Source organism: Ranitomeya imitator, chromosome 4, assembly GCF_032444005.1.
Source record: "Ranitomeya imitator isolate aRanImi1 chromosome 4, aRanImi1.pri, whole genome shotgun sequence".
NCBI classification, from domain to species: Eukaryota; Metazoa; Chordata; class Amphibia; order Anura; family Dendrobatidae; genus Ranitomeya; species Ranitomeya imitator.
This window is the reverse complement of record NC_091285.1, coordinates 10521673-10645016: the sequence shown is the minus strand read 5'-3', so window position 1 is coordinate 10645016 and position 123344 is coordinate 10521673. Positions and strand designations below refer to the sequence as shown.

General features: G+C 47.4%; 6 protein-coding genes and 1 long non-coding RNA gene across 12 annotated transcripts; 3 read left to right on the top strand and 4 right to left on the bottom strand.

Annotated features, from left to right (window-relative positions):
• Window positions 1-27003: 27003 nt before the first annotated feature.
• Window positions 27004-32904, bottom strand: LOC138675054 (cyclin-dependent kinase inhibitor 1B-like). The gene is made up of 3 exons (XM_069763014.1): window positions 32510-32904; window positions 31463-31587; window positions 27004-27968 (listed from the first exon to the last, which is right to left on the bottom strand). The coding sequence occupies exons 1-2, from the start codon at window positions 32832-32834 to the stop codon at window positions 31505-31507; spliced, it is 408 nt and encodes a 135-aa protein (XP_069619115.1). The 5' UTR covers window positions 32835-32904; the 3' UTR covers window positions 27004-27968; window positions 31463-31504.
• Window positions 32905-44730: 11826 nt separating this feature from the next.
• On the bottom strand, window positions 44731-55472 carry TULP3 (TUB like protein 3). The gene is made up of 11 exons (XM_069763002.1): window positions 55352-55472; window positions 52946-52997; window positions 50736-50904; window positions 50115-50492; window positions 49939-50033; window positions 49664-49861; window positions 49455-49567; window positions 49260-49374; window positions 49088-49186; window positions 48759-48930; window positions 44731-46697 (listed from the first exon to the last, which is right to left on the bottom strand). The coding sequence occupies exons 1-11, from the start codon at window positions 55384-55386 to the stop codon at window positions 46564-46566; spliced, it is 1560 nt and encodes a 519-aa protein (XP_069619103.1). The 5' UTR covers window positions 55387-55472; the 3' UTR covers window positions 44731-46563.
• LOC138673782 (octapeptide-repeat protein T2-like) lies at window positions 51092-52102 on the top strand (the record flags this gene model as incomplete). Its single annotated transcript, XM_069761826.1, has 2 exons — window positions 51092-51648; window positions 51718-52102. Coding segments are annotated over 2 exons (942 nt in total), but the record flags the coding sequence as incomplete, so codon positions are not given.
• A 7315-nt stretch (window positions 55473-62787) lies between the features above and the next one.
• On the bottom strand, window positions 62788-64356 carry RHNO1 (RAD9-HUS1-RAD1 interacting nuclear orphan 1). 3 transcript variants are annotated; one of them, XM_069763010.1, is made up of 3 exons: window positions 64301-64356; window positions 63539-63772; window positions 62788-63405 (listed from the first exon to the last, which is right to left on the bottom strand). In XM_069763010.1, the coding sequence occupies exons 2-3, from the start codon at window positions 63704-63706 to the stop codon at window positions 62842-62844; spliced, it is 732 nt and encodes a 243-aa protein (XP_069619111.1). In that variant the 5' UTR covers window positions 63707-63772; window positions 64301-64356; the 3' UTR covers window positions 62788-62841. The 3 variants fall into 3 exon arrangements, with proteins under 3 accessions (XP_069619111.1, XP_069619109.1, XP_069619110.1); XM_069763008.1 differs by having other exon boundaries at window positions 64200-64320; XM_069763009.1 differs by lacking the exon at window positions 64301-64356 and adding an exon at window positions 64170-64294.
• Window positions 64357-64479: 123 nt separating this feature from the next.
• FOXM1 (forkhead box M1) lies at window positions 64480-73596 on the top strand. 4 transcript variants are annotated; one of them, XM_069762997.1, is made up of 9 exons: window positions 64480-64570; window positions 68168-68747; window positions 68863-69011; window positions 69081-69281; window positions 69367-69498; window positions 70634-70669; window positions 70830-70887; window positions 70967-71136; window positions 71290-73596. In XM_069762997.1, exons 2-9 carry the CDS (start codon window positions 68204-68206, stop codon window positions 72409-72411), a joined length of 2412 nt encoding a protein of 803 aa, XP_069619098.1. In that variant the 5' UTR covers window positions 64480-64570; window positions 68168-68203; the 3' UTR covers window positions 72412-73596. The 4 variants fall into 4 exon arrangements, with proteins under 4 accessions (XP_069619098.1, XP_069619097.1, XP_069619095.1 ...); XM_069762996.1 differs by having other exon boundaries at window positions 69072-69281; XM_069762994.1 differs by having other exon boundaries at window positions 68836-69011; window positions 69072-69281.
• A 6227-nt stretch (window positions 73597-79823) lies between these two features.
• TEX52 (testis expressed 52) lies at window positions 79824-86205 on the top strand. Its single transcript, XM_069763011.1, is given in 3 exon segments — window positions 79824-79916; window positions 81525-82021; window positions 85618-86205. Coding segments are annotated over 2 exon segments (726 nt in total). The 5' UTR covers window positions 79824-79916; window positions 81525-81542; the 3' UTR covers window positions 85865-86205.
• Window positions 86206-92528: 6323 nt separating this feature from the next.
• LOC138675055 (uncharacterized) lies at window positions 92529-94390 on the bottom strand. Its single transcript, XR_011320638.1, has 3 exons — window positions 94185-94390; window positions 92994-93053; window positions 92529-92881 (listed from the first exon to the last, which is right to left on the bottom strand). It is a non-coding gene; the product is annotated as an uncharacterized lncRNA (long non-coding RNA).
• Window positions 94391-123344: the final 28954 nt, after the last annotated feature.

Genomic DNA, 123344 nt, shown 5'->3' with positions numbered 1-123344 from the left:
AGATGTTCAGCCCAGTGGTCCCCAGAGTCTTCATTGTTCCAAGCCCTCCACCCAAGGTTTCCACTGTTCCGAATCCTCCACCCAAGGTTTCCACTGTTCCAAGCCCTCCACCCAAGTTTTCCACTGTTCCAAGCCCTCCACCCAAGGTTTTCACTGTCCCAAGCCGTCCACCCAAGGTTTCCACTGTTCCAAGCCCTCCACCAAGGTTTCCACTGTTCCAAGCCCTTCACCCAAGGTTTCCACTGTTCCAAGCCCTCCACCCATGGTTTCCACTGTTCCAAGCCCTTCACCCAAGATTTCCACTGTTCCAAGTCCTCCACCCAAAGTTTCCACTGTTCCAAGCCCTTCACCCAAGGTTTTCACTGTCCCAAGCCCTTCACCCAAGGTTTTCACTGTCCCAAGCCCTCCACCCAAGGTTTTCACTGTTCCAAGCCCTCCACCCAAGGTTTCCACTGTTCCAAGCCCTCCACCCAAGGTTTGCATTGTTCCAAGCCCTTCACCCAAGGTTTCCACTGTTCCAAGCCCTCCACCCATGGTTTCCACTGTTCCAAGCCCTTCACCCAAGATTTCCACTGTTCCAAGCCCTTCACCCAAGGTTTCCACTGTTCCAAGCCCTCCACCCAAGGTTTCCACTGTTCCCAGGACTTCTTCCATGTAACTTCGTGCCTTGGATCCGTTGGCTGGTAAACTACAACTCCCATCATTTTACTGAAAGCAGGACCAGCCCCCAACCTCTGAGACCCCCTCTGGTCCTGATAATGAAGTAAATGGGGTCAACGGCAACGGTACAGAGGGGATGGGGGGCTGAATCCCAGATGTGGTCCCCTCATTTTTGGACTGAGCTCATTAAGTGGGGGCAAAAAAAGCAATACCCCCCTTTATAGAATATTCCCAGCAGGCATGTGTGTGAGGGTGACCACAACAGCCTCAAAAAGTAAGTTTGTTACAATGTATCAGTGCAGGTTGTATCCGCCTGGAATCCTGACGGTGTAGAATTGTCTAAACTGGATACATTGTAACAAACCCCCAGCAGTGAAAAGTATTGAGCTTGGGCAAGTTTTAAAGGATGTTTTCAGCCTCAGAAACCCCTCCGCTCGGTGCCTGTTGACAGCGCTGCAGCCAATTGACTAGATCAGTGGATGTTTCCATTCACTGGAAGCAAGCAGACATTTTATAAGTATCTTAGAACCTTTCGATCTGCGCCATGGACCTCGTACATTTCTCAGCGACTTTTTTCTAAAATCTCGTCCCTTTCTTACACGGGCTCTTGGCTCCATGACTGTTCCTCCGTTGGCTCGTCGCACGCGTCTTGGCTCCATTTTCTGAGCCTTCGCTGTCACATTGTAACGCAAAAATACCAAACAAGTCAGCGGAAAGTAAAAGAAGATTGTGCCACAAAAGCGAAGAACATTCTGTATCAGGACATAAAGGAGATTTAGGAGTGAGGGATAAAGGGGACGGTTCTTGGCACCGCGGCGCGGGGGCGGCAGAGCGGCACAATATATTGTATCGTCTGTCTGTTACACTAAAGTGGTCTTGTGTCTAATGGGGGGGAGGAAATCCAAGAAAACAGCTGAGGGGGGGCAAGATGGAAATAGGTGGTCTGACCCTCAGGAACACAGCGGCCTTGTTATATGGCAGGTGAAGAGAGAGGAGGCAATGTGCAGTGTGTATATATATATATATATACAGGAGGAGTGGTGCTGTGCAGTGTATATATACAGGAGGAGTGGTGCTGTGCAGTGTATATATACAGGAGGAGTGGTACTGTGCAGTGTATATATACAGGAGGAGTGGTGCTGTGCAGTGTATATATACAGGAGGAGGGGTACTGTGCAGTATATATATACAGGAGGAGCGGTACTGTGCAGTGTGTATATACAGGAGGAGCGGTGCTGTGCAGTGTATATATACAGGAGGAGTGGTGCTGTGCAGTGTATATATACAGGAGGAGTGGTGCTGTGCAGTGTATATATACAGGAGGAGTGGTGCTGTGCAGTGTATATATACAGGAGGAGTGGTGCTGTGCAGTGTATATATACAGGAGGAGTGGTGCTGTGCAGTGTATATATACAGGAGGAGTGGTACTGTGCAATGTATATATACAGGAGGAGTGGTACTGTGCAGTGTATATATACAGGAGGAGTGGTACTGTGCAGTGTATATATACAGGAGGAGTGGTACTGTGCAGTGTATATATACAGGAGGAGTGGTACTGTGCAGTGTATATATACAGGAGGAGCGGTACTGTGCAGGGTATATATACAGGAGGAGAGGTGCTGTGCAGTGTATATATACAGGAGGAGCGGTACTGTGCAGGGTATATATACAGGAGGAGAGGTGCTGTGCAGTGTATATATACAGGAGGAGTGGTACTGTGCAGTGTATATATACAGGAGGAGAGGTGCTGTGCAGTGTATATATACAGGAGGAGCGATACTGTGCAGGGTATATATACAGGAGGAGAGGTGCTGTGCAGTGTATATATACAGGAGGAGTGGTACTGTGCAGTGTATATATACAGGAGGAGTGGTACTGTGCAGTGTATATATACAGGAGGAGAGGTGCTGTGCAGTGTATATATACAGGAGGAGCGGTACTGTGCAGGGTATATATACAGGAGGAGCGGTACTGTGCAGTGTATATATACAGGAGGAGCGGTACTGTGCAGTGTATATATACAGGAGGAGCGGTACTGTGCAGTGTATATATACAGGAGGAGCGGTACTGTGCAGTGTATATATACAGGAGGAGCGGTACTGTGCAGTGTATATATACAGGAGGAGCGGTACTGTGCAGTGTATATATACAGGAGGAGCGGTACTGTGCAGTGTATATATACAGGAGGAGTGGTACTGTGCAGTGTATATATACAGGAGGAGTGGTACTGTGCAGTGTGTATATACAGGAGGAGTGGTACTGTGCAGTGTGTATATACAGGAGGAGTGGTACTGTGCAGTGTATATATACAGGAGGAGTGGTACTGTGCAGTGTATATATACAGGAGGAGTGGTACTGTGCAGTGTATATATACAGGAGGAGCGGTACTGTGCAGTGTATATATACAGGAGGAGCGGTACTGTGCAGTGTATATATACAGGAGGAGCGGTACTGTGCAGTGTATATATACAGGAGGAGTGGTACTGTGCAGTGTATATATACAGGAGGAGTGGTACTGTGCAGTGTGTATATACAGGAGGAGTGGTACTGTGCAGTGTGTATATACAGGAGGAGTGGTACTGTGCAGTGTATATATACAGGAGGAGTGGTACTGTGCAGTGTATATATACAGGAGGAGTGGTACTGTGCAGTGTATATACAGGAGGAGAGGTGCTGGGAAGTGTATATATACAGGAGGAGTGGTACTGTGCAGTGTATATATACAGGAGGAGTGGTACTGTGCAGTGTATATATACAGGAGGAGTGGTACTGTGCAGTGTATATACAGGAGGAGAGGTGCTGGGAAGTGTATATATACAGGAGGAGTGGTACTGTGCAGTGTATATATACAGGAGGAGTGGTACTGTGCAGTGTATATATACAGGAGGAGTGGTGCTGTGCAGTGTATATATACAGGAGGAGTGGTACTGTGCAGTGTATATATACAGGAGGAGTGGTACTGTGCAGTGTATATATACAGGAGGAGTGGTACTGTGCAGTGTATATATACAGGAGGAATGGTACTGTGCAGTGTATATATACAGGAGGAGTGGTACTGTGCAGTGTATATATACAGGAGGAGTGGTACTGTGCAGTGTATATATACAGGAGGAGTGGTACTGTGCAGTGTATATATACAGGAGGAATGGTACTGTGCAGTGTATATATACAGGAGGAATGGTACTGTGCAGTGTATATATACAGGAGGAATGGTACTGTGCAGTGTATATATACAGGAGGAGTGGTACTGTGCAGTGTATATACAGGAGGAGTGGTACTGTGCAGTGTATATACAGGAGGAGTGGTACTGTGCAGTGTATATATACAGGAGGAGTGGTACTGTGCAGTGTATATATACAGGAGGAGCGGTACTGTGCAGTGTATATACAGGAGGAGAGGTGCTGGGAAGTGTATATATACAGGAGGAGTGGTACTGTGCAGTGTATATATACAGGAGGAGTGGTACTGTGCAGTGTATATATACAGGAGGAGTGGTGCTGTGCAGTGTATATATACAGGAGGAGAGGTGCTGGGAAGTGTATATATACAGGAGGAGTGGTACTGTGCAGTGTATATGTACAGGAGGAGTGGTGCTGTGCAGTGTATATATACAGGAGGAGTGGTACTGTGCAGTGTATATATACAGGAGGAGTGGTGCCGTGCAGTGTATATATACAGGAGGAGTGGTGCCGTGCAGTGTATATATACAGGAGGAGTGGTGCTGTGCAGTGTATATATACAGGAGGAGCGGTACTGTGCAGTGTATATATACAGGAGGAGTGGTACTGTGCAGTGTATATATACAGGAGGAGTGGTACTGTGCAGGGTATATATACAGGAGGAGCGGTACTGTGCAGGGTATATATACAGGAGGAGTGGTACTGTGCAGTGTATATATACAGGAGGAGTGGTACTGTGCAGTGTATATATACAGGAGGAGTGGTACTGTGCAGTGTATATATACAGGAGGAGTGGTACTGTGCAGTGTATTTATACAGGAGGAGCGGTACTGTGCAGTGTATATATACAGGAAGAGCAGTACTGTGCAGGGTATATATACAGGAGGAGTGGTACTGTGCAGAGTATATATACAGGAGGAGTGGTACTGTGCAGGGTATATATACAGGACAGGAGTAGTGGTATTGTGCAGTGTATATATACAGGAGGAGTGGTACTGTGCAGTATATATACAGGAGGAGCGGTACTGTGCAGTGTATATATACAGGAGGAGTGGTACTGTGCAGTGTATATATACAGGAGGAGTGGTACTGTGCAGTGTATATATACAGGAGGAGTGGTACTGTGCAGGGTATATATACAGGAGGAGCGGTACTGTGCAGGGTATATATACAGGAGGAGTGGTACTGTGCAGTGTATATATACAGGAGGAGTGGTACTGTGCAGGGTATATATACAGGAGGAGTGGTACTGTGCAGGGTATATATACAGGAGGAGTGGTACTGTGCAGGGTATATATACAGGAGGAGTGGTACTGTGCAGGGTATATATACAGGAGGAGTGGTACTGTGCAGGGTATATATACAGGAGGAGTGGTACTGTGCAGTGTATATATACAGGAGGAGTGGTACTGTGCAGGGTATATATACAGGAGGAGTGGTACTGTGCAGGGTATATATACAGGAGGAGTGGTGCCGTGCAGTGTATATATACAGGAGGAGTGGTGCCGTGCAGTGTATATATACAGGAGGAGTGGTGCCGTGCAGTGTATATATACAGGAGGAGTGGTGCCGTGCAGTGTATATATACAGGAGGAGTGGTGCTGTGCAGTGTATATATACAGGAGGAGTGGTACTGTGCAGTGTATATATACAGGAGGAGCAGTACTGTGCAGTGTATATATACAGGAGGAGTGGTACTGTGCAGTGTATATATACAGGAGGAGTGGTACTGTGCAGGGTATATATACAGGAGGAGCGGTACTGTGCAGGGTATATATACAGGAGGAGTGGTACTGTGCAGTGTATATATACAGGAGGAGTGGTACTGTGCAGTGTATATATACAGGAGGAGTGGTACTGTGCAGTGTATATATACAGGAGGAGTGGTACTGTGCAGTGTATTTATACAGGAGGAGCGGTACTGTGCAGTGTATATATACAGGAAGAGCAGTACTGTGCAGGGTATATATACAGGAGGAGTGGTACTGTGCAGAGTATATATACAGGAGGAGTGGTACTGTGCAGGGTATATATACAGGACAGGAGTAGTGGTATTGTGCAGTGTATATATACAGGAGGAGTGGTACTGTGCAGTATATATACAGGAGGAGCGGTACTGTGCAGTGTATATATACAGGAGGAGTGGTACTGTGCAGTGTATATATACAGGAGGAGTGGTACTGTGCAGTGTATATATACAGGAGGAGTGGTACTGTGCAGGGTATATATACAGGAGGAGCGGTACTGTGCAGGGTATATATACAGGAGGAGTGGTACTGTGCAGTGTATATATACAGGAGGAGTGGTACTGTGCAGGGTATATATACAGGAGGAGTGGTACTGTGCAGGGTATATATACAGGAGGAGTGGTACTGTGCAGGGTATATATACAGGAGGAGTGGTACTGTGCAGGGTATATATACAGGAGGAGTGGTACTGTGCAGGGTATATATACAGGAGGAGTGGTACTGTGCAGTGTATATATACAGGAGGAGTGGTACTGTGCAGGGTATATATACAGGAGGAGTGGTACTGTGCAGGGTATATATACAGGAGGAGTGGTACTGTGCAGAGTATATATACAGGAGCGGTACTGTGCAGTGTATATATACAGGAGGAGTGGTACTGTGCAGTGTATATATACAGGAGGAGTGGTACTGTGCAGAGTATATATACAGGAGCGGTACTGTGCAGTGTATATATACAGGAGGAGTGGTACTGTGCAGAGTATATATACAGGAGCGGTACTGTGCAGTGTATATATACAGGAGGAGTGGTACTGTGCAGTGTATATATACAGGAGGAGTGGTACTGTGCAGTGTATATATACAGGAGGAGCGGTACTGTGCAGTGTATATATACAGGAGGAGTGGTACTGTGCAGTGTATATATACAGGAGGAGTGGTACTGTGCAGAGTATATATACAGGAGCGGTACTGTGCAGTGTATATATACAGGAGGAGTGGTACTGTGCAGTGTATATATACAGGAGGAGCGGTACTGTCCAGTGTATATATACAGGAGGAGTGGTACTGTGCAGTGTATATATACAGAGGAGCGGTACTGTGCAGTGTATATATACAGGAGGAGTGGTACTGTGCAGAGTATATATACAGGAGGAGCGGTACTGTGCAGTGTATATATACAGGAGGAGCAGTACTGTGCAGTGTATATATACAGAGGAGCGGTACTGTGCAGTGTATATATACAGGAGGAGCAGTACTGTGCAGTGTATATATACAGGAGGAGTGGTACTGTGCAGTGTATATATACAGGAGGAGCGGTACTGTGCAGTGTATATATACAGAGGAGCGGTACTGTGCAGTGTATATATACAGGAGGAGCGGTACTGTGCAGTGTATATATACAGGAGGAGTGGTACTGTGCAGTGTATATATACAGGAGGAGCGGTACTGTGCAGTGTATATATACAGGAGGAGTGGTACTGTGCAGGGTATATATACAGGGGAGCGGTACTGTGTAGTGTATATATACAGAGGAGCGGTACTGTGCAGTGTATATATACAGGAGGAGCGGTACTGTGCAGTGTATATATACAGGAGGAGTGGTACTGTGCAGTGTATATATACAGGAGGAGCGGTACTGTGCAGTGTATATATACAGGAGGAGTGGTACTGTGCAGGGTATATATACAGGGGAGCGGTACTGTGTAGTGTATATATACAGAGGAGCGGTACTGTGCAGTGTATATATACAGGAGGAGCGGTACTGTGCAGTGTATATATACAGGAGGAGCGGTACTGTGCAGTGTATATATACAGGAGGAGTGGTACTGTGCAGTGTATATATACAGGGGAGCGGTACTGTGTAGTGTATATATACAGAGGAGCGGTACTGTGCAGTGTATATATACAGGAGGAGCGGTACTGTGCAGTGTATATATACAGGAGGAGTGGTACTGTGCAGTGTATATATACAGGAGGAGTGGTACTGTGCAGGGTATATATACAGGGGAGCGGTACTGTGTAGTGTATATATACAGGAGGAGTGGTACTGTGCAGGGTATATATACAGGAGGAGCGGTACTGTGCAGTGTATATATACAGGAGGAGTGGTACTGTGCAGTGTATATATACAGAGGAGCGGTACTGTGCAGTGTATATATACAAGAGGAGCGGTACTGTGCAGTGTATATATACAGGAGGAGCAGTACTGTGCAGTGTATATATACAGGAGGAGCGGTACTGTGCAGTGTATATATACAGAGGAGCGGTACTGTGCAGTGTATATATACAAGAGGAGTGGTACTGTGAAGTGTATATATACAGGAGGAGTGGTACTGTGCAGTGTATATATACAGGAGGAGTGGTACTGTGCAGGGTATATATACAGGGGAGCGGTACTGTGCAGTGTATATATACAGAGGAGCGGTACTGTGCAGTGTATATATACAGGAGGAGCGGTACTGTGCAGTGTATATATACAGGAGGAGTGGTACTGTGCAGTGTATATATACAGGAGGAGTGGTACTGTGCAGGGTATATATACAGGGGAGCGGTACTGTGTAGTGTATATATACAGGAGGAGTGGTACTGTGCAGGGTATATATACAGGAGGAGCGGTACTGTGCAGTGTATATATACAGGAGGAGTGGTACTGTGCAGTGTATATATACAGAGGAGCGGTACTGTGCAGTGTATATATACAAGAGGAGCGGTACTGTGCAGTGTATATATACAGGAGGAGCAGTACTGTGCAGTGTATATATACAGGAGGAGCGGTACTGTGCAGTGTATATATACAGGAGGAGCAGTACTGTGCAGTGTATATATACAGGAGGAGTGGTACTGTGCAGTGTATATATACAGGAGGAGCGGTACTGTGCAGTGTATATATACAGAGGAGCGGTACTGTGCAGTGTATATATACAAGAGGAGTGGTACTGTGAAGTGTATATATACAGGAGGAGTACTGTGCAGTGTATATATACAGGAGGAGCGGTACTGTGCAGAGTATATATACAGGAGGAGTGGTACTGTGCAGTGTATATATACAGGAGGAGTGATACTGTGCAGTGTATATATACAGGAGGAGTGGTACTGTGCAGTGTATATATACAGAAGAAGTGATACTGTGCAGTATATATATATATATATACAGGAGGAGTGGTACTGTGCAGTGTATATATACAGGAGGAGTGGTACTGTGCAGTGTATATATACAGGGGAGCGGTACTGTGCAGTGTATATATACAGGAGTGGTACTGTGCAGTGTATATATATATATATACAGGAGGAGTGGTACTGTGCAGTGTATATATACAGGAGGAGTGGTACTGTGCAGTGTATATATACAGGAGGAGCGGTACTGTGCAGTGTATATATACAGGAGGAGCGGTACTGTGCAGGGTATATATACAGGAGGAGCGGTACTGTGCAGTGTATATATACAGGAGGAGCGGTACTGTGCAGGGTATATATACAGGAGGAGTGGTACTGTGCAGGGTATATATACAGGAGGAGTGGTACTGTGCAGTGTATATATACAGGAGGAGTGGTACTGTGCAGTGTATATATACAGGAGGAGTGGTGCTGTGCAGTGTATATATACAGGAGGAGCAGTACTGTGCAGTGTATATATACAGAGGAGCGGTACTGTGCAGTGTATATATACAGGAGGAGCGGTACTGTGCAGTGTATATATACAGGAGGAGCAGTACTGTGCAGTGTATATATACAGGAGGAGTGGTACTGTGCAGGGTATATATACAGGGGAGCGGTACTGTGTAGTGTATATATACAGAGGAGCGGTACTGTGCAGTGTATATATACAGGAGGAGCGGTACTGTGCAGTGTATATATACAGGAGGAGTGGTACTGTGCAGTGTATATATACAGGAGGAGCGGTACTGTGCAGTGTATATATACAGGAGGAGCGGTACTGTGCAGTGTATATATACAGGAGGAGCGGTACTGTGCAGGGTATATATACAGGAGGAGCGGTACTGTGCAGTGTATATATACAGGAGGAGCGGTACTGTGCAGGGTATATATACAGGAGGAGTGGTACTGTGCAGGGTATATATACAGGAGGAGTGGTACTGTGCAGTGTATATATACAGGAGGAGTGGTACTGTGCAGTGTATATATACAGGAGGAGTGGTGCTGTGCAGTGTATATATACAGGAGGAGCAGTACTGTGCAGTGTATATATACAGAGGAGCGGTACTGTGCAGTGTATATATACAGGAGGAGCGGTACTGTGCAGTGTATATATACAGGAGGAGCGGTACTGTGCAGTGTATATATACAGGAGGAGCGGTACTGTGCAGGGTATATATACAGGAGGAGCGGTACTGTGCAGTGTATATATACAGGAGGAGCGGTACTGTGCAGGGTATATATACAGGAGGAGTGGTACTGTGCAGGGTATATATACAGGAGGAGTGGTACTGTGCAGTGTATATATACAGGAGGAGTGGTACTGTGCAGTGTATATATACAGGAGGAGTGGTGCTGTGCAGTGTATATATACAGGAGGAGCAGTACTGTGCAGTGTATATATACAGAGGAGCGGTACTGTGCAGTGTATATATACAGGAGGAGCAGTACTGTGCAGTGTATATATACAGAGGAGCGGTACTGTGCAGGGTATATATACAGGGGAGCGGTACTGTGTAGTGTATATATACAGAGGAGCGGTACTGTGCAGTGTATATATACAGGAGGAGCGGTACTGTGCAGTGTATATATACAGGAGGAGTGGTACTGTGCAGTGTATATATACAGGAGGAGCGGTACTGTGCAGTGTATATATACAGGAGGAGTGGTACTGTGCAGTGTATATATACAGGAGGAGTGGTACTGTGCAGTGTATACAGGAGGAGTGGTACTGTGCAGGGTATATATACAGGGGAGCGGTACTGTGTAGTGTATATATACAGAGGAGCGGTACTGTGCAGTGTATATATACAGGAGGAGCGGTACTGTGCAGTGTATATATACAGGAGGAGTGGTACTGTGCAGTGTATATATACAGGAGGAGTGGTACTGTGCAGGGTATATATACAGGGGAGCGGTACTGTGTAGTGTATATATACAGGAGGAGTGGTACTGTGCAGGGTATATATACAGGAGGAGCGGTACTGTGCAGTGTATATATACAGGAGGAGTGGTACTGTGCAGTGTATATATACAGAGGAGCGGTACTGTGCAGTGTATATATACAAGAGGAGCGGTACTGTGCAGTGTATATATACAGGAGGAGCAGTACTGTGCAGTGTATATATACAGGAGGAGTGGTACTGTGCAGTGTATATATACAGGAGGAGCGGTACTGTGCAGTGTATATATACAGAGGAGCGGTACTGTGCAGTGTATATATACAAGAGGAGTGGTACTGTGAAGTGTATATATACAGGAGGAGTGGTACTGTGCAGTGTATATATACAGGAGGAGCGGTACTGTGCAGAGTATATATACAGGAGGAGTGGTACTGTGCAGTGTATATATACAGGAGGAGTGATACTGTGCAGTGTATATATACAGGAGGAGTGGTACTGTGCAGTGTATATATACAGAAGAAGTGATACTGTGCAGTATATATATATATATATACAGGAGGAGTGGTACTGTGCAGTGTATATATACAGGAGGAGTGGTACTGTGCAGTGTATATATACAGGGGAGCGGTACTGTGCAGTGTATATATACAGGAGTGGTACTGTGCAGTGTATATATATATATATACAGGAGGAGTGGTACTGTGCAGTGTATATATACAGGAGGAGTGGTACTGTGCAGTGTATATATACAGGAGGAGCGGTACTGTGCAGTGTATATATACAGGAGGAGCGGTACTGTGCAGGGTATATATACAGGAGGAGTGGTACTGTGCAGGGTATATATACAGGAGGAGTGGTACTGTGCAGTGTATATATACAGGAGGAGTGGTACTGTGCAGTGTATATATACAGGAGGAGTGGTGCTGTGCAGTGTATATATACAGGAGGAGGGGTACTGTGCAGTGTATATATACAGGAGGAGCGGTACTGTGCAGTGTATATATACAGGAGGAGCGGTACTGTGCAGTGTATATATACAGGAGGAGCGGTACTGTGCAGGGTATATATACAGGAGGAGTGGTACTGTGCAGTGTATATATACAGGAGGAGCGGTACTGTGCAGTGTATATATACAGGAGGAGCGGTACTGTGCAGGGTATATATACAGGAGGAGTGGTACTGTGCAGTGTATATACACAGGAGGAGTGGTGCTGTGCAGTGTATATATACAGGAGGAGTGGTACTGTGCAGTGTATATATACAGGAGGAGCGGTACTGTGCAGTGTATATATACAGGAGGAGCGGTACTGTGCAGTGTATATATACAGGAGGAGCGGTACTGTGCAGTGTATATATACAGGAGGAGCGGTACTGTGCAGGGTATATATACAGGAGGAGTGGTACTGTGCAGTGTATACAGGAGGAGAGGTACTGTGCAGTGTATATATACAGGAGGAGTGGTACTGTGCAGTGTATATATACAGGAGGAGCGGTACTGTGCAGTGTATATATACAGGAGGAGCGGTACTGTGCAGTGTATATATACAGGAGGAGCGGTACTGTGCAGTGTATACAGGAGGAGCGGTACTGTGCAGTGTATATATACAGGAGGAGCGGTACTGTGCAGTGTATATATACAGGAGGAGTGGTACTGTGCAGGGTATATATACAGGGGAGCGGTACTGTGCAGTGTATATATACAGAGGAGCGGTACTGTGCAGTGTATATATACAGGAGGAGCGGTACTGTGCAGTGTATATATACAGGAGGAGTGGTACTGTGCAGTGTATATATACAGGAGGAGTGGTACTGTGCAGTGTATATATACAGAGGAGCGGTACTGTGCAGTGTATATATACAAGAGGAGTGGTACTGTGCAGTGTATATATACAGGAGGAGTGGTACTGTGCAGTGTATATATACAGGAGGAGTGGTACTGTGCAGTGTATATATACAGGAGGAGCGGTACTGTGCAGTGTATATATACAGGAGGAGCGGTACTGTGCAGTGTATATATACAGGAGGAGCGGTACTGTGCAGTGTATATATACAGGAGGAGTGGTACTGTGCAGTGTATATATACAGAGGAGCGGTACTGTGCAGTGTATATATACAGGAGGAGTGGTACTGTGCAGTGTATATATACAGGAGGAGCGGTACTGTGCAGTGTATATATACAGGAGGAGTGGTACTGTGCAGTGTATATATACAGGAGGAGTGGTGCTGTGCAGTGTATATATACAGGAGGAGTGGTACTGTGCAGTGTATATACAGGAGGAGGGTACTGTGCAGTGTATATATACAGGAGGAGTGGTACTGTGCAGTCTATATATACAGGAGGAGTGGTACTGTGCAGTGTATAGATACAGGACAGGAGGAGTGGTGCTGTGCAGTGTATATATACAGGAGGAGTGGTACTGTGCAGTGTATATATACAGGAGGAGTGGTACTGTGCAGTGTATATATACAGGACAGGAGGAGTGGTACTGTGCAGTGTATATATACAGGAGGAGGGTACTGTGCAGTGTATATATACAGGAGGAGTGGTACTGTGCAGTGTATATATACAGGAGGAGTGGTACTGTGCAGTGTATATACACAGGAGGAGTGGTGCTGTGCAGTGTATATATACAGGAGGAGTGGTACTGTGCAGTGTATATATACAGGAGGAGCGGTACTGTGCAGTGTATATATACAGGAGGAGCGGTACTGTGCAGTGTATATATACAGGAGGAGTGGTACTGTGCAGTGTATATATACAGGGGAGCGGTACTGTGCAGTGTATATATACAGAGGAGCGGTACTGTGTAGTGTATATATACAGGAGGAGCGGTACTGTGCAGTGTATACAGGAGGAGCGGTACTGTGCAGTGTATATATACAGGAGGAGCGGTACTGTGCAGTGTATATATACAGGAGGAGTGGTACTGTGCAGGGTATATATACAGAGGAGCGGTACTGTGCAGTGTATATATACAGGAGGAGCGGTACTGTGCAGTGTATATATACAGGAGGAGTGGTACTGTGCAGTGTATATATACAGGAGGAGTGGTACTGTGCAGTGTATATATACAGAGGAGCGGTACTGTGCAGTGTATATATACAAGAGGAGTGGTACTGTGCAGTGTATATATACAGGAGGAGTGGTACTGTGCAGTGTATATATACAGGAGGAGTGGTACTGTGCAGTGTATATATACAGGAGGAGCGGTGCTGTGCAGTGTATATATACAGGAGGAGCGGTACTGTGCAGTGTATATATACAGGAGGAGCGGTACTGTGCAGTGTATATATACAGGAGGAGTGGTACTGTGCAGTGTATATATACAGAGGAGCGGTACTGTGCAGTGTATATATACAGGAGGAGTGGTACTGTGCAGTGTATATATACAGGAGGAGCGGTACTGTGCAGTGTATATATACAGGAGGAGTGGTACTGTGCAGTGTATATATACAGGAGGAGTGGTACTGTGCAGTGTATATACAGGAGGAGGGTACTGTGCAGTGTATATATACAGGAGGAGTGGTACTGTGCAGTCTATATATACAGGAGGAGTGGTGCTGTGCAGTGTATATATACAGGAGGAGTGGTACTGTGCAGTGTATATATACAGGAGGAGTGGTACTGTGCAGTATATATATATACAGGAGGAGTGGTACTGTGCAGTGTATAGATACAGGACAGGAGGAGTGGTGCTGTGCAGTGTATATATACAGGAGGAGTGGTACTGTGCAGTGTATAGATACAGGACAGGAGGAGTGGTGCTGTGCAGTGTATATATACAGGAGGAGTGGTACTGTGCAGTGTATATATACAGGAGGAGTGGTACTGTGCAGTGTATATATACAGGACAGGAGGAGTGGTACTGTGCAGTGTATATATACAGGAGGAGGGTACTGTGCAGTGTATATATACAGGAGGAGTGGTACTGTGCAGTGTATATATACAGGAGGAGTGGTACTGTGCAGTGTATATATACAGGACAGGAGGAGCGGTACTGTGCAGTGTATATATACAGGAGGAGTGGTACTGTGCAGTGTATACAGGACAGGAGGAGTGGTACTGTGCAGTGTATATATACAGGAGGAGCGGTACTGTGCAGTGTATATATACAGGACAGGAGGAGTGGTACTGTGCAGTGTATATATACAGGAGGAGTGGTACTGTGCAGTGTATACAGGACAGAAGGAGTGGTACTGTGCAGTGTATATATACAGGAGGAGTGGTACTGTGCAGTGTATATATACAGGAGGAGCGGTACTGTGCAGTGTATATATACAGGACAGGAGGAGCGGTACTGTGCAGTGTATATATACAGGAGGAGTGGTACTGTGCAGTGTATACAGGACAGGAGGAGTGGTACTGTGCAGTGTATACAGGACAGGAGGAGTGGTACTGTGCAGTGTATATATACAGGAGGAGTGGTACTGTGCAGTGTATACAGGACAGGAGGAGTGGTGCTGTGCAGTGTATATATACAGGAGGAGTGGTGCTGTGCAGTGTATATATACAGGCGGAGCGGTACTGTGCAGAGTATATATACAGGAGGAGCGGTACTGTGCAGTGTATATATACAGGAGGAGTGGTACTGTGCAGTGTATATATACAGGAGGAGCGGTACTGTGCAGTGTATATATACAGGAGGAGCGGTACTGTGCAGTGTATATATACAGGAGGAGCGGTACTTTGCAGAGTATATATACAGGAGGAGCGGTACTGTGCAGTGTATATATACAGGAGGAGCGGTACTTTGCAGAGTATATATACAGGGGAGCGGTACTGTGCAGAGTATATATACAGGAGGAGCGGTACTGTGCAGAGTATATATACAGGAGGAGTGGTACTGTGCAGTGTATATATACAGGAGGAGCGGTACTGTGCAGAGTATATATACAGGAGGAGCGGTACTGTGCAGAGTATATATACAGGAGGAGTGGTACTGTGCAGTGTATACAGGACAGGAGGAGTGGTGCTGTGCAGTGTATATATACAGGAGGAGTGGTACTGTGCAGTGTATACAGGACAGGAGGAGCGGTACTGTGCAGAGTATATATACAGGAGGAGCGGTACTGTGCAGTGTATATATACAGGAGGAGTGGTACTGTGCAGTGTATATATACAGGACAGGAGGAGCGGTACTGTGCAGTGTATATATACAGGAGGAGTGGTACTGTGCAGTGTATACAGGACAGGAGGAGTGGTACTGTGCAGTGTATATATACAGGAGGAGCGGTACTGTGCAGTGTATATATACAGGACAGGAGGAGTGGTACTGTGCAGTGTATACAGGACAGGAGGAGTGGTACTGTGCAGTGTATATATACAGGAGGAGTGGTGTTGTGCAGGGTATATATACAGGAGGAGTGGTACTGTGCAGTGTATATATACAGGAGGAGTGGTACTGTGCAGTGTATATATACAGGACAGGAGGAGCGGTACTGTGCAGTGTATATATACAGGAGGAGTGGTACTGTGCAGTGTATACAGGACAGGAGGAGTGGTACTGTGCAGTGTATATATACAGGAGGAGTGGTACTGTGCAGTGTATATATACAGGAGGAGCGGTACTGTGCAGGGTATATATACAGGAGGAGTGGTACTGTGCAGAGTATATATACAGGAGGAGTGGTACTGTGCAGTGTATATATACAGGAGGAGTGGTACTGTGCAGTGTATATATACAGGACAGGAGGAGTGGTACTGTGCAGTGTATATATACAGGAGTGGTACTGTGCAGTGTATATATACAGGAGGAGCGGTACTGTGCAGTGTATATATAAAGGAGGAGCGGTACTGTGCAGTGTATATATACAGGAGGAGTGGTACTGTGCAGTGTATACAGGACAGGAGGAGCGGTACTGTGCAGAGTATATATACAGGAGGAGCGGTACTGTGCAGTGTATATATAAAGGAGGAGCGGTACTGTGCAGTGTATATATAAAGGAGGAGTGGTACTGTGCAGTGTATATATAAAGGAGGAGCGGTACTGTGCAGTGTATATATACAGGAGGAGCGGTACTGTGCAGTGTATATATACAGGACAGGAGGAGCGGTACTGTGCAGTGTATATATACAGGAGGAGTGGTACTGTGCAGTGTATACAGGACAGGAGGAGTGGTACTGTGCAGTGTATATATACAGGAGGAGCGGTACTGTGCAGTGTATATATACAGGACAGGAGGAGTGGTACTGTGCAGTGTATATATACAGGAGGAGTGGTACTGTGCAGTGTATACAGGACAGGAGGAGTGGTACTGTGCAGTGTATATATACAGGAGGAGTGGTACTGTGCAGGGTATATATACAGGAGTGGTACTGTGCAGTGTATATATACAGGAGGAGCGGTACTGTGCAGTGTATATATAAAGGAGGAGCGGTACTGTGCAGTGTATATATACAGGAGGAGTGGTACTGTGCAGTGTATACAGGACAGGAGGAGCGGTACTGTGCAGAGTATATATACAGGAGGAGCGGTACTGTGCAGTGTATATATAAAGGAGGAGCGGTACTGTGCAGTGTATATATAAAGGAGGAGTGGTACTGTGCAGTGTATATATAAAGGAGGAGCGGTACTGTGCAGTGTATATATACAGGAGGAGCGGTACTGTGCAGTGTATATATACAGGACAGGAGGAGCGGTACTGTGCAGTGTATATATACAGGAGGAGTGGTACTGTGCAGTGTATACAGGACAGGAGGAGTGGTACTGTGCAGTGTATATATACAGGAGGAGCGGTACTGTGCAGTGTATATATACAGGACAGGAGGAGTGGTACTGTGCAGTGTATATATACAGGAGGAGTGGTACTGTGCAGTGTATACAGGACAGGAGGAGTGGTACTGTGCAGTGTATATATACAGGAGGAGTGGTACTGTGCAGGGTATATATACAGGAGGAGTGGTACTGTGCAGAGTATATATACAGGAGGAGTGGTACTGTGCAGTGTATACAGGACAGGAGGAGCGGTACTGTGCAGAGTATATATACAGGAGGAGCGGTACTGTGCAGTGTATATATACAGGAGGAGTGGTACTGTGCAGTGTATATATACAGGAGGAGCGGTACTGTGCAGTGTATATATACAGGAGGAGCGGTACTGTGCAGAGTATATATACAGGAGGAGCGGTACTGTGCAGTGTATATATACAGGAGGAGTGGTGCTGTGCAGTGTATATATACAGGAGGAGTGGTACTGTGCAGTGTATATATACAGGAGGAGTGGTACTGTGCAGTGTATATATACAGGAGGAGTGGTACTGTGCAGGGTATATATACAGGAGGAGTGGTGCTGTGCAGTGTATATATACAGGAGGAGCGGTACTGTGCAGTGTATATATACAGGAGGAGCGGTACTGTGCAGTGTATATATACAGGAGGAGCGGTACTGTGCAGTGTATATATAGAGGAGGAGCGGTACTGTGCAGTGTATATATACAGGAGGAGCGGTACTGTGCAGTGTATATATACAGGAGGAGCGGTACTGTGCAGTGTATATATACAGGAGGAGCGGTACTGTGCAGAGTATATATACAGGAGGAGCGGTACTGTGCAGTGTATATATACAGGAGGAGCGGTGCTGTGCAGTGTATATATACAGGAGGAGTGGTACTGTGCAGAGTATATATACAGGAGGAGCGGTACTGTGCAGTGTATATATACAGGAGGAGCGGTGCTGTGCAGTGTATATATACAGGAGGAGCGGTACTGTGCAGAGTATATATACAGGAGGAGCGGTACTGTGCAGTGTATATATACAGGAGGAGCGGTACTGTGCAGTGTATATATACAGGAGGAGCGGTACTGTGCAGTGTATATATACAGGAGGAGCGGTACTGTGCAGTGTATATATACAGGAGGAGCGGTACTGTGCAGAGTATATATACAGGAGGAGCGGTGCTGTGCAGTGTATATATACAGGAGGAGCGGTGCTGTGCAGTGTATATATACAGGAGGAGTGGTACTGTGCAGTGTATATATACAGGAGGAGTGGTACTGTGCAGTGTATATATACAGGAGGAGTGGTACTGTGCAGTGTATATATACAGGAGGAGCGGTGCTGTGCAGTGTATATATACAGGAGGAGTGGTACTGTGCAGTGTATATATACAGGAGGAGTGGTACTGTGCAGTGTATATATACAGGAGGAGTGGTACTGTGCAGGGTATATATACAGGAGGAGTGGTACTGTGCAGTGTATATATACAGGAGGAGTGGTACTGTGCAGGGTATATATACAGGAGGAGTGGTACTGTGCAGGGTATATATACAGGAGGAGTGGTGCTGTGCAGTGTGTATATACAGGAGGAGTGGTACTGTGCAGGGTATATATACAGGAGGAGTGGTGCTGTGCAGTGTATATATACAGGAGGAGTGGTGCTGTGCAGTGTATATATACAGGAGGAGTGGTACTGTGCAGTGTATATATACAGGAGGAGTGGTACTGTGCAGGGTATATATACAGGAGGAGTGGTACTGTGCAGTGTATATATAAAGGAGGAGTGGTACTGTGCAGTGTATATATAAAGGAGGAGCGGTACTGTGCAGTGTATACAGGACAGGAGGAGCGGTACTGTGCAGAGTATATATACAGGAGGAGCGGTACTGTGCAGTGTATATATAAAGGAGGAGCGGTACTGTGCAGTGTATACAGGACAGGAGGAGTGGTACTATGCAGTGTATATATACAGGAGGAGTGGTACTGTGCAGTGTATATATACAGGACGAGTGGTACTGTGCAGTGTATATATAAAGGAGGAGCGGTACTGTGCAGTGTATACAGGACAGGAGGAGTGGTACTATGCAGTGTATATATAAAGGAGGAGTGGTACTGTGCAGTGTATATATAAAGGAGGAGCGGTACTGTGCAGTGTATACAGGACAGGAGGAGTGGTACTATGCAGTGTATATATACAGGAGGAGTGGTACTGTGCAGTGTATATATACAGGAGGAGTGGTACTGTGCAGTGTATATATACAGGAGGAGCGGTAATGTGCAGTGTATATATACAGGGGAGCGGTACTGTGCAGTGTATATATACAGGAGGAGCGGTACTGTGCAGGGTATATATACAGGAGGAGTGGTACTGTGCAGAGTATATATACAGGGGAGCGGTACTGTGCAGAGTATATATACAGGAGGAGCGGTACTGTGCAGAGTATATATACAGGAGGAGTGGTACTGTGCAGTGTATATATACAGGAGGAGTGGTACTGTGCAGTGCATATATACAGGAGGAGTGGTACTGTGCAGTGTATATATACAGGACAGGAGGAGCGGTACTGTGCAGTGTATATATACAGGAGGAGTGGTACTGTGCAGTGTATATATACAGGAGGAGTGTTACTGTGCAGTGTATATATAAAGGAGGAGTGGTACTGTGCAGTGTATATATACAGGAGGAGGGTACTGTGCAGTGTATATATACAGGAGGAGTGGTACTGTGCAGTGTATATATACAGGAGGAGTGGTACTGTGCAGTGTATATACAGGACAGGAGGAGTGGTACTGTGCAGTGTATATATACAGGAGGAGTGGTACTGTGCAGTGTATATATACAGGAGGAGCGGTACTGTCCAGTGTATATATACAGGACAGGAGGAGCGGTACTGTGCAGTGTATATATACAGGAGGAGTGGTACTGTGCAGTGTATATATACAGGAGGAGTGTTACTGTGCAGTGTATATATAAAGGAGGAGTGGTACTGTGCAGTGTATATATACAGGAGGAGGGTACTGTGCAGTGTATATATACAGGAGGAGTGGTACTGTGCAGTGTATATATACAGGAGGAGTGGTACTGTGCAGTGTATATACAGGACAGGAGGAGTGGTACTGTGCAGTGTATATATACAGGAGGAGTGGTACTGTGCAGTGTATATATACAGGAGGAGTGTTACTGTGCAGTGTATATATAAAGGAGGAGTGGTACTGTGCAGTGTATATATACAGGAGGAGGGTACTGTGCAGTGTATATATACAGGAGGAGTGGTACTGTGCAGTGTATATATACAGGAGGAGTGGTACTGTGCAGTGTATATACAGGACAGGAGGAGTGGTACTGTGCAGTGTATATATACAGGAGGAGTGGTACTGTGCAGTGTATATATACAGGAGGAGTGGTACTGTGCAGTGTATATATACAGGAGGAGTGGTACTGTGCAGTGTATATATACAGGAGGAGTGGTACTGTGCAGTGTATATATACAGGAGGAGTGGTACTGTGCAGTGTATATATACAGGAGGAGTGGTGCTGTGCAGTGTATATATACAGGAGGAGTGGTGCTGTGCAGTGTATATATACAGGAGGAGTGGTGCTGTGCAGTGTATATATACAGGAGCAGTGGTACTGTGCAGTGTATATATACAGGAGGAGTGGTACTGTGCAGTGTATATATACAGGAGCAGTGGTACTGTGCAGTGTATATATACAGGAGCAGTGGTACTGTGCAGTGTATATATACAGGAGGAGTGGTACTGTGCAGTGTATATATACAGGAGGAGTGGTACTGTGCAGTGTATATATACAGGAGGAGTGGTACTGTGCAGTGTATATATACAGGAGGAGTGGTACTGTGCAGGGTATATATACAGGAGCAGTGGTACTGTGCAGTGTATATATACAGGAGGAGTGGTGCTGTGCAGTGTATATATACAGGAGGAGTGGTACTGAGCAGTGTATATACAGGAGGAGTGGTACTGTGCAGTGTATATATACAGGAGGAGTGGTACTGTGCAGTGTATATATACAGGAGGAGTGGTACTGTGCAGTGTATATACAGGACAGGAGGAGTGGTGCTGTGCAGTGTATATATACAGGAGCAGTGGTACTGTGCAGTGTATATATACAGGAGCAGTGGTACTGTGCAGTGTATATATACAGGAGGAGTGGTACTGTGCAGTGTATATATACAGGAGGAGTGGTACTGTGCAGTGTATATATACAGGACAGGAGGAGCGGTACTGTGCAGTGTATATATACAGGAGGAGTGGTGCTGTGCAGTGTATATATACAGGAGGAGTGGTACTGTGCAGTGTATATATACAGGAGGAGTGGTACTGTGCAGTGTATATATACAGGAGGAGTGGTACTGTGCAGTGTATATATACAGGACAGGAGGAGCGGTACTGTGCAGTGTATATATACAGGAGGAGTGGTGCTGTGCAGTGTATATATACAGGAGGAGTGGTGCTGTGCAGTGTATATATACAGGAGGAGTGGTACTGTGCAGTGTATATACAGGACAGGAGGAGTGGTACTGTGCGGTGTATATATACAGGAGGAGTGGTACTGTGCAGTGTATATATACAGGAGGAGTGGTACTGTGCAGTGTATATATACAGGAGGAGTGGTACTGTGCAGTGTATATATACAGGACAGGAGGAGCGGTACTGTGCAGTGTATATATACAGGACAGGAGGAGCGGTACTGTGCAGTGTATATATACAGGAGGAGGGGTACTGTGCAGTGTATATATACAGGAGGAGTGGTACTGTGCGGTGTATATATACAGGAGGAGGGGTACTGTGCAGTGTATATATACAGGAGGAGTGGTACTGTGCGGTGTATATATACAGGAGGAGTGGTACTGTGCAGTGTATATATACAGGAGGAGCGGTACTGTGCAGTGTGTATATACAGGGGAGCGGTACTGTGCAGAGTATATATACAGGAGGAGCGGTACTGTGCAGAGTATATATACAGGAGGAGCGGTACTGTGCAGAGTATATATACAGGAGGAGTGGTACTGTGCAGTGTATATATACAGGGGAGCGGTACTGTGCAGAGTATATATACAGGAGGAGCGGTACTGTGCAGAGTGTATATACAGGAGCGGTACTGTGCAGTGTGTATATACAGGGGAGCGGTACTGTGCAGAGTATATATACAGGAGCGGTGCTGTGCAGTGTATATATACAGGAGGAGTGGTACTGTGCAGTGTATATATACAGGAGGAGCGGTACTGTGCAGAGTATATATACAGGAGCGGTGCTGTGCAGTGTATATATACAGGAGGAGCGGTACTGTGCAGAGTATATATACAGGAGCGGTGCTGTGCAGTGTATATATACAGGAGCGGTGCTGTGCAGTGTATATATACAGGGGAGCGGTACTGTGCAGTGTATATATACAGGAGCGGTGCTGTGCAGTGTATATATACATAATGTCGTACCTGTGTGGATTGAGCGATTGTCGGAGACACATTACACGATTCCACTTTTCCACCTTAAGTCTTAGTCCCGCCCCCTCTTTGCTTCACTTGTAACCACAAGCCCCTCCCCCGTCTTCTATTCTCATTGGTTCCTGCTCTCGTCAATCAATAAATGAAAAAAAAAATAGTGAAAAACAACTGGAACATGGAGGAATAAGAATTTGTGCTCGTAAGCTCCTTAGATGCGGTGTTAGAACGTGGACCGCGGCTTTCACGAGCCAAGAACCTGAGTGGGTCCAATGTGTGGAAGACGTAGGAATTCTTGTGTTCTGGTTCCGATTACAAGTAATGATCAGCGATAGAGGGGTCACATTCGGGATCCCACCACGTAATCACAGAGCGGAGGAAAGCGGAAAGTATTTATTTGGAATTTGCAGATTATTCTGAGTCTTAAAGCAGAATGCCGCAAGATTCCTCCTTAGTTGTTGGGTGATGCCCTATAGGGCCACATTTCAGCTGCACGTCCGCAGCCAGAGGTGGCATTTAGCCCATTTACTGAACACGTTAATTCTGGGCGAGATTCCTTGTACACAAATGTTTGTCTTGAGGTCTGAAAGTAGCGACTGCAGCTTTGAATGTGACTAGAGCAAACGAAGAATAGAAGTCAGCTGCTACTTCTCCTTTAGAGCAATTTGTGCCCAAGTTAGTAGAAAGCTGGCCAAGATCTACAGACCAATATTACTGGTTTAGAGAAATGTGTTTTTTTAGCCAATCAGTGTGCGAAACTGCCTGCCCCACCCACGAATAAGAGCCACACCCCTTTGTTAAATTTCATGAAAAAAGTTACCATCGGTGATGAACCCTCTAACAAATGACTCCATAGTAAACAGCTGATTAATATTGGAAGCAGATAACACGACTGGTGCGGAGCGTCGCCGAGGATCGGCCGGTCCCCCTCCTTCCGTCATGTCTCTCATCAGACTTGCCGCTGGCGGTGCAGTGACTGCAGCATGACTCCTCCGCCACTCGACAGGACAGCGAGTCTCTGTGCTGCCTGAGCTTAGTATTCTCTTAGGAAAAAGAAGACAACATGTCCAATATGAAGCTTCCCATCTGTTGCTCAGTTAGCCAACTGGGCGTGGTCTTTATTTCCTCTATGGGCATTTTCTTGGATACCACGCCTAGTTAGATAAAAGAACTAGATTTATGTACAGGAAAAAGGAGGCCGTTTCTCAGCAGCAGAGAGAGGTACAGGAACATAAAGAAACACATCACCAGATTAAGACCTGCAGCGGCATTTACACCAGAAAAATAATGCTTATGGCAAGTAACAGGCTGTAATTAATTACGAGCAGATTGTATACGTAACTCTTCTAGTTAAGGTTAGTCAAAAATTCCTTAACGGAACCCAGGATCATCGCCTCATCTTCATCTGTGTAGTAGGAGCTACTTCCAGGAATTACACTAACATGTACAGAATTTCTCCCTACTTAGAGGGGCTCTTCTTTTAAAAATGCCTGTCACTTAACAAATGTATACATTTTTTTCCCCTGATGTAAATACTGCTGTTCTCCCGAATCCGGTGATGTTTTTCTTTAGTTCCTGCTCCTCTGTTCCTGAGATATGGCCCTCTCTTCTGTATATAAATGTAGTCCTGTTCCGCGGGGGCGTGGTCATGAACTCTGTGGGTGACTTCTTGATAACCCCGCCCACTTACAATTTTTTAAATGTACAAATTAGATGGGGCCATATCTAAGGAACAGAAAGGGACAGGAAAAAAAGAATACCATTGCCAGATTCAGGAGAACAGCGGCATTTACATCAGATAAAAGAAACACGTTTTTAGCAAAATATACATAAGTGCTGTCTGCAAGCAGAGTATACATGTAATTCATCTAAATGAAGTTACCCCAAAGTTCCTAGGCCGAGCCCTGGATCATCACCTCATCTTCATCTGTGTAGTAGGAGCTACTTCCAGGAATTACACCAACACATGTACAGAATTTCTCTCTACTTAGAGGGGCTCTCCATTTAAAAGTGCCTGTCACTTCACAAATATATAATTTTTTTTCCCCTGACGTACATTCCACTGTTCTCCCGAATCCCGTGATGTTTTTCTTTAGTTCCTGCTCCTTTCTGTTCCTGAGATACGGCCCTTTCTTCTGTATATAAATGTAGTCCTGTTCCGCGGGGGCGTGGTCATGAGATTCTCTCTGGGTGATTTCTTGATAACCCCGCCCACTTACAATTTTTTTTTTTTAAACATTAATGTACAAAGAAGATAGGGCCCTATCTCAGGAACAGAAAGTCACAGGAACAAAAGAATAACAGCGCCGGATTCAGGAGAATAGCGGCATTTACATCCTATAACGGAAACACGTTTTTAGCAAAATACACATAGGTGCTGTCTGTATATGTAATTCATCTAAATCTGCTTGCAATGAGGTTATCCCAAAGTTCCAAGGCCGAGCCCTGGATCATCACCTCATCTGTGTAGTAGGAGCTACTTCCAGGAATTACATCAACTCATGTACAGAATTTCTCCCTACTTAAAGGGGCTCTCCATTTAAAAGGTGCTGATCACTTACCATAAATATGTAATTGATTTGGTTAGTGAAAATGCCGATGTTCTTCCAAATCCGGTGATGTTTTACTTTTGTTTCTGCTCCTCTCCATTCATGAGATATGGCCCTCTCTTCCCTGTGTGTGAATGGAGCTCTGCTCCGCGGGGGCGTGGTCCTTCAGATCTCTGTGGGCGATTTCTTAATAACCCCGCCCACTTATAGACTACATTTATATACAGGAAAGAGAGCGCCATATCTCCGGAACCGAAAGGCGCAGGAAGAAAAGAAAAACAGCGCCGGATTCAGGAGAACAGTGGCATTTACAACAGGGGGGGAAAAAAATACATATTAATGGCAAGCGACAAATCCACTTTTACAAAAATCTGATTACTAGAACAGTGAGAGATGGAGAGACTTCATAAGAGAATCCACAACAACCAGTTCTGCGCTATTAATCAGATTTTTTGCCATTTCTGATCATTAGCAGACCAAGGTCATGTGACAAAATAAGAACACACTTCCATTTCTTTTGTGCATGAATTTATTATTTATTTTTATTTTTTATGATTGCATGACATCAGAATAGAAATAAAACTTTTTTCACACTTACATAAAAAAAAAAATTGTAAAAGTTTTTTTGCGTCAGGCATCTGGCTCAGTCTGCAATCTTTCTACGGCCAAATTATCACACAAAAAAAAAAGTAAAAAAAAATTCCTGCTACAAAAAAAAATTTAAAAAAATGATATATATATTCAAAATCTGCCGCTTTGGCTTTTTTTTTGGAAAAAAAAACACTAGTTTAAAAAAAAAAAAATTTTTCTTTTAAAAACAAATAAATTAGTAAAAGGTTTCAGTGTCTTTACACAGCACTTCACATACACACCTCAACATTGGTCACCAAGGGGTTTGCTACATATTGACACCACGCACAAGTGGCAGCGGCGAGAAGAAAGGGTTAATATTGCCGGGCACAGCTGGTTCCGCTGCCCAGGAAGTGCATTACTGGTACATTAGTAAAGGCATGGACTGGTGAGGGCGGGCAACGCCGCAAAAAAGATACAAGTTGACCTAAAATATAAAAATGTTTTTTTTTAAAAAGTCGATAAAAAAAAAATGTAAAAATTATATATATATAATCATGATTAACCCCTGACTTGCTGGCAGCCAGAGAATGAAAAATGGTGCATTCTACTATGTGGACGTATCTTTTTATTTATTTATTTTACACCATAACAAACGGAAATATGATGGTTGCATAAAAGAAAAAAAAAAAAAAAAAATATATATATATATATATATATATATATATATATATATATATATATATATATATATATATATATATATATATATATATATATATATATATAAAGCTTAGAACCAGACAATTATTTTTTTTTCTTCACACAGCATGTTGCCAGTGTACACAAAAATCAGAACTTTTTATTTTTCTCAAATTTTAAACATTACAAATTAAAAAATAGATATTTGTATTTACAGAAGATAAAAAAATTTATATATATAAAAAAAAAAATACTGTGGAGCCGTCTTCTAGCAACGCCAGGTGTGAACACAAAGAAAAATGAAAATTAACATGTGGGGGAGGGGATTTCTGCCTTATACTCTTCTTCATATGAATATAAAAAAAAAAAAAAAAATGTAATATATAATATTTATTTTCCTTTCTAAGGTAGTTCAGTATTATAAGAAAATGTCAACTTTTTTTGTATTTTTAAAAACTAAAAAAAAAAAAAAAAAAACTATTTAGACGTTTTGACACATTCCGGCAAACAAAAAAAAAACAAAAAACTTTAATAAAAACTGATTTAAGTCAAATAAAAAAGGCCACATTGAAAATTTGATGAGAAATTGCCAACATTTTTGTTCGTCGCAGGGGCGCAGAATCACACACAGTCTGTAGGTGGCGCCAAAAAGGAAAAAAAACCAAACATCCATGGCGTCAGATTTATAAAGGAGGGGCTGTAGACGAGGCTTGTAGATGCTCATGGACCCCCCCCCCCCCCCCCCCCCCAAAAAAAAAAAAAAAAAAAAATTGTGTTGCCGACTTGGAGTTGTAGAAGAATTCACAGATCACCGGGTGACCTCGTGTGCGAGCTCAAACGCTTCTCTTCACTGGGATCAGTGTGCACCCGCTGCGCGCATCGCCCCTCTCTAAAAAAAAGTTTTATGTGCTACACAAGGGGGCGACAGCGAGCGCACGGGTGTAAGAGAAGACCAAGGTGCTTTGTGGCACAATGCTACATGTCATGCCCGGGGTCATTAGTGTTACTCTGTATCAGTGCTTTGCAGGGTTCTCCCACCAGTGACAGAGTCCACGAGCCAAGTGGGCAGAAATCAGCCGACACTGGAAGAAGGTGAGCCAGGTACCTGCGGGGGAAAGAGAGGAGTCAGAGAACCCTGGGAAAGTGCTGCACAAAGCCGACACCTGTATATACAAATCCATAGGGGCAGTATTATAGCAGTTATATTCTTGTATATAGGGAGCAGTATTATAGTAGTTATATTCTTGTACATAGGGGCAGTATTATAGTAGTTATATTCTTGTACATAGGGGCAGTATTATAGTAGTTATATTCTTGTACATAGGGGCAGTATTATAGTAGTTATATTCTTGAACATAGGGGCAGTATTACAGTAGTTATAGTCTTGTACATAGGGGCAGTATTATAGTAGTTATATTCTTGTACATAGGAGCAGTATTATAGTAGTTATATTCTCATACATAGGAGCAGTATTATAGTAGTTATATTCTTGTACATAGGGGCAGTATTATAGTAGTTATATTCTCATACATAGGAGCAGTATTATAGTAGTTATATTCTTGTACATAGGAGCAGTATTATAGTAGTTATATTCTCATACATAGGAGCAGTATTATAGTAGTTATATTCTTGTACATAGGAGCAGTATTATACTAGTTATATTCCTGTACATAGGAGCAGTATTATAGTAGAAAAAGCAGAAGTCCAGCGCGGGTGATGTCCGTAAAAAATACCTTTTATTCCATATTCGTTAAAAGCACATAAATCCAAAGTCCATCTTCATATCCATAGACACAAAAACGGGTGATTCATACCAGTGACAGTCACAGGCTTAAAGTGCATTAAAAATTTTGATTTTAATGCACTTTAAGCCTGTGACTGTCACTGGTATGAATCACCCGTTTTTGTGTCTATGGATATGAAGATGGACTTTGGATTTATGTGCTTTTAACGAATATGGAATAAAAGGTATTTTTTACGGACATCACCCGCGCTGGACTTCTGCTTTTTCTTCAAACTACTTGCTGCACTGCATGATCCGTGCGCTGGGCCTGAGAGGAGGTGAGCTGATCTGCGTTGCTTTTTCTTTTCCAGTATTATAGTAGTTATATTCTTGTACATATGGGGCAGTATTATAGTAGTTATATTCTTGTACTAGGATCAGTATTATAGTAGTTATATTCTTGTACATAGGGGCAGTATTATAGTAGTTATATTCTTGTACATAGGGGCAGTATTATAGTAGTTATATTCTTGTACATAGGAGCAGTATTATAGTAGTTATATTCTTGTACATAGGAGCAGTATTATAGTAGTTATATTCTTTACATAGGGGCAGTATTATAGTAGTTATATTCTTGTACATAGGGGCAGTATTATAGTAGTTATATTCTTGTACATAGGGGCAGTATTATAGTAGTTATATTCTTGTACATAGGGGCAGTATTATAGTAGTTATATTCTTGTACATAGGAGCAGTATTATAGTAGTTATATTCTTGTACATAGGAGCAGTATTATAGTAGTTATATTCTTGTACATATGGGGCAGTATTATAGTAGTTATATTCTTGTACATAGGGGCAGTATTATAGTAGTTATATTCTTGTACATAGGGGCAGTATTATAGTAGTTATATTCTTGTACTAGGATCAGTATTATAGTAGTTATATTCTTGTACATAGGGGCAGTATTATAGTAGTTATATTCTTGTACATAGGGGCAGTATTATAGTAGTTATATTCTTGTACATAGGAGCAGTATTATAGTAGTTATATTCTTGTACATAGGAGCAGTATTATAGTAGTTATATTCTTTACATAGGGGCAGTATTATAGTAGTTATATTCTTGTACATAGGGGCAGTATTATAGTAGTTATATTCTTGTACATAGGGGCAGTATTATAGTAGTTATATTCTTGTACTAGGATCAGTATTATAGTAGTTATATTCTTGTACATAGGGGCAGTATTATAGTAGTTATATTCTTGTACATAGGGGCAGTATTATAGTAGTTATATTCTTGTACATAGGAGCAGTATTATAGTAGTTATATTCTTGTACATAGGAGCAGTATTATAGTAGTTATATTCTTTACATAGGGGCAGTATTATAGTAGTTATATTCTTGTACATAGGGGCAGTATTATAGTAGTTATATTCTTGTACATAGGGGCAGTATTATAGTAGTTATATTCTTGTACTAGGATCAGTATTATAGTAGTTATATTCTTGTACATAGGGGCAGTATTATAGTAGTTATATTCTTGTACATAGGGGCAGTATTATAGTAGTTATATTCTTGTACATAGGAGCAGTATTATAGTAGTTATATTCTTGTACATAGGGGCAGTATTATAGTAGTTATATTCTTGTACATATGGGGCAGTATTATAGTAGTTATATTCTTGTACTAGGATCAGTATTATAGTAGTTATATTCTTGTACATAGGGGCAGTATTATAGTAGTTATATTCTTGTACATAGGGGCAGTATTATAGTAGTTATATTCTTGTACTAGGATCAGTATTATAGTAGTTATATTCTTGTACATAGGGGCAGTATTATAGTAGTTATATTCTTGTACATAGGAGCAGTATTATAGTAGTTATATTCTTGTACATAGGAGCAGTATTATAGTAGTTATATTCTTGTACATAGGGGCAGTATTATAGTAGTTATATTCTTGTACATAGGGGCAGTATTATAGTAGTTATATTCTTGTACATAGGGGCAGTATTATAGTAGTTATATTCTTGTACATAGGGGCAGTATTATAGTAGTTATATTCTTGTACATAGGGGCAGTATCATAGTAGTTATATTCTTGTACATAGGGGCAGTATCATAGCAGTTATATTCTTGTACATGGGGCAGTATCATAGCAGTTATATTCTTGTACATAGTGGGCGGTATTCTAGTATATTATTATAATTCTACTCTTGTAGTGATATTATGGGATGGTTTTTTCCTCCTCTTTACTACATGGCGGTGATGTTCTGGGCTGGCGATCGTCCTTTCGCTCTCACGTGACAGCCTCTGGGTAAACATTTGTCCTAGTGGAGATCCTCCATCATCAGACTCACGTGTTGTGTAGTTTGCTTTCGCCCGCAGCTCATTGTACGGCCGGAGGGGGTTTGGTTTGTTATCAAACAGCCGTACGCCGTGTCCCCGGCGTGTTCCTGCAGCGACCACTTCCTGACCCCTCCTCCCCCCATTTCCGTATATGTTGTTTTTCAGCTTTGACTTCCAGACTCTTAGATAGAAATGTGACGGTTTCAGCTGCAGATTATCCTGTGCCATAGTATCAGCCATAGTGAGTATTTCCCTATGACGTGACTGTGCAGGTGTCACCTACCTAGAGTTCACCCCTTTAAAGGCATCCGGGGTCATTTACATAAATTATTAGCTGCATAAGAAAAAGTTCAGAAACTTCTGAACAGACTGTTACAATTATTCACCAGTTTCAGGATCATCCTAAGTCGCACACCTGCACATTCCTAACACTTCTCACAGCTGAGGGTTTGTTGCAGTGTATTCGGTTTACACCACCGCTAGGTAGCACGATGACGGGCAGGGATTTGGAGTCTGAGCTCGTACGTACCCATGGCTCTAGGTGCAGGGTCGGCTCTTCTTCGGGGTTTTCTCAGGTGACGGGGGTCGAGCCGCCCTCCACAGGTTCTCCAGTCTCCGTTCTGTGGGATATTCTTGCAATGGATGTCGGGGGTTCTGGGGGTGAGAAGAGCGAGATGTGGTCAGTATTCGACAGCACATTTGCCACAGCTTAGTCCTGTCCCCTTGTGGGGGTGCTGGCTGTCTCATACAGCCGTCACCTTTTTAAACAGCAGAAACCGGGTCTAGCTCTGATCGCTGCTGTTTAACCATTTCAATTACGGTACTAATCTATCCCTACGAGTATGAAAAAAATAAATTAAATGTTGAAAATATTAATATATTTTTTAAAAAATTATAATTTAGATATAAATATTTATAATTTAATTATTAAACAAAAAGGAATAAAAAAAAAAAAATTTGTAGCACCCTAATTTTCTTAGTGATTTTTTTTTTAAATTAAAATATAAAACATAAACATTATTGCTATGAAGATAAAAGTCCAGTACTATAAAAAAAAAAAAATTTGGCAAATCTAAAAAAACTAAATTTCCAAGGAGTTTTGTTGCCGCACTCCCAAAAACCACCCAGAAGCTTAAAACAGCAAAGACAGATCAACATGAGAGTACCCCTAAAATGGTAATAAAAAAAAAAAAAAGTCAAATTGGTGTGAAAAATGTCATACCGCACAATCAACGGGCAAATAAAAGTTATTAGACTAAGAAAATGGCGACCAAAGCAATAGTTTTTTTTCTAAATATACAGAATTCGGAATTTTTTGTACTACTAAAATAAATAGTAAATTAATAATAAACAATAATAAATTGATGATATATATGTATTATGAAGTGAAGCTTCCGCCCGCACTGATCTCCGCTGATACAATGTTGCAATATTTGAATAGAACGTTCGGACACAAAGTGTAAACATGGAACGTTCGGACGCTGCGGACCCTCGGTGCGGACCCTCTGGGACCTTACACCCCCTGACAGCTGGGTGACCCCACACCCGAGGCCCCGCCCCCTGACGGGCGTCTCACCCGCCGTCCTGCTCTCCCCCGTCAGCCCTCCGCGTCTCTTCCTCCCGCGGGTGTGCGGTCCCCGCCGGTAGAAGTCGGGTGTGTCGGGCCCCGCCACCTCCCAGCTCAGGGCGCCGTCCAGCGGGCGTTCGTTTCGGAAGTCGAAGTTCCACCGCTGCCGCTGCTCGTCCTCCATCTCGCGGCGGCACCGGGCCAGCTCCCGGGCGAGGCTCTCGTGATCTACCGGCCCGAACAGGCAGCGGCGGGCGGGGGAGCGCGGAGAGCCCGGGGCCCGAGACACCCGCTCCACACCCGGAGAGCCCGGGGACAGGTGCACGCCCGACATGGGGCTCAGGGCGCAGCTCAGCGGGTCACCGGGCGATCCTGCGCGGCCCAATATGGCGGCGGGACGAGCCAGCGCCCGACGGGGGGATTTAAACGCCCCCTGCCGGTGATTGGCTGCACAGACGCCCTCCCGGTTAAGGTGGAACGGAGGAGATGAGGTGACCCGAAACGCCCGAGTGTGTGCGGAGATTGCGACCGGGCACTACAAGACCCAGCATGTCCTGCTCAGTGAGAGTAGAACCACAGGTGTCAGCATGCCCGCTGGGAGCTGCCGCATTTCTGCAGGACTACAACGCCCAGCATCAACCAACAACTGCTGGGGACCGGTACAACTCCAGCTTCACCGACCGCTGCCGACAACCCGGCGTCTGCCCTGTAATATACCCGGCGTCTGCCCCGTAATATACCCGGCGTCTGCCCCGTAATATACCCCGTGTCTGCCCCGTAATATACCCGGCGTCTGCCCCGTAATATACCCGGCGTCTGCCCCGTAATATACCCCGTGTCTGCCCCGTAATATACCCGGTGTCTGCCCCGTAATATACCCGGTGTCTGCCCCGTAATATACCCGGTGTCTGCCCCGTAATATACCCGGTGTCTGCCCCGTAATATACCCGGTGTCTGCCCCGTAATATACCCGGTGTCTGCCCCGTAATATACCCCGTGTCTGCCCCGTAATATACCCGGTGTCTGCCCCGTAATATACCCGGTGTCTGCCCTCCGCCAACCTGTAATATACCCGGTGTCTGCCCTCCACCAACCTGTAATATACCCGGTGTCCGCCCCGTAATATACCCGGTGTCCGCCCCGTAATATACCCGGTGTCCGCCCCGTAATATACCCCGTGTCCGCCCCGTAATATACCCGGTGTCCGCCCCGTAATATACCCCGTGTCCGCCCCGTAATATACCCGGTGTCCGCCCCGTAATATACCCGGTGTCCGCCCCGTAATATACCCGGTGTCCGCCCCGTAATATACCCGGTGTCCGCCCCGTAATATACCCGGTGTCCGCCCCGTAATATACCCGGTGTCCGCCCCGTAATATACCCGGTGTCCGCCCCGTAATATACCCGGTGTCCGCCCCGTAATATACCCGGTGTCCGCCCCGTAATATACCCGGTGTCTGCCCTCCGCCAACCTGTAATATACCCGGTGTCTACCCTCCGCCAACCTGTAATATATCCGGTGTCTGCCCTCCGCCAACCTGTAATATACCCGATGTCCGCCCTCCGCCAACCTGTAATATACCCGGTGTCTACCCTGTAATATATCCGGTGTCTGCCCTCCGCCAACCTGTAATATACCCGATGTCCGCCCTCCGCCAACCTGTAATATATCCGGTGTCTGCCCTCCGCCAACCTGTAATATACCCGGTGTCTACCCTGTAATATACCCGGTGTCTGCCCTCCGCCAACCTGTAATATATCCGGTGTCTGCCCTCCGCCAACCTGTAATATTCCCGGTGTCTGCCCTGTAATATACCCGGTGTCTGCCCTGTAATATACCCGGTGTCCACCCTCCGTCCTCTGACAACCTGTAATATACCCGGTGTCTGCCCTCCGTCAACCTGTAATATACTCGGTGTCCACCCTCCGACAACCTGTAATATACCCGGTGTCCACCCTCCGTCCTCTGACAACCTGTAATATACCCGGTGTCTGCCCTCCGTCCTCTGACAACCTGTAATATACCCGGTGTCTGCCCTCCGTCAACCTGTAATATACTCGGTGTCCACCCTCCGACAACCTGTAATATACCCGGTGTCTGCCCTCCGACCTCTGACAACCTGTAATATACCCGGTGTCTGCCCTCCGTCCTCTGACAACCTGTAATATACCCGGTGTCCACCCTCCGACAACCTGTAATATACCCGGTGTCTGCCCTCCGTCCTCTGACAGCCTGTAATATACCCGGTGTCTGCCTTCCGTCCTCTGACAACCTGTAATATACCCGGTGTCTGCCCTCCGTCCTCTGACAGCCTGTAATATACCCGGTGTCTGCCCTCCGTCCTCTGACAACCTGTAATATACCCGGTGTCTGCCCTCCGTCCTCTGACAACCTGTAATATACCCGGTGTCTGCCTTCCGTCCTCTGACAACCTGTAATATACCCGGTGTCTGCCCTCCGTCCTCTGACAGCCTGTAATATACCCGGTGTCTGCCCTCCGTCCTCTGACAACCTGTAATATACCCGGTGTCTGCCCTCCGTCCTCTGACAGCCTGTAATATACCCGGTGTCTGCCTTCCGTCCTCTGACAGCCTGTAATATACCCGGTGTCTGCCCTCCGTCCTCTGACAGCCTGTAATATACCCGGTGTCTGCCCTCCGTCCTCTGACAACCTGTAATATACCCGGTGTCTGCCCTCCGTCCTCTGACAGCCTGTAATATACCCGGTGTCTGCCCTCCGTCCTCTGACAGCCTGTAATATACCCGGTGTCTGCCCTCCGTCCTCTGACAACCTGTAATATACCCGGTGTCTGCCTTCCGTCCTCTGACAACCTGTAATATACCCGGTGTCTGCCTTCAGTCCTCTGACAACCTGTAATATACCCGGTGTCTGCCCTCCGTCCTCTGACAGCCTGTAATATACCTGGTGTCTGCCCTCCGTCCTCTGACAACCTGTAATATACCCGGTGTCTGCCTTCCGTCCTCTGACAACCTGTAATATACCCGGTGTCTGCCCTCCGTCCTCTGACAGCCTGTAATATACCCGGTGTCTGCCCTCCGTCCTCTGACAACCTGTAATATACCCGGTGTCTGCCTTCCGACCTCTGACAACCTGTAATATACCTGGTGTCTGCCCTCCGTCCTCTGACAACCTGTAATATACCCGGTGTCTGCCCTCCGTCCTCTGACAACCTGTAATATACCCGGTGTCTGCCTTCCGACCTCTGACAACCTGTAATATACCTGGTGTCTGCCTTCCGTCCTCTGACAACCTGTAATATACCCGGTGTCTGCCCTCCGTCCTCTGACAACCTGTAGTATACCCGGTGTCTGCCCTCCGACCTCTGACAACCTGTAATATACCTGGTGTCTGCCCTCCATCCTCTGACAACCCCCTCCACCCCCCCTTACCCTCAGACTAGGTACTGCACCTAGGATAATTAGTTACCAGAAAGGCTGCCTGCTATGTACTGGCTAGTGGGCACGCTGCAGCGAGGTCAGTATAACTACTCCCACTCTGACGGAAACAATAATTATCAACGCCGTCGGTCACTACAAAGCCTCCCAATTGCACAGGACAAATTCTGCTGTCACCAGCTCCAATTTCAGATTTATTAGCGGGTCCGGAGCCAACTCAAATTAGTAGCATAATTCACTTCAGAGGACGCAGCAGTTCGTTATAGAGCAAGGAGGGACAAGCTAGTAATTTTATATTTTACTAGAAAAAAGGTAGGCAGTGTTTACAGAAGTATAAAAAGATATTATAAAGAAGACAAATATATGTACAGTACAATTACAAATAAAATTGGAATAACGTTGAAAAAATCACTTACATTTCGTTATGTCATATCATCTCATGGCCGACCGTGTGCTATGGGGGAAGGGCGAGCATATATCCAGATGCATCACTCCTGTATAGCAGCTAGACCCCAGACAAAGACACATGAAGACTCATGCTTCCCTCACTTATTTCCTACCCTAAAACCCAGGCACTCCCCCTGTGGTGACCTCACTTAGAGGCTGAAACCTCCCCTTTACTTAGTCATGGCCACCATTTTTATGCCTAGCTCGCTGTATTATGAATCTCGTATACGAAAGATACAATGATCAGGATGTGTCCCACATCAGGTGGATTCTTTTAAGTGTGAACACTGTGTTATTACATGACCCGCTTATGGAGAAACCCACGCTTTGCACTCGTTGGGTTTAGCTTCTAGTGATTTCAGGGAGTTATAAATCCCTCGATGGACATCCGGAATATATAATTCTTATATCTCTAGCCCTGATCGGTGCCAATATATATAACCTTCAAAGAACAACAGAAGCTCATGCTTTGTATACCAGTTTTAACCAGTACCAGGTGGGAGGGAGAATGAGGGATTTTCAGAGTCTCACTGCTCAGCGTAAAGCCATATAAATTCTTGGAGGGGGGGGGAATGAGGGGGTTTTGGATTACACACACAGACAGAGAAAAGAAGGAGAAGAGGGGGGTTGGAAAGGCCCACAGCGTGTATCTGGAAAGCCATGGAACTTCTAAGTAGATACTCAAAAATGGCATATTCACATTATCGTGACACCTCCCCTTTTGGACCTCGCTACGGTAGCAGTACCCCGCGGTACTCCTCCATGCACACTTCAGCAGGTACGCCCCGGCGGGACAACCCATCTGCATTGCCATGCTCCCTGCCCGTTTTGTGTTTGTAAAGTCGTACTGCTGGAGGGCAAGACTACAGTGTAGCAAGCTTCCGTTGCTTCCACACATGGCTTGTAGCCAGCGCAGAGGGTTGTGGTCAGTCACCACAGTGAAGGTGCGACCGTATAGGTAGGGCTGCAAACGATACGGGGCCCAGACTATGACCAGGCAATTCTTCTCGACGGTGGAATAGGCCACTTCCCTCGGTAGAAGCTTCAGGCTCAGATACAACACGGGGTGCTCTTGGTTCCCCAAGTTGACCTGGCTGAGAACAGCACCGAGGCCAATCTAGCTGGCGTTGGTCTGCACCAAGAATAGTCGACTGCTGTCAACTGCTTTTAACACGGGAGAGCTGCACTGGGCTGTTTTCAAAGCCTGGAAGGCCCCCTCACAGCCGTCGGTCCAGGCGACTATGTGGGGTAGCTTCTTCCTGTTGAGGTCCATCAAGGGCTTTGCCAGCCTACTATAGTTCTGTACGAAGCGTCCATAGTACCTGCATTGCCCAGGAAGGACATCACCTGCTTCTTGGTCCTGGGAGTGGGCCAGGACGCAATCACGTCCACTTTCCCAGGCTCTGGCCTTATGGACTTCCAACCAACCCGGTGCCCCAGGTAGTGGACCTCTCTCATGCCCATCTGGCACTTTCCCAGCTTGATGGTCAGACCGGCTTGGTGAATGCATCTGAGCACCTCCTCAAGATGCTGCAGGTGTTCGTCCCAGGAGGAACTGAAGATGGCAATGTCATCCAAGTATGCCACCACGTACTTCTCAAGTCCCTGAAGCAGGTGGATGACCATCCGCTGAAAAGTGGCTCTTCATACCGAAGGGCATGACCGTTGACTAGTACAGTCTGAATGGTGTGATAAAGGCAGACTGCTCCTGTCCCCGGGGCTCAGGGGAATCTGCCAGTATCCTCAACTCAGACGCATTATGGTCAGATATTCTGCGCCAGCTAACTGCTCAAGCAGCTCCTCGATGCGTGTCAGAGGCTGTGATGGCGTTGAGCCCCCATAGTCCACGCAGAACTGGGTGGTCCGATCCTTTGGCGCGAGCACTACAGGTGAGGCCCACGAGCTCTTTGACCGTTGAATCACCCCCAGCTGTAACATCTCATCAATCTCCTGCTGTATAACCTGCTGCACCTCGTCGGAGATCCAATAGGGTGTTCGCCGTAGTGGGGTATGATTCCCGGTGTCCACCTCGTGGACCTCTAACTCAGTCCTTCCAGGTCGGTTGGAGAATACGGTCCGGAAGGGTTCCAGCGTGGTCTGCAACTGCTGGGGTTCGGTTAACAAGGTGCTTAGCTCTAGTCCTTGATGGACCCACCAGCCTTGGCTTGGGCCAGCATGTCCAGGAGGGGGTCTTCCTCCCCATCTTTGGGCAGGCTGCAGATCAGTAAGAACTAGGCTTCACATTCGTGATGAGCCTTGATTATATTGACGTGAAAGACCTTCTGCCTACCCCGAGCGTGGTCAAGTGTGACCATGTAGGTGACTGGGTTGAGCTGTTGGTGGACGACGTACGGGCCTTCCCAGGCTGCCTGACAGCACCCACACCTTTTGACCCACGTGGTAGGTCCGCTACCAGGCGTTCTGGTCATACCAGTGCTTCTGATCAGCCTGAACCTGCGTCATGTTGTCATTCACCAACTGCGTCAAGGTCTGCATCTTGTCACGGAAGCGTATGACATACTCCACTATGGGCACTTCAGAAGGGTTCGGCTCCTCTTCCCAGGATTCTCTTACCAACCCAAGGGGTCCCTGGACTCGCCTGCCGTAGAGGAGCTTGAAGAGGGATAACCCCGTCGAGGCCTGCGGAACCTCTCGGTAAGCAAATAGCGGGTGTGGGAGGTACCGCTCCCAGTCGCGCCTTTGGGTCTCAACCAGCATGTGCAGCATCTGTTTGAGGGTACCATTGAAGCGTTCACACAAGCCATTGGTCTGTGGGTGATACGCACTCGATACTAGACGCTTCACCTGCATTCTCTTACAGAGAGCGTCCATTAGGCGAGACATGAAGTGGGGCCCTTGATCGGTAAGCATCTCTCTTGGAAATCCTACCCGTGAAAAGATGGCCAGCAGTGCATCCGCCACCTTATCTGCCCTAGTTGAATACAGAGCCACTGCCTCTGGGTAACGGGTAGCGTAGTCTACCACAGTGAGGACGTATTGCTTTCCACAGCTAATGAGGACGGCCAGCGGGCCCACAATCTCCACCGCGATCCTCTGGAAAGGCTCCTCTATCACTAGTAAAGGGATCAGGGGAGCCTTAAGAGCAGGCCCGGCCTTCCCCACTCTTTGACAGGTGACACAGGAGCTGCAGTAGTTTGACACATCTGTCCCCATCTTAGGCCAATAGAAGTGTTGAGACAGCCGGGCCTTAGTTTTTCTGATCCCCAAGTGTCCAGCGAGTGGGATCTCATTAGCAATCCTCAACAACTCACCTCTGAATTGGTGCAGGACAACCAGTTGTCTTTCCCTCAACCCCTCCTTTTGTGATTTTCCAGGTACTGTCTGCCAATACAACCTCCCTCGTTCCCAGAACACACTCTGACGTCAGGGTCCCTTCCCCACGGGAACCCTCTGGGACCTGCTCTGGTTCAGTCACGCCTGTGACTGAGGAGAGTCCAGCAGGTAGAACGTTATCTGTGTTCCGGGCACTCTGACTGCGGGTGACAGCAGCTACGTAGGCTGTCTCCCCGGGGATTTCCACAGACCCATCAGCCAACGCTGCTATGGGTACTACCTCCCCATCCACCCCCAACATCCCAGGAGCAGTGCTACTTATGGGGCAGTTACCTTCCTCGGTGGCACTGGTCAGTTGCATGGCATCACCTTCCTCACAGTTTCCATGCATCTACCCATTTCCCTGAGCACCATCGCTTGCTCCTGTTAGGGGTTCCTCAGCCATCCCACCCCGCGGAGTGACGTGGCAGAGCACTCCTGCACCTGTGAACATATCATTCCTAGGAAATAAATGGTTAGCAGGTAACACGTGCATATTTTCATCATCAGCATTACCCTCAGCATTTTCAGAAAAATAATTATCAGGTACATCATTAATCGATAAAGCATTTTCAGGTAACATGCGATTTCCCATCGCTATCATCAGCATTCAATCGGGGAGGGGAGTCAGGGACGTAGTATGCAACCATCTTCCCCAAATCAGTCCCCAATAAAACATCAGTGGGCAAGTTATCGGACAGCCCCACTTCCTTCACCCCGCTCCCGGCACCCCAATCTATATACACCCGGGTCATTGGCAAGGGATAGCAGATGACCCCAATCCCGGTGACAGGTTCTTCCCCAGAATGATCTCTTCAGGGGCCGTCAGTTCAGGTTGGATGAGGGTTCGTTCAGCCCCGGTGTCCTTGAGGCCTGTAGCAACATGGCCACAGTGACGTGCTGTACGTTGTCACACACCCTCCCAACCACACCACCCACCAAAAGAACTGCTGCATTAGGCGCTGGGGCCTTGGCTGGGGGGTTCTTCTGCTTCTTAGGACAGTGAGTGCTGATATGACCAGTCCGTTTGCGGAAAAAACACTGGCGACGGTTGGTGGTTGATCTGATGCTGTCGGCAACGAGGACAGGACCTCTGGTGTGTTGGCTGGCAGGGGTACTGGCGTTGGTTGCAGGCTTACCCCCTCTCCAGCTGGTGGTGACTGGCTTCCGCACTTCCGATCTACGGTTGGCCTCATAGGCATCAGCAATCTGCGCAGCTTTCGTCACGTCTTTGGGTTCTCTGTCCATCACGAACTGTCGCACCTCAGCTGGGCAAAGATGTAAGAACTTTTCTTTGATCATCAGGTCTCGCAGCTGTGCAAAGGTGGTCACTGACAGTCCTTGGGTCCACTGGTCAAACTGGGTCCCCAGTCCATGCACCACATCACTGTAACTGTCATGTGGGCCACGTTGGAGGGTCCGGAACTTTCTACGGTACACCTCAGGTGTAAGCTGGTACTTGGCTATCAGGGCCTGCTTGATGGCCTCATAGTCACCATCTTGTTCTGGCGAGAGAGCAGTAAACGCCTCCAGAGCTTTGCCTCTTAGCCCTGATGTCAGGTATCAGGACCATTCGTTCTCAGGCAGCCGGTACTGGCTGCAGGCTTTCTCAAAGGCCCTCAGAAAAGTGTCCAAGTCCCCGTCCTTTTCCATCACAGGAAAGTGCTCTGGCCTGGGTTTGGGTAACTGAGCGTTGCGGGACTCGCTGCTCTGCGTGGTAGATGGTACGGCTCTGAGTTGGGCCATCCGCAGTTCATGGTCCCTACGAGCTTGGGCTGCTTTTCCGCTTTCTCATGGTAATGCTGGATCAGCTGCAGACGTCCATCATGGTCGTCGGCGGAGAGTTGTTCCAAAGCTGCCTGCAGGTGGGGGTCCAATCCGCCCTGGTTGCTAGTAGGGCCGGCATTTAGTGGTTGGACCTCTGCTGCAGCCCCATTTTTGCTGGGGCCGGGTTCTGCATCCACTGGGCTCTGAGCGATTTCCCGTTGCACCAGAGCCACGACCCGTTGGCTTTTGTTTTTGCCCCTGGCGTCAATCTGCATCAACCCGCAAAGGGCAATAAGAGTGTCCTTGTTAAGCTGCTTATACCCACCTTCTCCTTTTGCGGCCATCATTGCCAAATAAAAGATAGGATAGAAACACAAAGAGAAAGGGAAGGGGTAATCGCAAGTACACACAATTGTCTCAGGACTAAAACACTGAACTTGTTCTACAAACTTATTTGCGCCAAGTCCTCGCAAGAACTGTGCAAGTTTTTAGTGAGAGGAATGATTGCTCAAACCAGATTATTAATGCTCTATTATCCCACCGCTCTGCCACCAATATGTCACGGTTCACGGGGAGGATACCTTTATCATCCCCACCACTCACATCAATTTGTCACGAACCAAGGTTGTTTGGTTGCCCCTGTTATTTCTGAAGGGTATTTATCTATAGCCCACTTCTCAGTTCCAGTTTGGAACCTGCAGCTCTCTGGCACCCCCTTAACCTCAGGTCAGACCAGGTACTGCACCTAGGGTATTTAGTCGCCAGTAATGCTGCCTATGTATTAGCTATTGGGCACGCTGCAGCGAGGGCGATATAACTACTACCACTCAGGTGGGAACAATAATTATCAACGCCGCCGGTCGCTACAAAGCCTCCCAATTGCACATGACAAATTCCACTGTCACCAGCTCCGATTTCGTAATTATTAACGGGTGCAGAGCCAACCCAGATTAGTAGCGCAATTCACTTCAGTCGATGTGACCGTACTTTATAGAGCAAGGAGAGGCAAGCTAGTAATTTTATATATTTTACTCCAAAAAAGGTAGGCAGTGTTTACAGAAGTATAAAAAGATATTGTAATGAAGACATATCATATGTACAATACAATCGCAATGTAAGAAAGGCCCATTGCGTGTATTTGGAAAGCCATGGAACTTCTAGGTAGATACTCAGACTTGGCATATTCACATTATCGTGACAACCTGTATTTACCTGGTGTCTGCCCTTCGTCCTCTGACAACCTGTAATATACCTGGTGTCTGCCCTCCGACCTCTGGCAACCTGTAATATACCTGGTGTCTGCCCTCCGACAACCTGTAATATACCTGGTGTCTGCCCTCCGTCCTCTGACAACCTCCAATATACCCCGCACCCTCTGACAACCTCCAGTATACCCCGCACCCTCTGACAACCTCCAATATACCCCGCACCCTCTGATAACCTCCAATATACCCCGCATCCTCTGACAACCTCCAATATACCCCGCACCCTCTGACAACCTCCAATATACCCCGCACCCTCTGACAACCTGTAATATACCCCGCACCGACAACCTCCATTAAACCCCGCACCCTCTGACAACCTCCAGTATACCCCGCACCCTCTGACAACCTCCAGTATACCCCGCACCCTCTGACAACCTCCAGTATACCCCGCACCCTCTGACAACCTGTAATATACCCCGCATCCTCTGACAACCTCCAGTATACCCCGCACCCTCTGACAACCTCCAATATACCCCGCACCCTCTGACAACCTGTAATATACCCCGCACCGACAACCTCCATTAAACCCCGCACCCTCTGACAACCTCCATTAAACCCCGCACCCTCTGACAACCTCCAGTATACCCCGCACCCTCTGACAACCTGTAATATACCCCGCATCCTCTGACAACCTCCAGTATACCCCGCACCCTCTGACAACCTGTAATATACCCCGCACCCTCTGACAACCTCCATTAAACCCCGCACCCTCTGACAACCTCCATTAAACCCCACAACCTCCAGTATACCCCGCACCCTCTGACAACCTCCAATATACCCCGCATCCTCTGACAACCTGCAGTTTCCCCATTTTTGGAGACGTTTCCCCCTTATGGGGAATATGCAAATTGTCTCTTCAGAGAGGAAGAGAACTAGAACTCTAGTGCCACCTATTGGAAGTAGCAATCCTAACAGTCAATGTCGACCCTTTAACGAGCCATGTCACATGACTTAGGATAATAGCCAAACCAGAATCTCAATTTGCAGACACTGTGGCACTAGAGTTCTAGTCCTCTTCCTCTCTGGAGACAATCTCCATATTTCCCAGAGGAGCATTGCGGCTTTAAGGGTACCTTCACACATAACGATATTGTTAACGATATCGTTGCTTTTTGTGACGTAGCAACGATATCGTTAACTAAATCGTTATGTGTGACAGCGACCAACGATCAGGCCCCTGCTGGGAGATCGTTGGTCGCTGCGGAAAGTCCAGCACTTTATTTTGTCGCTGGATCTCCCGCTGACATCGCTGAATCGGCGTGTGACACCGATCCAGCGATGTCTTCACTGGTAACCAGGGTAAACATCGGGTTACTAAGCGCAGGGCCGCGCTTAGTAACCCAATGTTTACCCTGGTTACCAGCGTTAAAGTAAAAAAGCAAACACTACATACTTACCTTCAGCTGTTTGTCCCCGGCGCTCTGCTTCTCTGCACTCCTCCTGCATCCTGTGTCAGCGCCGGAAAGCACAGCGGTGACGTCACCGCTCTGCTTTCCGGCTGACCGGCGCTGACAGTGCAGAGGAAAGCAGAGCGCTGGGGACAGACAGCTGAAGGTAAGTATGTAGTGTTTGTTTTTTTAACGTTTACGCTGGTAACCATGGTAAATATCGGGTTACTATGCTCGGCCCTGCGCTTAGTAACCCGATGTTTACCCTGGTTACCGGGGACCAAACAGCGACGCTGCAGCGATCGACATCGTTGTCGGTATCGCTGCAGCGTCGCTTAGTGTGACGGTAATTTTAGCGCGGCCCTGCGCTTAGTAACCCGATGTTTAGCCTGGTTACCCGGGGACTTCAGGATCGTTGGTCACTGGAGAGCTGTCTGTGTGACAGCTCTCCAGCGACCACACAGCGACGCTGCAGCGATCGACATCGTTGTCGGTGTCGCTTAGTGTGACGGTACCTTAAGTCTCCTCACCTCGACATGCTTATCATGTCACTCTCCGCAAGGAGAAACGATACATCTTGGATCCCTTATGGGGAGAAATACACAAACACGATTTTTGGTCAGAAGCTGAAATCCGATCATTTTATTGTCCAGCTGTACAATGTGACCCGGCAGGATCTCGCCCGGTGATCAGCGATCGGGAGATTACAGATGATCCCTTTTCATGATTCGCAGTGACACCGGGCAGCACTCACCTGGAGCTTCTACTAGTTGCTCCACTAGGTGGCGCCGCTGTGCTGCCCGATCTCTCACTCATTGGTATCAAATTACTATGAAAAAAAATTACCTTCTAATTGCTGACATCAGGAATCCCAGGACTGGGACTCACAGAACTACAAGTCCCAGCAGACCTGATATTATGGGAGTTGTAACATAAGGTATTATAGGGGATTTGTCAGCTCACAGTCGCCCTCTCCTGGCCGGCCATGGTGTACAGTTGCAGAAGGTTATGTGACCCCGTAGCTGTACAGAGGCCGAGCACAAGGGGGCCGTGTGGCGTCAGCCATAGTCTCTCTCGACAGATTGGACTTGGTGCGAATCGATTTCCCAGGACTCGACCATCGCCGTCAGCGATCTGTGGCCGCCACTTACCTCCCAGCACCCTGGGGAAGGCGGGAGGAGCCAGGATGGCAGGAGGAGGCGGGACGGCGGGAGGAGGCGGGACGAGGCGCTCAGGGCTCCCAGATGAGGCCGCTGGATCGGAGGGTGCGAAATGAGTCACCCCAAATCTAATTATAAGACTCTGGTATTACAGATTAGAAATTATGAGACCGCGGCCTCCGTACAAGAGGCTGAATATGAAACCGCGGCCTCCGTACACAGCGCCGAATATGAGACCGCGGCCTCCGTACACAGCGCCGAATATGAGACCGCGACCTCCGTACACAGCGCCGAATACGAGACCGTGGCCTCCGTACACAGCGCCGAATACGAGACCGTGGCCTCCGTACACAGCGCCGAATATGAGACCGCGGCCTCCGTACACAGCGCCGAATATGAGACCGAATATAGGACCGCAGCCTCCGTACACCACGCCGAATATGAGACCGCAGCCTCCGTACAAGAGGCTGAATATGAGACCGTGGCCTCCGTACACAGCGCCGAATATGAGACCGCGGCCTCCGTACACAGCGCCGAATATGAGACCAAATATAGGACCGCAGCCTCCGTACACCACGCCGAATATGAGACCGCAGCCTCCATTCACGAGGCCGAATATGAGACCGCAGCCTCCATTCACGAGGCCGAATATGAGACCGCAGCCTCCGTACACAGCACCGCACACGAGGTTGAAACATATTTTACATATAAAGTTCTGTTCACAAAGCAAAAATAAGGCAGCAGCAATCATATACACGGCACCATACACAGGAGACCCCCATAAACACAATGCTGTACACTGAGGACCCCCAGATACACAAAGCTGTACATGGGGAAAACCCAGATACACGGGGACCCTCATATACAGGGAGCCGTATATGGAAGACCTCATACACACAGCACTGTACACTGAGGACCCCAGATACACAGAGCCGTACACAGGAGACCCCGGATACACAGCACTGTACACTGAGGACCCCAGATACACAGCACTGTACACTGAGGACCCCGGATACACAGCACTGTACACTGAGGACCCCAGATACACAGAGCCGTACACAGGAGACCCCAGATGCACATTATGTGTAAGGAGACCTACAAGTGATTTCTATGTGCAAAGCATTAACTAGATACACAGGGCGGGCAGCGGAGGGGCAGCGGAGGGACGGGGGTCCGGCCCCCCAGTCACTGGATATTTGGGACTATGAAAGGCACGGACGGCGGCTCCTCTCGCCCCGCAGATTGTGCAGGTTTAATGTGATGTCAGTTTGTCCCTTCTCCTCCGTCACTCACACGCCAACTTGCTGTCAAAACTAGAGAGCGCCACGGAGAAAGCCTGCAGGGCGCAGAGCGGGTAGCTGTAGTCCAGGGTGAAGAGGTCGTCTGCCACCCGGCCAAACTGCATGACGATGTACTCGGCTGGAAACAGAGAGAAGGGCGGGTCAGAGGAGGAGGAGGATGAGAAGGGCGGGTCAGAGGAGGAGGATGAGGAGGAGAAGGGCGGGTCAGAGGAGGAGGATGAGAAGGGCGGGTCAGAGGAGGATGAGGAGAAGGGCGGGCCAGAGGAGGAGGATGAGGAGGAGAAGGGCGGGTCAGAGGAGGAGGATGAGGAGAAGAAGGGCGGGTCAGAGGAGGAGGATGAAGAGAAGAAGGGCGGGTCAGAGGAGGAGGATGAGGAGAAGAAGGGTGGGCCAGAGGAGGAGGATGAGGAGAAGAAGGGCGGGCCAGAGGAGGAGGATGAGGAGAAGGGCGGGTCAGAGGAGGAGGATGAGGAGAAGGGCGGGTCAGAGGAGGAGGATGAGGAGAAGGGCAGGTCAGAGGAGGAGGATGAAGAGAAGGGCGGGTCAGAGGAGGAGGATGAAGAGAAGGGCGGGTCAGAGGAGGATAAGGGCGGGTCAGAGAAGGAGGATGAGGAGGAGAAGGGCGGGTCAGAGGAGGAGGATGAGGAGAAGAACGGCGGGTCAGAGGAGGAGGATGAGGAGGAGAAGAACGTTGGGTCAGAGGAGGAGGATGAGAAGGGCGGGTCAGAGGAGGAGGATGAGGAGAAGAACGTTGGGTCAGAGGAGGAGGATGAAGAGAAGGGCGGGTCTGAGGAGGATGAAGAGAAGAAGGGCGGGTCAGAGGAGGAGGAGGAGAAGAACGGCGGGTCAGGAGGAGGATGAGGAGAAGAACGGCGGGTCAGAGGAGGAGGATGAGGAGAAGAACGGCGGGTCAGAGGAGGAGGATGAGGAGAAGAACGGCGGGTCAGAGGAGGAGGATGAGGAGAAGAACGGCGGGTCAGAGGAGGAGGATGAGGAGAAGAACGGCGGGTCAGAGGAGGAGGATGAGGAGAAGAAGAACGGCGGGTCAGAGAAGGAGGATGAGGAGGAGAAGGGCGGGTCAGAGGAGGAGGATGAGGAGAAGAAGGGCGGGTCAGAGGAGGAGGATGAGGAGAAGAACGGCGGGTCAGAGGAGGAGGATGAGGAGGAGAAGAACGGCGGGTCAGAGGAGGAGGATGAAGAGAAGGGCGGGTCAGAGGAGGAGGAGAAGGGCGGGTCTGAGGAGGATGAAGAGAAGAAGGGCGGGTCAGAGGAGGAGGAGGATGAGGAGAAGGGCGGGTCAGAGGAGGATGAGGAGAAGGGCGGGTCAGAGGAGGAGGATGAGAAGGGCGGGTCAGAGGAGGAGGATGAGGAGAAGGGCGGGTCTGAGGAGGATGAAGAGAAGAAGGGCGGGTCAGAGGAGGAGGAGGAGGATGAGGAGAAGGGCGGGTCAGAGGAGGATGAGGAGAAGGGCGGGTCAGAGGAGGAGGATGAGGAGAAGGGCGGGTCAGAGGAGGAGGATGAGGAGAAGGGCGGGTCGGCGGAGGAGGATAGGGAGAAGGGCGGGTCGGAGGAGGAGGATGAGAAGGGCGGGTCAGAGGAGGAGGATGAGGAGAAGGGCGGGTCAGAGGAGGAGGATGAGAAGGGCGGGTCAGAGGAGGAGGATGAGAAGGGCGGGTCAGAGGAGGAGGATGAGAAGAAGGGCGGATCAGAGAAGGGTGGGTCAGAAGAGAAGGGCGGGTCAGAAGAGAAGGGCGGGTCAGAAGAGAAGGGCGGGTCAGAAGAGAAGGGCGGGTCAGAAGAGAAGGGCGGGTCAGAAGAGAAGGGCGGGTCAGAAGAGAAGGGCAGGTCAGAGGAGAAGGGCAGGTCAGAGGAGGAGGAGAAGGGTGGGTCAGATGAAGACAAGGAGAAATGCTGGTCAGAGGAGAAGGGCGGGTTAGAGGAGGAGGAGGAGGAGGACGGGTCGGGTCAGAGGAGGAGGAGAAGGGTGGGTCAGAGGAAGTCGACACAGGAGGGGGAGGAGCAGGCAGCGCAGAGGAGGAGGATGATGGCAAGGAGGAGGATGGAACAGAGGCACAGAGAAGGAGGAGTAGGAGGGCGGCACAAAAGACGAGGTGGGCTGCAGAGGAGAGGGGGCAGAGGAGAGGGGCTGCCCAGAGGGGGAGGATGGCCACAGACTCACGATCATTGTCGTGTACGATCTGGAAGTTCTTGACAGAGGCGTGCGTGACGCGGCCGTGGAAGTTCAGCACGTAGGACTGCGTGTCGTCGTTCCACACCGGGGCCTTGTTGTGCAGCTCGATGATGTTCTCCTGGCGTTTGCTTTGCCACCGAGAAAGAAGACTCTCTGAATCCTGAAAAACCAGAGACCTCAGTGAGCGCAGACACGGCGCCATCTTGTCCGCGGAGCTCATTCACAGAGCTGTAATACCATAACACAGCCCACGGTGGCGCCGTTTCTGGCTGCCATATTGTCACGACAATTGTTCCTATAAAACCCTAAGAACTCACATTGTGTGGCTGGAAGGGGATGCGCTCGTGGTTGATGTTCATCCCCGGTATCAGGACGGACATCTTCCTCGGCCCTTTAAAGCCCAGGACATTGGTCTCCTGTGGGAGGACAGTGGAGGTAAATACCGGACCCGAGGGGGGACGTCACCCCGGACCCTAGAACTCCACCTACGTAACAGACCGCTGCCAGCTCCTGCCGCACGCCACTGCCCTCTGGTGACCCCCGCACCTTGGTCGGGTTCTCGCCATCATCGTACACCGTGAACTTGGTCCCCATTAGGTTGGATCTAATAGAATGAGGACAACAGAGGGTTAAACAACACCCCGTGGAGCACGTCAGCAAGCAGCCGCCCTGCCCCCCACATACCGGAGTTTTCCTACAAAGTTGCCCCCTTCTCGCGACATGTCTGTGGGGTCGATGGAGATCAGGTAATTGGAGGTTTTGCTCTTTTTCCTCTTCCGACCAGCGAGAAGGAAAAGCTACAAGAGACAACAGTGGAGACAAGTCAGGAGTGATAACCGGGGGTTCCAGCACCCGGAGACCCCCCATAGTCACGGCCGCCCCTCTTCCCTCACCTTGCGGCTGTCATCCTTCTCCTGGTGCATGTAGTACGTCGGGTACAGGCCGCGGTCCACCCCCTTCTTGTCGCGGCTGATCCGGCACCTTATGGTGACGCCACGAGGTGCTGGCCGTAAAGCGAACTCCTTCAGGTCTCCCACGTCCACCGCGTCTCCGGACGGCGCTGCTGGAGCGGTGTCTGCAGAGGCCGAGTCCTGTGTGACGCGCAGGAAGGGGTTAACATAGCAGGAAGGAGAGGGGCTGCAGCAGGAACGCAAGGTCCGGTACTCACCGCCTGGGACTTCTTACTGGACGCTGACCCCGGCCGAGTCCCCGGCGCTCCCTCGTCTGAAGACTCCTCATCAAACTTAAGACTGTCCGATATTCCTGGGAGAAGATGATAAAGCAGTGAACCCCCAAGAGCAGAATAGTGAGCGCAGCTCTGGAGCAGGAACCAGGAACACTCACCCCTTTTCTTCAGCATTTTTTGGAGGTGTTGTTTGGACACCTCGTTCTTTCTGGGGGTCTCGTCTTCCTCTTCGGAGCTACATTTGGTGGTGGGCTCGCTGGGGGCAGCAGGTTGGGTCTTCGCCTCCTTGACCTCGCTCCGGGTGTTGCTGTTACCGGATTGGGGATCGACCTCAGATATTCGGAATGTGCCTTTCCATTCTTTTGGGGGGGCGGTGGGCTTGCTCTGGGGGGATCTGGGCCTCGTGCTCGCCATGCCGGAGTTCGGCCTGGAGTCGTCCGATGTGATCTCATCAGGGCAGGTTTCTCCCACGGACAGAATGTGGATCTTACACTCCAGCTCCTTGGTGGTGTGAAGCGCGGCGGGACCATCGATGCCTGCGATACAATCGTCATGGGATTAACAGAGCAGCCCCCGGTCACTCAGGTACAGGAAGCCGAAAAGACACGGTGCCCAGTGCCACAGGTGCCCCGTGCCACAGGTGCCGGCTGTATGCACCAGTAGCCACACACACGTCCCTATATTATCCTGTGCTGCCACCTTCTGGACATTGCTGGTAACAACCAATAAGTCACTTCCAACATGAAAGGGGTCTGGGAGTATTTGGGGTCCGCACTCACCATGTAAGACAACATCTGTAGGTTTAGATCGGGGGCTCCTGTGCTGCATCAGGGGCGCCTGCTCCTCGCTTCTCTTGCTTCTCCCTCTTAGTGATCGGGACTCCTGGCTTGGCAGCACCATGTGCGCCTCCTGACGCCGCCTCTTCTGCTTCATCTCCAGCAGAGCGCGCTTCAGAGTCAGGAGAGAGGAGTCAGGGGAGAGGAGTCAGGGGAGAGGAGAAAGGGAAGCAGAGCAGGAGAGCGGAGAAAGGGGAGCAGAGACAGGAGAGAGGAGTCAGGAGAGAGGAGTCAGGAGAGCAGAGTCAGGAGGGCGGAGAAAGGGAAGCAGAGTCAGGAGAGCAGAGTCAGGAGAGCATAGTCAGGAGAGCATAGTCAGGAGGGCGGAGAAAGGGAAGCAGAGTCAGGAGAGCATAGTCAGGAGGGCGGAGAAAGGGAAGCAGAGTCAGGAGAGCAGAGTCAGGAGAGCAGAGTCAGGAGAGCAGAGAAAGGGAAGCAGAGTGAGGAGAGCAGAGAAAGGGAAGCAGAGTCAGGAGAGCAGAGTCAGGAGAGCAGAGTCAGGAGAGCAGAGTCAGGAGAGCAGAGTCAGGAGAGCAGAGTCAGGAGAGCAGAGTCAGGAGAGCAGAGAAAGGAGAGCAGAGAAAGGAGGGCGGAGAAAGGAGGGCGGAGAAAGGAGGGCGGAGAAAGGGAAGCAGAGTCAGGAGAGCAGAGTCAGGAGAGGAGAGCAGAGTCAGGGAAGCAGAGTCAGGAGAGCGGAGAAAGGGAAGCAGAGTGAGGAGAGCAGAGTCAGGAGAGGAGAGCAGAGAAAGGGAAGCAGAGTCAGGAGAGTGGAGAAAGGGAAGCAGAGTCAGGAGAGCAGAGTCAGGAGAGCAGAGTCAGGAGAGCAGAGTCAGGAGAGCGGAGAAAGGGAAGCAGAGTGAGGAGAGCAGAGTCAGGAGAGCAGAGAAAGGGAAGCAGAGTCAGGAGAGCAGAGTCAGGAGAGCAGAGTCAGGAGAGCAGAGTCAGGAGAGCGGAGAAAGGGAAGCAACGAGTCAGGGGAGCAGAGTCAGGAGAGCAGAGAAAGGGAAGCAGAGTCAGGAGAGCGGAGAAAGGGAAGCAGAGTCAGGAGAGCAGAGAAAGGGGAGCAGAGTCAGGAGGGCGGAGAAAGGGAAGCAGAGTCAGGAGAGCAGAGTCAGGGGAGCAGAGAAAATGAAGCGGAGTCAGGAGAGCAGAGAAAGGGGAGCAAAGTCAAGGGAGCAGAGAAAGGGGAGCAGAGTCAGGAGAGCGGAGAAAGGGAAGCGGAGAAAGGGGAGCAGAGAAAGGGGAGCGGAGTCAGGAGAGCCATACCTGACACCAAACTATACTGGCACCCCACAACTAACCATACCTGACACCCAACCATACCCGCACCCCACAACTAACCATACCTGCACCCAACCATACCCGCACCCCACAACTAACCATACCTGCACCCAACCATACCCGCACCCCACAACTAACCATACCTGCACCCAACCATACCCGCACGCCACCACTAACCATAACTGACACCCAACCATACCCGCACCCCACAACTAACCATACCTGCACCCAACCATACCCGCACGCCACAACTAACCATACCTGACACCCAACCATACCCGCACCCCACAACTGACCATACCCGCACCCCACAACTAACCATTCCCGCATCCAACCATACTCGCACCCCACAACTAACCATACCTGCACCCAACCATACCCGCACCCACAACTAACCATACCTGCACCCAACCATACCCGCACCCCACAACTAACCATACCTGCACCCAACCATACCCGCACCCCACAACTAACCATACCTGCACCCAACCATACCCACACCCCACAACTAACCATACCTGCACCCAACCATACCCACACCCCACAACTAACCATATCTGCACCCAACCATACCCGCACCCCACAACTAACCATACCTGCACCCAACCATACCCACACCCCACAACTAACCATACCTGCACCCAACCATACCCGCACCCCACAACTAACCATATCTGCACCCAACCATACCCGCACCCCACAACTAACCATACCTGCACCCATCCATACCCGCACGCCACCACTAACCATACCCACACGCCACACCCAAACATACACGTACCCGACACCCAACCGTACTCACACCCGACATCCAAACCCGCACCCCACGGTACATGCTCCTCACAATCCTGGCACCACAACAATTCCCGCACCTGATTGTGCAACTTCAGCTGCCGGAGCCGGAGATTCTCATCATCCAGGATACTGGGAACAGAAAGTAATTGCTGCGCATGAGAGAAGGGGAGGAGGATGGGGGTCTGTGTATTAGGGGGGAGGATGGGGGTCTGTGTATTAGGGGGGAGGATGGGGGTCTGTGTATTAGGGGTATGATGGGGGTCTCTATTAGGGGGGATGCTGGGGTCTGTGTATTAGGGGAGGAGGATGGGGGTCTGTGTATTAGGGGAGGAGGATGGGGGTCTGTGTATTAGGGGAGGAGGATGGGGGTCTGTGTATTAGGGGAGGAGGATGGGGGTCTGTGTATTAGGGGAGGAGGATGGGGGTCTGTGTATTAGGGGAGGAGGATGGGGGTCTGTGTATTAGGGGTATGATGGGGGTCTCTATTAAGGGGAGGATGGGGGTCTGTGTATTAGGGGGGATGCTGGGGTCTGTGTATTAGGGGTATGGGGGTCTCTATTAGGGGGAGGATGGGGGTCTGTGTATTAGGGGGGATGCTGGGGTCGGTGTATTAGGGGGATGATGGGGGTCTCTATTAGGGGGATGATGGGGGTCTCTGTATTAGGGGGATGATGGGGGTCTGTGTATTAGGGGGATGATGGGGGTCTGTGTATTAGGGAAGATGATGGGGGTCTCTGTATTAGGGGGATGATGGGGGTCTCTGTATTAGGGGGATGATGGGGGTCTCTGTATTAGGGGGATGATGGGGTCTCTGTATTAGGGGGATGATGGGGGTCTGTATTAGGGGGATGATGGGGGTCTGTGTATTAGGGGAGATGATGGGGGTCTCTGTATTAGGGGGATGATGGGGGTCTCTGTATTAGGGGGATGATGGGGGTCTCTGTATTAGGGGGATGATGGGGGTATGTGTATTAGGGAAGATGATGGGGTCTCTGTATTAGGGGGATGATGGGGGTCTCTATTAGGGTGAAGATGGAGTCTCAGTATTAGGGGGATGATGGGGGTCTGTGTATTAGGGAAGATGATGGGGGTCTCTGTATTAGGGGGATGATGGGGGTCTCTGTATTAGGGGGATGATGGGGGTCTCTGTATTAGGGGGATGATGGGGTCTCTGTATTAGGGGGATGATGGGGGTCTGTGTATTAGGGGAGATGATGGGGGTCTCTGTATTAGGGGGATGATGGGGGTCTCTGTATTAGGGGGATGATGGGGGTCTCTGTATTAGGGGGATGATGGGGTCTCTGTATTAGGGGGATGATGGGGGTCTGTGTATTAGGGGAGATGATGGGGGTCTCTGTATTAGGGGGATGATGGGGGTCTCTGTATTAGGGGGATGATGGGGGTCTGTGTATTAGGGGGATGATGGGGTCTGTGTATTCGGGGAGGATGATGGGGGTCGGTGTATTAGGGGGATGATGAGGGTCTGTATTAGGGGAGGATGATGGGGTCGGTGTATTAGGGGGATGATGGGGGGTCTGTGTATTAGGGGAGGATGATGGGGTCGGTGTATTAGGGGAGGAGGATGGGGGTCTGTGTATTAGGGGAGGATGATGGGGTCGGTGTATTAGGGGGATGCCGGGGTCTCTGTATTAGGGGGATGCTGGGGGTCGGTGTATTAGGGGGATGCCGGGGTCTCTGTATTAGGGGGATGCTGGGGGTCGGTGTATTGGGGGGATGCCGGGGGTTGGTGTATTGGGGGGATGATGGGGTCTGTGTATTAGGGGGATGATGGGGGTCTGTGTATTAGGGGAGGATGATGGGGTCGGTGTATTAGGGGAGGAGGATGGGGGTCTGTGTATTAGGGGAGGATGATGGGGTCGGTGTATTAGGGGAGGATGATGGGGTCGGTGTATTAGGGGGATGCCGGGGTCTCTGTATTAGGGGGATGCTGGGGGTCGGTGTATTAGGGGGATGCCGGGGTCTCTGTATTAGGGGGATGCTGGGGGTCGGTGTATTGGGGGGATGCCGGGGGTTGGTGTATTGGGGGGATGATGGGGTCTGTGTATTAGGGGGGAGGATGGGGGTCTGTGTATTAGGTGAGGAGGATGGGGGTCTGTATTAGAGGGATGATGGGGGTCGGTGTATTGGGGGGATGCCGGGGGTTGGTGTATTGGGGGGATGATGGGGGTCGGTGTATTAGGGGGATGCCGGGGGTCGGTGTATTGGGGGGATGCTGGGGGTCTCTGTATTAGGGGGATGCTGGGGGTCTGTATTAGGGGGATGCCGGGGTCCCTGTATTAGGGGGATGCTGGGGGTCGGTGTATTAGGGGGATGCTGGGGGTCTCTGTATTAGGGGGATGCTGGGGGTCGGTGTATTGGGGGGATGCCGGGGTCTCTGTATTGGGGGGATGCTGGGGGTCGGTGTATTGGGGCCGGATGCTGGGGGTCGGTGTATTGGGGGGATGCCGGGGTCTCCCTTGTACCTGGCTCCGGTTCCCCACTCCGTGCTGGAGTCCATTTCGCAGCTTCTTTCCCCGTTAGATCCGGACTTCTGTCCCTTAGCAACCAGTGTCTGCTCCTGACAACCGCACCCGGCAGTGTCCCGCCCGCCCATTGGTCAGCGGTCTGTTCTCATTGGTTGGTAGAATGTGTGAGCTGCTAAGGGCGGGGCCAGAACTGTGGAATGAGGGGCGGGGCTAAAGAAACTGAGGAGAGAAAACTTTATGTGTAATTAACAGACCCCGAAACGTGACAAGTGAAGATGGAGAGACCCCCGATGTATACAGAGACCCCTGATATACAGAGACCCCCAATATATACAGAGACTTCCATACAGACACCCCTGATATATACAGATACCTCCCCATACATAGAGAGACCCCCAATATATACAGAGACCCCCATACAGACCCCCAATATATACAGAGACCCCCATATAGACCCCCGATATATATAGAGACACTCCCATAGAGACCCCCAATATATACAGATACCTCCCCATACATAGAGACTCCGGATAGTTATATAGAGACCCCCAATACATACAGACACCCCTGATATATACAGAGATCCCCAATACATAGAGACCCCCGATATATACAGAGACCCCACATACATAGAGACCCCTGATATATACAGAGACCCCACATACATAGAGACCCACGATATATACAGAGACCCCCATACAGAGACCCCTGATATATACAGAGACCCCCCATACATAGAGACCCCTGATATATACAGAGACCCCCCATATATAGAGACCCCTGATATATATACAGTGACCCCCGATATATGGAGACCCCCCCATACATAGAGACCCCTGATATATTCAGAGACCCCCCATACATAGAGACCCCTGATATATACAGAGACCCCCCATATATAGAGACCCCTGATATATATACAGTGACCCCCGATATATGGAGACCCCCCCATACATAGAGACCCCTGATATATTCAGAGACCCCTGATATATGCAGAGATCCCCCATACATAGCGACCCCTGATATATATATATATATACAGAGACCCTGATATATACAGAGACCCCCCCATACATACAGAGACCCCTGATATATGCAGAGATCCCCCATACATAGAGACCCCTGATTTATACAGTGACCCCGATATATACAGTGACCCCGATATATACAGAGACCCTGATATATATATACAGTGATCCCCGATATATACAGAGACCCTGATATATACAGAGACCCCCATACATAGAGACCCCTGATATATACAGACCCCTGATATACAGAGACCCCCGATATATACAGAGACCCCCAATATATACAGAGACCCCAGATATATACAGAGACCCCCCACATATACAGAGACCCCTCTAGAGATCCCTGGTATATACAGTGACCCCCTATATATACAAAAAAACCCAATATATACAGACCCCTGATATATAGAGACCCCCCATATATACAGAGACCCCCCCATACATAGAGACCCCTGATATATACAGTGACCCACATACAGAGACTCTTGATATATACAGAAAACCCCCATATATACAGTGACCCCCGATATATACAGAGACCTCCGATATATACAGAGACCCCCCATACATAGAGACCCCCCCATACAGAGACCCCCGATATATAGAGAGGAGACATGGGAGAAGTTCATATGATCAGATGAGACCAAATAAAACTTTTTGGTATCAACTCCACTCGCCATGTTTGGAGGAAGACGAAGGATGAGCACAACCCCAAGAACACCATCCCAACCATGAAGCATGGTGGGGGAAGCATCACACTTTGGGGGTGCTTTTCTGCAAAGGGGACATGAAGTCCGCACTGTATTGAAGGGAGGATGGATGTGGTCATGTATCGGGAGATTTTGGCCAACAACCTCCTTCCCTCAGTAAGAGCAGTAAAGATGGATCATGGCTGAGGCTTCCACCATGAAAACACAGAGGCGGGGCAGCTAAGGAGCGGCTCTATAAGGCCGCGGTCACACTACGAGCGCAATGCAAGAAGCTCGCACAAGTCTCTCATATCAAAACCCAGCATGGCCGCCAGAGCCATAACTTTTTTAATCGCGATTCCATCCGCACCTATTGCCGGCACATGTCAGCTGTTCAAAGCAGCTGACATGTCGCAGCTTTGAGGTGGGCTCTCCACCAGAGTCCACATGAAACTGGGGGTTCTGACCTCAGATGTACTATCCCTTCCGACGTCAATAAGGGGCTAAGGTGTGGTCAAAAAGGCAAATAGAAATGGTATCTCTGAAAGCGTCAACTTGTCCCGCAAAAAAGAAGCCGCCATACAGCTCCGTCTCTGAAATACAGGATTATAATAATATAATAATAATAATAATTTTTATTTATATAGCGCCAACATATTCCGCAGCGCTTTACAAATTATAGAGGGGACTTGTACATACAATAGACATTACAGCATAACAGTAATACATTTCAAAACAGATACCAGGAGTAGTGAGGGCCCTGCTCGCAAGCTACAAACTATGAGGAAAAGGGGAGACACGAGAGGTGGATGGTAACAATTGCTTTAGTTATTCGGACCGGCCATAGTGTAAGGCTTGGGTGTTCATGTAAAGCTGCATGAACAGTTAATTAATTTTTTTTTTTTTTTTTTAATATAGGCCACACAGGGATCGTTAGGTTAATGCATTGAGGCGGTAGGCCAGTCTGAACAAATGAGTTTTTAGGGCACGCTTAAAACTGTGGGGATTGGGGATTAATCGTATTAACCTAGGTAGTGCATTCCAAAGAATCGGCGCAGCACGTGTAAAGTCTTGGAGCCGGGAGTGGGAGGTTCTGATTATTGAGGATGCTAACCTGAGGTCATCAGCGGAGCGAAGGGCACGGGTAGGGTGGTAGACTGAGACCAGAGAGGAGATGTAGGGTGGTGCTGAGCCATGGAGTGCTTTGTGGATGAGGGTAGTAGTTTTGTACTGGATTCTTGCGTGGATGGGTAACCAGTGTAATGACTGGCACAAGGTAGAGGCATCGGTGTAACGGTTGGTGAGGAATATGATCCTGGCAGCAGCATTCAGGACAGATTGGAGCGGGGAGAGTTTGGTAAGAGGGACCCCCCATAAGTGACCCCATTTTACAAAATACACCTCTCAATGAACTCTAGGGGTGCAGTGATCATATGGACACCACAGGTGTGTCACAGAATGTTACACCATTGGGCAGTGAAGACAAGATAACATTTTACCACACAAAAATTTGTTTTAGCCCCAGTGTCACGGATCCCAGGGAGGATATCTTTATCATCCCCACCGCTGACACCAATGTGTCATGACCCGGGGTTGTTTGGTTGCTCCTGGTTCCTTCTGAAGAGGATTTATCTATATCCCACTTCCGGTTTGGAACTTGCAGCTCTCTGGCGCCCCCTTCACCCTCAGGTCAGACAGGGTGCTGCACCTAGGATAATTAGTCGCCAGAAAGGCTGCCTTACTTTGTACTGGCTAATGGGCACGCTGCAGCGAGGGCGATATAACTACTCCCACTCAGGTAGGAACAGTAATTATCAATGCCTTCCGTCGCTACAAGGTCTCCCAAACGCACAGGACAAATCTGCTGCCACCAGCTCTGATTTCTTAATAATGGGACAGGAGCCAACCCAGATTAGTAGCGTAATTCACATCAGAGGACATGACAGTTCGTTATAGAGCAAGGAGAAGCAAAGCTAGTAATGTTATTTTACTCCAAAAAGGTAGGCAGCGTTTACTGAAGTATAAAAAGATATTATAAAAGACGACAAGTATTGTATGTACAGTACAATTACAAATAAAATGGGATTAAAGTTGAAGAGAACACTTACATTGCGTTATGTCATTTAATCTCATGGCTGGCCATGTGGTGTGGGGCTGGTCATACATCCTGATGCATTACAGATCGGTCTCGCAGCTAGACCCAGGACAAAAGACTAGTGAAGGCTGATGTCTCACTCACTTATCTCCCTGCCCAAAATCAAGGCCCTCCCCCTGTGGTGACCTCACCCAGAGGCTGAATACTCCCCTTTCTTAGAGTTATGACAAGCCATTTCTACACATAACTCGCTGTATGAACCTCGTAGAAGAACGACACAATGATCATGATGCTCACCACGTCAGGGAGGTTCTTTTAAGTATAAACATGGCACAGATATATGACCAGGCTTATGGAGAAATCCATTTGTTGCATTTCGTGGGTTTAGATTATAGTGATTTCAGCGAGTTATAGATTTCTCGGTGGACATTCGGAACATGTAACCCTTATATCTCTATCCCTGATTGGTGCCAATATACATAACTTTTCAAGAACAAAAGAGTCCCATGTGGTTTGAATGTTGCTGTACCAGTTATAGCTGGAATCTGGTGTGTGTGTGTGTGGGGGGGGGGGGGGGATGAGGGGTTTAGGGAGAAGACTGGCTTTCCCAGCAAAAAGCCATAGAAATTCCTCGGCGATTTCAGTGAATGTTGCTGGCACGCTGGTCTCACATTACAGCTATATAGCAGGGGGGAGGGAGGAAGAGGCTTACAATTCCAGCCTTGTGCTGGCAGGCAAAGGAAACTGCAGCTGAGAGCTCTGTATGTGTAATTGAAGCAATCAAAGCTTCTTCCTATTTCCTGACACCCAGATTTTACATTTTCACTCAACAATTGGGTACAAATGGCATCAAAATTTGTCCCACAATTTCTACTGAACGTGACAATACCCCGTATGTGGCTATACAGTGCTACTTAGCCATATGGAGAGACTCGGGAGGCACGGAGCGCTATTTGCCTCCTGGAACACAGATTATCCTAGAATAGTCTGCGGACTGCATATACTTCCTGCGCTGAACAGAGGCCAGACGGAGTCCAGAGTAACTCTGCTGCCTCATTCTAGTGAATGGATCCATCAGGGGTTTCGTCTATCACATCACTCGGAGATTTAGATGGAAACCCCAAAGTAACTGCTCCGTGTAGCGCCTAAACTACATTTAGTGTCCCCATGTTTGTCATTTCTGTAGTGATGAGAGCCCGCCTAACTTACGGGTGCGCGTCTCCAGAAACAGGAACTGGTCACGACAACGTACTGGCCACGACATCCTACTGGTCACGACAACGTACTGGTCACTACAGCGTACTGGTCACTACAATGTACTGGCCACGACATCCTACTGGTCACGACAACGTACTGGTCACTACAGCGTACTGGTCACTACAACGTACTGGCCACGACATCCTACTGGCCACGACATCCTACTGGCCACGACAACGGCAGTTTGCAATTTTCACTCAGCAACATCCACTGCTGACTGTTTCTGGAAAACACCTATGGAGTCAAAATCATCACTACACCTGTAGATAAATTCCCAAAGGGGTGTAATTTCCAAAATGGGGCCACTTGAGGGGGGATTCTCCTTTTCTAGCATTTAGGGGCTCCGTTGATGAAGTTTTCCTCCCACATATGGGGTATCAGCATGCTCACAAGAAATCGCACAACACATTTTGGGGTCCATTTTTTACTGTCATTCTTGTGAATTTTTTTTAAAAATTGGGTCTAAAGTGAAATTTTTGTGAAAAAAGTTAAATGTTCATTTTTTCCTTCCACGTTCCAAAAATTCCTGTGAAGCCCCTGAAGGCTTAATATACTTATTGAATGTGGTTTTGGGGACCTTGAGGGGTGCAGCTTTTAGGATGGTGTCATTTCGGGGTATTTTCTGTTATATAGACCCCTCAAAGTGACTTCAAATGTGATGAGGTCCCTAAAAAAATTGGTTTGGTAAATTTTGCAGGAAAAATGAGAAATTGCTGGTCAACTTTTAACCCTTATAACGTCCTAACAATAAAATATGTTTCAAAAATTGTGCTGATGTAAAGTAGACATGTGGGAAATGTTACTTATTGATTATTTTGTGTGACATATCTCTGTGATTTAAGGGCATGAGAATTCAAAGTTTGAAAGTTGCAAAAAATTAACTTTTTGTAAAATTTCCATTTTTTTTTTCCCACAAACAAATCAAAGAAATGTTACCACGAACATGAAGAACAATAGGTCACGAGAAAATTGAAGCTCCAGAGTTATGACCTGATAAAGTGACAGTGGTCAGGAAGGTGAAAACAGGCTGGGGGTGAAGGGGTTAAGTTCTGTTTATCGATTGTATCAAATACTTTTTTCCTGCAATAAAATGCAAATAAATTATATAAACATTCTACAATGTGATTCTCGGGATTATTGTTAGATTCCGTCTCTCACAGGTGAAGGGTCTATACAGAGACCCCGGGATAAAGTGGAACATACAGAGACCCCCCAGGGAATAGTGTAATATGCCGAGACCCCATACAGGACATGCTTTATTGAAAGGAAAGCCCCCAAAAAATAGTATCTGGAACTCATCATGGATGAAGATTTGTGAGAGTAACCACGACAAACTGTAATTCCACATCACAGAACTCTGCCGCTTTCTCCACTCTCAGCCGCTTCTTCCTCTAAACTCGCTGTTCATTTCGATGACCAGATTATATACACCGCGCTCAGCACAAGGCCGACTGCCGGATCACTGAGGGATCAGCTTACAGCTGCCTATTGAAGGTTATGGGAGAAGGGGGAAGCGAAGAGATAGGCGCAGACCAATCCGGCTGCTTCTAGTGATTCCTCTCACCACAGAGATGGAGTCACAGCTGCACTGCTCAGTACTGCCGTATAATGACCTCTGCCACTTCTGAAAACACGCACCGGTTATAGGTTATACACAAACCGTCCAATGTCTCCAAAGGAAAAAGAGCGAGCAAGAGAAAGTCATTCAAAAGAAATTAGAACAACAGTTAATACATTTATTATCGCCGCAACCATATAAGAAGCCCCCAGAGCCGCTTTCCATGAAGCGATCAAAGAGTTATCATGTCCCCAATATAATCAGCAGCCCCCTATATTGTGCGCCTCACACAGCGCCATCCGCAGGGTAATGAAAGAGTTACCATTATTACCGCACAATGAACTTTGTAGGAAGAAAACAAAATAGCAGAATAGTGGATTTTTTTTCCTTCTTGCCAGATTTGGGATTTTTCCTCATTTCCCAGAACATTTTATAGTAACATGAGTCAACACTGCCCCTCGTCCCGCTGATGACGGCTGCACAGCGATGGCCGCAGGACGGGAATCAGGTATTGTACGTGGAATAAACAAATGTGCAGAAACTACAGACAGCCGCAGCAGAAAGGGGTTAAACATGCAACTCCTGGGTGCTCCATCACCACAGGCCCAGACACGTGCTCCGACAACACAGCCCCCTCCCCCCCCCCCGACGCGTGCTCCGACACCACAGCCCCCCAGACGCGTGCTCCGACACCACAGCCCCCCCCCCCCCCCCCGACGCGTGCTCCGACACCACAGCCCCCCCCCCCCCCCCCCGACGCGCGCTCCGACTCCACTGTACAGGCAAGAGATTGATACTTGCAGTGTTTTTCAGTTTTTGCCTTTATTCACAGTGATACAGTAAAGTGCAGCGAGGGCTCAGGGCTTCACCAGGATCTGGCTGCTCTTCAGCCTTCCCCGTGATTTCAGGAATGTCATCAGTCCCTGCCTCCTCCTCCAGGTGAGGCGCAGGCCGTATTCATGCTCCGGGGTGTCCTCCGCCAGGATCTGCCCCGGCCCGGCCGCCGGCGGTGTGTCAGGAGCTCCTGCCCGTCTCCTGATCAGCGGAGTCTCTGCTGCGCAGGTGGAAAGCAGGGAGTTTCGATTAGGGCTCGTCTCTGGGGTCCGTATGTCCGGGGGGCTGGGGATTCTACTGCAGTTGTGCCCCTCCGGGCCGGGCAGAGAGGTGGGCACCGCCGTGGGCACATTGTGCTCCGTCCTCCTCCTCGTGGAGCCGACTGGCGGAGTCTCTAGAATCTCAGCAGTGGAGAATGGTAGCGGAGGGAATCTGCAGACGCTCGGCTTCCTCCCCGCAGCTCGGAGCCGGCTCTGGTTCACGTCCCCGGCGCGGCTGTGTGCGGCGGAGCTGCTGCTGTTGGAGACATGGCGGCGGCGGCGACGAGGAAAGTGCAGCTGTGATCCCTGATCGAACTGCGGGGAAACCTGCGAAAGAGAAGAGACCGTCAGACGCCCCGTAATGGGGTCAGCTCTAATGTATGGGATTTCCCTGCAGCGCCTCCACAGGGGAAACACAGTACTACACGATGCCCACGACGACTCCCCCATCCCCCGTTACCCAGGACGTGGAGGAGTTGTGATCGGGGGGTCTGCTGGGGACATATTTGGGTTTCTCGGCTTTGGTGGGAGCCGCCCCGTACTCGTGGACCGCACCGTCCTGCGGGGTCTCCAGGAAGAGCAGGCGAGGCTTCCGCGGGTTACAGGCGCTGCGTTTCTTGGGCGGCATCAGCGCAGAGAGGCCACGGGAGAGAGAACCACATGGTGGAGGGGCGCGGAGGAGTCACCCGGGGGTCTGGAAGGAACAGAACGAGACGTGATCAGCGGAGGCCACCGGGTCACAGCACGAAATCGCTGGACCAGAAACAACAGAGGAACCGACAAATCATCCCTCCGCCACCCTCCCCAGGTCCAGAACAGTCTCTGCAGACAGCGCTGCAGCCAATCTATATGGCTCCTGCTAATATTATCAGTGATTGGCTGCAGCGCTGACAACATAGAGGAGCAAAAGTTTCATGAAACACATTAAAAAAAAAAAAAAGCACAAGGATTATTTTACTAGGCCATTAAAGGGATCGTGCAATTCTAGACATCCCCTTTAAGAACCTTGATAGAGGGGTTTGTTCTGGCTGTCAGACGGAAAGGTACGGGTTACCTGACAGCAAGAAAGATAAATAAACCGCCAGAATTACCGCGTATTAAACTGCTCGCAAAAAACAAACCATAACGTGAAGAAGTAAACAAAATCTGACAGGAGAAGGGTCCGCCGCTGCATCCAGCTGCCGGCACGGACCGGACTGACCGGCTCCGCCGCCCTCATCACCTGAATCTCCCGGTCTCCTCCAGATCCGCGCCCTCTCATTGGCCGCACACTACGACACTCGCCGCTGATTGGCCAACCGCCCTGATTGGCTCGTTCAGCGGCGGCTTCCTGTAGGCTGCAAAGGAGATGACGCAAAGCGCAGCCGGAAAACCATTGGATGAGATCGGTCATGTGACGCGACGTGCCGCAAAGCGCGCAAATTCAAACCGCTGCAGGAGGCGATAGAAGGAAGCGTCGGAGCCAGCGGGGAAAGAAAGCGACAGCTGAGCGGTACGGGGTGACAGGGGTGTGCGGTGTGGGCAGACATGACAGCCCCGGGCGGCTGCTGTGCCGGAACATGATGTCCCAGCGTGCCCTGCTCTGCAGTCCCCGGGGCATGCTGGGAGCTGTGGTGCCCGCAGTGAGGTAACAGAGGACTAGACCCACTACAACTCCCATCATGTCACATCCTGCGGCAATAAGATGTCAGACCCGCCGCACTGCGGACTCGTGCGCCACCTTGTGGCCAAGTACAGGCGCCTGCTGCCAAACAAATCCTTCCCCTCATATCCCCCACAGTGACCGCTTCTGACAGTCACCGGCCTGAGACCGCTGCTGACAATCACCGGCCAGTGACCGCTGCTGACAGACGAGTGCAATGTTATTCTATGTAACGGTGCAGATCTGCGGATTCCTTCTCTGCTGTGTTCTGACTGCGAGAAAATAATCACCGCACCGTGCAGAGCCTCAGTGTAAGATCCATCATCACTGATACATCACACGGGGCCTCGGTGTAAGATCCATCATCACTGATACATCACACGGGGCCTCGGTGTAAGATCCATCATCACTGATACATCACACGGGGCCTCGGTGTAAGATCCATCATCACTGATACATCACACGGGGCCTCGGTGTAAGATCCATCATCACTGATACATCACACGGGGCCTCGGTGTAAGATCCATCATCACTGATACATCACACGGGGCCTCAGTGTAAGATCCACCATCACTGATACATCACACGGAACCTCGGTGTAAGATCCATCATCACTGATACATCACACGGAACCTCGGTGTAAGATCCATCATCACTGATACATCACACGGGGCCTCGGTGTAAGATCCATCATCACTGATACATCACACGGAGCCTCGGTGTAAGATCCACCATCACTGATACATCACACGGAGCCTCGGTGTAAGATCCATCATCACTGATACATCACACGGGGCCTCGGTGTAAGATCCATCATCACTGATACATCACACGGGGCCTCGGTGTAAGATCCACCATCACTGATACATCACACGGAACCTCGGTGTAAGATCCACCATCACTGATACATCACACGGAGCCTCGGTGTAAGATCTACCATCACTGATACATCACACGGAGCCTCGGTGTAAGATCCACCATCACTGATACATCACACGGAGCCTCGGTGTAAGATCCATCATCACTGATACATCACACGGGGCCTCGGTGTAAGATCCATCATCACTGATACATCACACGGGGCCTCGGTGTAAGATCCACCATCACTGATACATCACACGGAACCTCGGTGTAAGATCCACCATCACTGATACATCACACGGGGCCTCGGTGTAAGATCCACCATCACTGATACATCACACGGGGCCTCGGTGTAAGATCCATCATCACTGATACATCACACGGAACCTCGGTGTAAGATCCATCATCACTGATACATCACACGGAACCTCGGTGTAAGATCCACCATCACTGATACATCACACGGGGCCTCGGTGTAAGATCCACCATCACTGATACATCACACGGGGCCTCGGTGTAAGATCCATCATCACTGATACATCACACGGAACCTCGGTGTAAGATCCATCATCACTGATACATCACACGGGGCCTCGGTGTAAGATCCATCATCACTGATACATCACACGGAACCTCGGTGTAAGATCCATCATCACTGATACATCACACGGAACCTCGGTGTAAGATCCACCATCACTGATACATCACACGGGGCCTCGGTGTAAGATCCATCATCACTGATACATCACACGGGGCCTCGGTGTAAGATCCATCATCACTGATACATCACACGGGGCCTCGGTGTAAGATCCACCATCACTGATACATCACACGGGGCCTCGGTGTAAGATCCACCATCACTGATACATCACACGGGGCCTCGGTGTAAGATCCACCATCACTGATACATCACACGGGGCCTCGGTGTAAGATCCATCATCACTGATACGTCACACGGAGCCTCGGTGTAAGATCCATCATCACTGATACGTCACACGGAGCCTCGGTGTAAGATCCACCATCACTGATACATCACACGGAGCCTCGGTGTAAGATCCACCATCACTGATACATCACACGGGGCCTCGGTGTAAGATCCATCATCACTGATACATCACACGGGGCCTCGGTGTAAGATCCATCATCACTGATACATCACACGGGGCCTCGGTGTAAGATCCACCATCACTGATACATCACACGGGGCCTCGGTGTAAGATCCACCATCACTGATACATCACACGGGGCCTCGGTGTAAGATCCACCATCACTGATACATCACACGGGGCCTCGGTGTAAGATCCATCATCACTGATACGTCACACGGAGCCTCGGTGTAAGATCCATCATCACTGATACATCACACGGGGCCTCGGTGTAAGATCCACCATCACTGATACATCACACGGGGCCTCGGTGTAAGATCCACCATCACTGATACATCACACGGGGCCTCGGTGTAAGATCCATCATCACTGATACGTCACACGGAGCCTCGGTGTAAGATCCATCATCACTGATACATCACACGGGGCCTCGGTGTAAGATCCATCATCACTGATACATCACACGGGGCCTCGGTGTAAGATCCATCATCACTGATACATCACACGGGGCCTCGGTGTAAGATCCATCATCACTGATACATCACACGGGGCCTCGGTGTAAGATCCACCATCACTGATACATCACACGGGGCCTCGGTGTAAGATCCATCATCACTGATACATCACACGGGGCCTCGGTGTAAGATCCATCATCACTGATACATCACACGGGGCCTCGGTGTAAGATCCATCATCACTGATACATCACACGGGGCCTCGGTGTAAGACCCACCATCACTGATACGTCACAATGCTGGAGCAGGATTGTACACCAAGGACAGGAGAGAAAACCCTGTCCACTGTCCTGTATCTGTACAGCACAGTGAGCGAAGCCAGAACCTGAGGCCTGTGGTCTCGTGACTCCTATACTGGACTGTATCTCTGACTCCCCTCTCGATGCCGTATCCAGCGGCTCCCCTCTCTTGTCGTCGTCGTCATCTCCCCTCTCTTGTCGTCGTCATCTCCCCTCTCTTGTCGTCGTCGGCCCCCCTCTCTTGTCGTTGTCGGCTCCCCTCTCTTGTCGTCGTTGTCGGCTCCCCTCTCTTGTCGTCGTCGTCGTCGGCTCCTCCCCTCTCTTGTTGTCGTCGGCTCCTCCCCTCTCTTGTTGTCGTCGGCTCCTCCCCTCTCTTGTTGTCGTCGTAGTCAGCTCCTCCCCTCTCTTTTCGTCGTCAGCTCCCCTCTCTTGTCGTCGTCAGCTCCCCTCTCTTGTCGTCGTCGGCTCCCCTCTCTTGTCGTCGTCGGCTCCCCTCTCTCGTCGTCGTCGGCTCCCCTCTCTCGTCGTCGTCGGCTCCCCTCTCTCGTCGTCGTCGGCTCCCCCCTCTCTTGTCGTCGGCGGCTCCTCCCCCCTCTCTTGTCGTCGTCTCGCCCCGGCGTCTCGTTTTCTCCCCTCTTATTCCAGCATCTCCCCCTCTCGTCTGTCTTCCCAGCATCTCCACTTTTCCTGTCTTTTCCTCACACCTCTCGCCTTCTCCTCTTGCAGGGTCTGCTTCCTGATGGCTGCCACTTCTGCAGCGACATGATGAGGTCGAGCCCCCGAAGGCCGCTGATACTGAGAAGACGGAGACTCAACCTTCCGGTTCAGGATGGGGTCGGAGGGGCAGGGAGTCCTGCACAGGGGCAGACCACCGTGAGCAGCGTCATAGGGGATCATAAGTCGGATTGTGGGGGCAGTAGAGACCTGGATGAACCCAAACCAGTGAGTCCAGAAGTTGATCCGCTCCCTGCCGGCAGAGGATCCGCCTCGTCCTTTGCTCCCAGATCTCCTGCTGAGTCCTCCAGTCTCTCTGGGGTGAAGATCATGGGTCACCCGACCATCCCTGACACCCAGCTGGTGATCATCCCCCCGGACTCCGATGTGGAGAGCATCATCCAGGCGCTGACTGTGCGGGGGAAGGAGAGCGGCGGCCCCAACAAGTTCATCCTCCTCACCGGTAACAGCTCCCTCCACTCTCAGGTTGAGAGACTGGGACTCCAGAGCAAAGCGGAGGAAATCGAGACCATACAGCTGGAGGCCACCGGTGCTTCTTCTCTCCATCACACCCCGAAGGAGGAGACGGAGGGTAAATACTGCTCGCTGAGGCTTTGTTGCAGTGTATCAGTCTAGGGGGAGATTATAACGATGATCCCGTCTGATGTCTGTTCCCATAGACATCGCTTCGTCTTGTGTCTCGTCAGCGCCTCCTGTGGAGGGACAGGAACTGGATGACAGTCTGACCAACATACACTGGCTGGGGAAGATGAGCTCCGACGGTCTGGGACCGCGTGACCCCAAACCTGACGCCGCGGAGGAGGAGGACTGCTGCCCTGAGAGGGACCCCGTAAAGGTGATATTCCGGTCAGAGGGGAGTTGTTCTCATTTTATGTAGAAGACTGACACTCTCTAGCACCCCCAGGTGGAGGAAGAACCTCCGGTTCCTGCATCCCCGCAGTCGTGGCGGGTCATCCCGTACGAGCGTCCGCCATACTCCTACATGGCCCTCATCCAGTTTGCCATTAACAGCACGGCCACCAAGAGGATGACGCTGAAGGACATCTACACGTGGATCGAGGACCACTTCCCTTACTTCAGACACGTGGCCAAACCCGGCTGGAAGGTAACGATGTCAGGGGGTAAGAAAGGGTTAATAATAGAGGTGGCCGATCGTCCTCTGCTGATCATCTCTGGGTATTTCTCCATAGAACTCCATCAGGCACAACCTCTCCCTCCACGACATGTTTGTGCGCGAGACCCCCAGCAACAACAACAAGATCTCCTACTGGACCATCCATCCCCAAGCCAATCGCTGCCTGACCCTCGATCAGGTGTTCAAGGTGCGAGTACGACCATAATGATCTACATACACAAATTATCCTGTATTATACCCCAGAGCTGCACTCACTATTCTGCTGGTGCAGTCACTGTGTACATACATTACATTGCATTACTGATCCTGAGTTACCTCCAGTATTATACCCCAGAGCTGCACTCACTATTCTGCTGGTGCAGTCACTGTGTACATACATTACATTACTGATCCTGAGTTACCTCCTGTATTATACCCCAGAGCTGCACTCACTATTCTGCTGGTGCAGTCACTGTGTACATACATTACATTACTGATCCTGAGTTACCTCCTGTATTATACTCCAGAGCTGCACTCACTATTCTGCTGGTGCAGTCACTGTGTACATACATTACATTACTGATCCTGAGGTACATCCTGTATTATACCCCAGAGCTGCACTCACTATTCTGCTCGTGCAGTCACTGTGTACATACATTACATTACTGACCCCGAGTTACCTCCTGTATTATACCCCAGAGCTGCACTCACTATTCTGCTGGTGCAGTCACTGTGTACACACATTACATTACTGATCCGGAGTTACCTCCTGTATTATACCCCAGAGCTGCACTCACTATTCTGCTGGTGCAGTCACTGTGTACATACATTGCATTACTGATCCTGAGTTACATCCTGTATTATACCCCAGAGCTGCACTCACTATTCTGCTGGTGCAGTCACTGTGTACATACATTACATTACTGACCCTGAGTTACCTCCTGTATTATACCCCAGAGCTGCACTCACTATTCTGCTGGTGCAGTCACTGTGTACATACATTACATTACTGATCCTGAGTTACATCCTGTATTATACCCCAGAGCTGCACTCACTATTCTGCTGGTGCAGTCACTGTGTACATACATTGCATTACTGATCCTGAGTTACATCCTGTATTATACCCCAGAGCTGCACTCACTATTCTGCTGGTGCAGTCACTGTGTACATACATTACATTACTGATCCTGAGTTACATCCTGTATTATACCCCAGAGCTGCACTCACTATTCTGCTGGTGCAGTCACTGTGTACATACATCACATTACTGATCCTGAGTTACATCCTGTATTATACTCCAGAGCTGCACTCACTATTCTGCTGGTGTTTTCTCTCTTCCTTAGGCCTCGGGCTCCTCGTCCGCCGCTTGCAGTGAACCGGTAAGATCTCTTCTATCTTTTTTCTCATCCCGTTCTCTATAAATGTATTTATTCTGCATCTTTCTATGATGTTTTGTGTGTCTATTCCTCGCCCTTCTCAGGGGGTCGTAGTCCTGGGATCACCCTGTTGGTATCAGACTTGCTCTTGTTCCTCTTTCAGCGGCCGGTGACCCCGGAGCAGAGCGGTGTTGTGCAGAGCGTCGCCGGCAGCGCGCGGGGTGAGCTCATGTTTCCTCCCTACGTTCGGTGCTGACTATAACTTCAGCCTGAGCTCAGATTTTGCTTCTCCTCCCGCAGCTCCGGAGCGAAAGATGAAGCCGCTGCTGCCGAGGATCGACTCCTACCTGATCCCCGTGCAGTTCCCGATCACGCAGCCACTGATCTTCTCTCCGCTGGAGACCTTTACTCCGGACCCGGGGGTCACCGATGGGCCCCGCAGCAGCAAACGGGTCAAGATTGCACCCAAGGTCAGTACTTTTTGTGCCTTGCTGTAACCGTCTCCTCGTGGGCGGTCCTTGGTATAGTAGCTCCACCCATTTTATATTTAAGCTTTAATCCGGCATGGACAGGTGATACATGGAGGGGCTGAGCTGCTTGTGTCCTGTTTGTTTCTCTTCCAGATTCTGTTGGAGATGTCGGATCCTTCCCCACTGGTCCTGACAGCTCCTCCTCAGGTCGAGCCGGACCCTGCTGAGCTGTGGCCCTCCCTCACTGCTCAGAGCCAACGGGCGAGTGGGTCGCGGAGGAAACAGCAGCTGGTGACCCCCCGATGTTCGGAGCCAGAGCTGGTTCTCCCTGACAGCAGCGCCTCAGACTCAGGTCTGGATACAGAGCTCTCCTTCCTGCAGGACACACACACCCCGGACGAGCCGTCCCAGCTGACCCTCGACGGGCCGTCCCAGCTGACCCTCGACGGGCCGTCCCAGCTGACCCTCGACGGGCCGTCCCAGCTGACCCTCGACGGGCCGTCCCAGCTGACCCTCGACGGGCCGTCCCTGCTGACCCTCGACGGGCCGTCCCAGCTGACCCACGACGGGCCGTCCCTGCTGGCCCACGACGGGCCGTCCCTGCTGGCCCACGACGGGCCGTCCCTGCTGGCCCACGACGGGCCGTCCCTGCTGGCCCACGACGGGCCGTCCCTGCTGGCCCTCGACGGGCCGTCCCTGCTGGCCCACGACGGGCCGTCCCAGCTGGCCCACGACGGGCCGTCCCAGCTGTCACACGATGAAGGCTACTCCTTCAAGACCCCCGTCAAGGACAAGTTCATGAAGCCCCCCTCTTCATCCACGCCAAGCAGACTTCCCTGCCTCCAGCCGTGGGAGTCCCCCTCTCCCCTCACCAGAGACCCTCTGCAGGATTTCAGCCCTGTCCGAATACCACGGGGCGCAGCTCTCACCCCCTTCAAGGACAGCTACGGGACCCTCAGCTTTTGGGAGACCCCTTTTAAAGATCTGCCATATTTCGGATCCCCCCCAGATACGATGGCCGCATTGTCGCCTTTTTCCCCTCAGGTGGAAACTTTAGAGACTCCGACCGGAGCTCGGAAACAAAGACGCTGCTCCAAGGAGCTGCAGGTAGGGGGCTCCACTAACCGCTCCCTGCTGGAGGGGCTGGTGCTGGACACGAAGGACGAGAGCCTCAGTAAGATCCTCCTGGACATCAGCTTTGGGGGGCTGGAGGAGGACGACCCCGGCGGCACGGACAGCTCCTACTGGGGGCAGCTGTTCAATGAGCTCCGATAGGACCAGAGACCCCCCCCCCCCAACGGAATAATGTTCTCCCCCTCTATAATGATGTTTTATCTCGGGGCGCCGCTCGTCTCCGCTATTTATATTTGACGTGTGGCTTTCTGTATTCAGTCGCGAGTCACTTTATTACCCTGCACCTGATTTTAAAGGGGTCGCCCAGGGATGAGCGGCGCCCGCGACATCGTATCCATAGACACCGGCCATATTGCGGGCGCCATATCTGACTATAGTTCCTGTGTCGGTAGAATGTCGCGGGCGCCGCTTATCTCCCTTAAAGGGGCGCACCTCATCCTTCCCCGTGTTTCCATGCCATATCGAATCTGTATAGTAGTTAGTTCTGCAGCTTCATGATGGATTTTCTTTTGCCGATTTTCAAGATCTCTGCTTGCTGTCAGTGAGTCGGAAGGTTTCTATTCCCTGGCGGCGAGCAGAGGTAACACGGGATACTAGAAAGTTGTAAAACTTCTTATAGTTCGATGAGGAAACTTTTATTTACAAAGAAATGTACAAGATTTTGACTGTTTTCTTAAAGGGACAGTAACCTGTAGTGATCATGGGGTGAGAGGGACAATACAGCATCGCATGTCTTTCAATGAGATGATTGACCCTACAGTCTTTAAAGGGGTGATAACTGGGAGCAATAGTGAATTTAACATAACACCGTCCCTTTAAATCCCAGCATCCTCTGGTGTTGAGCGCAGAATGTGCGGCAATTTCTGGTTTTTGGCAAAGCTGTGGGTCATAGAGGTGATAAGTATATTGTGTTAGCGCCCTCATCAGGTGAGGTGGCGAATGTGCTATTCCATGCAGTGTGTAGATAGTGGCCACCCTGATCTGTGCATCTCTGGCATGCTGAGGCTTGTAGTTCCACAGGTTCGAGACCCTCCTTATCTCCCTTAAATTTCCTGGATTATGTCACATTTATTGTGTTGCAGTTTTCATATCGTCCACTAGATGTCAGCATACTAACAACACCACGGCAGGAAGCATCTCGATTTACAGTCTGCTGCAAACTAATACCGACCCTGCTCTAATGCTGCCTGAGCCTAGATAAGTAGGCGCGTGTACTGACCAATGAGAGCGCGGCAGTCACTGCCCCGCCTCCTCCGCGAGCGTCAAAGATCCAGGTTATGGTTCTTATCTCTATCACAATATGTACAATTAAAAACTTTACCCCCAAAGGTCGTCGTGTCCGTTCATTACTAACCAAATAGATGAAGGTATTTGAAAAAAAAAAAAAAACAACCATAAATCTATATTTTTTTTTTAGTTTTTTCTTTAGTTAATACATATTTCTATGTAGAACTAGAATAGATTTCTGATCATGTTAAAAAAAATTCCTTAGGTATGAGTACGGGCAGCATCTACATGGCATACGATATCTTTGGAAGAATGTACGGTTTTAACACGTTTATTCTCCCCATCTGGTAAGACGTATGTTTTTTAGAATTGATGTGATGTTGTTTATTAACTTTACAAGTCTTTTGGGTCCCTAGTGACCAAGACCCCTGAGTATCTGACATTGGCCAATTAAAAGGGGTCGTCTTTTCGATAATGTCGATCTCTTCGGATGAAGCAGAAATGTTGAGGGCCTCTAACTTGTCTAAGTTGATCTTAAAATCTGATGTTTCACCAAAACTGTTTATAAAACTCGATGAGTTTAGGGAGGTTCCTGGTAAGGATAGCGAGAAGTAGGAGGACGTGTTTCCCACCTTCAGTCTCTTTGTATGTGGGTTCTGTTTATATTCTTTTTTGTATCAAAGTCTCCATTATGAGAATAAAAATGGAAGGGAACAGGGCCATCCCCGCCTCCTTCCATTTTGGATATTGAAACTCTGGGAGTAAATCCGTTTTTGAAGGATTTTGCTAATTCTTGTTACCAGTATCTTTACCCAGAGCTTCACATCTACATTTACTAGATACCTTATTTTTCGCTTTGTAAGACGCTCCGGATTATAAGATGCACCCCAAATTTTGAGGAGAAAAATAGGAAAAAAACTTTTTTTAATAAATTGGTGGGGCTTCTTATAATCCATGCGTCTTATTACTCACCAGGGGTTGTGGCTGCAGCGGATCAGGGTCCCAGGGTCGGTGCTGGAGGCAGGAGTGGAGCATTGCTGCAGGCTGGGATGAGGAGGTCTGCAGGGGGGCTCCTGTGCTGCAGGGCTGTCTGAGGGGGGCTCTGGCGACATTTTGTGAAAGACCAGAGCCCCCCGGCAGTTCGTCCATGCGTTCCTGTATGACTGACTCCGGGAAAATGGCCGCTGGAATCTCGAGAGATGAGATCTCAGCGCTGAAATCTCATCTCCCGAGATTCCGGCGGCCATTTTCCCGAAGTCAGTCATACAGGAACGCATGGACGAACTGCCGGGGGGCTCTGGTCTTTCACAAAATGCCGCCAGAGCCCCCAGCAGCACCGGAGTGGATCTCCCGGGACGGTGGCGGGCGATAGCAGTGGCGGGCAGCAGCGGACACCCCCTCATCCCAGCCTGTAACTGTAAGCGGTATATCCGCTTTGTAAGACGCACCCCCATTTTCCCCCCAAATTTGGGGGAAATAAAGTGCGTCTTACAAAGCGGAAAATACGGTATATTAGGCAGTAACTGCTCCATGGTTCTGGGTCCTCACCTTCCCATTAGGGATAGTTTATTTTCCTGGGAAGTAACTTGAGACATTAGAGCTTTGCAGTCACTCGCTTGGAGCGCAGGGAGATTTCACGAATTTCTAAAGGGTTTAGCATGGAGTCTGAAGTTATTATATAATATAGTCTTTCACAGAAAAGTCTAAATACTTCCGCTTTATCTTCGGTTTTATCAGCTGTTGTATTTTTATCTACTATACTTTTCCTAATAAAGGATTTTTCTGAGTATTTTTTTTTTTTTTAATTATTAAAAAATTATTTTTTTATTAAATTATTATTTTTAGGTAAGTTTGCTTCCTTTTATTACCATGCTCGTACAATTTTTGTCTACTGATAGATTTTGACTGTGAATGTTTAGTGCATCTATGAGATTATTTCGCAACGTACACCGGTCATCTTGGATATTTTTGGCCTAGGGATTCTTTTTATGAACGGACTCGAGGGCATTTATTTGACGTAGAATAGATTCCATTTCTTTATTTTCCCCTTTATTATATATATAATCTGATAGCGATTGAGTCGTCGGCCCTCCAGACTACAGACATCGAGGGGCCCGACTGAATTTTCCTTGAAGTATAGGTTAAAGGGTTTTTTTTCCGTTGTCTAAAAGAGTTTCGTTAAGTCTCCACGTTGCGCTTGGATGAGGCAATAACAATTTTTATGACAATGGGTGCGTGGCCAGAAATCGTTATGGGGTCTATAGTTTGGATTAATGGTAGCGATTTATTTTGGATTAGCAAATAATCAAACCTATGATAAAAGTATAATTTTTCCCATTGGGGTTATTTGTTCTCCATGAATGTAAGGTGTTTAGTGACCAGTGCGCTCCTGATCACTCTCTGAGATATTGTGGTATCTAGAATTGTCCTTAGGGGCATTATTAGATCTCCCCCACCATCAGGAGGCCTTCCGGAAAGATTTTTAGGGTTTCTAGTGCCTCAGAAAGTCAAGATTCTCGCTTATGGCTTGGCTCGTATACAATACACACAGTTACTAGTCCACCGGCTATATGTCGGGGTCGGGCTGGGATGCTAGGAGCCCACCAGTAACCAGGGCCGCACTTCAGCTACATGTGAATGGGACCTTCTCCATCACAGATGTAGATTACGATGATCGGGTCAGATTATTGCATGAATAAGACGCTGAATGTCTGTACATAGTGATTCATGTATCTAGTGCCAAGTGCTGGTCATAGAAGCAGGTGGTGGCCCAGCGGAGGATTCTCCAGTTCTCCCATGGGCCAGTCCAAGCCTGAGTACGCGACATCTCCTGCTTCAGAAGAGTGTGGAGAAGGGCAAAATGGGGGAGATGTGTGGGGAACCATCTCTGGTCAATCCTGAGTCTAGAACTTATTGATGGTGGGGAAGGAAGGACGGGAGAGGGGGGACTGAGGTTGGTAAGAATCATGAAAGATTGAAGATTTGTCTCGTCCTCGAATAACAGAATTCTTAAACAAGGAAATTCCTGATCTCCACCCGCTTCTATCCCACTTCTTTGCGAGAAGTTCTTCCTCAAGTAGGTAAACACCTTGCCACCTGGTTTTTGGAGAGGAGGATTTCTTCCGCAGGGTCCAGGCTTCTTTTTTGTTGATGAGGATACACAAACTTCTGGTCTAAAGGCATCCAAGAGGGTACTTCTACTGGGGGGAGGGGATTGAAGAACTCTCCAGGCCTTCTGAAGATCTGGATGAGTGGATGGTCCATCTGCCTCCCCACAAGATCTGAGTGACAGACTCGGGGGGGAATCCACTCTGTGGCCTATATGTTTTTAGTCTCATCTCAGGCCGGTTATTTCTTGTAGGAAGGGTCTCATGACTTGGGTGACAGAGAGCTTAAGAAAAGACCTGGAAGTGGGCGCAGGGTCCGCAGATAAAGCTTCGCTTTCCGAATCGGCTGAAATCTTTATCCTTGATCTGGTTTGTGCCTACAGACTTCATAGATGGTTTTTATTTTAGAAGCTGTTGTGGAGTGGAGAGCTTTTTCTTTAGCAATGTTTCTAATTCTTGTTTACATGCGATGGATTCTACAGAGTCTTTTATACGCCGTTTGTTTGTTTTGAGCATAAAATCAGCACTAGTTGATCAGGTAGGAATTTTGGGCTGGTGTCTCTTTTTAGTATAGTCACTTGTAGTGCGATCAGGTGACCAGTAGGTGGCAGTGACGAATAAAGAATGAAAATATCACAAGTATCCAAAATGTCAGGAATAAAGATAATTCTCAGTGTGAAAAACCTCTTAGGTCCCTTTCTCAGGTACAGTATAACAAAGTTTCTGAAGAAACACAAATATATGTACAAACAAAAAAAAGAGCATCGTATAATAAATCAACCTTTGAATAAACAAACTGAGCTCAGAGAATGAATCCTTAATTGGATTAGATAAGTGATGTGAAAGTTTTATAATCCCAAGATCCAAGTAAGATCAGAGGCCTGGTTCCCTCACTGTCTCTGGAGCAGGGTCATGGTGCCCTCACCCTGCTCCAGAGACTGAGGGCACCATGACTCCGCTCCAGAGGCAGTGAGGGCACCGAGAATCTGCTTCAGAGATGGTGAGGACTCCAGGAACCTGCCCCAGAGACAGTGAGGGCACCAGGAATTTGTTCCAGAGACAGTGAGAACACCAGGAACCTGCTCCAGAGACGGTGAGGGCAGCAGGAACCTGCTCAAGAGACGGTGAGGGCACCAGGAACCTGCTCCAGAGACGGTGAAGGCACCAGGAACCTGCTCCAGAGACAGTGAGGGCACCAGGAACCTGTGTAAGAGGGTGGTGCTGTTATGGACAGTAAGGAACACGCTGTCACTTTAAGAGACTGCATCCCCTTGTCTGGCATGATGGAATGTTCTGCTTCTCCCCTGCAATAGACTGAATGAGCTGGACTGTGCAGAGGGTGGGGGTGGAGCCGGAACAGCATGTGTGAGCTGAAGCTGCTGCAGAGAGAACTTTGTGCCGTTTTGCTGTAAGAGGACCCACAGCCTGTAACGGAGTGGACTTGTGAAATTTGACAGACTTTTCCAGGTGCAGCGAAAGTGGCTGTCCTGTGTGAGTTTGAGAAACCACGAAGATACAGAGAAAGGGATTTACAGTTTCCAGAAGCATCTCCAGGACCCAGAAGCAAGGAGAAGACCACGTTTCACGGAGCTGGCAGAAAGCCGTGTGCACCACCGTACTAGACTGTTGGGGGGGCCCCGAGACAGGATCTGAGTCCCCAACATCACCGTGAGTTTGTTCCTGTTTTGTGCACATTTCAGGGCCTAGTGTAGGCTTCAATAGTCAGTACACGGGAGCCGTGAGGCCTGCTTAGTAAAGGTAGAGTTATACATAGAGTAGCATAATTCTTTGTTTTATTGTTTGCATTTATTTGTCTGACATATATTGAATCTGTAACAGATTGGAGCACCGTGCTATTTGACGGACAAGCTAAAGAATATAACTCTTGTAAATTATCTTTTGCCATTGCATACCCATGTTTGCATCTTCCTCATCCACTTCATTCCTTGCCTTCCAATAAATTTACTCTTTGTTGTTTCCACCTCATCTTGTGTACGGTAGCCTTCCTGCACCGTGGTGGTCTCACGGCCATCGCTTCATCTGCTCCAGAGACGGTGAGGGCACCGGGAACCTGCTCCAGAGACGGTGAGGGCACCGGGAACCTGCTCCAGAGACGGTGAGGGCACCGGGAACCTGCTCCAGAGACGGTGAGGGCACCGGGAACCTGCTCCAGAGACGGTGAGGGCACCGGGAACCTACTCGACGGTGAGGGCACCGGGAACCTGCTCCAGAGACGGTGAGGGCACCGGGAACCTGCTCCAGAGACGGTGAGGGCACCGGGAACCTGCTCCAGAGACGGTGAGGGCACCGGGAACCTGCTCCAGAGACGGTGAGGGCACCGGGAACCTGCTCCAGAGACGGTGAGGGCACCAGGCCTCCGATCTTACTTGGATCTTGGGAAAATAAAACTTTCACAACAATTATCTAACCCAATTAAGGATTCAGTCTTTGAGCTCAGTTTGTTTGTGGCTGTGACTGTGGGGGGCAGTGTAAGGAAAGGGAGAGAAGGGCCGAGGGTAATGAAGCTGCCCGAACCCTTACCGCCTCTCCAGCATTCGGTAACAGCTCGCATCCTCTCTTGCTCGATGCGCATGTGCTGCGCCAACTCCCGCGTCCCCACCCCTCCTCTGCGGAGATCAGCGGCTTCTTCAGCAGGTATGAAGATGGCTGTCTCCTGTTGCCCCCAGTATGGCCGGCCCTCGGTGTCACTTCTCTCACCCTGTCGGGGGAGATCTGGGAGCTCAAGCAGATAAAAAGCAGTTTACGAAAACCTAAAGTTTTTTTTTTTTTAGGGCCCAGGAGCGGGAGCTCGCTCACGATGTGTCCTCTCTTGTCGTGCCTAGGCCCACGCTCTGAGGGGGTTTTTTTAGTTTGTGGTTGTTTTTTTTTAGCCTTTTGCTTTATTTTGTTTTATAATTTTTTTTTTTTTGTATAGTTTGTGTTTTCGCCCTGATTTGGAGCCACGCAGCCTTCTTTTTTCATAATAGTTGAACGTAGTCTTGAGTGGCTGATAACAGAGAACTAATGTGGATGGTATCGGGTGTTGAAAGTGTACTGCTCCTTTAAGAGAGAATTTCACATTTCAGACATTATTGCAGCTTCTTTCTTTCCAGCTGCTGCAAAACTACAAAGTTCTGAAAGCAGCAAAGTGTCCTAATAATTAATTCTCGTCCTGTAAGTGCCGCCTCTCCCCCCACCCCTCTATACCGCAGGCAGGGCCGTCACCATGGAGAAGCTGAAAACACGACGGACCGGACTGCAGAGACTTACCTTGTCTGGGGATGATGGGAGCAGTAGTCCCCGGGTGATCTGGTGAGTCCCTGTAATCTTCAGACTGATGGGTGTCGGCGCCATTCACATTACTGTCTCCTGGCCGTGACCATCACATGACGGAGCAGGCGACAACCAAGACTTACCCCCCTAATACCCCACAATACTTACCCCCTAATACCCCCCTAACACTTACTCCTTAATACACCCCAAGACTTACCCCCTAATACCCCCTAACACTTACTCCTTAATACACCCCAAGACTTACCCCCTAATACTTACCCCCCCAAGTCTTACCCCCTAATACACCCCTAACACTTACTCCTTAATACACCCCAAGACTTACCCCCTAATACACCCCTAACACGTACTCCTTAATATACCCCAATACTTACCCCCCCAGTGATCTCAGATCGTCCTTCTTGAGAATCTTTAAAGGAATAACATAGAAAAAAAAAGGAAAAGTATAAAGAGAAATCCTGAAAAAGGAGAATTGGGGCCATAGAGTAAAAGAGAACAGGGCGGGCGGTGATATAAGAGGAGACCGAGGACGGCGACGACCCAGATAAGAAAACTGCCAAACTAGCAATTCCTGTAAATACTATTACTGTTATAGGAAACTATAATAACCCCCCAGGCAGTGGGGCACAGGTGACCCCTTCTACATTCAGGGGTCACAACTGGACCTGGGGCATGGTGAAGCCAAAATATCCTATATAGCAGCATTATAAATGACAGATGAAGGCCCCGGAGCTTCACCGCCATATCCCCACCTATGATCTTACTCCCCAAACTAGACCAAGGGGGTTAAACCCTAATTTGCATGGTGTAATGCAGATCCAGGAAAGGAGAATCCTTCAGTAACCTGTGGTGACCAGCAGGTGCTGCTGTAACACCAGTCACTGGCAGGAAAGATCTGCTCCCTCTAGTGGTACCTACTGCTTATAGCACCACCTGCTGGTGATCAGCGGTATTGTGTTGCTGACTACACACCTGCGCAGTCCCGTCACATCTTCATATCATGAGGTTTTGTAGAGATGATGAATGTGGTATTAGAGCAGCACAAGGGGCACAGAGTCTAATGCTCTACTCCCACCATTCATGCGCAGATGTGCCATGTGCCCGGCTGTCACGATTCACTGCCCATTCTCCAGGTCCTTATACCTGGTCCCCTGTGCTTCGGCTTTTTGATCTTTTCCATGTCTGACTCCGGCTCCTCCCGGGAGGATCCGGCTGCCCTGGAAGGCGACATTTATCTCCACAGATCAGACTGACGAGCCGCTGCCAGCAGAGCTCACAATCTAATTACACGTCGGCCTTATTGGGCCGTGGTAGATGACATAATCATGCGGGTGCCATGACATCATCCTGTGGGTGCCGTGACATCATCCTGTGGGTGCAGTTACTTCATCATGTGGGGGCCGTGACCTTGTCCTGCGGGTGCCGTGACTTCATCATGCGGGTGCAGTGGCATCATCTAGCGGGTGCGGTGACATTGTCCTGCATGTGTACTGACATCATCCTGCGGATGCAGTGACATCATATGGGTGCAATGACATCATTGCTTATATTTGTGGGGTCTCGCAGATTTGGGGGATCGGTTTGGTCTCTTGTTTCCCCGGAACTAACATTACTTTGTCCTTTTTCCAGGTACCTCCTGCCTCCACCATGACTTCCCCTCCTCACCCCGTTCCTTTACTGTCAGACCCCCCGGTCCACACCTCCGGCTTCACCCCCCGCAGCATCCACAGGATGATAATGGAGCGCCCACCTTACACAGAGGCAAAGCTGGAGCTGATGGGGAAACTGCGGAGCCCCCCATGGACACAGCAGACCCCACCTCACACCCTGGGCTACCTGACCTGGCTAGAAGTCAGTGGGCTACCCCCTCTCCTGCCACTGCGCCAAGAAGGACCCCATAACAGCGCAGTGTGGAGACAGATCACCACAGCCCCGACCACTGCTGGACCCCAGAGAACGATCCCCCCGCCATCTCGCATGGAGGGCAACACCTGGGACAAATTCATTTGTTGCAGCGGCATCCGGAGCAGTGAGACAGAATCCAGGGCCCTCCGCATCCGTAGCCGAGGACGGGTGCCCCCTACAGACACTCATGGGAACATTCTGCCCCCCGAAGGCTTCAGACGGTGAGAAACACGGGACCGGTCATAGTCTATTTATTTATACACGTTCGTGACACACGGGGCTCAGTACAGACTGAAAACGGGAACTCAGCTTCCCACACACCTATCGCAATAGGCCAACAATGAGCTAAGGATGTGGGGGGCTCATAGACGGACCCCACATCCACGCCACACTATGCTGCTGCCAGTGGCCGTTTTACCAGGAGAGCGAGACGCCTGCATTGGGCAACACACTGGTACACATGCACTCCCAGCTTTCCCAAGCTCCTGAATGGTTCACTTTTTTCTCTATACCTACAAGGTAAAAGTTATCTTCTCTCCTTGAGGTCGTGGGAACGTTTAGAACAACGAAGAACAAACTTATAACATTTTAGATTTAATGTACAAAAGAAGGAATAACAGAAAGACCTAAAACAGACAGATAAAATGTAGGAATGAAGAATCCTTACACAACCGGATCGTGAGACTTCTTTGCGTGGAAGATGCCACCAAAAGACGTTGTGATATAGAATGACCATACGCATGAGGTTCTTCTATATCTGACCCGGATATTCGGCACATGAGATGTTATGAAGGGTCTGACTCCTCCATCAGCTGAGATAAAAAGGGGACGGATGATTAGATTTCTGCCGTGGGTCATATTTTCCCCCATTAACCTCCGAGAGAAACAATGTGGCCGTCATCTCTCCGAACGTCCTTCAAGCATCTGACTATACCATACATGAACATGATATAGCCATAATTCAGGGAGATATGTCCGTCACCTGCTAGCAAAACTTCTGTAATTTTACCCCCAGAGGCGAATATGATCCCTGATCATGGATACCGCCATGGAGTCTGGAGAACTAGAACTAAAATATCAGAAACCTTGTTTTACCTTGACTATGCCGTACAGAGAGAACGGCTCCATGAGGTGAATCTAGTGGAGGTATACAGGGACACATCCAACATTGACAGTTCCCTGTTACTACTCCGTGTCTGCTCTCCATCAGATAACCTGCTTCAATTACCTGTTCACAGCAGGGGGTGCGGGCCGTGATCCAATGCCCCCAGCCTTCCATCTGTATAACTCATAACCCCATTCATGACAATGCCCCTCTGACTGTAGGCCGACATGATGGCAAATAGCGGAATGCAGAACTGCATTATAAGAAAAGACCCTCACGGCATCCCTCCAGCACCGTCATAACCCCTCAGCAAGTCTTTGTTTCAGTGAGTTCTTGTGAGAAGCACAACACCCTGTGAGATTTTGGCAGTCCTGAACTCATTAACACTTTCCGTACTCTAACATTTCCCCTCTTTTTATTTTCGAGATGGTCAAATCACTCATGTCCTCCCCTAGAAGATGATGTTGGGTAACTCACCCCTACTTCACACAGCAAGTAGGGGTGAGTTAACAAAGGAGGTCGGCCATTCAGGGTGGGCATCACCACCCATCGTTTTTCTCTGTCCTGTTGTAACTATGGATTTCACAATATATGTAGTGGGTGACATTTTGGGGATTGGTTCACTGCATCTCGTAATATAATAAATGGGGTGCACTATTGTCTGATAAGTAAAGATCATGGTATAAAGGGAATAGTAATGTGCATATGCCGCCTGGTCATAAGGAGCCCCATAAAGGACAAATATTGGCCAAGGATAAGACGCGTATGTCAAGACCAGCACATACACTGTGCCAAAGGTAGACATAACCCTACGTGAACTGCGTGACCGGTCAGAAAGGATTCAATACCAGAGGAGCCAAAAATGGGGAGTATTTAATATTTTATTCATGTGATCTCAATATGGACCCAATGTGGTGTAAAGTCATCAATAGGACAAAACTTGAGGCCCAATGTTCTATAAGACCCAAACCATGTATAAGGGAGGAGAGCATTGAATAATGTAAAGTTATACAAGGATAGGGCCCCGAACATAGATGCATTGAGCCAGACCTGTGCCCAGGCATCTGCATCGATGTGGTGGTAAAATAGAGGAAACCAGAAAACCTACATGGTTCTAAGGTAACAATGCAGATATTAGATAATGGCATCACCATGATAAGTATCCTAGGATGAGACAGATGGCCGCCAGTCCTGGGGGTCCAAGTGTAATAACTACCCATCCAGAGAAGACCGAAAGATGTCCAATCATGTAGAAAAGCAACGTCAGTAGACATGGACAACAAGACAGAGAGAACATCTAAAGAAAGTAATTTATCATGAGCCAGAGTAGATTAGCCCAAGAATCCAGTAAAAAGTAATTCTTCATTTAATCCAGATGGAGCGATGGCTTGTGAGTTGAAGATCCATCTTGTCTCCACTTGTAATAGTTGTTTTTGGCAGCTTCCACCTCCCCATTGCCTACGATCTTCTGTAGACCGAAAAAGTGAATATTGTTGGATTTTCCACCATGTTTCATCAGGAGATAGGCAACCCTTCTTCAGATCAGCTGCTGCCAGATGAATAGTAGAAAGGTGGCTTTGTGCCCATTTTCTCAGCTCCTGAGAAGTCTGACCGACATACACTCTGTGACAAGGACAAATAATTGCATTTATTACATTTCTCGTCTTACGGTTGATGTATGATTTGAATGAACTGTCCCTGGTTGGGTTCGTGAACAGACATATGCTACATTCCCCTTAGATCCCCTTAGTGAGATGCCCCGATTGAGCCTCATAGTGGGTCGAACATAGTGACTTCTGGTTAAGATATCACGCAAGTTTGGGGCCCTTCTAGCTGTTAAAAGGGGTCATGTACTGATGAGCGGGGATGTTTGAGCATCAGTAGTGAGGATAGACCAAAGGTTCTGTTAAATACCCCTCACCTGATCCCACCGGGTCTTGTAATTGGTGATCAATCTTGTCACAGAATCCTATTTCCGGTCATGAGGAATAAGTGATGAGTCCTGACTGTATCCTTTGACCCATTGGAAGGCTGCTGAAGTTACTTTCTTAGGATAACCACGTTGTTGGAATCTCTCTGTCAAGAACCTTGCCTGCACATGAAAATCCTCATCTGAGGTACAATTCCTTCGGACAGGCAGGTATAAGCAGGTATGAGAGAACAGGGGACCTGACAACTAGCAAGCGTGCAGACAAATAGAGAGTACACATTGCTCAGGCACCTCCCAACAGGTGGAGGTGCCTTAAGTAAAAAGTGTATCTCAGCTATTATCTGGGGTCATTTTCCAACAGTGCGTGCTGTGTCTTCAAGAGACCGGTGGAGTATGCATGCCTATGGTTCTGCCAGACGTGCGCAGACCCCAGGAGACTGCAGTAGCAGGAGTATCAGCAGGCCGAGTCGGCATCCCTGACGTGGGAGATGAGGATGGGAATCGTGCAGGGACGCCGGTGCTACAATCATTAGGAAGTAGGCAGTATATTTATTAACAGTATTTGCTTTATTCCTTGGTATTTCATTATTTTCTGTAGTCACTCTGGGAACTGCTCTTTGTTCAGCACACCTCTCCTCTTGTAGGTAATTCACACTCTACTCTAATATATTGTATCCACATCCATGGTCAGCTCCTTAGAACTGTAAACTCTGGGGGGCAGAATGAGAACATTTTTTATACTTCTACATCTGTTATTTTCATTGTTGGTGTTTTTTGGACAGATACACGGGACCAGGCGCAACGACACCCCCTCGATCAGAAGTGATGTCCATCCCTGGGGAGACAGGATGTTACCCTGCACCTAATTTCCCCAACAAACCTCGAACACTGACCCTGAAGAATCCTTTTCTCAACTACCAAGAAATTCTGCAGAAATATTGAGAGCTACAAAGAGGAGCAAGAAGTATCGCCCCTTTTAACAGCCAACTGACCACCCCGAGGACCACGGTGCAAGTGACCCGAGTGTGACCCATATAATTAATAAAGATCATTGGATCAAAACGTCGACACAGAAGGCAGAATAAATGTGATTTTCTTTTCACCAACTCTTGAGGCGCTGTATTTTTCGTATATGGATACTGGACAATTTTTCCAAGAATGACTCCTTGGATAGGACGTGCGCTTCATTTATGGGTAAAGTTGACTCAATAGTTCCATGAGATGCTGTGTACTATCATTTATTGATATTTCATATATAATTAAATCTAGGATAGGATTAGATACAGTATATCAATAGACAGCATCGAACATGATTGGATTAGATACACAGCTCAGCAGACAGTATCACATGATAGGATTAGATATTCCGTGGAGAAAATAAGTATCTGATGCGCTGCCGATTATGCAGTTTTCCCACCTACAAAGAATAGAAGGTCTGTAATTTTTTATCGGAGGTACACTTCACCTGTGAGAGAATCTAAAAAAAAAATCCTGAAAATCACATTGTTGGATTTTTACATAATTAGCATTTTATTACACGAAATAAGTATTTGATACAATAGAAAAACAGAACTTAATATTTGGTCCAGAAACCTTTGTTTGCAGTTAGTGAGGTCGGACGTTTCCTGTAGTTCCTGACCAGGTTTGCACACAGCAGGGATATTGGCCCCCTCCTCCATACAGATCTTCTCCAGATCTTTCAGGTTTTGGGGCTGTTGCTGGGCAACATTGATTTTTCAGCTCCCTCCAAAGATTTTCTATTGGGTTCAGGTCTGGAGACTGGTTAGGCCACTACAGGACCTGTTAATGCTTCTTACGGAGCCACTCCTTAGCTGCCCTGGCTGTGTGTTTCAGGTCATTGTTATGCTAGAAGACCCAGCCACGATCCATCTTCAACGCTCTTACTGAGGGAAGGAGGTTGTTGGCCAAAATCTCACAATACATGACCCCATCCATCCTCCCTCCAATACAGGAAAGTCGTCCTGTTCCCTTTGCAGAAAAACACCCCCGAAGCATGATGTTTCCCCCACCATGAGCAGGCAGACCTTGCATGCCCTGCAGGACTTTAATCCATGATGCTGTGGTATGTTACTAATGGTAATGTTTAAGACTGTAGTCCCAGCTCTCTTCAGGTCATTGACCAGACCCTCCCATGTAGTTCTGGGCTGAAACCTGAAGTTTCTCAGAATCATTCTTACCCCACGATGTGAGATCTTGCACGACGCCCCAGACTGAGGAAGATTGACAGTCCTCTTGTGTTTCTTCCCTTTTCTAATAATTGTGTCATCATCAGTTGTTGCCTTCTCACCAAGCTGCTTGTCTGTTGTCCTGTAGCACATCCCAGCCTTGTGCAGGTCTACAATTGTGTCCCCGATGTCCTTAGACAGCTCTTTGGTCTTGGCCATTGTGGAGAGGGTGTAGAGTGATTGAGTTTGTGGACAGATGTCTTTTATACAGGTAACGAGGTCAAACAGGAGCAATTAATCCAGGTAACGAGTGCAGAGTAGGAGGCTTCTTACAGAAAACTAACAGGTCTGTGAGAGACAGACTTCCTGCTGGTTGGTCGGTGATCAAATACTTATTTCATGCAATAAAATGCAAATTAATTATGCAAAAGTCATACAATTTGATTTTCTGAATTTTATTTTAGATTCTGTCTCTCACAAGTGAAGTGTACCTACGATAATAATAATTACAGACCTCTCCATTCTTTGTAGTTGGGAAAACTTGTAAAATCGGCAGTGGATCAAATACTTATTTTCCCCACTGTACGCAGATTAGCACAGAATCACACATGATAAGATTAGATTCATCAGACAGTATCACACAAAATAGGTGTGAAGACAAGGCGGTCTGCAGGTACCCTAGTCTGCTAGCCGAAACTGCATAGACCAAAGATCATCCCACTGAACGCCTTGTACCATGGGCATAATACTACTCAGACAACATAGGGTGAGGGTAAAACAGGATGGCAATACTGAACCACAAAACAGGCAAATATCACATAAAACAGTCCCAGAAAAATACCCAAGATGGTGCAAAATTACAGATACTCACTCTGACTTGCCAGAGAAGTATAAGTTCAGAGCTTCCAGGGCCAACTACCCCATCTATGGCACGCAGTGAGAGGAGGTAACGACAAGCTTAGGAAGATGACAGTCCATTAAGGTACAAGGCCAGGTGACTGGAGGGTCACAACCTGGCTTCTCAGAACATCTCCATGGAGCCTAGTGACTGGTGGGTCCCATTCCTGGCTTTCTCAAACATATCCATGGGGCTCAGGTGACCGGTGGGTTTAAATCCTGACTACCCCAAACATATCCATGGTTCAGTGATGGTCAATAGAGCAAATCTATATTCTTTCAGCTGGGGCTGTGGACCCCTAAGCTGACATCCTGTAGAATGTCAAATTTGTGTCCCTCGTGATGGAGCCATGATGTATTGGCGGCAGTCCTGTAGAGTGTTCCTGGCTGTGGTTTTGTAAAGAGTCTCTGGTTCTTTGGATCTCTCGATGTCTTGGATATCTGGATGTCTTCGCTGTTTGGTTATATTGGATAAATTGTTACAGATGCATATATATAGCTCCCAATTGTCGTCCTTCAAACCAACATCCAGAGGTAAAGGGGAAGAATGGTGATGAGATTAACTCGCATTGTTTGGTTATTTAATCTCTTTGCAAAGTTTTTCCTCCTCTGTTTTGCAAGTCAACAAACTAGCTGGCCTGGGCAATGTGTAATTAACATATCAGCAAACATTGTTCAATTATCCTGCAACTTTTGTCATCCAGGATAACAGCACAATAAGTTACAACAAGCGTCAACTTAAAAGTCAATACTACAGGCTCATATGAACAACAGTCTGTGTTTTACTTGGCCAACAAGAGAACAAACACATAAATTCAAAAGTCAACATATAGATAACAGTCTATTCCTCCTGGCTTACGGAAAATAGAATTCTGGTTAATTAAGATAAAATGTTGTGTTGTCACAATAGGCTCAGATACAAAGTTCTGCATATTATACACTGCTGAAAATAATGAAGGTTACACATAAATCTCACATTGGATCTCGATGAAATAAAGATTCAAGTGCAAAATATTCCTGATATCAACTGTGTAATTTGTCATTAGCGATGAATGGAAACCAAAATAATCAAACAACTGATTGCTGGATTCCAATAAAACATTAATGGGGAGGTTCTCAGACACACCCACTTACCTTAACCCCCTCCCACCACCCCAAACCAGGAAAACTCAGGCCATTGGTATGGGTCGGAGAACATGCCCAAACCCGCTGACAATCAGGGTCTTCCCAGGGATGATTTCTTTAGGGAACAGAATTCAGGGAGCTTGAGAGTTCATTCTGCAATGGTGTACTTGAGCCCCACAGTGACCGTATTGCCTGCAGTAAGTGGCTGCAAGCTGTCACGGGACCTCCCAATCACTCCACCCACAAAAAGAACAGCTGCATTAGGCTCCTGGGCCTCAGATGTGGGGTTCCTCTTCTGCCTCTCTGGGCAGGTGAGGTTGATGTGAGCAGTTCGGTCACAGGTGCAGTGGGGGAAATAAGTATTTGACCCCTTGCTGATTTTGTAAGTTTGCCCACTGACAAAGACATGAACAGTCTAATTTTAAGGGTAGCTTAATTTTAACACTGAGATATAGAATATCAAAAAGAAAATCCAGAAAATCACATTGTATAAATTCTATAAATTTATTTGCATTTTGCAGTGAGAAATAAGTATTTGATCCCTCTGGCAAACAAGACTTAATACTTGGTGATAAAACCCTTGTTTTTGCAGAAAAATGAAATGGAAGGGGGAGGTGCGTCTTATTACACCGGATCGTAGACTTATGTTGGGCCACCCTATCCCTCACCGTTTGTGTGGTCTCCCCCACATAGGCCAAGCCGCAAGGGCATTTGATAAGATAGACCACAAAAGTCGACTCGCAGGTGTAGAAGCCCTTAATGGGAATGGCCTTACCAGTCTGTGGGTGAAAAACAGAGGGACCCTTTTGTACATTACTGCACTGTAGACAATTTAGGCAGGGGAATGTGCCCCGTCTCTGAGTGTGAAGAAAGACCTGCTTGGGAACCAGGGTACCTGGGCCAACATCTGCCTTTACTAACCTATCCTTGAGGTTCCTGGCTCGCTTGAAACATGACAGAAATGGCAATTTGAACTCTGCAATATTAGGGTAGCTCTTGGTTATGATATTCCAGTGCCTCCGTATGGTCGACTGTACTAAGCCAGAGAAAGGGTGAAAAGTAGAGACAAATGGGATTCTTTTGGGATTGTCCCTGGTTTTACTATTTGACATGTTCCGTTTAGCCTCCGTCAGTATCCCCTGAGGGTACCCCCTGTCAGCAAACTTGTGTTCCATCTCGATGAGTCTGGTCTTTTTTAAATTTTCATCGGAGACTATCCTATCGACCCTATGAAACTGCGATTTTGGAATAGAGTTCTTAATGGAGGGAGGGTGGCAACTGGTGAAGAATAGGAGGCCATTGCGATCTGTCGGTTTTGTGTATAAATCGATTGCCAAGTGACCCCCCCTCTCCTTGTAAATCAGAGTATCCAAAAAGCTAATCCTGTGTGTGTCATGTTGTATCGAGAATTTTAATTCAGGCCAGATACCATTGATGTGTTGGTCAAAGGGCAGGAGCGATTCAATTGGACCGTCCCAGATGCAGAATATATCGTCGATATATCTCCGCCAAACCTTATAGTGACTCATAAACAGAGGATGATTATACACAAAATCCTGTTCGAAATTTGCCATATATGCTACAGCGTAAGGAGGCGCTACGTTAGCGCCCATTGCGGTACCTTGTTGTTGGGCATAGAATGTGTCCTGGAACAAGAAATAATTTTCTTTGAGTACCAGGCCCAATAGGTCGGCACAGAGATGACGGATTTTAATATCTACTTTGTTGTCATGTAAGAGTCTATCGGTAGCTGCTAAGCCTTTCTCGTGGACTATCGATGTATAAAGGCTGTTAACATCCCAGGTTATCAGGAGGGATGAAGGGGATATGGGGCCCAAAGATTTAATTACCTGAATGAAATCATTGGTATCCAATAAGAAAGAGCGGGTAGTTTTAACTAGCGGCGTGAGAATTTTTTCCAATACCATGGACAAAGGTGACAAGACAGAGTCGGTCAGGGACACAATAGGCCGGCCAGGTGGTTTAACTAGTCTTTTGTGTATTTTAGGCAGGACATAAAACATCGGGGTAATAGGATCCCTTTTAATGAGAAAATCTCTCAATTTACTATCAATGGTGCCTGCTTGATAGTGGAAATCTACGATGGGTGCGATTTTTTTGATCAACTGGTTCAGAGGGTTATGTTGTATTATTTTGTACACTGTGGTGTCCCCCAGCAGTCTAAACACCTCCTCAAGATAGTCAGACCTGTCCATAACCACCGTCGCCCCGCCCTTATCTGCCGGTTTGATAATTAAGGATTTATCCGATGAAAGTTGCTCCAATGAAAGTCTCTCTGAATGTGTGAGGTTGGTATGGAACTGGAACTTCCCTCGGTCCATCTCCCGAGTCAATGTGTGAATGTCCCTCTCGACAAGGGAAACGAAGGTTTCCACTGGTGGGTTGGACCGTGGTGGCATGTAGGAGCTCGGAGTCCGTAACCCCAAGTCACGGAGTTCAAGAAGAGTCTTATCCTGCCCGGAAGAGCTTGGTATGGCAGGTTGTTCTGAGAAGTGTACACGCAATCTAATGTTGCGATAGAACCTCTGCAGGTCCATGTTGAGTTCAAATGAATTGAACTTATACATAGGGCAAAAGGATAGACCCTTCTGGAGTACAGCCAGTTGATGTGTGTCCAGGTTTTTGGAAGAGATGTTAACTACCAGCGGGAGGTCCTTACCTGTGAGCGTGTTGCCATCTGATTTCTGGGTTCCCCGGCGGCATTGGCCCCCCCCGCCTCGTCTTCCCTTTGGACGGCTGCGGTTGTTCCCTAAAAAAGAATGGGAGGAAGAAGAATTTGAGGTGCCGGGCCTGCTGTCGATGGAACCAGAAGAGCTTAGCGAGCTGTGGCGCCTGGTGGAATGCTGAGTATCTCGCCACTGGTAGACACGGTTCTGCAGGTAGTCCTCGGTGTCTCTCAAGAATTTGGATCTTTTCCTCTTCTCCAATTCTAATCTGTGTGACCGTAATAATTCCTGATTCTTTGACTTGAGTTCCTGGAATTCTTCTTGAGGCAGGGTACTGGTCAGTTGGCTCTCGATCGCGTTGATTTGGGCATTCACCGTCTCCAGGTTCTTTTGAAGGTAGGAAAGGGTTAAAGTCATAAGGTCTGCGGAACATTTGTTTAGAATGTGTTCGAACTTCGTGCAATAGTCTTTATCTTCCCTGAAGAAGGTCGGTTGTAAGGGGACCCGCAATCCCCGTGGGATCCTCTGGACACGGAGGTATTCAGCTATTGTAATAATGTGCAATTCTAAGCTAACTGCTCTTTTAGACTCGCGTTCCAAGTCGCGATTCTTGAGTTCTTTGGCAGGAATCTGAAGAAAGTCGCTGGGCGCGCTAACTTTGGAAAGAATTTCCGCCGCCTCTGTTGCGTTGAAGGAGAAGGTCTCACTCGACATCATCCAAGGTGCTCGTGGAAGGATAGAGCATGTAGTAATATTAAGCACGGCACTCTTGGCTTCTTAGACGTGCGCAAGTTGGGTTTCCAACCCGTCAAATCAAAGCAATAAATACTTGGCACTCAGGAGATCTTTTTGCATGATAGAAAGTGAACAATTCGTTTATTTGGTGCATCCACAATTTTAAACGTTTTCGGTCTACTGAACAGACCTTCATCAGAAATAGATACTGGATTACTGAAATACATATGTAAAAATACAAAGACATATTGTTAAGATAGGTAACATGATGCACAGTCTCAATCCAGACATAATACACTATACTTGAGAAAAACAAATACATCATAAGAGAAGTGACACACAACGACTGTGGCGGACTAGGTGGATCCGGCCTGGTGTTCCGTGAGTCGTGAGCCTCGTTCAGGGGATGCTACAGACTGTGAACGTGTATAGGAGAGGAATATGATCAGATGATGACCTCAAGTCCCAGTAAAAGAATAACAAAGTGGGCTACGAAATAGCCTCCCCCACTTAAAAAAAGAAGGATACTGCGAATGAGATGACCTCCCAATATACGGGGTCAGAGGGCTAGGGTGCGAGATGAAGTGCCTATAACATAGAAACAAAAGACATGAGCACAAAAACAGATCATGTAGAACCACATCAACATGCCATATAACAGGTATCGTATAGGACGGCTAGGCGTGAGGCCCGGGTGGGCGTGCTATATGATGAGACTAGTCCAGGTATGTGACCACCAGGAGCCTGTATGAAAGGGAATCAGACCTACAGACCAGAATGGCCATAGATCTGAAGACAAAGAAAAGGAAAAGAAAAACGAAAAAGAAGGAAAAAATGTAGAAAAAAAAAGAAGAGAAATAAAGAAGAATAGAAAAATAAAGAAAACTAGAAGCCCCCCTTGGAAGTACCTGGAAGCCACGAAGAGTGAATGTGGGCCCACAGGGGTGCCAACAATCGGCAAAGTCCGGGAGAATAGGGCGCCTGAGTAAAAATGGTATAATAAAAAGTAAGACCCAGGACGAGTGGCCTAAGGCAGGAGGGTACACTATAGAGCTGCGGCGGTTACCTTGAAGAATCTGGAGATGCAGGAGCAGGGCGCTGTAGGAGGGCGAGGAGCTCGCAACAGCAAAAGCGCTGAGGACAAAGAAGGCAGAAGAAAGGTAACTAGGCAGCACGGAATATAAGATGGCAAAGGGATAAGGAGAGGAGGAGAGGGCAGAAGGAATGAGAAAACGTCGCCAGGGAAGGGCGCTGCTATACCTGGGATCTCCACTGGCACCGGCACCGGACAGCTGGAGTAGCGTTACTCCCGGGACTGCTGACAGGCAGCGGCACTTCCGGGTTTAAGTGCCCGCCGCCTAAAGGTCAGCTGACGTGCCGCGTCACCAGGTCACATGACCGCCGGGACCGCGCACGCGTAGCAAGGGGAAAGACCGGGGAGGAGAGCCGAGGGGAGGCGGCGCCTGCGCAGAGGAATAGAGTGCCAGACAGTGGGGACAAGAAGCTAAGAGGCCGTGTAATGCCAGGATCGCAGTGCAGGGGATAACAGGCAAGGCGCCAGATAGTAGCAGAGTGCTAGGGAGGCACAACAGGCCAACAGCGTAATGATACAGAGAGTCAGAGAGAGAGATATAGGTCCATGAAACGGTGGTCACATTGGAGCGCTATGTAGAGATAAGAATAACACTCTACATCGAGATGGCATTGTGAATACTATACCATGTGAGGAAAGGCCAGTGCTCAGAACGTGGGGTTCTCTCAAGAATTTGGATCTTTTCCTCTTCTCCAATTCTAATCCGTGTGACCGTAATAATTCCTGATTCTTTGACTTGAGTTCCTGGAATTCTTCTTGAGGCAGGGTACTGGTCAGTTGGCTCTCGATCGCGTTGATTTGGGCATTCACCGTCTCCAGGTTCTTTTGAAGGTAGGAAAGGGTTAAAGTCATAAGGTCTGCGGAACATTTGTTTAGAATGTGTTCGAACTTCGTGCAATAGTCTTTATCTTCCCTGAAGAAGGTCGGTTGTAAGGGGACCCGCAATCCCCGTGGGATCCTCTGGACACGGAGGTATTCAGCTATTGTAATAATGTGCAATTCTAAGCTAACTGCTCTTCTAGACTCGCGTTCCAAGTCGCGATTCTTGAGTTCTTTGGCAGGAATCTGAAGAAAGTCGCTGGGCGCGGTAACTTTGGAAAGAATTTCCGCCGCCTCTGTTGCGTTGAAGGTTACAACTGGCATAGCTGCAGTGGAAAGTTGTGCCAGCCAAAACCGGTCTAATTCCCTTCTGTAAATGCAAGAAGTCCTTTGTTCCATTATTGTAAGATATTGGGCCAACGATTTAGGCTAGAAAAAGGAAAAATACATATTGTTAACATTCGTCGGCGGTTCTGTCAGCCACTCTAAACATGAGCTTCTAACTCCATCAGGTAAAAAGTAGGGATTTCTCTGATTCCTCCGATCTCTTCAGTTTAACTAAATTTAACCTAAATTTGTCTAATGCCTGTAACTTCGCTACAGAACATGTCATAGTCATAACAAACCCAGCATTCATCTCATATTAACATTGGCATTCTAATGAGATCAAATATGTCCTATTTGTGATGCATAATTACAGAGAAATCCCTACTTTTTTCCTGATGGAGTTAGAAGCTGATGAATGTTAATATGTACTTTTCCTTTTTCTAGCCTAAATCGTTGGCCCAATATCTTACAATAATGGAACAAAGGACTTCTTGCATTTTCAGAAGGGAATCAGACCGGTTTTGGCTAGCACAACTTTCCACTGCAGCTATGATAGTCGTAAATACCTTTCTTCAATAAAACTCCCCCGCATACATTGACAAGGCAAGCTCTTGCCTGAGTGAAAGGGAAGGGGGGTTTTAGCCCACAGCCTGGGCTAACAAGAGAAACTAAACTTATTTGATATTTCATACAATATCGTGACAAGGTGTTTACAGTGTGGATGTAGCAGAGCCGTGTGTGTATGAGGTGTATGGATCGGAGCAGCATGTGAAAGGTGTATGGAGCAGAGTCGTGTGTGTAAGACGTGTACGGAGCGGAGCCATGTGTTTAAGAGGTGTGCGGATCGGAGCAGAGTGTGAAAGGTGTATGGAGCAGAGTCGTGTGTGTACAAGGTGTACGGAGCGGAGCCATGTGTTTAAGAGGTGTGCGGATCGGAGCAGAGTGTGAAAGGTGTATGGAGCAGAGTCGTGTGTGTGTACGAGGTGTACGGAACTGAGCCACTTGTGTACGAAGTGTACAGAGCAGAGCCACGTGTGTACGAGGTGTGCAGAGCAGAGCCATGTGTGTACGAGGTGTATGGAGAGGAGCCGTGTGTATGAGGTGTACAGAGCGGAGCCGTGTGTGAGCAAGGTATACGGAGCAGCATGTGCAATGTGTATGGAGCAGAGCCGTGTGTGTACGAGGTGTACGGAGTGGAGGCGTGTGTGTACAAGATGTATGGAGCGGAGCTGTGTGTGTACGAGGTGTACGGAGCGGAGCTGTCTGTGTACGAGGTGTACGCAGCGGAGCCGTGTGTGTACGAGGTGTACGGAGTGGAGCCGTGTGTGTACGAGGTGTACGGAGCGGAGCTGTGTGTGTACGAGGTGTACGGAGCAGAGCTGTCTGTGTACGAGTTGTACGCAGCGGAGCCGTGTGTGTACGAGGTGTACGGAGCGGAGCCGTGTGTGTACGAGGTGTACGGAGCGGAGCCGTGTGTGTACGAGGTGTACGCAGCAGAGCCGTGTGTGTACGAGGTGTACGCAGCAGAGCCGTGTGTGTACGAGGTGTACGCAGCAGAGCCGTGTGTGTACGAGGTGTATGCAGCAGAGCTGTGTGTGTACGAGGTGTATGCAGCAGAGCTGTGTGTGTACGAGGTGTACAGAGTGGAGGCGTGTGTGTACAAGGTGTACGGAGCGGAGCCGTGTGTGTACGAGGTGTACGGAACTGAGCCACTTGTGTACGAAGTGTACAGAGCAGAGCCACGTGTGTACGAGGTGTGCAGAGCAGAGCCATGTGTGTACAAGGTATACGGAGCAGAGCAGCGTGTGCAATGTGTGTGGAGCAGAGCCATGTGTGTACGAGGTGTATGGAGAGGAGCCGTGTGTATGAGGTGTACAGAGCGGAGCCATGTGTGAGCAAGGTATACGGAGCAGCATGTGCAATGTGTATGGAGCGGAGCTGTGTGTGTACGAGGTGTACGGAGTGGAGGCGTGTGTGTACAAGATGTATGGAGATGAGCCATGTATGTATGAGGTGTACGGAGCGGAGCCTTGTGTGTATGAGGTGTACGGAGTGGAGCCGTGTGTGTACGAGGTGTATGCAGCAGAGCCGTGTGTGTACGAGGTGTACGGAGCGGAGCTGTGTGTGTACGAGGTGTACGGAGCGAAGCTGTCTGCGTACGAGGTGTACGGAGCGGAGCCGTGTGTGTACGAGGTGTACGCAGCAGAGCCGTGTGTGTACGAGGTGTATGCAGCAGAGCTGTGTGTGTACGAGGTGTATGCAGCAGAGCTGTGTGTGTACGAGGTGTACAGAGTGGAGGCGTGTGTGTACAAGGTGTACGGAGCGGAGCCGTGTGTGTACGAGGTGTATGGGGAGGAGCCGTGTGTATAAGGTGTACGGAGCGGAGCCGTGTGTGTACGAGGTGTACGGAGCGGAGCCGCATGTGCATGGTTGTTAAATATTAATTATTCTTATTTTTATTCTGTATCGAGCACATGGTTTCTTGCTGACACTATCAAAAGCTATTTCTGTGTATGTAGCTCAGAGTATAAGTTAACTCCATATACAGAAGACACGTGATCAGTGTAGAAACCATATATAAACGTCTCTTAGGAGGGGGTGGGGGGCTTTTTGTCACGTGGGACGGTCACCTCCCTTCCTTCACCATCATTCTCCATGGACATGGGACAAGACACGAGGAACAACAGCTGTTAGCTACTCCATGCCATGATGACTTCAGACTTTCACACAGACAGATGACTTCTACCATTCAGGACCCTGGAAAGATGAGTAACAGGAGAAGCGCTGATATCTACACATGGACACTCTGTTTGTAATTGTTTCATCTACCTTTTATGTTTTTGCTGCGATGGTGGATAACTCAATAAACCACTATACTTTCGTCAGAAAATCATGACATTTTTCTTTTAAGAATAACGCACCTGGTTAAGTCTTGATTAGATATTTTTGCTCAATAACGATTTTTAACATTTGGCCTAGCCAGCCAGTTTTGATTTTTTGTGCTATTTTTGCGTGAATTTCCTTCTTCTTGCACACGGGGGAAGACAGAAGAGTTCCGCTAGATTGTGCAAGTATTCAGGAATTCCACTTCAAAATTTCAAGTCACAAAGATCTCACAAGAACCTACGAATGACGGAGACTAACAGGTGTTGTACGGATTGACAGCAAGCACTGGTAGTGCTGAAGAACAGACGTGCTAAAAATAGCCGTGCTGAAGTCCGGAGCCCAGCGTTGTAAAAGCAAAGGGATTACAAGCTGAGATTTCAAGGTAAGACAAATGGATTTGATAAATTCATATGCTAAATCAAGTCAGATAGAATTTGTAAGTTTGTACGGATCTAGCTTAGAAATATTTTGGTCTAATTTATTTTCAGAATGCAGAACCGCGAATTTGAATTTAGATTGTAAGCTAATGTCTAAGAAAAAAGAAAAAGAGCAACTTAAAAATATTTTACATATGGTTTATGTATTTAACGAGTTTGTCATAGAGAAGTCCAAAAAAGACAGTGTAGAAAGAATTTCTAAGGAAACTAATGATGTTCCCAAGATTGACTGTAATGAGAAGAGTGAGAAAGATGTGACGCACGTATCTGTAATGACGATGACCACCCAAAGTGACATTGACTTTGTGACACAAGATGAAAAACAAGATGGAGGAAGTGAAGGAGACATGACAATTGACAAAGATGATCTACGAGGGACAGATGTACCATTGCCACTAAAAATAGACGACTCAGAGGCCCAACTCCAACCTAAATCTAGGAAAATCCTGCTAAAATTATGCAAAATCATTCCTGCATATGATGACAAAATCCATGTGTGCAGAAATTCAGAGATATTTGAAAGTTTTGCTGATAAGTTTGATTTGACTAATCAGGAGAAAAATAATTTGTTTAAAATTTGGCTGCCAGTAACTTTTATGAGAAGATATTCATTAGAAATGCAGAATGAGGAGTATGAAAATATGACTGATGTAGAAAGATTAAGAATTTTGATTTTCTGTGGATTGAAAGAAAATTATCCAGATCTTGATATTCTTCTAAAATTGAAGATTGGCCAGGAAGAATGTACGTTTACTTTTATGGCCATTTTTGAAAGGATTTATAAATTGGTCTGTACGAATTTGAATCAACAATCCATGATAAATTGTTTTGTAAACAAGTTTAAATTCTTAAATCCTGTATCTCGTATAATTGCTACACAGAAAAATTCTTTATACGAATGCGCCCAATCCCTTGATTTTTCTAGAAAACACGAGAATCTTGAAAGGAAAACACATTTTACTAAGTTTTTGAAACCAGTCAGAATTCAATCTTATCAAAAGCCAAAATCAAAATCTCCAAAACTGATCCAAAATCAAATCTATGAAGTACGAAGAAAATTACATATTTGCTACAAACCCTATGAAAAGATTCAGGAGTCTATTAAAGAAATTTCTCTGAAAGATTTAAAATCTGAAGGCTCAGATCTGTCTCTAAAGATGGCGGAGACTGACAGACGGAAGCAGGTGAGTATCCCAGGGGGAGCTCAGCTGAACACTCCATTATCACAGCAGCTCTTCAAAGAGTCCATAGGGTTAAAACTGACCTTACTAAATACAGCATTTCAGATAATCGACAGAGAGTTACATTTTGGGATAGGAATTGGCTAAATATGTAATTATATTATATGATGAGTTATACAATGTATTATTTATTAAAATGTAATTATTCTATTTCAATATAATTCTGCAGTTATATATATTAATATAGTATACAGTAAATACTGTAGCATATTTGTATAAATAGAGATTATATTAACTGCATTTTTATATATATAGTGAAATAATTAAAATATACTCCAGTAAAAAATATTTAGAATTACAATTAAATACATTTATTAAATATATACATATGTATAAGATATTTAAATTATTTTGTTTTGAAATAAATATGAAATTAACCTTTATCTTTCATTTCCCTTAGAATTTTACTTTCAAAGCGAGGATTGAACAAAAAATACCTGTTTCATGAATTTATGTCTTATTCACACAGGAAGTTATATTAACTGCATGATTTATATATATATATATATATTTAACACTTAAAATAATATATCTAATAACCTAAAAATGTGTGTACTACATGTTTTTCTGTAACATTATGTTTTTTTTTTTCCTCCCACTGCATGGTGCATGGTGTGACATATGTGAGTTAAGAAATATCATATAGCCTTGTTTTTTAATTTTAGGAATTTTCCTCAGCCTATACATTCAAATGGATTCCTGTACCGAAATAGCGTTGGAACATTCAACTCGGGTTTCTTGTAAATGGAGGAGTCCTTTCTATAGGTTAAAACATACTGTTAGATAATATTTGGGGAATATTCAAAGGAATATTAGAATACTAAATTTAATAGATTACAATGCGCATTTATTGATAATTAGGATACAATATTTTGGGTTAATATACATGTTTTTTATTCTTTGTATGTGAAATGTATTGTGAACGTCTATGTGAGTCACATGTGACAGGTGAGAGAACATATGAGCAGCTGCTGAGTGAACTTGACATGAGATGTGATGTAAGAGTGACCAGAGCGTGGAATGTGGAATGTGTATGCACAGTTTGACTGAGGCCTCATGATTTATGGTATGTCAGAAAAAAAACCCAACAACTGTGTGTTTAAAAAAAATAATAATAATAGGATCCAGTTAAATTATTAGAATATTAAGATATATTTAAATATTATTATTCAACATGTAAGCAACATATATTTCTTTAGTTATTATTATTATTTAATAAGTACAATAACACATCAATATGGTTTATCAAGGAAACCTACATTTAGAACATTTTTTCCTAATGATAATTTTTTCATATTTCAGTGTTTTTTTATATTTACAGATGAGTATACATCTTCAAACAAATATATGGCACAAGTTGATATGACAGTTATAAAAATAATTATTTTTCACTTGGGTTTTTACAAATTAATTTTTTCATAAAATAATATTTTTTGATATTAAGGGGGAAATGTGTTTTTGATCCTGATCACATCATCACATTTCATCAATACCTCTTCTTCACACATTTTAATAAAGAAGAAATATTAATAAGGTATTATTGGGTACAATAACAATAAATATTATAAATATCATTTTTTTCTCTTATGAAGGGTATTCTATGCAAAGTTGCATAATTTCAATATTTTGGTAATCCAAGGTTATGACAACATCTACAAAAATATTAAGGGAATGTGTTACTGAGACATAATCTCAGCATTTGTCATCAACATATAAAGGCCTTATTTTTATTTTTTATTCTCATTTTTATTTTTCATTTTTTTTCCACTTTTCTTTCAATTTTTATTTTTCATTCTTATTTTTCATCAAGGAAAAATCAATATTTAATAGAGTAATGTCTACAAGCATATTGCTTTATCAAATATAGTGATCATATGGTTTCATTATATAAGAAATGTTTCAATTCCTGAGTTAAATACAACAATTCTTTCACTCATTCATTCATTTATTCATATATATACTTATTTTGGTTCATGACTATACATACTTACATATTATTGGTCTACTGAACATAAATTAATAAAGTTTTAATAATAAATATCAGCACTTGTTACATAAAAGACACACTGACATCTATGGGTTCAAAAAGAAATTACACCTATGACATAAAAATGTCCAATCACATGAAGAATATGGTAAATAATATATCATTTATTGTTATTATTATTATTATTTTATTTTCTAAATATAAATTTCATATTAATATAATTTAATAATTATATGGATATTATTGATTGCTATGGTACGCTGTGATGTTATAAGTTAGGGAAAAGAACCAGATTTGGTATAGAATAGGGAATGAAGACTTCAATCAAGATACCGGAGATACGTTAATAAAGACTTTACATTTTTCTAAATTCAATTGATTCTTAAAAATTGCAAGAAGAAAAGCCGTTATCCAGAAGTTCCACAAGGTAACAATGCTATGATTTCTGAGTAATAATAGACTGTGTCAAATACAATTCATGTCACCATTCACAACTACAGCATCCATCACTGACAACTGAGTACAGTATCAAAGATGAACTGTGTTATTACGTTCTTATCACGATCCAGTGGTTTCCTATCACCTATAAGACTTCCATGAAAGCTGGTGAACACTCAGGTAATTGTCAGGACGCTACAACCCTGACATGTGTCCTGTGCACTAAGGACTGGTTATGGTGCTATGTTTGGCAAGGAAGAGTCAATGTAACCCTTGCTGTGCTGACCAAAGACGTCACACCTGTCCCAAGACCAGTGCGGACGATATGAGGATTCCAGATGATTTCCAAGGCGAGCCAATGTAAGTCCAGGTCTCTAAAAGTGACACTGCACAGATATTAAAGCTACATTTCATCTATGGACTTTGTTTTCTTATCAACATTTGATTTTATGGACTTTGATTGACACATGACACACAGTCTCTACATATCTACATGCTATCATCTATTTCAAAAGACTTATATTAAAAATTGTTTAAAAGAACCAAGAAGACATCAATATGAAGACCAGATGACATCAGACCTGAGATGCATCAAGTAGATATAGGGAAGTATAATATATATTTTATATGAATATTAGTCACGGCTTACCATAACATGAATTACCATAACATGAATTACCATAACATGAATTTACATATCATTGAGAACATATAACAATATTATTATTGATATTATTTATTACATCATTTTGCCAAAGAAGAAAGAAGATTTTATTAATATTTTAATTTGAGGGTTCCAATCAATGTCTGTCACCCTCAAAAGGGGGAATTGTTAAATATTAATTATTCTTATTTTTATTCTGTATCGAGCACATGGTTTCTTGCTGACACTATCAAAAGCTATTTCTGTGTATGTAGCTCAGAGTATAAGTTAACTCCATATACAGAAGACACGTGATCAGTGTAGAAACCATATATAAACGTCTCTTAGGAGGGGGTGGGGGGCTTTTTGTCACGTGGGACGGTCACCTCCCTTCCTTCACCATCATTCTCCATGGACATGGGACAAGACACGAGGAACAACAGCTGTTAGCTACTCCATGCCATGATGACTTCAGACTTTCACACAGACAGATGACTTCTACCATTCAGGACCCTGGAAAGATGAGTAACAGGAGAAGCGCTGATATCTACACATGGACACTCTGTTTGTAATTGTTTCATCTACCTTTTATGTTTTTGCTGCGATGGTGGATAACTCAATAAACCACTATACTTTCGTCAGAAAATCATGACATTTTTCTTTTAAGAATAACGCACCTGGTTAAGTCTTGATTAGATATTTTTGCTCAATAACGATTTTTAACAATGGTGCATGGAGCGGAGTCGTGTGTGTACAAGGTGTATAGCTGTGTTGGATCGGAGCAGATATTGCTCCTCGCTCTGACACGGACTGGCACAGGAGACACAGAAAGGTCTTTATCAGTGGCGTATCACAGCTGCAGCGACGTGAGCAGTCTGCGGTGCAGCTGGATGACACCATTCAGCGCCGTGGGAGTGGAAGCTGCCAGTTGCTGCAAGGATGCACAGTGAAAGGTGTCTGTGTGTAGTGATGGAGAAGGCAATGATGGGGGTGGGGTAACCATGCGTGGCCATTATACTGTACCCAGCATTGTGTGGGGCCATTGTACTGTATGGAGCATCATGTGTGGCCATTATACTGTACCCAGCATTATGTGTGGCCATTATACTGTACCCAGCATCGTGTGGGGCCATTATACTGTATGGATGTGCCATCGGACCGGCCGGTCTCTGACAGCCTGGCCATTGTATAGTATGGAGCATCGTGTGTGGCCATTGTACACTATGGAGCGTCGTGTGGGGCCATTGTACAGTATGGAGCGTCGTGTGTGGCCATTGTATAGTATGGAGCGTCGTGTGTGGCCATTGTACAGTATGGAGCGTCGTGTGTGGCCATTATACACTATGGAGCGTCGTGTGTGGCCACTGTACAGTATGGAGCGTCGTGTGTGGCCATTGTACAGTATGGAGCGTCGTGTGTGGCCATTATACACTATGGAGCGTCGTGTGTGGCCACTGTACAGTATGGAGCGTCGTGTGTGGCCATTGTACAGTATGGAGCGTCGTGTGTGGCCATTATACACTATGGAGCGTCGTGTGTGTGGCCATTGTACAGTATGGAGTGTAGTGTGTGGCCATTGTACACTATGGAGCGTCGTGTGTGGCCATTGTACAGTATGGAGCGTCGTGTGTGGCCATTGTACAGTATGGAGCGTCGTGTGTGGCCATATTTTTTTTGTTTATAATTATTGTTTACGAAAATTTGTGATCAGAACTGCTAAATGGGTGTGGTCGGGGCGTGGCTAGTTGTGAAATGGGTGTGGTCAGAGGTGTGGCTTACAATTTGCCGCGGCACGCTACACGCGCCGCTGACTTTGTTCCTCTTCCCCTTCCTCAAAAGTTGGGAGGTATGCGCAGCATGTGCATAGCGTTTTTGTATTTCCTATTAACATTGTGCGCACAACGCACTGAGGCAATTCCACGCATCCAACAATGCTGCGGAAACGCATCAAAATCCGCAACGTGTGCACATAAATGGATCTCGGGGCAGCAAGCGCTGTGAAGAAGATGGAGATCTCCTTTCACCATCACAGAACAGCAGTGGGGTAAAATGTTGTGATTTCAGCAACTAGAAAGCAGAAGGCTATGTGCACAGTTCAATGTAAACCTATGGGAAATAAAAAATGCTGTGCACATGCTGCGGGAAAAAACACGCGGAAACGCAGCGGTTTACATTCCGCAGCATGTCACTTCTTTCTGCGTTTTCCGCAGGGCCGCGCTTAGTAACCCGATGTTTACCCTGGTTACCATCCTAAAAGTAAAAAAACAAACGCTTCATACTTACCTTCCGCTGTCTGTCCCCCGGCGCTCTGCTTCTCTGTACTGGCTGTGAGCACAGCGGCTGGAAAGCAGAGCGGTGACGTCTGCTGTGCTCACAGCCAGTACAGAGAAGCAGAGCGCCGGGGGACAGACAGCGGAAGGTAAGTATGAAGCGGTTTTTTTTTTTTTACTTTTAGGATGGTAACCAGGGTAAACATCGGGTTACTAAGCGCGGCCCTGCGCTTAGCAACCCGATGTTTACCCTGGTTACCGGCATCGTTGGTCGCTGGAGAGCTGTCTGTGTGACAGCTCTCCAGCGACCAAACAGCGACGCTGCAGCGATCCGGATCGTTGTCGGTATCGCTGCAGCGTCGTTTAGTGTGAAGGTACCTTAAGTGTGGTGTTATTGTTTCTTTGTCCCTTTGTAGTTTGTGCATTCACCTTTTGGTATCCTGTTCCCCTCACTCTCATATTGTTTATTCCTGTTTATTTGCTTTGTGGTGCTGTTTACGCTGTTCACCTCCTGGGGTGGGGGTTGGGGGTTTAGTTCAGGGTTTAACAGGAGACAGGGACCGGTCGGTGATTGGGCCTCCCTACCTTCAAGGGTACCCCCAAGTTAAGGAAAGACAGGGCTTCCCCTAGCCTGAGGGGCAGTTCAGGGGTCCAGATTCCTCATCTCCTGTTTTCCTATTTCTGCCTCGTGGCATTATAACCAACCCATTTTTTTTTGGGGGGGTGAGCTATGGCTTAAATGCAGGCCTTTGCCCAACTGCTTCAGACCCTCACCGACGAGTTTAAGGTGCTGTGTGGTGAGGTGGTGCAGCAGCTGCAGCAGTTGGTGGGGTTTTGGGCTTCGGCCCAGGTACATGCTCAACCAGAGCCCAAGATATCTCTTCCTGACACAGAGGCGTAGCTAGAGCTTTTGCCGCCCGGGGCTGCTCCCGAGTTTGCCGCCCACATCCCCCCCCCCCCCCCCCCCCCGCTCAATACACACAAAGGTTACCAAAAATAGTTTTCCTGTTTTGTAGAACTTAAACTGGGCCTAATGGTGTCACCCCCACATGCCAAACCTGTGACTTTTAATTAATTAATATCAGAGAGAAGAAATGACCGCCATACACAACACAATCCACTATACCAAGATCAATAATATCACATACAGGAAGAAACACCACCACACCATGACCAGACCACATAGGGACCAAATAATACTATATACAAGGGACAAATACCGCCTCACCATGACCAGATCACATATTACCACCACTTGGTGACCAAATAGCACATACAAGTGACAAATACCACAACACCATTTCCAGACCACATATTATCACCACATAGTGACTGAATATTACAATACTGATCAGTAATAAAAAAAAAACACAATACTATCACCATAAGTGCCAGTATTCACAGGAGATCTGTACTTAGTATGCAGTGTCTGTGTAGAGGTAATACAGAGATCACTGGTGGTATTATACACAGGAGCTCTGTATATAGTATATAGGTAATACAGTGATCACTGGTGACTAGAGTTGAGCGACCTTGACCTTTTTAGAGTCGAGCCGGGTTTCGCGAAACCCGACTATCTCAAAAGTCGGGTCGAGTGAAATCGGCCGATTATGACGTAAAGTCGGGATCGACCGAAACACGAAACCCAATGCAAGTCAATGGGGCAGCATAGACGGCAGTGAGTGGGGGCCAGGAAAACACCTAGAGTGCCCATTTTAATGTCAAAACCATCCATTCTTCTTAATGAAGCTTGTCAAGCATAATTAACCTTATAATAATTGGAAGGCATTTGAAATTGGGGGTCATTTGGCTAAAGTTGTGGTGGGTAGGGCTGGTTCAAGTAATTAGTGGGCCCAGGAAATCTGGACCACGTCACGGCAGTGGAGCAGGGAGAGGTAAGTATTTCAACTTTGCAAGTGCTGTGAACCTGAGCAAGCAGGGGGGGCCCACTCGTTGGCATTGGCACTGGCACAGGGCCCTTCAAAGTACAGCGGTGTGTTTGCACGGCGGGGGCGCCTCCCACCGGCAGCAACACTTTTGCGTACTATGAGAGGCCCTGTGCCAGTGACGTCGCCAACTAGTATTCCTCCCCCCACCTGATGAAGGAACCTGCACTTTCATCTGCACCTTCCTCTTTGTCCCCGTGTAAGGTGGTATGGTATGCGGGAAGAGGAACCTGACTTTCAGCAGGGTCACAATCTTGCTGTGTAGCGTGCACGGGGAATTTTGCGTTATGGGTCAATGTACCAGCAGACTCATCTATCACTGGCTGGGCAATGGGCAGGATGAGGAGGAAACACAGATATAGGCCCAAAGAATAAAGTTGGCTAAATGCAGTTCAAAATTGGTAACACAGGACTAACCAGGGGGCATTGCAGTGGAGGACAACTGGAATGAGAGGCTGACACAGAGAGTAGGCCCAAATCAGTAAGTATTCTAAATGCAGTTCAAAATTGGCAACCGTAGTAAACAGGCGGCACAGCTTTGTTCAGTGGAGGAGAACAGCAAGGAGTGGCAGACACCGATAGTAGGCCCCAACCCAACTAGTAGGCCAAATGCAGTCTAACATTAACAACTACTTAACGAGAGCCTGAAAATGGAATTTCAGGACAGGAAACCAGGAGAACAGCAAGGAGTGGCAGACACCGATAGTAGGCCCCAAACCAACTAGTACGCCAAATGCAGTTGTTCCATTTAACCACAATTTAATGAGAGCCTGAAGATCGAAGCTCAGGAAAGGCAACCTGGAGAACACCTTGGAGTGTAACACACCATCTCTCTACACCCCATACCCAATTTGTAGGCCTAATGCAGTGTAGTTTCCAACAACTACTAAACGAGAGCATTAAGATCGAAGCTCAGGAAAGGCAACCTGGAGAACACCTTGGAGTGGAACACACCATCTCTCTACACCCCATACCCAATTTGTAGGCCTAATGCAGCGTAGTTTCCAACAACTACTAAACGAGAGCCGGAAGATCGAAGCTCAGGAAAGGCAACCTGGGGAACACCTTGGAGTGTAACACACCCTCTCTCTACACCCCATACCCAATTTGTAGGCCTAATGCAGCGTAGTTTCCAACAACTACTAAACGAGAGCCGGAAGATCGAAGCTCAGGAAAGGCAACCTGGAGAACACCTTGGAGTGGAACACACCATCTCTCTACACCCCATACCCAATTTGTAGGCCTAATGCAGCGTAGTTTCCAACAACTACTAAACGAGAGCCGGAAGATCGAAGCTCAGGAAAGGCAACCTGGGGAACACCTTGGAGTGTAACACACCCTCTCTCTACACCCCATACCCAATTTGTAGGCCTAATGCAGTGTAGTTTCCAACAACTACTAAACGAGAGCATTAAGATCGAAGCTCAGGAAAGGCAACCTGGAGAACACCTTGGAGTGGAACACACCATCTCTCTACACCCCATACCCAATTTGTAGGCCTAATGCAGCGTAGTTTCCAACAACTACTAAACGAGAGCCGGAAGATCGAAGCTCAGGAAAGGCAACCTGGGGAACACCTTGGAGTGTAACACACCCTCTCTCTACACCCCATACCCAATTTGTAGGCCTAATGCAGTGTAGTTTCCAACAACTACTAAACGAGAGCATTAAGATCGAAGCTCAGGAAAGGCAACCTGGAGAACACCTTGGAGTGGAACACACCATCTCTCTACACCCCATACCCAATTTGTAGGCCTAATGCAGCGTAGTTTCCAACAACTACTAAACGAGAGCCGGAAGATCGAAGCTCAGGAAAGGCAACCTGGGGAACACCTTGGAGTGTAACACACCCTCTCTCTACACCCCATACCCAATTTATAGGCCTAATGCAGTGTAGTTTCCAACAACTACTAAACGAGAGCATTAAGATCGAAGCTCAGGAAAGGCAACCTGGAGAACACCTTGGAGTGGAACACACCATCTCTCTACACCCCATACCCAATTTGTAGGCCTAATGCAGCGTAGTTTCCAACAACTACTAAACGAGAGCCGGAAGATCGAAGCTCAGGAAAGGCAACCTGGGGAACACCTTGGAGTGTAACACACCCTCTCTCTACACCCCATACCCAATTTGTAGGCCTAATGCAGCGTAGTTTCCAACAACTACTAAACGAGAGCCGGAAGATCGAAGCTCAGGAAAGGCAACCTGGAGAACACCTTGGAGTGGAACACACCATCTCTCTACACCCCATACCCAATTTGTAGGCCTAATGCAGCGTAGTTTCCAACAACTACTAAACGAGAGCCGGAAGATCGAAGCTCAGGAAAGGCAACCTGGGGAACACCTTGGAGTGTAACACACCCTCTCTCTACACCCCATACCCAATTTGTAGGCCTAATGCAGTGTAGTTTCCAACAACTACTAAACGAGAGCATTAAGATCGAAGCTCAGGAAAGGCAACCTGGAGAACACCTTGGAGTGGAACACACCATCTCTCTACACCCCATACCCAATTTGTAGGCCTAATGCAGCGTAGTTTCCAACAACTACTAAACGAGAGCCGGAAGATCGAAGCTCAGGAAAGGCAACCTGGGGAACACCTTGGAGTGTAACACACCCTCTCTCTACACCCCATACCCAATTTGTAGGCCTAATGCAGCGTAGTTTCCAACAACTACTAAACGAGAGCCGGAAGATCGAAGTTCAGGAAAGGCAACCTGGAGAACACCTTGGAGTGGAACACACCATCTCTCTACACCCCATACCCAATTTGTAGGCCTAATGCAGCGTAGTTTCCAACAACTACTAAACGAGAGCCGGAAGATCGAAGCTCAGGAAAGGCAACCTGGGGAACACCTTGGAGTGTAACACACCCTCTCTCTACACCCCATACCCAATTTGTAGGCCTAATGCAGTGTAGTTTCCAACAACTACTAAACGAGAGCATTAAGATCGAAGCTCAGGAAAGGCAACCTGGAGAACACCTTGGAGTGGAACACACCATCTCTCTACACCCCATACCCAATTTGTAGGCCTAATGCAGCGTAGTTTCCAACAACTACTAAACGAGAGTCGGAAGATCGAAGCTCAGGAAAGGCAACCTGGGGAACACCTTGGAGTGTAACACACCCTCTCTCTACACCCCATACCCAATTTGTAGGCCTAATGCAGTGTAGTTTCCAACAACTACTAAACGAGAGCATTAGGATCGAAGCTCAGGAAAGGCAACCTGGAGAACACCTTGGAGTGGAACACACCATCTCTCTACACCCCATACCCAATTTGTAGGCCTAATGCAGCGTAGTTTCCAACAACTACTAAACGAGAGCCGGAAGATCGAAGCTCAGGAAAGGCAACCTGGGGAACACCTTGGAGTGTAACACACCCTCTCTCTACACCCCATACCCAATTTGTAGGCCTAATGCAGCGTAGTTTCCAACAACTACTAAACGAGAGCCGGAAGATCGAAGCTCAGGAAAGGCAACCTGGAGAACACCTTGGAGTGGAACACACCATCTCTCTACACCCCATACCCAATTTGTAGGCCTAATGCAGCGTAGTTTCCAACAACTACTAAACGAGAGCCGGAAGATCGAAGCTCAGGAAAGGCAACCTGGGGAACACCTTGGAGTGGAACACACCATCTCTCTACACCCCATACCCAATTTGTAGGCCTAATGCAGCGTAGTTTCCAACAACTACTAAACGAGAGCCGGAAGATCGAAGCTCAGGAAAGGCAACCTGGGGAACACCTTGGAGTGTAACACACCCTCTCTCTACACCCCATACCCAATTTGTAGGCCTAATGCAGTGTAGTTTCCAACAACTACTAAACGAGAGCATTAAGATCGAAGCTCAGGAAAGGCAACCTGGAGAACACCTTGGAGTGGAACACACCATCTCTCTACACCCCATACCCAATTTGTAGGCCTAATGCAGCGTAGTTTCCAACAACTACTAAACGAGAGCCGGAAGATCGAAGCTCAGGAAAGGCAACCTGGGGAACACCTTGGAGTGTAACACACCCTCTCTCTACACCCCATACCCAATTTGTAGGCCTAATGCAGTGTAGTTTCCAACAACTACTAAACGAGAGCATTAAGATCGAAGCTCAGGAAAGGCAACCTGGAGAACACCTTGGAGTGGAACACACCATCTCTCTACACCCCATACCCAATTTGTAGGCCTAATGCAGCGTAGTTTCCAACAACTACTAAACGAGAGCCGGAAGATCGAAGCTCAGGAAAGGCAACCTGGGGAACACCTTGGAGTGTAACACACCCTCTCTCTACACCCCATACCCAATTTGTAGGCCTAATGCAGAGTAGTTTCCAACAACTACTAAACGAGAGTCGGAAGATCGAAGCTCAGGAAAGGCAACCTGGGGAACACCTTGGAGTGTAACACACCCTCTCTCTACACCCCATACCCAATTTGTAGGCCTAATGCAGTGTAGTTTCCAACAACTACTAAACGAGAGCATTAAGATCGAAGCTCAGGAAAGGCAACCTGGAGAACACCTTGGAGTGGAACACACCATCTCTCTACACCCCATACCCAATTTGTAGGCCTAATGCAGCGTAGTTTCCAACAACTACTAAACGAGAGCCGGAAGATCGAAGCTCAGGAAAGGCAACCTGGGGAACACCTTGGAGTGTAACACACCCTCTCTCTACACCCCATACCCAATTTGTAGGCCTAATGCAGTGTAGTTTCCAACAACTACTAAACGAGAGCATTAAGATCGAAGCTCAGGAAAGGCAACCTGGAGAACACCTTGGAGTGGAACACACCATCTCTCTACACCCCATACCCAATTTGTAGGCCTAATGCAGCGTAGTTTCCAACAACTACTAAACGAGAGCCGGAAGATCGAAGCTCAGGAAAGGCAACCTGGGGGACACCTTGGAGTGTAACACACCCTCTCTCTACACCCCATACCCAATTTGTAGGCCTAATGCAGTGTAGTTTCCAACAACTACTAAACGAGAGCATTAAGATCGAAGCTCAGGAAAGGCAGCCTGGAGAACACCTTGGAGTGGAACACACCATCTCTCTACACCCCATACCCAATTTGTAGGCCTAATGCCGCGTAGTTTCCGACAACTACTAAACGAGAGCATGAAGATCGAAGCTCAGGAAAGGCAACCTGGGGAACACCTTGGAGTGTAACACACCCTCTCTCTACACCACGGAAGGGCTGATTCTTAGGAAGGAAGGCTGTCGGAAAGAAGCAGGGCGCGTCCGAGGGTGATTATATTCTTATTTGGTATATACTCACCCTCGGACGCGCCCTGCTTCTTTATTTGTAATGAATGTTTATTTGCAATGTGCTTTTGACTTACTCTATTTTTTTGGTAAATAATGATTTTATTATTTTCATTGTTTTGCATCTTCTTGGCAATAATATAAAGAAGACGCGACAGGACAACACTCGGTGGATGCCATATCTGTGTTTTAAATTGAAAAAAACTTTCAGTTAACTACTTGCAGGAGAAAGTTATTGTAGCTGGTGGCCATTTTTAGTACTGTACCAGATTTTTGTTGTATGTGTTTGTTTTTAATTTTAAAATGTCTGCAATTGATATCTCTCCAGTATTTTCTTTTTTATAAGCAAAATACTTATTTTTATATTTTCTGATGTTGGTTCAAGGGGTACTATTTGTTCCAGGGGAACACGGGCAGCAGTAGACAGGTCAGTGGAGGCCTAGTGGAAGGAGGGACCGCAGACAGGCTTCGAAGGCCTAACATAATAAATTGGGCTGGCTGTAGGCAATTTAAAATTGGTTCCAGGGGAACACGGGCAGCAGTGGCCTGGTCAGTGTAGTAGTAGTGGAAAGAACGGGCCGCAGACAGGCTTCGAAGGCCTAACATAACAAAAATTGGGATGTAGGCAATTTACTATTTGTTCCAGGGGAACACGGACAGCAGTAGACAGGTCAGTGGAGGCCTAGTGGAAGGAGGGACCGCAGACAGGCTTCGAAAGCCTAACATAACAATAATGTCAATACAATGGTATTGACAGTGCCAGGCATTGAAGGATGTCAGCGCATAGACTAAACATTGGTGGAGCTGTGAGAGAAAATTTTGCAAGTGGTAGAGCACTGTTTGAGCTGGGGGGGGGGGGACTGTCTTGTGGCCGGCGGTACAGGCCCAGGGCCCCTCATATTACAACGGTGTGTCTGACGTTGGGTGCGCACCACCACCGCCAGACACTTTATTGTACTATGAGGGACCTAGTGGCAGTGCCGTCGACCAAAAGCGGGCACACCCACCTCTTCAGACAAACAGTACTCTCACGGGTGCTGGCGCCAAGTGGCGATACCACGGCCCCGTGTGGGGACTTTGGCCATTTAGGGAGGTGTTAACATGTCGTATGCTGGACAATCAGCTGCTGCAAATTACGAGATTGGAAAAGTCGTTCAGAATAGTCCACAGGCAAGACCTTTACATAGGAAAGCTAGGTGTCAGCCGGGCAAGGTGGGGCAAAAGATTTCGAAATCCAGTTGTGGTTCATTTTAATGAAGGTTAGATCATCTACATTTTGGGTAGCCAGACGAGTCCTTTTTTCTGTTAGTATTGAACCTGCAGCACTGAATACTCTTTCTGATAGGACACTAGCTGCCGGGCAAGCAAGCTCCTGCAATGCATATTCTGCCAATTCTGGCCAGGTGTCTAATTTTGATGCCCAGTAATCAAATGGGAATGACGGTTGAGGGAGAACGTCGATAAGGGATGAAAAATAGTTAGTAACCATACTGGACAAATGTTGTCTCCTGTCACTTTGAATTGATGCTGCAGTACCTGTCCTGTCTGCGGTCATAGCAAAATCACTCCACAACCTGGTCAGAAAACCCCTCTGGCCAACGCCACTTCTGATTTCTGCCCCTCTAACTCCTCTGGTCTGCTGGCCCCTGCAGCTCGTGTGAGAACGTTCACGGGCGCTGTGTGCAGGGAATGCCAGAAGCAAACGGTCAACAAGAGTTGATTGTTTGGTTGCTAATATTAGTTCCAAGTTCTCATGTGGCATTATATTTTGCAATTTGCCTTTATAGCGAGGATCAAGGAGGCAGGCCAACCAGTAATCGTCATCGTTCATCATTTTTGTTATGCGTGTGTCCCTTTTGAGGATACGTAAGGCATAATCCGCCATGTGGGCCAAAGTTCCAGTTCTCAAATCTGTGGTTGTGCTTGGTTGAGGGGCAGTTTCAGGCAAATCCACGTCACTTGTGTCCCTCCAAAAACCAGAACCCGGCCTTGCCGCGCCAACAATTTCCACTGGCCCCGGAAAAGCTTCCTCATTAAAAATATAATCATCCCCATCATCCTCCTCGTCCTCCTCCTCCTCTTCGCCCGCTACCTCGTCCTGTACACTGCCCTGGCCAGACAATGGCTGACTGTCATCAAGGCTTTCCTCTTCCTCAGCTGCAGACGCCTGATCCTTTATGTGCGTCAAACTTTGCATCAGCAGACGCATTAGGGGGATGCTCATGCTTATTATGGCGTTGTCTGCACTAACCAGCCGTGTGCATTCCTCAAAACACTGAAGGACTAGACACATGTCTTGAATCTTCGACCACTGCACACCTGACAACTCCATGTCTGCCATCCTACTGCCTGCCCGTGTATGTGTATCCTCCCACAAAAACATAACAGCCCGCCTCTGTTCACACAGTCTCTGAAGCATGTGCAGTGTTGAGTTCCACCTTGTTGCAACGTCTATGATTAGGCGATGCTGGGGAAGGTTCAAAGAACGCTGATAGGTCTGCATACGGCTGGAGTGTACAGGCGAACGGCGGATATGTGCGCAAAGTCCACGCACTTTGAGGAGCAGGTCGGATAACCCCGGATAACTTTTCAGGAAGCACTGCACCACCAGGTTTAAAGTGTGAGCCAGGCAAGGAATGTGTTTCAGTTGGGAAAGGGAGATGGCAGCCATGAAATTCCTTCCGTTATCACTCACTACCTTGCCTGCCTCAAGATCTACAGTGCCCAGCCATGACTGCGTTTCTTTCTGCAAGAACTCGGACAGAACTTCAGCGGTGTGTCTGTTGTCGCCCAAACACTTCATAGCCAATACAGCCTGCTGACGTTTGCCAGTAGCTGCCCCATAATGGGAGACCTGGTGTGCAACAATGGCAGCTGCGGATGGAGTGGTTGTGCGACTGCGGTCTGTGGACGAGGTCTCGCTTCTGCAGGAGGACGAGGAGGAGGAGGAGGGGGTGCGAACGGCTACAGCCAACTGTTTCCTAGACCGTGGGCTAGGCAGAACTGTCCCAAACTTGCTGTCCCCTGTATCCACCACATTTACCCAGTGTGCCGTGATGGACACGTAACGTCCCTGGCCATGCCTACTGGTCCATGCATCTGTTGTCAGGTGCACCTTTGTGCTCACAGATTGCCTGAGTGCATGGACGATGCGCTCTTTAACATGCTGGTGGAGGGCTGGGATGGCTTTTCTGGAAAAAAAGTGTCGACTGGGTAGCTCGTAGCGTGGTACAGCGTAGTCCATCAGGGCTTTGAAAGCTTCGCTTTCAACTAACCGGTAGGGCATCATCTCTAACGAGATTAGTCTAGCTATGTGGGCGTTCAAACCCTGTGTACGCGGATGCGAGGCTAAGTACTTCCTTTTTCTAACCATAGTCTCATGTAGGGTGAGCTGGACTGGAGAGCTGGAGATCGTGGAACTAGCGGGGGTGCCGGTGGACATGGCAGACTGAGAGACGGTGGGAGATGGTATAGTTGCCGCCGGTGCCCTAGATGCAGTGTTTCCTACTACGAAACTGGTGATTCCCTGACCCTGACTGCTTTGGCCTGGCAAAGAAACCTGCACAGATACTGCAGGTGGTGCGCAAAATGGTGGCCCTACACTGCCGGAAGGGATGTTGCGTTGATGACTAGCTTCATTGGCCGAGGGTGCTACAACCTTAAGGGACGTTTGGTAGTTAGTCCAAGCTTGCAAATGCATGGTGGTTAAATGTCTATGCATGCAACTTGTATTGAGACTTTTCAGATTCTGCCCTCTGCTTAAGGTAGTTGAACATTTTTGACAGATGACTTTGCGTTGATCAATTTGGATGTTGTTTAAAAAAATTCCAGACTGCACTCTTTCTAGCATCGGATACCTTTTCAGGCATTGCAGACTGAGCTTTAACCGGATGGCCACGCTGTCCTCCAACAGGTTTTGACTTTGCCACGCGTTTTGGGCAAGATACGGGCCCGGCAGATGGAACCAGTAGCGATGTTGATGCCTGCTGTGGCCCCTCCTCCTCCGCTTCAGAACTGCTGCCGCCTGCACCCTGTTCCCCCAATGGCTGCCAATCGGGGTCAAGAACTGGGTCATCTATTACCTCTTCTTGTAGCTCGTGTGCAACTTCGTCTGTGTCACCGTGTCGGTCGGTGGTATAGCGTTCGTGATGGGGCAACATAGTCTCATCAGGGTCTGATTCTTGATCAGCACCCTGCGAGGGCAATGTTGTGGTCTGAGTCAAAGGACCAGCATAGTAGTCTGGCTGTGGCTGTGCATCAGTGCACTCCATGTCAGATTCAACTTGTAATGGGCATGGACTGTTAACTGCTTCACTTTCTAAGCCAGGGACGGTATGTGTAAAGAGCTCCATGGAGTAACCCGTTGTGTCGCCTGCTGCATTCTTCTCTGTTGTTGTTTTTGCTGAAGAGGACAAGGAAGCGACTTGTCCCTGACCATGAACATCCACTAACGACGCGCTGCTTTTACTTTTACCAGTTTCACAAGAGGAGGCAAAAGAGCTAGAGGCTGAGTCAGCAAGATAAGCCAAAACTTGCTCTTGCTGCTCCGGCTTTAAAAGCGGTTTTCCTACTCCCAGAAAAGGGAGCGTTCGAGGCCTTGTGTAGCCAGACGACGAACCTGGCTCCACAGCTCCAGACTTAGGTGCAATATTTTTTTTCCCACGACCACCTGATGCTCCACCACTACCACTACCCTCATTACCAGCTGACAATGAACGCCCCCGGCCACGACCTCTTCCACCAGACTTCCTCATTGTTTTAAAAACGTTAACAAACTAACGATATTTGTTGCTGTCATACAACTTTCACGGTGAGCTATAACTTCAGTATGATTTAGCTACCCCTTTACAGGTGGGTGAGACCACAACAAAAATCAGCCACAATGTTACACACTCTGTTGTTGTTGGCAACAAATGAGAGAGATGCCACACACGCAGGACTGTCACTCAAGCGCAAATGTAAATATTAATCTCCCACTGATTTGTGTTTTTTTTTTTTAAAGGGAGACTTTAGAAAAAAAAAAAGAATAAAAAAAAAAAATTTTAAGGAAGAATTTATAAACCAAATAAAATAAAATGATTGTTTCAGGGAGAATTTAGAAAACAAATAAAAAAAAAAATAGGCTTTGTAGGGCCCACTGAGTGAGAGAGGACGCACACAGGAGTCAGGAGTGGCACACAAGCCCAGAGGCCAATATTTATCTCACACTGATTGATGTAGTGATTTTTTCAGGTAGATTTTGGAACCCAAATCAAGCAAAAAAATTAATAGGCTTTCTATGGCCCACAATTGGAGAGAGAGAGATGGCACACCCAGGAGTCAAGACTGGCACACAAGCAGAAAGGGCTATATTAATCTCCCACTGATTGATTGAGTGATTTTTTCAGGTAGATTTTGGAACCCAAATCAAGCAAAAAAATCAATAGGCTTTCTATGGCCCACAATTGGAGAGAGAGAGAGATGGCACACCCAGGAGTCAAGACTGGCACACAAGCAGAAAGGGCAATATTAATCTCCCACTGATTGATTGAGTGATTTTTTCAGGTAGATTTTGGAACCCAAATCAAGCAAAAAAATCAATAGGCTTTCTATGGCCCACAATTGGAGAGAGAGAGATGGCACACCCAGGAGTCAAGACTGGCACACAAGCAGAAAGGGCAATATTAATCTCCCACTGATTTGATTTTTTTTTTTTTTTTCAGGGAGACTTTAGAAAAAAAAAAAATGAATTTTTCAGGAACAATTTAGAAACAAAATAAAATAAAATGATTGTTTCAGGGAGAATTTAGAAAACAAATAAAAAAAAAATAGGCTTTGTAGGGCCCACTGAGTGAGAGAGGACGCACACAGGAGTCAGGAGTGGCACACAAGCCCAGAGGCCAATATTTATCTACCACTGATTGATTTAGTGATTTTTTCAGTTAAGGTACCTTCACACATAACGATATTGTTAACGATATCGTTGCTATTTGTGACGTAGCAACGATATCGTTAATGAAATCGTTCTGTGTGACAGCGACCAACGATCAGGCCCCTGCTGGGAGATCGTTGGTCGCTGAACAAAGTCCAGAACTTTATTTCGTCGCTGGACTCCCTGGAGACATCGCTGGATCGGCGTGTGTGACACCGATCCAGCGATGTCTTCACTGGTAACCAGGGTAAACATCGGGTAACTAAGCGCAGGGCCGCGCTTAGTAACCCGATGGTTACCCTGGTTACCATGCTAAAAGTAAAAAAAACAAACACTAGATACTTGCCTACAGCCGTCTGTCCTCCAGCGCTGTGCTCTGCACTCCTCCTGTACTGTCTGTGAGCCGGAAAGCAGAGCGGTGACGTCACCACTCTGCTTTCCGGCTCACAGCCAGTACAGGAGGAGAGCAGAGAAGCAGAGCGCAGCGCTGGAGGACAGACAGCTGTAGGTAAGTATCTAGTGTTTGTTTTTTTTTACTTTTAGGATGGTATCCAGGGTAAACATCGGGTTACTAAGCGCGGCCCTGCGCTTAGTTACCCGATGTTTACCCTGGTTACCGGCATCGTTGGTCGCTGGAGAGCTGTCTGTGTGACAGCTCTCCAGCGACCAAACAGCGACGCTGCAGCGATCCGGATCGTTGTCGGTATCGCTGCAGCGTCGCTTAATGTGAAGGGGCCTGTAGATTTTGGAACCCAAATCAAGCAAAAAAATTAATAGGCTTTCTATGGCCCACAATTGGAGAGAGAGAGATGGCACACCCAGGAGTCAAGACTGGCACACAAGCAGAAAGGGCAATATTAATCTCCCACTGATTTGATTTTTTTTTTTTTTCAGGGAGACTTTAGAAAAAAAAAAAAATGTATTTTTCAGGAACAATTTAGAAACAAAATAAAATAAAATGATTGTTTCAGGGAGAATTTAGAAAACAAATAAAAAAAAATAGGCTTTGTAGGGCCCACTGAGTGAGAGAGGACGCACACAGGAGTCAGGAGTGGCACACAACCCCAGAGGCCAATATTTATCTACCACTGATTGATTTAGTGATTTTTTCAGGTAGATTTTGGAACCCAAATCAAGCAAAAAAATTAATAGGCTTTCTATGGCCCACAATTGGAGAGAGAGAGATGGCACACCCAGGAGTCAAGACTGGCACACAAGCAGAAAGGGCAATATTAATCTCCCACTGATTGATTTAGTGATTTTTTAAGGTAGATTTTGGAACCCAAATCAAGCAAAAAAATTAATAGGCTTTCTATGGCCCACAATTGGAGAGAGAGAGATGGCACACCCAGGAGTCAAGACTGGCACACAAGCAGAAAGGGCTATATTAATCTCCCACTGATTGATTGAGTGATTTTTTCAAATAGATTTTGGAACCCAAATCAAGCAAAAAAATTAATAGGCTTTCTATGGCCCACAATTGGAGAGAGAGAGATGGCACACCCAGGAGTCAAGACTGGCACACAAGCAGAAAGGGCAATATTAATCTCCCACTGATTGATTTAGTGATTTTTTAAGGTAGATTTTGGAACCCAAATCAAGCAAAAAAATTAATAGGCTTTCTATGGCCCACAATTGGAGAGAGAGAGATGGCACACCCAGGAGTCAAGACTGGCACACAAGCAGAAAGGGCAATATTAATCTCCCACTGATTTGATTTTTTTTTTTTTTTTCAGGGAGACTTTAGAAAAAAAAAATGAATTTTTCAGGAACAATTTAGAAACAAAATAAAATGATTGTTTCAAGGAGAATTTAGAAAACAAATAAAAAAAAAATAGGCTTTGTAGGGCCCACTGAGTGAGAGAGGACGCACACAGGAGTCAGGAGTGGCACACAAGCCCAGAGGCCAATATTTATCTACCACTGATTGATTGAGTGATTTTTTCAGGTAGATTTTGGCACCCAAATCAAGCAAAAAAATTAATAGGCTTTCTATGGCCCACAATTGGGGAGAGAGAGAGAGATGGCACACCCAGGAGTCAAGACTGGCACACAAGCAGAAAGGGCAATATTAATCTCCCACTGATTGATTTAGTGATTTTTTCAGGTAGATTTTGGAACCCAAATCAAGCAAAAAAATTAATAGGCTTTCTATGGCCCACAATTGGAGAGAGAGAGATGGCACACCCAGGAGTCAAGATTGGCACACAAGCAGAAAGGGCAATATTAATCTCCCACTGATTTGTGTTTTTTTTTTTACAAGGGAGACTTTAGAAAAAAAAAAAAAGAATAAAAAAAAAAAAGATTTTTTAAGGAAGAATTTATAAACCAAATAAAATAAAATGATTGTTTCAGGGAGAATTTAGAAAACAAATAAAAAAAAATAGGCTTTGTAGGGCCCATTGAGTGAGAGAGGACGCACACAGGAGTCAGGAGTGGCACACAAGCCCAGAGGCCAATATTTATCTACCACTTTTTTTTTTTTTTCCAGGGAAAATTTATAAACCCAATAAAAAAAATGATAAATAGGCTTTCTATGGCCCACTATCTGAGAGAGAGAGATGGCACGCTTAGGACTGGCACACAAGCCCAAAGGCCAATATTAATCTCCCACTGATTGATTTATTGATTTTTTCAGGTAGAATTTAGAACCCAAATCAAGCAAAAAAATTAATAGGCTTTCTATGGCCCACAATTGGAGAGAGAGAGATGGCACACCCAGGAGTCAAGACTGGCACACAAGCAGAAAGGGCAATATTAATCTCCCACTGATTGATTTAGTGATTTTTTAAGGTAGATTTTGGAACCCAAATCAAGCAAAAAAATTAATAGGCTTTCTATGGCCCACAATTGGAGAGAGAGAGATGGCACACCCAGGAGTCAAGACTGGCACACAAGCAGAAAGGGCAATATTAATCTCCCACTGATTGATTTAGTGATTTTTTAAGGTAGATTTTGGAACCCAAATCAAGCAAAAAAATTAATAGGCTTTCTATGGCCCACAATTGGAGAGAGAGAGATGGCACACCCAGGAGTCAAGACTGGCACACAAGCAGAAAGGGCAATATTAATCTCCCACTGATTTGATTTTTTTTTTTTTTTTCAGGGAGACTTTAGAAAAAAAAAATGAATTTTTCAGGAACAATTTAGAAACAAAATAAAATGATTGTTTCAAGGAGAATTTAGAAAACAAATAAAAAAAAAATAGGCTTTGTAGGGCCCACTGAGTGAGAGAGGACGCACACAGGAGTCAGGAGTGGCACACAAGCCCAGAGGCCAATATTTATCTACCACTGATTGATTGAGTGATTTTTTCAGGTAGATTTTGGCACCCAAATCAAGCAAAAAAATTAATAGGCTTTCTATGGCCCACAATTGGGGAGAGAGAGAGAGATGGCACACCCAGGAGTCAAGACTGGCACACAAGCAGAAAGGGCAATATTAATCTCCCACTGATTGATTTAGTGATTTTTTCAGGTAGATTTTGGAACCCAAATCAAGCAAAAAAATTAATAGGCTTTCTATGGCCCACAATTGGAGAGAGAGAGATGGCACACCCAGGAGTCAAGATTGGCACACAAGCAGAAAGGGCAATATTAATCTCCCACTGATTTGTGTTTTTTTTTTTACAAGGGAGACTTTAGAAAAAAAAAAAAAGAATAAAAAAAAAAAAGATTTTTTAAGGAAGAATTTATAAACCAAATAAAATAAAATGATTGTTTCAGGGAGAATTTAGAAAACAAATAAAAAAAAATAGGCTTTGTAGGGCCCATTGAGTGAGAGAGGACGCACACAGGAGTCAGGAGTGGCACACAAGCCCAGAGGCCAATATTTATCTACCACTTTTTTTTTTTTTTCCAGGGAAAATTTATAAACCCAATAAAAAAAATGATAAATAGGCTTTCTATGGCCCACTATCTGAGAGAGAGAGATGGCACGCTTAGGACTGGCACACAAGCCCAAAGGCCAATATTAATCTCCCACTGATTGATTTATTGATTTTTTCAGGTAGAATTTAGAACCCAAATCAAGCAAAAAAATTAATAGGCTTTCTATGGCCCACTGAGTGAGAGATGGCACACACAGGAGTCAGGAGTGGCACACAAGCCCTGAGGCCAATATTTTTCTCCCACTGATTGATGTTGTGATTTTTTCAGGTAGATTTTGGAACCCAAATCAAGCAAAAAAATAAATAGGCTTTCTATGGCCCACAGAGTGAGAGATGACACAGACAGGGATGGCACTCTAGCAGAAATGCCAATCTTAATCTCCCACAAAAAAAAAAAAAAAAGGAACTGTCCTTCAATTACTATCTCCCTGCAGTAATCTCAGCCAGGTATGGCAGGCAGCAATAAGGAGTGGACTGATGCACAAATTAAATAAAAAGTGTGGACAAACAAACAAGATAGCTGTGCAGAAAGGAAGGAACAAGAGGATTTGTGCTTTGAAAAAAGCAGTTGGTTTGCACAGCGGCGTACACACAGCAATGCAGCTATCAGGGAGCCTTCTAGGGCAGCCCTATGAGCTACAGCGCTGAGGGAAAAAAAAAAAAATGTAGCTTCCACTGTCCCTGCACACCGAAGGTGGTGTTGGGCAGTGGAAATGCTACCGCACAAGCGGTTTGGTGGTTAATGGACCCTGCCTAACGCTATCCCTGCTTCTGACGAAGCGGCAGCAACCTCTCCCTAAGCTCAGATCAGCAGCAGTAAGATGGCGGTCGGCGGGAACGCCCCTTTATAGCCCCTGTGACGCCGCGGACAGCAAGCCAATCACTGCAATGCCCTTCTCTAAGATGGTGGGGACCAGGACCTATGTCATCACGCTGCCCACACTCTGCGTTTACCTTCATTGGCTGAGAAATGGCGCTTTTCGCGTCATTGAAACGCGACTTTGGCGCGAAAGTCGCGTACCGCATGGCCGACCACGCACAGGGGTCGGATCGGGTTTCATGAAACCCGACTTTGTCAAAAGTCGGCGACTTTTGAAAATGTTCGACCCGTTTCGCTCAACCCTACTGGTGACATTATACACAGGAGCTCTGTATATAATGTATAGGTAATACAGTGATCACTGGTGACATTGTACACAGGACCGCTGATTATAGTATATAGTGTATAGTGTCAGTGTATAGGTAACACTGACTCACCAGTGACGTCTCTAGATGAAGTCCTTCATCTTTCATCCAGCACAGACCGCCATCATTTCTTCCAGCCAGGACTCGTTTCTGCAGGAAATAACACAGTTATCTCGAGCTCCGCTTGCAGAACACATTACTTAATTTTTAACAACTTCCACATTACACCACATGAATAAAAAAAGGTGATATAGTGTCACTCTGCACAGTAACAGGACCGCCCCCCCATTTAAAACAGTATACTCAAAAAATAAAATAAATACATCACTGCAGTAATAATATCCCTTAATTAGCCCCTATGGTAATAATATTCCCCATCCTGGCCCCGTTTATCTCATTCCTGGCTCCAGCCATATGTTCTCCCATCCTGCCCTCATGAGTATCCATTCTACCCCACATGATCTCCCCATCCTGCCCCATCAGTCTCCATCGTATCCATCCTGCCCCATGATCCAATCCTGCCCCATGTCTCCAATCA

Bases quoted from the DNA above. Each gene is read 5' to 3' on its own strand.
- LOC138675054 (XM_069763014.1), bottom strand. From the start codon at position 32,834: ATGTCGGGCGTGCACCTGTCCCCGGGCTCTCCGGGTGTGGAGCGGGTG. The intron at 31,588-32,509 runs GTGAGACGCCCG...TCTCACCCCCAG, and splicing joins GGGGGAGAGCAGGACGGCGG to AACCCCCGACATCCATTGCA.
- TULP3 (XM_069763002.1), bottom strand. From the start codon at position 55,386: ATGGACTCCAGCACGGAGTGGGGAACCGGAGCCAG. The intron at 49,862-49,938 runs GTGAGTACCGGA...CGCGTCACACAG, and splicing joins CCAGTAAGAAGTCCCAGGCG to GACTCGGCCTCTGCAGACAC. The intron at 49,375-49,454 runs GTATGTGGGGGG...TCATTCTATTAG, and splicing joins AACTTTGTAGGAAAACTCCG to ATCCAACCTAATGGGGACCA.
- RHNO1 (XM_069763010.1), bottom strand. From the start codon at position 63,706: ATGCCGCCCAAGAAACGCAGCGCCTGTAACCCGCGGAAGCCTCGCCTG. The intron at 63,406-63,538 runs GTAACGGGGGAT...TCTCTTTCGCAG, and splicing joins ACAACTCCTCCACGTCCTGG to GTTTCCCCGCAGTTCGATCA.
- FOXM1 (XM_069762994.1), top strand. From the start codon at position 68,204: ATGATGAGGTCGAGCCCCCGAAGGCCGCTGATACTGAGAAGACGGAGA. The intron at 69,282-69,366 runs GTAACGATGTCA...ATTTCTCCATAG, and splicing joins TGGCCAAACCCGGCTGGAAG to AACTCCATCAGGCACAACCT. The intron at 71,137-71,289 runs GTCAGTACTTTT...TTTCTCTTCCAG, and splicing joins GGGTCAAGATTGCACCCAAG to ATTCTGTTGGAGATGTCGGA.